General features: G+C 46.7%; 4 protein-coding genes across 7 annotated transcripts in view; 1 reads left to right on the top strand and 3 right to left on the bottom strand.

The window, feature by feature from the left end:
• Window positions 1–1,784: 1,784 nt before the first annotated feature.
• Bpifb2 (BPI fold containing family B member 2) lies at window positions 1,785–18,765 on the bottom strand. Its single transcript, XM_051194204.1, has 15 exons — window positions 18,654–18,765; window positions 16,172–16,265; window positions 14,642–14,746; window positions 13,540–13,686; window positions 12,233–12,293; window positions 11,191–11,251; window positions 7,310–7,401; window positions 6,916–7,104; window positions 6,639–6,692; window positions 5,945–6,115; window positions 5,162–5,229; window positions 5,020–5,065; window positions 4,357–4,420; window positions 3,958–4,034; window positions 1,785–1,953 (listed from the first exon to the last, which is right to left on the bottom strand). The coding sequence occupies exons 1-15, from the start codon at window positions 18,763–18,765 to the stop codon at window positions 1,912–1,914; spliced, it is 1,383 nt and encodes a 460-aa protein (XP_051050161.1). The 3' UTR covers window positions 1,785–1,911.
• A 3,799-nt stretch (window positions 18,766–22,564) lies between these two features.
• Sun5 (Sad1 and UNC84 domain containing 5) lies at window positions 22,565–36,416 on the top strand. 2 transcript variants are annotated; one of them, XM_051192927.1, is made up of 13 exons: window positions 22,565–22,702; window positions 24,040–24,095; window positions 24,237–24,311; window positions 25,139–25,205; window positions 26,298–26,359; window positions 26,900–26,949; window positions 27,952–27,986; window positions 28,554–28,662; window positions 32,038–32,116; window positions 32,879–32,994; window positions 34,389–34,556; window positions 34,998–35,084; window positions 36,242–36,416. In XM_051192927.1, exons 1-13 carry the CDS (start codon window positions 22,629–22,631, stop codon window positions 36,383–36,385), a joined length of 1,122 nt encoding a protein of 373 aa, XP_051048884.1. In that variant the 5' UTR covers window positions 22,565–22,628; the 3' UTR covers window positions 36,386–36,416. The 2 variants fall into 2 exon arrangements, with proteins under 2 accessions (XP_051048884.1, XP_051048874.1); XM_051192917.1 differs by lacking the exon at window positions 22,565–22,702 and having other exon boundaries at window positions 24,044–24,095; window positions 24,237–24,275.
• Window positions 36,417–50,063: 13,647 nt separating this feature from the next.
• Efcab8 (EF-hand calcium binding domain 8) lies at window positions 50,064–112,654 on the bottom strand. The gene is made up of 27 exons (XM_051192938.1): window positions 112,516–112,654; window positions 110,303–110,354; window positions 107,955–108,120; window positions 104,245–104,363; window positions 103,741–103,844; window positions 100,184–100,319; window positions 98,716–98,821; window positions 96,055–96,139; window positions 93,455–93,579; window positions 90,801–90,874; window positions 88,669–88,799; window positions 86,150–86,217; window positions 85,700–85,851; window positions 85,075–85,209; window positions 83,670–83,780; window positions 79,431–79,658; window positions 77,765–77,835; window positions 74,288–74,492; window positions 72,908–73,090; window positions 71,443–71,592; window positions 64,096–64,314; window positions 61,774–61,932; window positions 57,420–57,588; window positions 52,942–53,074; window positions 51,771–51,966; window positions 51,603–51,701; window positions 50,064–50,749 (listed from the first exon to the last, which is right to left on the bottom strand). Exons 1-27 carry the CDS (start codon window positions 112,524–112,526, stop codon window positions 50,297–50,299), a joined length of 3,840 nt encoding a protein of 1,279 aa, XP_051048895.1. The 5' UTR covers window positions 112,527–112,654; the 3' UTR covers window positions 50,064–50,296.
• Window positions 112,655–123,846: 11,192 nt separating this feature from the next.
• Mapre1 (microtubule associated protein RP/EB family member 1) overlaps window positions 123,847–143,874 on the bottom strand; it is a 24,066-nt gene continuing 4,038 nt past the window's right edge. For all 3 annotated transcript variants that reach the window (XM_051192953.1, XM_051192963.1, XM_051192971.1), the window contains exons 2-7: window positions 142,705–142,828; window positions 135,349–135,494; window positions 132,722–132,929; window positions 129,272–129,393; window positions 126,270–126,422; window positions 123,847–124,350 (exon numbers count right to left, since the gene is read on the bottom strand). In XM_051192953.1, the coding sequence (XP_051048910.1) occupies window positions 124,294–124,350; window positions 126,270–126,422; window positions 129,272–129,393; window positions 132,722–132,929; window positions 135,349–135,494; window positions 142,705–142,825 (807 nt within the window). In that variant the 5' untranslated portion in view covers window positions 142,826–142,828 and the 3' untranslated portion in view covers window positions 123,847–124,293. The remainder of the gene's footprint in view (window positions 124,351–126,269; window positions 126,423–129,271; window positions 129,394–132,721; window positions 132,930–135,348; window positions 135,495–142,704; window positions 142,829–143,874) is intronic.

Consider the following 143,874-nt stretch of genomic DNA (forward strand, 5'->3'; position numbering starts at 1 on the left):
AGGGGGAGAAGCATGTAGATGGATAGATGCATGGATGGATGCACAAGTGAATATAAGGGTATATGGACTGATAAGTGGATGGATGAACAAATGAATGCAAGTGCATATGAACTGATGGGTGGAAAGATGGATGGATAGTTGTGTTAGTAGGTGGATTGGGCTGGCAAGGTGGCACGCACCCGTAATGCCAGCACTTTGGAAGGTAAGGAGAGAGGAAGCTCATCAATTCAGTGCCAACCTGGACTAAATATTATAGTAAAATCTTGTCTTTAAAACAACAAAAATACAGGTGGGGTGGATAGATGAAAGGACAATTAAATGAAAGGAAGAGAAAGAATGATGGGCAGGTTGGATCCTGCATACTGAGCTCATGACCTTTCTCTATGTCATTAACTTCCTTATGGGCTTGGGTTATGTTGTGGCTTGGATGTGAACTTTCTAAATGTTTCCCACTCTCAACAGGAGCTGCTCCTATCCCCTTGCCTTCCCTGCCATGATGGGCAAAGTCTCCTGAACCCTGTAAGTCGTTTTTGTCAATCCTCCCCTCGAAGTGAGGAGGAAAGCCACAAACACAGTGACATCCAGCTTAGGACAGAGCTTACACAGTAAATGTATAATTATAAATTAATTAACTGAGCAACCCCCCCCAACTAAAAGACATGCTGACCTGGGTGAAGTCACCGGGAAGGATTCTGTAGCCTGCCCTTTTTCCTCTTTCATTCTGATTTCCTGTCATCACCAAGATGGAGCTGGGTCTGCTCACTCCCTGCCACTCTTGAGTGCACACATGACCTTGGGGTAAGTAGGTGGGTGGAGTGGCACCACCCGAGCCACCAAGGCTTTGCTGGCTGATGTGGAAAACCCAGGCACCTTCTACTTCCCCTGAAGAAACACACAGAACATGAGCCCTGTGTTCAGCCAGGAAGGAATCCATGGCTTAGAGATTAGCCTATCAGGGAGAAAGATCACAAGACTTAGCTTGCAGGTACTGAGTCCCTAGCCCTGCCCAGCCCCATGTTTCAGTGAGTCTCAGAAACTCTCCAGCGAACAAGAGTTAGACACATGCTTGAGAGCAGAGCCCAGAAGCAGATCTTGCTTCTTTGAATAAAAAGCTTGCTTGTGATGAGAAAGCCAAAGTTGGAAAGGGTGCTTGAAAAGATTGTGAACTTGTCGCCTGAAATTTGGGAAATAGAGACAAAAATGGGCATAGAGGATGCTGGTAAATGGGGGGGGGGCACTGGGCATACTCTTGAGATGCTGGGAAGATCACAGTCCTTGATCTGTCCAGCTCTGGAACTCTGGGTGTGTCCCCCACCTCACTAGACATTAATATCTTCGTCCCTCAGAAGGAACTCTGAGCATGCCTGCCTACTTGTCTCACAGGGGTCATCTGACCTTCTAATAGCAAGGCAGGGAATGCCACCAGGCAGAAGGCATAGTGCCTGAACATGTACTACTCATAATCTTTAGCTCATTCTTGTCTCTCCGGGGTCCTCTTTCAGCATAGGAGCTTTCTGGTCAAGGAGTAAGAGTTGACAGGCATGGTCAGCAGAGATAGGCTCCCATCCTCTCTGGGACAGCTTGGGAGGCTCTGAAGATAGCCAGGACCCAGGAGCTGCACACAGAGTCTGGCCTCAGGTACACAGCATCAAGGGAGTTTCAACTCAAGAGAAGACATTTAATGCTGAAGTGAGCAGGTCTGCACAGCTTGTAGCCAGTAGCTTCCTCCTCCCCAGGAGGGGCACAAGAAGGAGGGAGGAGACAAGAGAGAGACCTGGGTGTCCAGCAAAGATTAAGCAGCCTGGAAGGCAGTCTGGATTGCTGATGATGATTCCACATGGCTCTGCCTCAGTGTCCCCAGGCTTGGGGAAAGAAGGCTCTTGAATAGCTGGCCCTCCTCATAATCCTGGCTCAGCGCTGGTAGGCGAATCCACTGGATATCACAACATATCCCTGGAAGACCAAGAAAAGCATAGGCTAACTCAGAGGCCTATGAGGGACCCCTGGCTGCCCCCTCAACTTGTCTCTGGGTAGTGTCCTCATCAGGAGAGGCCATCACCTCACTGGCCCTCAGTCTCCTACTCTGTCACTCAAGTAGCAGCATTTGCCAGGCAGTGGTGGTGCACACCTTTAATCCCAGCACTTAGGAGGCAGAGACACAGATTAATGTGAGTTCGAGGCCAGCCTCGTTTACAGAAAGAGTTCCAGGACAGCCAGGACTGTTACTCAGAGAAACCCTATCTCAAAAAAAAAAAAAAAAAAAAAAAAAAATTAGCAGCACTCACCTCACAAGGCTATGGAGGGAGAGCCCCTCAAGAGGTGGGTCAGCATGAGACTAGCACATGCTCTATGCTCCAGGCATAAAGCCTGTGTCATTGCTGTTTCCTGACCAAGAGTGAGCCTGGGTTCCTACTCCAAGCCCCGACTTCCCTAGCAGAGCCAGGCATTGCCTGTACCTCACATGCTCTCCACATTGCACCACTGAAATGAACATGCTTGAGTGCTGCTCGCCATTCATTCATCATTCATCTATCTGTTCATTTGTTCATTCGTTTATCAAGCCTCTGCTGAGCCTCTGCCATACACCAAACCCTATGGAAGATGCTGAGAATTCAACAGAGAACAAATGAGACTCAGTCCCTGTCTCCATAGGTAGCCAGAGTTAGTGGTCTAGTCTAGCAACCATTAGCCTTATATGGCTAACACAAATAATGTGTGTTAATTAGGAGAGGGAAGAAGAGATTTCAGTCTAACCTCAAACTGTCTATGTACCCAAGGATGATGTTCTGATCCTCTTGCCTCCATCTCCCAAGTTCTGGGACTGCAAGCATGTACCACTACAGCCTGCTAAGTTTTTAAAAATTAAAATTCAGGTCTTCACTCACAAAGTCCCATTTTAACAGTCCCATATGCCAAGTGACAGCCTTGGGCAATGCTGATTCAAGTCACTTCAGAAAATTCTGTCATGCATAATGGAGTATGTATTGTGGCAATTCCCACCAACAGTCCCAATTTCTCTGTGTTTTAACTGTCCCTCTTTTTTATCCTTTTGTTTTTGCAAGTCTATGTGTGTGTGGTGTGCATATATTGCATATATTCACATTCATGTACATAGAGGCTAGAGGTTAACATCATATGACTTCCTCGGTTGTTCCCTGCTTTATTTACTGAGGTGGGCTTCTTGCTGAACCTGGAGCTCACATAGTCTTGGTAGCCAGCTCACCCTAGAGAACCCTGTCTCTGCCTCCTGGGTGCTGGGATTACAGTTGGGCCATCACACCTGACCAGTGTGACCACTGGGACTCTAAACCAGAATCTTCACACTTGCACAGCAAGTACTTATCTACTGAGCCATTTCCTCGGCCCCTAGGCTATCCATCTTCGTGAGAGTGGATCATCATGAGGCCGCCATTCTTCAATAACTAGGGTGAGCATCTTCCCTGAACAGACAATGGCAAGCCCCACTTTGGACCCTTGTCCCATTTCCTGCCCTGTGTTCAGCCCATTGAGAGAATTTGCTCTGAGTTCCTGGGTGAGACAGGAAGAGATCATAGGGGATCATCCTGGCTGTGTCAGGATGAATTTCATCTTGGACCTACACTTCCAGACCCGGGGACAATAATCACAGAAGGTTCAGGAAGTTGCCAAGTTCACCCAGCCAGCTGCAGAGTTGCCTGCCATGTTGCAAGGAAGTTCTCTACCATTCACCTAAGACACAAAGGGGCCAAGCCCATCTCAGGACACAGGATCATGAAACAGTTGAAGACCTGAAGTCTCCAGTATGAGGTGTGATGAGAAAGGAGGAATCCCTCCCACCATGGTCTCTCAGGTCCTGACTCCTCCATCACATTACAGTTAAAGTTTGTTGGGTGGTCTTGGAAGATGCAGGATGAGCTTCCAGAGGGGCGATGCTTCCCCCCTTACAAAGAGGTTCCCTGGCCACTCAATGGCTCTCACCTCACAGACAGAGACCTCCGAGTGGACATAGTGGAGATTGAGCACACTAGGGAGGGCAATCCCCATGCCCAGGAGAGCTGCATTGAGACAGAAGTGTCCAAGTTAGTCAGAAGGAAGAGCCCCACCTGCAGCCAGCCAGCCCTGTGCTAGAAGCTTGTGAACACTGTGAAATCTAGAGCGGGAGGAGGGATCACCCTCATAGTACAGAAGGGAACTGAGATGACACCAGGAGACCATACAATGGCTACACAAACATGTGCCAAGAGGCATAGGCAGATGCCCCCCCAAAGCTACCCCCTTAGTCTTTGAGCCTGAGAGGGCTTGGGGACTTGGACAGGCACAGAGGATGTGGGTTCAAGAGGGCACCAAAGGGGCCACAGCAGTGGGAGCAGGACTCACCATTGAAGTGATCCAGCAGGGGCTTCTGGAATACGGTGCTTATGAGTGTGTACACTTGATCCATCTGCAGCCGTGGCCAAGGGTTGGGTGAGGGTGGAGGACCAGCCCCCCCGAAAAGACGAAGAGAATGCAGTTAAACACACAGACGGATAGGCATCAGAGGCACAGGAAGAGGGGGGAGGGTAGATCTCCCACATCAACTGACCCCTAATCAAATGCCCAACTGGATCAGCCTTGGAGGTCAGGCAGCCCAGTGACAGCTCTAGTCCTCACATCAGAGTTACCACAGGAGGGCTGGCCAACAGACTGCCTAGTGATTGATGGAACTGGGTGGGGGGCTTAGGTCTACTAACTCATGACCCATAGATGCATGGGGATAAAGGAACGTATGCATGGTGGCCAGAGCCTGACCATGTGATGTGATGAAGGACTAGCCAGTACCAACTGTCCCACTGACCAATGAGCTCTGACTGAGGACTGAGCTGATGAATCAACTGTTTTCCCACAGGCAGAGAGACAGGCAAGGAAGTGGGGGCATATGGAGAGCAGGTAGGTCCCTGTCCCCAGGCATCCCAGGGGAGCTATGGTGGCACTGAGCTATGAGCCATTCTCACACTTCCACATCCCTTCCCAAGGCTTAAGGCAGCCCAGTGCCCCACTCACATCAATGGAGCCCACATTGGAGGTGACCACAGAAAGCTGGACCCCCCTGAAAGAAAAGCAGGGGATGGGCTCAGGGTGGGCCAACTTCCCCTGAAGCTCTCATTACTATGTCTGAGGCTGCTGGGTCAGAAGGCCCACTTACCCCAGCATAGACGTGGTTCCCCGAAGCTTTGCCTTGGATACAAAGAGCTGAAGGTTCAGGTTCACCATCTGGGCGTGGGAAGAGAGCAAGTCAGAAGGTGCGTTGTGGAGCCTTCTGCCCCTCCCGGACCAGGGTACATCACACCTGTTTACAGGGCTGGCTAAAGTGTCAGATTGTGACCTGCACTTTACAAGCAACAACAGCATATATAGGACAGATGGGGTCCCTTCCCTTCCCCAAGGGGACCCTCCAGGAGCAACCAGATAGGAGCTTTCCAGAGAGGAGGCTGTCACAAAGGCAAAGAGTGATAGGGACCTTCTTACACAGGATGGCCCAAGAAGGCTGCTCTGAGCAAGGAAGGCTTCAACTCTTAAGCTAAGAACTGAAAACGAAGAAAAAGTAGTCACGCCAAAAGCAAAGGAAAGCAGCTCCATGCAGAGGGTTCCACACGTGTCGAGCTCCTGAGGCAGAATGTCCTGGCATGTTCAAGAGATAGATGTGGGGGCTGGAGAAGTAGCTCAGCAGTTAGGAGCACTGGCTGTTCTTTCAGAGGACCCAGGTTCAATTCCCAACACCTACATGGCAGCTCACACCTGTCTGTAGCCCTGAGATCTGACACCTTCACACAGACATACACGCAGGCAAAATACCAATGCAAATGAAATAAAAATTATTTTTAAAAAGAGATAGATGTAAATAAAGCAAAGTGAATGAGGAGAGCACAGAGCAGGTCTCAAGGAGCATCACCCCAACCCAACCGGTATCACCTGGCCTGTCACTCACCACATCCAGGGAGAAGAGGAGTTGCAAGGCTGAGTTGGGGGATGCAGTGAGGACTTCTATAAAGGGCTGCAGCTGCAGAGTGGAGTTGTTGGTGTGGAGTGTGGCCACGGGCGTGGCACCCAGCTGTACCTTGAGTACCACAGGCATGGGCTCTGGAAACTGGTGAGCCACCTGAGACATCAGACAGGGACGGGGAGAGGGTTGTTCGGGCTCCTGATTGTCAGTCTTCCATGCTGGATGTTGATAAGCCATCACCCTCTATACATGACTGAGATCAGAGGTAGGTCCAACCCAGGCCTCGGGACCAGACTTGAGCTCCTCAGGCGGGATTCTTCAGCTGGTGTTGTGCTTTGATTTTAAGCAATATTTGCTATACACCCTGGCTGGCTTTGAGCTGGTGATCTTCCTACCTCTCAAGTGTTGGGGTTACCGGTGTGTACCACTGACTCTCAGCTAGATCTTAGAGGCAAGCAGGGGATAGGAAAGAGAGTGAGACGGCCCAGCAGACTCACTGCAGGCAGAGGCAGAGAAGAGAGTCATGCTGTCAGGGATGGGCATTCCTTAAGCCCAGGAGAAAGGGTTAAAGGGCAGGTGCTGACCACCCCCCACACACACACACCCAAAGTAGATGGAGCTTGTAAAGGCCCCACCCAGTCCCTGAGCCTCTGGCCTACAATGAAAAGAAATCACCTACCTCAGGGATGAGCTGGCCCAGCATGGAGGTGTTCAGAGGGTTGTTCTTTGAATTCTGAAATCAGTCCACATCATGACAGGATTTAAGGCAGTTTCATAGCCAAGGCCACCACTTGGCCTCATGGGGAGAGTTCTTTATCCACAGATTCCTTCTAATGGCCATCCTGTAGCCCCAACTCTAGCTACCCACTGCCCATGACTCCGCATCTATAGGATGTCCCCAGAATAGGCCATGGGGCACCCTGCCACAGAACCTGAATGACAGACCCAGCCCTCACCAGCTGCCCTGTGATTTCCAGGTTGAGGGAACCAGCCTTTTGCAGCATCAGAAGGGCACAGTCGAACAGGTGCTGGGAGAGCCCCACGGTTGCCATGGCACCTTCATCACCCGAAGGCCATGGCAACACAAAGGGCTGAGAACCATGCACAGGCAGGATGATGGCCTTGCCAAGCAGGAAGAGAATAGCCTAGAAAAGGCAGGGGCGCACATGCAGGGTATCAGGAATGGCAGGCCTATAACAGACCCAGGGCTCTCAGGGACTAGCCTAGCAGTGAAGACTTGGGCCCCACCCCCACCTGGTGTACCAGCCTTCTCCCCTTCACCCCCCACCCTCTTAGGACCCTTCCAGGACATCAAGGGTGCCAGCACCAGGCTGATCAGGAGGTACTTACTCTGACATCCATAGACATATAGTTACTGGTGATAGTGGGCCCACTGATCACGGAGTAGCGGATCTGAGACTCGGGGCCCACAGGACTGAGCCCTTCATGAAAACAGAAAAACATTGAGCACTAGGCCCTCTCTGAACCAGCAAACAGCTACCAATGACCTTTCTTAGCCACAACCAGGCCACAAAGTCATAAGCCCACTAGGCTTCCCTTGAGAGCATGCAACCAAATCTGCTACATGCACCCAGCCTGCTGATTGGTTGAAACACAATTCTAACAGGTTTGTTTGCTAATGTCCCAATCAGCAAAAGACTATTGAGCCCAAATTTACAGGAGAAGGCTCAACACAAGCATAAGTACCATGTAATAGAGGCAAGAAGGATTCACAGAAAAGAAGTGAGTTCCCACTGGTCAGCCAGGCAAGTGACTTCCAATGGCTCTTTTCTCATCACCACAGAGTTCACCAAAGTTATTTCACTGCACACACAATGGGGTCAGTTCATTCTTGCCTGAGACTGCATACACAAGTCAGTCTGCTCCCAAAGCTTCAGCCTCTCCACCTGATCACACGTCTCCTTCAGGAACTCAAACACCAGCGCAAGGACTCACAGTTCTAACTTCAATCAAAGCCTCAAGGCAGCTCTCAGGGACACACAGCCAAGAGGCCTGGGATGTGAGCTACTAACATGTCAGAATACTCTGCCTGTGAAGATTGCAGAGGCAGCCAGCGCATCCCCAGAGATGACTGCAGGCATGGCAGGCCAGAGCTAGAGGTTAGGAGAGCCTAATCCAGCCACAGTTCTACCCTCAAAGCCCTAGATGCCCCACAGTTTGTTAGTTAGTTAGTTAGTTAATTTGTTTTTATATGTTGGGTGTTTTGCCTGCGTGTATATCTGTGTATGCCTGGTGCCTCTGGATGCCAGAAGAAGGTGTCATGCTGAATTCCTTGGAACTGGAATAACAATTGTGAACTGCCATATGGGTGCTAGGAATTGAACCCATGTCCTCTGGCAAAGCAGCCAGTGCTCTTAATTATTGAGCCATCTGTCCAGCCCCAACAGCCCAGGTCTTCAGTGGACATATATGTATATTTTGAATACCTATTCATATACTTTAACAAATCCATTCACTATAAAATATCAATTAGGGGTCTATCATATGTGCTTCATATAGTTTTGTTATAGTTAAGCATGTAAATGTGTATTTAATATTATATGTGAAAATAGATTATGTACTAAAATATTTAAAGACATGTTGGTAAGTTTATGTCTCCCTTCAGCTTTCTGTTTTCCTGTTGTCTCATCTGGGTTTAATTTCATTTTTTCTAATATTTTGAAGATTTTTTTATTGTAAAAGCAACACAGTGTAGCTCCCTTCCTTGTTTGTCAGTGGGTCTCAGTTTGGAGGCAGGAGGCAGGGGCAACAGGAGGGGATTTGGACACTGGTGGACTGTCCAGTCTCCCGAGTCACCTATCTCTGCTTTTGTCAACACTCTGAACACCACAAAGGTCAAATTGCTGCACGTTTAAAATGAATAAAACATTAGGGTTATGGTGGATATTTAGAAAATATAGCCAGGCAGTGATGGCACACACTTTTAATCTCAGGACTCTGGAGGCACAGACAGGTAATATTCTGTGAGTTCGAGGTCAACCTGGTCTACATAATGAGTTCCAGTACAGCCAGGGCTACACAGAGAAACTCTGGAGAGAAGGGGAAAGGGAGGGGGGAAAGGGAGGAAGGAAGGAAGGAAGGAAGGAAGGAAGGAAGGAAGGATATAAGGAAGGTGGAAAATATAGCCCAGGATCCCAGGAAAACTTCTTTTTCAATATTTTCTTATACCACAGTAAAAGACACTTTTGTTACACAGCCTTCTGGAGACATGTGACCAGCTGACACATCCCTTTGATCTGTGCTTTTTAATGGACTCTAAATAATTGAGGCAATAGAAATGTTAACTTAACTATTCCACATTACACCCTTAAATTTGGGTATCGCTTTATATACTATAAATGCATCCAGTCCTACATCACCGGATCTACAATACATGTCTTTTTTCAATAAAATAAAGAAGTCACAGCTTCCCTCACTGCGCGTCATCCTCCAGGGCTAGTCACTTGGAGTCCCTCATTAGATTTTCCTTTTTATCCCCCAAAGACAAAAGGCAAGAGCTGGTCTTTGGGATAAACACAAACATGAGGCACCTCGCTGAAGGTAAGCCTGACAGGAGGGGGAACACACACTTGCTTATTACGTCTGCCAGACCCCAGTCCTTAGCCCATGCTGCTTCATAACACCAACACATTCAAGAACTGGGAATTTTCATCCCTATTTTCTGAATGGAGTGGTGTGAATGAGTAATTTCCCTAAGGTGACACAGCCTGGGAGCAATGTGACTGTAATTCCAAAGTGTGCCCTTTCATTCCAGCCCAGTTGCTCCATCTTCTTGCCACCTCCTATTTAAGGTAATATGGAGACTGAGTGGAACTAGGGAACTAAGAAATCAAGGAGACAAGATAACTCCAAACTGGGCAGATAGTGGATGGATAATGGGTGGGTGAGGAGTGGAAGCAGCCTTGTCTCTACAGAGGACATGGCTCTAATCCTCTACTTCCCATTGTAACCTGGGGTGGATGACAGCAGAGCCTACATACCGAAGAACCCACTGTGGGTAAAGTCAAGCCCTGACCTATGTCCCTGGGATAACCTCAGCCTCTGGGTCCTCTGATCCCCCCACCCCACCCCTCACACTGTCCCGCTTGTATCAACTGAGCATCATTGGGGCAGCTCTGACTGACATGGCCAGTCACAGCACATGGAAAGGACACTAGTGTCAAGGCAAAGCTGGTGGACCCCAAGCAGGACAGCTTCAAAAGTGCTCATGAGGGAAGTGACAAAGCCCTTGGCAAGCCCCAGACAGAACAGGTTCTGTAAAGGGAGAGGTTGTGAGGGATTTGAAGCAAATAAGATGTCCCCGAATCAGCATGTAACACCTTCTGCAACTAGTGCTTAAGTACTGGTGCCTGTGGGACAGGCCTGCTTTCCAGCCTTCAGATCCTACCACAGCTAGTCTTAAAATTCTTCTTCTTCTCCTCCTCCTCCTCCTCCTTCTCCTCCTCCTCCTTCTCCTCCTCCTCCTCCTCCTTCTTCTTCTTCTCCTTCTTCTTCTTCTTTCTCTTCACTTTCATTTTCTGCTGCTGCCTCTCCTCCTCTTCTCTTTCCTTCTTTTACTTCCCCTCCTCCTCTTTCTCGTTCTCTCACTCCTCCCCTGCTCCTTGTTCCTTTCTGTCACTATCAAGACTCAGAACCTGAACTAATGATCATGCGGTCCCCAGGGGATGGGCACATGTGTGTCCGTTTTGAGAGGGCTGCAGACCAGCATCCAAGTATCCAGGCAAATGTGATACATCTTCACACCCACAGCTACCTCATCATAGTGTTAGCCCCAGCACCTCCGGTGACATACACACCCCTCACCACAGTGGCTTCCCTGTGGGGTGCAGGAAGTTTCTCCAACTCTGAGGACCTGCCTCCTAAAATGCTGAGGTTCTGACAGTGAGAATAGATCCTGAAAGCCAGTGGAGCTTAGTTTCTGCAACAGTAATACTCACCGTTTAAACATGTGGTTTTATTTTGATTTTTTGGCAATTTGACCTAAAATTGGTAGATTCTAGGATTAACGACTAAGTTCTGGAACCTGGAGGTTGCCAGGTTCTGTGGATAGCCATGTGGCCTACCCAGGGGCTTCCTTGTTCTCAGATTAATTAAAAGGAGAGCACTATTTAGAATCAGAAGCCACAGTGAAGACCACACCTCCAGGTCCAGGACAGGGGCATCTGTGAAGGTGGGCCCAGCCCTCCCATCCCCTGGGCTCCAGGTCTTACCAATTAAAGTGCCCAAATGGACATTGAGGTCCTGAACCAGGCCAGAGACTTGTAAACACAGCTGTGGCAAAAAGAGAGGAAGCTGTTGTGAGGGCTATTTGGAACTGTGGGTGGGGAGCAGCCAGGCCACAGGCCCGTGTCCCCAGAAGCCTGCCAGGTGCACAGCAAGCCTGGAGTCCTGTCCTTTTCCTCCTTGAAACAGCTTGACTCCACCCTCTCAGGGTGCTGAGAAGGCAAGAGAAGCTTCCAAAGGCTGGAGAAGAGGACATGGGTGACATTGCATCTGGGGTGGAAATGACACCCACTGGGTCAATGCACACACTTCTGCTGCTGCCTCTTACGGTTGGACTGAGTCAGGCAGGCCAAGAAGAGTCTATTCCCTGGCTGTGGGACATGGGGCTCATGGGTATCATCTCTCAGCAAGTTAGCTGCATGCAATGATCAGACCTACCATTTCAACCAGCACAGCAAACTGGCTCTGCTGTCCAAATCCCTCTCCTACTTTAGTACCCTTACCCAAGGTTGGCCTGCCTACTGCACAGACTGTGGGGAGCGGGAATCGGGTTTGTCTTACTCTGTTCATTCTTAGTTTGTCTCCCCCAAAACATTTTCCCTGCCTCTACCTTCCGACATGGAGTCAGGACTGCCCTGGGGAGATTTGCCACTGTCTCCCTAGCTCCCTAAACTCCACCCATGCCTGAGTACCCCCCACTCCTCCTCAGCACTGCTCCTGAGCCTCTTTCTTGTTCTCATGAAGAAATTGGAATCACCCCATGAAGGACCTTCTATTTAAAAAATATCACTTCCTGAGGTAAAGTTTGAGCGAAAGAGCAATATGTATGTATGTATGTATGTGTATATATTGCTATCATGTTCATGAACAAACATATGCACAAAACACACATGTACAGTACACCTATATGCATTGACGCCCATGTACACATATGCACATCAAGATACAATGGCCCCTCCCCCCAGGGCTTGCAGTCCCTACTTATGCCGCAGGCCTTCTGAGCTAAGTCATCTGACAGCAGCCCCTTACCTTGTTGCTCAGGTCAGCTTTGATGTGCTCCTGCACCAGGTCCAGCAGCTCCTGGGAGGTACTGGGGAAGGGACAGGAAGTGTACCTTTGTGCCCTGGGCATGGTTCTTGGCAGAGCCACACAGACATCTGGGACAGAAGCCTCTGCCCTCAGCCTCCGAGCCCGAGATCCCATCTGAGATTTTGCCATTCCCCAGACCATGTTAGAACAGTGGTCCCCACACCCACAGAGCAAAAGCTTGAGTCTCAGAGAAAGGACTCTTCCTCGGAAGGTTTGGGAAAAGCCAAGATGGCTGTAGGGAGTGCCAGGCCCAGGAGAGACAGAAGACAGACACTGGACCTTGCAAAAGCTCCAAGGGGCCATGTTCTCAGCCAGCTGGCTCCAGCACCCTGCGATGCTTTGAAGACCCTCTGCCTAGCTCTGGACTTCAGTTTCCCTCTGAGCTAGGGTGTACGCTGGTGTTTCTCAACAATGGCCCAGAGGACCTCGTGGCTCTTGGGTTTGACCTCAGTCACAGCCCGCTTCACTCCCAGGGGAAAAGCTGTTATCTGTCTGTTTAGAGCACCGGGTTCCCTTCTGCAGCCAAGAGGGGCCCTGCATGGCTGAATTTCTGCGCGTCCACTACTCTGGGGAAAAGGTCAAGCCTTGCAGGACCAGTGCACTTCTTTTAAGACGTCTCAGTGCTCAGCCACCTCAGACTAGACAAAGCTAAGAGAAGAGCAGCGGACATAGTGAAGGGGCTTGCCAGTAATGGGATGACAAGGCCTGTTGCGAATTACCTGTACTCTAGGCCTCCATTTGCTTCCTGTGGCATGGGGACCTTTACACACCCCTTGGTGGAGCTCATGGAGACAACTCATGTGACAAGCCAAGAGTGGCATCCACAGAGCGGTTGGAGTGGAGCTGCTGTTAGCCTCATAGGCTGACTGGAGTAGCCACCTGCTCAGAGATCGGCTGGTTCTACCCCACCTCCCATCCCTGAACTGTCCACTTCTACAGGGAGAGGTGGCCTGCAAGGGCCCCAGCGGCCAGCCTGATTGGCCTCATTGCCCAGGAAAGTACTAGCTACTGACTAGTGTGTCTTGGTAGCTGATAAAGAGAAGTAGCTAAGATGCAGGCTGTGTGGCAGCAGGCAAGTCCCTGACCCTCTCCAAGCCTCCCTGTGCTGAGTCATAGAACAGGTGCAATGATGGAGTGTCCTTGGTCCTTTGTGGCCACTGGACGAAGACTTGAGTGAGAAACTCAGATAATGGCCCCACAGCCTTGGTGTCAGGAATCCCTGAGACCCAGTGCTCACAGGAACCCACCTGTTACTGCTGTCCAGCATGCCTGCTGGGCTGAAGAGCAAAGAGCAGGTGGAGATGCTGAGCACAAGGGTCCCAATGGAATCCCGGGCCACGCGCACATCAGCCAGCAAGGCCACAGACAACACCAGCTCCATGGGCTCTGGAACTCTGAGGAAGTCAGACTTTAGTCCACCCTGGTGTATGAAGACTACATAGATCCCTTGACCTGGGCCATCCCTCTAGATCCTCCAAACTCCACAGTACAGCATGAGTATGACTCAGGTTTTCTATGGCTCCCTTGACAGGGCTCTGGGCCACAATTTGGCTACAGTGAGCCTCAGCTCTCGCTTCTGTGAAATGGACACGAGACTGGTGGTGCCTGATTCTCCAAGACCCCACCCTGTGAGAACACCAGCTCTATGTCCAGCCACAGAGGACACACATAAAACAGCATCTCAGCACTGGGGGGGGGGGTACCTATTACAGTACCACAGGACACTAATACCGTCACAACATAGAGGCACTCATGACATCAAAGAGCTGACTCATGACTCATCATCACAGAACTATGGAGCACTCACAATCACAACACTAAGGAACACTCACCATCACAGCACTAAACAATACTCACCATCACAACACTAAGGAGCATTCATCATCACAGCACTAAGGAACACCCACAACATTAGGGCAAAGCAGTAAAGATAAAGGATTCCTTGAAATGTCAATGTACAACTGGAGCATTAAATGCAGTTACACAGAAGCTGCCTGGCACAGATAAATAATGCTGATAACGTAATCTATTAAGCACCTACTCTGTGCTTTAGACAGTGGAAGAGGCCAGATGCCTTAATTAAAGCACCAAATCCATTCAATTCAACACTAACAGATCCCAGCAAGGTTCATCTCACTCAGATAAAGAAACTAAGGGTTGGAGAAGTCAAGCAACTCCACCAGCTGCACAGCTGTGGGGGCAGGGCTAAGGTCTCCAGGGTTCTCTCCTGCCTCACTCCCCCAGAGGATGGGAAGGGGCGTGGAGATGTTGTTACACCCTCTCCCCTCACTCTTCCCTGGGAGAGATCCTGAAATGTCTGTCCTCCAACAAGCAAGGAGACTCACTCACCGAAAGACTTTGACCGTGAAATTGATTGCCGCTGTTAAGTGTACCCCCAAACCAGCAATGAATTTCAAGTGGAGGCGGGGCAGGTGAACATCCAGAATCTGAACCCTGTAGGGTTGGGATCCAAGGGACAAGGGAACTCCCATTAAACACAGAATCAACTCCAGGGATGCTTCCCTGAGCCAACCCCACACGTGGCTGTTATAAAGAAGGGCTCTTTGTCGAGTGGACCATGGGTGGGTGAGAGAGGTGGTAAGTGCCCCAGCACAGGAGGCGTTCAAGACCCCCAGATGGGGGCACGAAGGGCCTGGCCTCAGCCAGGACTTGGCAAGGTGATCCTGTGGGTTTCCAATAGCTTCTGATTATGTCCCAGGAAATATTAAACTGGGGAGAGAGACACTGAAATCCCCAGAGTATTCTAGCATCATCTTTGGCTCCCAGCAACAGGAAATGCCCATGAGCAACTCTGTGATTTCCTTTTTGCCTAAGTAAAAAGTCATTTTCTCCCTGCCCAGTAGTTGGCAAGGGTAGGGTTAGGATGATTCAGACATCAGAAAATGGCTTCACTTTCAACTGCCTCATTTTAGTCCGAGGTGACATGGATCCATGACTATCCCCACAAATGAGCCAACCTTAAGCCTACTGCATTCAGCCACAGACATCTGGATGTGCTCTGCTGCTGAAAGCAAGGGTCCTCTGATCCAGGTGGTTCAGTACCTATCCAGTGCATTGCTAAGGTCATGGCCATTAACATATAAACAGCACTCCAGCCCTACCTATGGGGTCTCTAACTTGTGGTCCCAAGCTGCCTGTGCACTATGTTTGTTGACCTGTGCACTGCCGTGGTGCCTTTAAGTTTTTATATTCGTTTCCATCATTTGAGATGATAGATAAGTTAGGCCCAGTATCTCAAGCCTACCGTTACCATGTTTCAGGAAGCTGAGTTAGGACGAGTTCAAGTTTAAGGCTAGCCTCGGTTACATAGTGAGGCCCTGTCCCAAACAAAAAAGAAACTTATAGCTGACAGATAGGTAAGTAGGTAGTGTGTAGCTAGATAGACGTCTTAAACACCGGAAACTCTGGCAGTTCAGTTGGTATCCCCATAGGGGTCTTCATGCATTAACAGGGTAAGCATATAGTCAGGATTGCCCTTATGTCTAAATTCGGTGTCTAGCATTTGGAGGAAGAAGCTGATAGTCAGATCTGTGGACCCCAGGCCCTGAGAGCAGGCTTACCAAGTGACCCCATCTGCCACGACTTCTTATAACCTCACCTGCTGATGGGAGCCTCGAACCTTGGGAGGCTTACTCACCTGTTGATCCATACACTCATCTGATAGTTCAGAACACTATGGCCAGTAGATGGGAGCACTTCTTTAGGCAGACTACCTACCTGGCAGCTGGAGCACTCTTGAAAGGCTCATTCAGAATCCCCCTCCTGACGAGCCAAAGCATTCACTCCCTTGGCCAGCAGAACATTCCAGCTAGCAGCAGGAGGACTTGGGCACTCTCTCTGGAGGATGGGAGCACTCACCTGGTAGACTGAAGCACCTCACCACTCCGATCCAGGAAATCTGAAACTGGGACCTGCAGGGCCCGCTGGAGGGGGGCTTTGCCGATGTCCGACACTGTGGGTCCAGGGCAGGATGAGGTCAAGCGTGGAGAATGCATCACCTATTACCTGTCCTGCCCTTCAGACAGAGGCACTCTGATACCAGATGGAATAACTTGCAGTGCCACACGGAATGACTGCCCCATGCCAGCCCATGGAGTGTGCCCTATTCACCGTGCCCTCCACGTCCTTCCCCTCCTTCATGCCATTCCTCCAAGAGGAGTCCTTGAAGACTCTGTCTGAGCCCCAGTTGAGCCCACCAATCCTGGTTTCTGAGGAGGCAACCCTGGGAGGGGAGAAGGGGTACAGCTTCATCGTGATCCCATGTGCCCCGGGTGCTGGACACAAACCCTCGCTCTGCTGTTCACTGCCTGCATGGCTGCCCTGCGCCATGGTTTCTCCATCTCTCCATGTGCACTGATTACAACGCTCATCTCCTGGGGCCGTCGTCAACAGTCAGTGCACAGGCATGCTCATCATGCCGGTGCTGTGCCCACAGAGCGCTACAGGTGTGCCAGGTGCTCGCTAGAGCCCTTCCTTCTGCCCTTATGTCTACTTTACAGGGGCTGAGAGGAAGGCAGACCTGCATGAAGGAGCCTGACTCCGAACATGCTCACATCCCTTCACCTGTGCCAGCTGGCCCCAGCTAAGTGGACAGCGGAATCAAAAAGGCAGACTGGGATGGTTTCAGAAGGAAGCCTGAACGGACGCCAAGAGGCTGTAACTCAGCTTAGACTCCTAGCACAGTGAAAAGTCTTTGATCCTCTTGGAGCCTCAGTTTCCCCCAAGCAAGGAACAAAATGTCATGATTTCATTGTTCCTGATGCCCACCCAAGTCTGGCCATCTGTGGCTGAGCTGAGACTCCATCCACCATGCTCCCTGGCAGTGCTCCTTGACACAGAGCCTGCACTCTGGGAACTGTGGTGGGGGGGACTCTAGAAGAAGCCTGTCATCCAGGCTGGCAAGCACTGTGGGCTGCATAGGCCTCCTGCCAGGTTTCCACCCTGGGAGAACAAACAGAGGCCTGGGACAAAGGAGCCCTGCACAGAACAAGCAGAGGGCAGGGCAGATGCCCCAGGGGGCTCTCCTCAGGTCTCTGCCCCAGGCATCCATTCCTGACGTGTGTGAGTCACGGATCACTGGCCACTTTCCTTGTCTGTCTGTCCATCTGCCTGGATGCAAGGTCCTAGAGAGCTATCTGTGCCCTGGGAGATGCCGATGACTGACAGCTTCATGTTCTGGCATTAAAGTCCCTTCTCTGGTCTGAATGGAGTCCCTCACACTCTGATGGAGTTGGATTTGCCCTCTGGCAAAGCACCTCCGGACCCCATTTTGGTGGAGCCCCAAAAGTTTCCTGCAAGGCAGCTGAGGAGAAATAAAGATATCTGTGCTGGGACCTTGGACCTTTGTGACTTTGTTCTTCCTGTGAGCCTCAGTTTCCTCATTGCGCCTTTCCCATGGGAGGGGGTAGGAATTGAAAGCACCTAGCAGTAAAGCCACAAGGGAGAGACCTGCGGCCCCTCCCCCAACTCTCACCCCCTCCAACCCTCACCACTACCTCCTGGGCAGCACAGAGCAGCTGGCTCTCTGCAGCTGAGATACAACTTCAGGATGCTCCCTGCCTTGCTGAACTTGACACCCCTCTCCTGGGCCCATAAGTGAGCACAGACACCATGCATATGCATGCCTGTACTTGGTGTGCACAGCATATCTATACATGCACACATAGACACATGCCACAGGCACATACCCATCTCAGTGCTCAAATCACATCTCCCTGACACACCAAACTCACAAAAATTCACAGTTATAACTCGAGTGGCTGACTTGCCACTCGAGTTAGATAGCCTAGGTTCAGGGGTAGTACATGCCTCCAGCTCCAGCAATTAGGGAGGCTGGGGCAGGAGGACTAAGAGTTCGAGGATAGTCTGGGCTACCTAAGGAGACTCTGCTTCCCAAAAAAAAAAAAGTTTCATGTTTAAAAATAAGTATTGTTTTGCGCTGGAACAGTTTTGTTGCTTTTGTTGTTGTAGTTGTTGGTTTTGTTTTTAAGCATATACCTACACAAGGCACAAGGGCACAGCTGTGTGCACGCAGTTATATAATCACACTACTAGCTCAACACAGGCTCCCTAATTAGTTACTGAGCGGAGGGACACAGTGACACACACAAACCCAGGTCCTCTACTGGTAATCCAACTATCACAAGTTCTAGGCCAGCTGGGATGTAGTTCTAGGCTGGGTTGCAGCTCAGGGGTGGAGCCCTTGTTCAGCAATCACCAGGCTCTGGGTCCCATCCCAAGCAACACAAAAACAAGAAATATGCAGGTCCTCTGAGATGCTTGTACTCTTTCAGACATGGCTCTCACCTACACACTGGGTGGAAGTTGGCAGGTCTCTTACCATAGTTCAGTGCTGCCTTGTTGAGACGGACCACAGTGACAGGCAAAGAGGCACTGACCACAGCTGGCAGCAGCAGCAGCAGTGGCAGGCCTAGACTGCATGCCCTAGCCATGGCTGTCCCAGCCTCTGCACCAGGATCTGTTGGCCAGGGTAGGAACAAGCATCAGGGAGCAGCTATGCATCCCACCCTTGAGCACTCATGTCCATTCCATCCTGTACCCATGCTGAGTGGTGGTCAGAGCCCTGCTCTCAACCACAACACACACATTTTTGCATTTCTGTGTTGAGAACTACCTGCTTTGTAAGACTCTGTAAGAGTGTCTGAAAATAACCAAGACCTCCCAGGAAAACACGGCCTTTTCTGAAGCAACACAGCAGACAGGTGTTGCGGGGGGCGGAGGGGGGGTGTGGTGCAGAGAGGCAGGACCCAAGCAGTGTCAGAAGAGAATGGAGATAAGGAAAGCAGTTCCCTGTCCTGTGAAGAGGAGTTGGCCCTAGTTACCCTACAGTCTCGTCACTTGAAGACAGATATCCAGCCCATTGTGCCAGACTAGCCTGGTGTTCCGCTGTCTATATCTTACCAGGGATGACTCAGGGCACAGCTCCCATCTCCCTGTCATCCTAGCCAAGTGAGGAATGTCCTGAGTGATCCGGGTTCCCCGAGACCAGTAATCTGGGTTCCCCGAGACCAGACCAGCCTACTGGTCAGATGTGAACCCAGCTCTGAGAAGGGGGGTCTCACCCTAGCTGCAGGACTGAGAAGCCAATGCTCCAATTGGCTAACTGAAGCCCCGATAGATGGCACTTGTCGATGTTCCCTGAAAGGTTGGGTGGTACCTGTTGCAGGGGTGGCTGGAGGTGGCATCTCCATGAACCAGAGGGAAAAATAGCCACGCAGCTCATTCCTACCTCAAAGGTTCTGAAGGCAGGTGGACCCTCAGTCTTGAGATGCTTTGCCTGGAGAGCAGGTACACGGCCGCTTTTTGAGGCTTCCCCTCTGCAGCCTGCAGACCACAAGGCAGGAGCCAGGGAGTGGCTAGTTTGCTTGTGGTTGCAAGTATTTTCCCTACAAACATGGCCTTGCCAAGTGTCTCCATTCCCCTGTGTGATGGGTCTGCCACGTACACAAGCATGGCTGCCAACTGCTGAGGGACCCTGGAACTGGGCTGTTTAGGCTCAAGGATCTGTAGCTGTCTGGAAGGAGGACTCTTTCCAAGAGTGTCCCCTCACCATCCTAGCCAGGCCTGGTCAAGGTCCAAGGACAAGAGTGTCTGAGAGTAGGAGGATAGCCTTGTGTCTCCAAGCTCTTCTGGAAATGTGACTCATGGAGGAGGAGGCTATCTGAGCCTGGATCCCCAACAATAAGCCCTGATCTTGGTCGCACATTGAACCTTCACACAACAGGGAATAGAAGACAGTGTGGCTGACCCAAAGGCACATCTGTCACAGTGGGCAGCCATCATTTGTGGGAGAAAAGACGGCATGTATTTGAGCATAAGGTTGCATGTGTGTCATTGCATGTACACATGCGTGAGGTCACAGGGACTGGTGTCAGAGGATAATGGGTGTCTAAGGATGGATAGGTGGCATGGCATGGTGGCATCTTGATTAATGATGTCACCTCATGGGCACGGGGTGAAGAGTTCTGTGTACAGATATGTTGGGATGTTGAGTGAAGGAACTGTGGGCCTAAGACAGTGACTTGAGCTGCCTGTGTGTATGTGAATGTAGTGGGCTGCTTCCTGAGGTAGGGTATCATGCACATGTACTCATATGTGTATCCAATGCAATGGCCTGGCTGCAGGAACTCCCTTCCATTCTTCTGAGTGCTTCACCTGGGTCACAGACACAAGTGACCTGGGGGACACTCTCCTGTTCTAGAGACCCATGTGGCTCCTGCTGACCACACCAGCCCAAATACCAGGCTTAGAGCCCAGAGCCACCTGGAGCTGGATCCCCACTGGCACCTGTGGAACTAACTGCAGACACCATCAAATGCTCCTGGAATAGCCCTGCCTCACAGCCAGTGCTCCTGGCCCAGTTCTCAGAGGCAGAAAGAATGAGACTTCAGAGGTGGCTAACATCCCACTCCCAGCAGCACTTTGCCTGCCGTTGCCCAAGAACAGGTCCTTTTCCACACTCATCAGACACAGTGAAGAGACATACAAATATTGACCAATGCCACTCTCTGTGTCTGCTTTCAACATGAATACTTCCTCTTCTTCAGTTCTTCCAGCACAAGGGACACTTGGGTAACATCCAGGTGACACAAAGGGAGAGTCTTCACTAGCACCTTCTCCAGAACCTGCAGCCTCCACGCAGCAATGCAAGTCCTGTTTGCCAAGCACCTCCTACATGCAAGGTACTCTGCTTACGGGTCTTCTGTGCATCACTGTGCCCACTGCTGGAATGTACTGAGTGAGACACTATTATGGTGAGCGAAAGTATGGTGTGCTATGGGAGAGACAGACAGAAGCATACATGAAAAGGTGAAGGCAGAGAGGAGTGAGCTGAAGTAAGTGGCTTGATTGCCACCCAGTGCCATGGTGATGTCTGGGCCTGGGCTGCTGCTGGTGCCCATGTCTGAGTTCACGGCCCTATCACAGCCACAGGCTGTATTGATACCCATGATTCCTGATACCAACCACAGACAGAGCTGTGCAGAGCTGGCCCTGCCCCTCACCGGCTGCAATGCTCAGGAGAGTGCGTCCTGCCCCTCACCTGGGCAGCACAGTAGAGCTGACCCTGTTCATGGGGACACAGGTGAGCTGGCTCCAGGAACACGAGGGTGGAAATCTATCCCCACCCCTCATCTGCCATTTGGTGGCATGAGCAAAGGAAGAGATGCTTCCCTTCCCCTCACCACCTGTGGCAGGTGGGAGACTGGCCCTAAGGTCAATAGAGGGGGAGAGCGGGCCCTGCCCCTCACCTGGGCAGCACAGTAGAGCTGGCCCTGGTGGTGCAAGTGCTGGTAAGCTGGCCCTGAGGGCATGAAAGCGGGAGAACTGGCCCCACCCCGTACTCATTGCTGCAGAGGGTAAACTAGCCAGGCCAATGATGGAGAGCTCACCCTGGTGGAGAGGATAGGAGGCAGCTGGTGGGCAGACCAACCCTGCAGCTGCCCAGGCCCAGAACCAGGGTTAAGAGTTGACCCACTCCAATATCCACCCCATCTATGATCTGCTGGAGCACACGAAGGAGCTGGTCCTGCAGATCCAAAGCTGCAGGATCTCCATGACACAGAACAACAGGATATCCAAGAGGAGTCCCAGTGAGGCCCCAGCATTGGTGTGGAGCAGAAACCAGAGGCCTTAAAGCAGACCAATGACTCTGCAATGAACCCTGCAAATAAAGAAGCCTGGACTAAGGGACTACTGTACTGTGTGAGTTGCTGGGCCACACTATAGCTTCCACAACAAGGTTTATTTTGTCTTAAAATCTACTTTTAGGGGAGAGGTTGCGAGGGCAGAGGGTGGATATGAATGGGCAGGGAGATGAAAGGGATCGAAATGCATGATGTGAAAGACACAAAGAATAAATGAAAAGTAAGTTTTAAAAAATTAAGGAAAAAAATCAATTCACATGCAACCTGAAAAGGCAATAAGCCCAGGAAACTTGGGGCAGCAAAGAGTATTAGGAGCAGCAAGGCGGGTGTCTTGATTACGGGCACCGCCATTTTTGCCTCTGCCCTGGAAGGGTTCTCCCTGGCTTACAACTTCAACCTTCACATCTTCAAAATGGAAAGGCAGTCACAGTGGCTTCCTCTGAGGGGTTTCTGGAGACAGGCTACAGACTTGGGGTCCTCCATCCAAGTGTTCTATGAGGTCACAGAGCTGATAATTCCACCTGACCCAGTAAATTCCATGTTACCTTCCAGGGGATATTCAGACTTGGTGGTGGCAGTAGTAGCCACTTCCTCCACATTGACTCCCACAGGTCTCCATCCTCTTGCTCCATCCTTTAAAAAGGAAATCAATGCCCCGGTCAAGGAACACTGGGGACTCATGTGCCCTACCTGAAGACTCGAGCCACAACGCCAGGTCCAGGAGGTGAGACCAGCACTCCTTCCTGCCTTTCCCCAGCCCATTAGGGTTCCTTGGGGATAAGCAGGCCTTGTCAACCGCCCTTATAAAGCAGATGCAGAGGACAGAGAGGCTCAAAGCAGCTTCCTCAAGGTCTCCTGGCAATGGCAGAGTACAAAGCAATTATCATTTCAACGTGTATTTACTGAATACCTACTGTGAGCTAGGCACAGTATTGCAAGCTCGCTGCCCTAATGCAGCTCAGGCTAGTACTGGGGTCAAGGAAACAAATTTCTCTATCCTCTTTGTCAAGAGTCATCCGGATGCAGGTGACAGGAATTCCACCTTGAAATAATGCCTACTTCTGAGAGGGCATACAAAACAAACCAGGAGGGAAGGAAAAAATTCTTTACAACTTTGACATTTTAGCTCATCTTTTTGTATAATATCTCATGCCTTGTTTTAAGTTGGCACAAAGCAATTGTGTATTTATCAGGTGCAATGTGGTGCAATGTAGCACATGCGTGGTGGTGAGGTCGGGGTAATGAGAAGGTCTTTGTGCTGGGAACCTGTAAAGTCCTGTCTTCTGGCTATTTTGAGGTACACTGGTCACCCTGCCATGCCACACAGGCCTCAGGAATGTATGTATCTTATATTTGGCAAGAGCCAATAATATGTTCGTACAACCAGCGAACTGTGTTTTATCATTGTAACAAAGCACCAGTGATAATCATGAAGAGAAAAATGTTTGCTTCATGCTTTGAAAATTCTAGTCCATAAAACGGACATTCATTTCATGAGTCAAGAAGCAAAGAGAAAAACGGGAAGAGTCTGGGAACCCACAATCCCTTTCCAAGATATGTACCCAGTGACCTAAGAACCTCCTATCCCCCTCCCTTAAAGGCCCACAGCGCCTCTAAAAGCCACCATCCCAAATTCCAGGCTCTCACTGTGCTTGCTCTTTTTTTAGCACCACATGTGGCTGGTCACCAGGCTACCTCGGGCCAGTATCATGGAGAAGCAAGACTGTCTAGGGAGGGAAGAGGCAAGGCACAGCCTCCTATGGGCCTCATTTCAGCCAAGAAAAGCTTTTACCAATCCCACACCCTCAGAGCCACCACCCCTTCCCCAACTCTCCTTGAACTAGTAACCACAAGGGGAATGAGAAGACTGTGACAGGTTTTGGCCAGTTAGGGTAATCCCTTGATGGCCACAGTACCCATGCACCTTGTCTCAAAGGAGACCCAGATCTGAGGCCAGCCAGACCTAGTCTGTCCCTGGTTCACAGCTTTTCGGTCTGAAACATGGTGACACCATGGACGTTGGAGGACATAAAATGTGGTTGTGAACCTTGTCATCCACAGAGGCATCCAAAGAAGCCACGCCAGCAGAACGGCACAGGCACCCTCAGCAAACATGAGTGAGCAAGAATGGTGTCCCGGGGCTTCACTGGCAAAGTTGGGGGTAAAACAGCCCAGAGGTGCACACCAAGCCCGGGAACCCCAGGTCTCTGCAAGCCCATATTTGAGATCTATGTTCTTGTGGTCTGTGTCCTCTGCAGATGATGCTCTACTGTTGCCTTTCCGCATCAACACCCCAGGTCTCAGCTTAACCCAGTTCATACTGGGATATATGTGTATGTATATATATATATATGGAAGAACAAGCTTGAGTAACAGGGGCTGGGGAGTGGGGGGAAGCTTCAGACCAGGCTCTTCTAGAACTCAGGCTGGATGCAGTATATTCAAGGAGCTACAGGTTGGCACACCCAGGGCCTCCCTGAAAGGGAAGGGAAAGTAAAAGGAAAGTTTGCTGGCATAGGAGAAACTGTCCCAAGTCCTTCTCTACGTTGGCTCCATTAATTCATCAGCTAATCCATTCAGCATCCATCTACACATCCATCCATGCATCCATTCTCTGTCTAGCCACTCACCCACTGATCCATTCATTACTTCCCCTTTATTTCCATTTGTTGATGCAGACAATCATCCCTGCATCCATCCATTAATCCTCTGGCTCTCCATGGTACCATTTTACCATCTACCAATCTTCCAAGCCAAGAACTCACCCTCTTTTCCATTCTCCCTTCCCCCATGCATACACCCACCTTCTCATCTATCCTGAACCCCTGCTTACTAACTTAAACCATGCAGTGCTTCAGAGATGAACCCTAGAAGGACACAGCTCTTGCCAGGCTCGCAGTGCCCAGTGATGGCATTAGCACACACCACCTTTGGGGCTGCTGTGTGCTAACAGTGTCAGACTCTATTAATTGCCATCTTCTGGCAAGGCTTACCCATAGGCCTTGAACTTATAGTTGCTTACATAAGCTGAGACAGTGGCTATCCTGAGCTCAACCATCAAATCAAGAGGGTCTCCCAGCTCCAAGGACAGCCAGCCAGTGCTCATAATGGGACCAAGATGAGAATACAACTCATTGTTGCGATCCTGTCTCCTCTACAGCCTGGCTCACCTGCCTGGCCTGCTTCCTGAGGACTCAGGCCCAGCAAGTCCTACTTAACACCTGCAGGTAAGCGGGAGAGGGGGAGGATGGTGTGGGGACAATGACAGTACCTTCTTTGGTTTGGCTCTCCCCCTGCTAGTCAGACCAGATGAGCCATCCTCAATCTGTCTTTTTCACATCCCCCATCTCAGACCTCTGCGGTTCCCCATTGCTCAACTCCCCAGCATGTACCTTGCCCAACCCTTTTTTTTTTTTTTTCCTAGATGCCTTCATTCTGCCTCCCTCTATGGAACCTCACTCCCTGAAGACCCTACCCAGGTTCCCATGTCACTCCTTTGCCTGTGTTCTTCCTGCCAGAATAACCTCACCCAACACCCACCTCTCTCCCTGTGCTTGCTTGGTCTATATAAATCTTTCTTCTGAGATGCCTACCTCATTCATTCATTTAAACTTTACATTTTAAATATTACCTAATAGCTTTTCTGGACCCAGCCTTGCCCCTGCCCTCCACCACCACTGTGGGCTTCCGAAAGCAAAGTGGGGAAACAGTACCAGGCTAAGATTGCAGGGTGACACAGAGACAGCTGACCTGAGCACATGGAGCTCACAGACTCTGGACAGACATCTAGGGAGCCTATATGACACTGATCTAGGACCTCTGTATGTGGGCGACAGATCTGTAGTTTGGTCTGTTTGTGGGGCCCCTAGCAGTGGGATCGGGAACTGTCCCTGACTTTTGAGTTGGCTTTTGGGAACATATTCTCCATGCTAGGATGCCTCCCCCCAGCCTTGATGCAGGATGAGGGGCTTGGTCCTGACTCAACTTTATATGCCATGCTTGGTTGACTCCCATGGGAGGTCTGCACCTTTCAGAATGGAGGAGTCGATGGGAGGTGGGAGGTAGGAAAAAGGAGGAAAAGAGGGAGAGGTAACGGTGGTTGCTATGTAAAACAAATGAAAATTTTAATTTAAAAAAATTGCAGAGTGAGGTGACTCCGGAGATCCTAGTAGGAGAGGCCATTAGAGTTAGTGCCTGAAGAGCAAGTCCAATAAGGAGGGGAATAGGAAGGAGCAACAGGCAAATGGAACAATGGAGTGAGGACAGGGGGACCCTGCCAGACTGCGGCTGACCTTGACAGTGGCCTTTCTGCTTCTCAGGTGCAAGTTGCTCTGTCAGAAACTCATGGAGAAGATGGGCCTTCTGGTCCTCTGTGCTTTCGGTGGGTCTCCCGGTCTGCCTACAGCAAGGCATCTCCGGGCCTGGGCCCATTCTGGGAGAGGGAGCCCAGAGATGACGCTGTCTTTCATGCTGATGGTTACCCCATCTGTCTCTTGAATGCTACCCTGCAGCTTAAGAGCAGAAAACAGTTGCAGAAGCCAGTCAATGCTTTGAAAACTTTTTAGAGTTAAAAACAATGCATATGTTTTTAAGAACTTTTAAATAATAGATTCAAGTCCACCTGGAGCTCCTAAAATGCAGGAAAGACCCTGCTGCCTTCTCTCAGTCCACTAGGCAGCAAGGCTGCGATACAAGTTGGAAGACGTGTCATTTAGTTCATGTGGAGCTCAACTCACAGAGGACATCGTTTGGGCATGATGCAGTGATTTCTCTATTCCCAACTTACAGAGGAGGATACTGAGCTTTGGAGAGATTAGCTTCTCCTGAAGTTACACAACCCTAACCTAGATGCCTTAATTCCAGAACCCAAGCTTTCAACCTTTTGAGTTAAGCCGGTCATTCTTGTTCTCATGGCCCACAGGTTTCTGGGTGTTTTCCATGCACTTACCATCAAAAATGGAAGTCTGGCAGGTGAGTGTGAGCCCCCTGCAAGCCCCATAGCTAACTGACCTAGCTAAGCCATCAATAGTCCCTCTGTTGTTCCTCCTACTCTCACCAAATTCGCATGATGATCCATTCTTGACTCATCCCAGATCTAAATCGATACCTTTGTCACCCCACCCACCTGGAGCCCCTCTCCGGCATGTGACTCTCACAGAGCACACATAGTCATCCCTTCACCATCAGGTGACTTTCCTGTCGTTCAGGCCAGCAGTGGCACATCTCCCTTTCTCTAGAACCCCCCTAAAATAAGGTGTGATGGGTCACATTGCTCCCTCTACTGTCTCTGCCTCAGTGAATTGAGACTCACCCCATCAGGTTTTGTTTACCTGGGGAAGAAGGAAGAGCAAACCAGTGGCCAGAGCTACTGATAAAGTCACAGAGACCTGTAGAGAGCAGGAGCATAGGTGCTGAGGGATCTCTCTCTGTTCTCCCTCTCTCCCTGGGTAAACCATTGTATTCTTTGAGGTCTAGCTGAAAGATCACAACCTCCAGACACACCAAAGCAAAGGAAGTCACATTTTTCCTTTTCCTTTATTTTCTGTAACCATGATCATGTCTCCAGCTGTACCAGCAACCCTTTAAAGGAAGCAGGCAGGTCTATGGGTAGGAGGATGAATGGGTAGATGGTGGAGGGGAAAAGTTCAAATTTGGATAGATGGTAAGTGAGTGAATGGATGGGAGATTAAATACGAAGGTGGATGGCTGGGGGGTGGTAGTGTACACCTTTAGTCCAGGCACATGGGAGGCAAAGGCAGATGGATCTCTGTGAGTTCAAGGCCAGCCTGGTCTACAACTAATTCCAGGACAGCCAGGACTACAGAGAAAAACCCTGTCTCAAAAAAATTATTAAATATGAAGGTAGATGAATGGATGGATTAATGGCCATGAGAAAACAGAGAGATGAAGCTCTTATCAGGCCCAGATTAGGTCACCTGACAGAGATCCCTCCTTTCTTCAATGCTCCACCAGGATGACAGCATAAATAGCCCACTGCAGAGCCTGAGGTAAGAGCAAACTACTTGTAAGTCCTATTTTCTTACAAAAAGCATAGCTATAGCTGAAATCTGATGTATATCCTAAGCTAAAAATACGGACCCAACACTCAGACCAACCTGGACTTAAATCCTAGCTCCTGTAAATTCTATGTGACTGAGTTTATGCAAGTCATCTCTATTTTTCTAAACTTTTAACTCCTCATTTGTGAGATGAGGCAAAGCTCTCATGTTGTTCTGGGTAAATAGGCATCAAAAAAAGATGTGAAACATCCCAAATAGTTACTGGTTCATAATCACTACTCAGTAAATGGAGGCTGAGAAAAAAATAAGTCACTACCTGGTGACAGCATTCTTACTTATGAGTATTTTGGGAGGACTGACCTGGACTTATGGATACTCCAAACAAAAGGAAGAGGAATAAAGCTTAGGGCTAAGAACCTGAGAGTGGTGTGCAGGGGGATGGACCCAGAAGAGTGGAAGCTTTCTAAGGTCTTTCCTTGAAGGCTTTCTCATAAAAAGGTAGCAATAGCAACATCATAAAGCAGCCAGTTCTTGTTTTAACTCCTTGTTGATAAGGATGTACCAGGAGAAGGTACGACATCACACTGGGGAAATCCAGGACCTACGAGGTAGCATGAACCAGCTCATTGCCAAACTCCAGGAGATGGAAGCCATGTCCGATGAGGTGAGATTCTGCCATTAGGCCCTTTGCCACCCAATGTCTTTGTTCATGCCCTGTTTTTTACATAGTTATTTTCTTCCTTCATTTCACCCCTCATTTTGATAGAGCATATCCTCCCCCCAATAACTTCATGCAAAAGAGGGAAAAAACAGTTACATGGATATTTTTTAAATTTCTTTAGAACTTGCATGTTTTAAAATAGTCTTACCCTATCTTTGCACCTAATTGATAGCTTTGCTAGGTATAGAAATTTAGAAAGTTTCTCCTGAAAATACTGAAGGAAGCCAATCATATTCTGGTGTTACCATTGCCATTGCAAATTGCACCATTCTGAACTTTCATCCTTTAGGTCTAATCTGGTGTTAGTTTTGTCTCTATTTTTATCCCTAGAAACTATAATGTCCCCTTTGTGTCCAGTATAACCAGTCTTGGGATTGATATTATTGGATATATGCACTATTTTTCAATAACTTAACAGTCTTAACTTTTATCTCTTAAAATATTCCTTCTTATCCATAAACTCCTTTATCTCTTATGTTCTGATTATATCTACACTAGACCTATAGACTACATTCCAAGTGCTTCCTACCTAATATATTTCTTGTTGTTCTTCATTCTTTTTCTCTGTTACCTAAGTTTCGATAGTCTTGTCTCTATTTTCTTCAGACTCACTTGAAATATATTGTATTGTTTCACTTTAGAATTCACATTCAGTTTATTTTCTTCTTATAGATTTAATCCTGCCCCCAGTTCACCATTTGTTTTCTATCTTTCCCTTTATTTAAGATATTTATCATGAGCCGAGTAGTGGTGGTGCACACCTTATATCCCAGCACTCAGGAAGCAGAGGCAGGCAGATCTCTGAGAATTCAAGGCCAGCCTGGGCCACAGAGTGAGTGCCAGGATAGGCTTCAAAGCTGCAGAGAAATCCTCTCTCTCTCTCTCAAAAAAAAAAAAAAGATATTTATCATGGTTATTTTTAAAAGTTTGTCAGCTAACTCCAATTTATGGGTAATCTATAGTATTCTGTTTTTCTTTATCTAACTTGATATCAGCTTTTGACATTACCTATTAATATCTAGTAATTTTTAGTGTTTTCATGATATAAAATAACTCTATTTGCCTTACACAATTGCAAATATCACTGAGGAAATCCCCTTTGCTTCATAGGAAAGATGAAGTAAATGTGCATTTCTTTCTTGATGGGTATTAAGCTGGTTTTAACAGAGGTTGAAATTTTTATAAGACTTATTAGAGGTTTTTGGTTGATTTGGATTCCTGACCGTTCATCTTTAAAAATTTTCCAAATATCTTATAGGAAAGCCTAACCATATGTTTGAGGACTCTTAAGCCTTCTGATTTGTCTTCTAGCACCACACAAATATGAAAACCCTGACCCCAGTGGCACCAGCCTTACTGGAGGTGAATGTTCCATGTTCCTGGCCTCTGTGTCTTCCTATGCCCTCTACTGTTGCTCAAGCTTCAGTCTCACAACTTCACACATCACCCTGGGGATTCTGATCCCTTCATGCTTTACCTAGCCTCTCAGCTCTCCTTAAAATCAGGGTGGAAACATTTCTGACCTGCTCTTTGCTCCTGATTCTTGCTGTAACCCTAGTTGAAAAGCAGCCAGCAATAGCTACATCATCGCTTAAATACTATGCTATCTTAGAACTTCCTCCACATAGATTGACTAGCACATCAATTTAAACTAAGCCTTCCATAAAGTGGAAGTTCCATAAAGTGGAACATGGAAAAAAAGGTAGATACATTTTTTACCAGAATGCAACAAGAATTCTCCTGGTCCTCAGTACCATCTGAAACCTCATGAGCCTGGCCTGAACGGCCCAGATGCTTGTCTTCAATATGATTAAGTTCTGCAAGCCTTAGAGCATTCTAGGGCTTCTCTGGCCCATTTTGTCAAACTCTGCCAAATTCTTCCCACAAACCAATTTCAAAGGCTTAAGAACCACATGGTCAGATTTAGCCACAGCAACATCCTCGTTCTTCTGGTACCAATTTTTTGTTTATTGTATTGCCATTTTTTACTGAATACATAGTGTAACAACTTAAAAGGAGGAATTATTATTTTTGGCTCAGGGTTTCAGATGACTCGATCAGTGCTTGCTCGGCCCAGTGTGCTAGACAGAACATCATGGCAATTAGAGTGTCTGATAGAGGCTGTTTAATTTACCTCATTGCCAACAGGAAGTAGAGCAGAATAACAACAGGACGGGGCCAGAGCAAAATAAAATTCCACATGGACACATCTCCGTGACTTACTTATTCCAGTTAGACCCAACTCCTGAAGTTTCTAGAACCTCCAAAAACAGTGCCACCACTTTTGTACCATGTGTTCAACACATGAACCTGTGGGAGACACTTTGTATTCAAACCATAGTCACCATTAATCAACCCGTAGATGACCTGTCACATGTCTCGGCTTCCTCACAACATGTGACTTTGAGAGAGACCCCAGAGATACAAGCAACATTGTAAGCCCTTTGGACTCAGTCACAAAGCATCTTTCCTCCCCAGTTCACACTGATGGGCAGGAGACCTTGGACACACACCTACATGCGTGCGCACGCGCACACACACACACACACACACACACACACACACACCTCTTTGAGAAGATCAGCGTCAGAATGAAAATGTAGAGCTTGGAACAGGAGACCTTGTTGCAGCCATTGTTGGAGGTGTCTAAGAACAGCTGGCCATGGCTGAGCACTAACTGTGAACAGCGTTCTCCAGTCTTCCTCTGCCAGGTCAGTGGAGTGCTCAGGAGCCCAGACCTAAAATCTGCTGGCTCTATTTCTTACAGCTGTGTGAGCATCAAAGCTTTATTCCTGTGGGCTGAAGTATTCTTACCTCGAAGGTGGAGTGACAATTGCCCAAATATCCAAGGAAGGCCATAGGGGATGACAGAGAACATGATGGACTGAGAACATTTCTGCACATAGTGGGACTTCACACAGCTTCCTAATCCCTAACAGCTTCCACAGCTATGGTGGCAGACAGGATTTTTGTCCCATCTTACAGACTTTGCAAATCTAGATTTAGAGGCACCATATTGCCCAAGACCAACAGCAGTAAGGGCTGTCTCCTTCTAGAGTCCCTGCCTTTGACCTCACTAAAATACATCCTGTAAAATGAACTTGAAAGCTCAAAACAGACCCAGAGGATAGGGGTGACTTTGGATCTCGGGGCTTCATCCCAGTATAGTAACTGGGTCATCCTACTCAGGGCCATCCACAGCCTCTGAAAGTGGGAGAGGTGTCCTATGACCACCTGCCATCTGCCCAGGACACACAGATGGGGCTCATAATCTATAAGAATATACCAGGACAAAGCCTATGTTTTCTGCCTTCTCAGCAAAAAATGGCCCAGAAAATCATGAAGATGATACAAGGTGATTACATTGAAAAGCCAGACTTTGCCCTGAAGTCCATAGGTAAGTGACCTGCCTCCCCCATTGGCCTACCACTGACCTACCTCAGAAACCCTTCATGAAGGTTACATGCCGCTGCTACTGTGAAGTTCAGCCTCAGAGCCGACCTCTGCTCCCTCCTGGTTTCCGTCTGCAGTTTCCCCTCTCTGATGGGGTGGGCAACAGGAACCTAGGTCCCTCAATTCTACCCACGCCCCTCCACCACCCTTCACCCCTTACATTTCCCAAACCTGGGGCTTGGTGCACGGAGGAGACACTGTGGGCCCAATGACAGTCAGAAAGTGGCTTCAGGAGAAATAGAGCAGGTGTCTAGCAAAGCAAGCCCTCTCTGCTTGGGAGACACTTGGATTGAGACCTAATGAGGAAAGACATAGCCAGGAAGATCGATGAGATGAGGCCACAAGAGAGAGCTCAGGCTTCTTGAGGATGGGGATAGGACCCAATCAGGCAACACGGGCTGATCCCGACACCTCAGTCCTCAGTGAAATGTGGGATCAGATGCAAGAACTCCTCTCCAGAACCACCTCAGGCCTCCCTCCACTTTTCAAGCCAGGCCCCCTCTGCACCCTGCACACGCATGCAGCTGTTCCCAACACACTAGTAGTATAAGGGCAAGCCACTCTTATACTACTAACCACAGTGTTCACCCCATTGCCTAGAGGGGTACACTGAGCTCCAGAGAGGGCAGGGGTTCAGCCCATGCAGGAGTGTGCCCTCAGGAGGAGTCTCCCTCCAGCAGAGGCTGAGATAACCCCCTCCATACAGGGGCCAGCATCGACTTCGAGCACACGTCAGCCACATATAACCACGACAAGGCGCGCTCCTACTGGAACTGGATCCGGCTGTGGAACTACGCACAGCCCCCGGACGTGATCCTCGAGGCAGGGGGCAGGGCAGGGGATGGCAGGAAAGGGCCAGGAGAGGGCTAGTAACAGGAGCCGGCAGCAGAGGAGGGACAGGATTGAAAATAGCAGGAAGGACGGAGCAATAAGGCGAGGGGGGGCCAGGATGAGTGCTGTGGGGAAGGGAGGGGCCACGGGGAGGGCTCTGGCAGGAGGAGGACACAGTGACCCCCACCCAGACCTGACATTTTGGGGTCTAAGGACCCTCAAGCCACCTTGAGGTGTGAGGTCCCTTTGCAAAGGAGGATACCAGGCCAAAACACCAGATCACTTGGGCATGCAGTATGTGGCAAAGCCCGCCCTCAAATACTCGCCCCTCTGAAAACTCTGCCTTCCAGATGGAGGAACTGAAGCCCTGGGAGAGGAACAGGCCTATCTAAGCCCCAGAACAACACAAACCACTGAGATCTCATCAGCTTGGGCCAGTGCCCCAGCCTCAGGCCACCCTCAAGGAACTCCCAGAGTCCATCCAGGACAGTGGCTTGCAGGGGTGGGGAAGCCTCCTATTGGGGTGGATGGGGACAAGCAGCATCCAGTGTACAATGAGTTGGCAATGAGGGCCTGGGACAGGGGAAAGGAATCACAGAACATAGCAAGCATTGGCCAGGGAGACAGGCAATACGGGGGCCACACCTGGCTGCAAAACACTAGCTTCAGTCAGGTCTGGGGCAAAGGCTCTGCCACTCAGGCTTCTGCACCTCCAGACCTGGCCATCTAGCTCCAGCTTCCCATGCCACCAGCCTACCTGACTTCCCTTGGGCGGGCATGCCTATCCAGCTAACTGCTACTCTCCCTTGTCCCAGCTCCTATAGGAGTCCTCCCAAAATGCCCCCAACCCTTATCCGAGCATCACAGCTCCAGATCAGGATGGTGCGTCCTGTGTCTTCAAGAAGCCCAGCACCTACTGGATGAGTAGCTTCCCTGTGTGCTGTGAAGCCAACCCTCTTTCCATCCTGGGCTTCTGTTTCTCATTTCGTGGGTCAGATCATGACGGTTAATAGCCAGTCCCAGGGCCAAATTACCAAGTTACACTTACAGCTCTGCAATGCTGGGCCTTTCTCACTTCCCTGCTCTGAGCCTCGGTTTCCTCCTCTGCATCGGGAGAACACATTCAAGTCTAAGTGGCAGTGAAAGCATGCAAAGTATGGGGAGTGAAGGAATGAATGAATGAGGGAATGAACGCACAGGCGAACAGGAACTGAGAAGAATGAGGGCTAGAAGGCCCCACTCAGGCTCTGCTCTTCCTGAACTGCTAGAACCAAGCTCTGTGAACAGGGAGGAAGTCACTTTCAGGGGATCAAGGAAATGTGGGAATCAGGGAAATAGGGACCCCAGCCCCCCGAACACAGCCCCCTCATACCTGCGTCTTCCAGCCCAATGTGACACCTGGCAACTGCTGGGCCTTCGCCGGTGACCGTGGCCAGGTGACCATCCGTTTGGCCCAGAAAGTCTACCTGTCCAACCTTACACTGCAGCACATTCCCAAGACCATCTCACTGTCAGGCAGCCTGGATACCGCACCAAAGGACTTTGTCATCTATGTGAGTACAACCACCGGGAGCCAGGCTGGGCTGAAGGGACCAAACCTTGAGAGAGTCCATCCACATAGCTGAGGGGAATGTGGCTAGGCTAAGTGGGGAATGGCCAGAGTGGGGTACATCTCAGCCTTCCGGAACCAATATAGACAGCTGTCTAGTTCAACCAAGGCTTTTTGGAGATGAGACCATTGGGCTTCATTATGCTGAGGCAACCCATAGAGCTATCAGTAGAATGGGATTCAGAGAAGGACTTAGAAGCAGCCTGATCCTTACTGGTGGGGTTGGAAATAGATCTCAGCTTCCCAATTCCCATGAAGTGATCCTTCCTGTCCCAGACACTAGGCTGTGGCACTGCCCACATTGATGAGGAGCCCCTGCCCCATCCCAGGAGTTGTGCAAATCTTAGCCTGCTGCATTTCATACCTCTGTTGTCTGGTTCCACAGGGAATGGAGAGCCCCCCCAGGGAAGAAGTGTTCCTGGGGGCATTCCAGTTTCAGCCAGAAAACACGATCCAGATGTTCCCACTCCAGGTACCTGGGTAGACCACAAAGGAGCATCTGCGGAGTGTACCCCATGCACAGCTCTCCCCAGTCCCCTACAGCCCTGAGAGGTGCATAGTCACTCTAGCCTTTTTGGCAGATGAGGATGCTAAAGCAACATGGAGCTGCTGTCCTGGGCCCAGAGTTGCACCCAGGGAGAGCCTTCTGACCCCAGCTAGTCTTCCCTGTTTTCTGGTCCCTCCAGGAGTCCTCTTGCTGCGTCTCCTTCCTGGATAGCAAATGTTGGACACAAAGTGCCCATCAAGTAGGGCTCTCCTGGTTCCAAACTTATGGCATCTATGCTGGGAGGCCCTAGTTGCCACCTGATCTGGCCATAAGAGAGGGAACTGAGGCCTGGAGAAGGGGAAGTTGGACACAGACAGAAGCAGAACTGGATGAGCTGGCAACATGACTGTCTGAGTTTGGGATCTGGCTAATGCTGGTCCAAATCTCAGCCTCGCCAGATCTGGGCCCTGGGCTTCAAAGTCCCCTCTGTAATTCCCTGGGAGGCTAAAACATGCCCTTAGTTTTGGTTTGGGCTTTATTGCAGAGCAGAGGGGTGAACCTAGGATCTCATACTTGCTAGGCAAGTGTCTTCCACTCAACTATATTCCCAACCCTCTTTTGTAACTTTGAGACAGAATCTCACTATGTGGCTCAGGCTGGTCTCACTGGTAGCTGGGATTATGAGCCAGCAGTCCTGCTCTGCCTTTTCACACTGGGCAGTGGGCTTGATAATCACCATCTCCACCTACTCCGGTCATAGGGAATGAAAGGCATAAGTTTACAGAGAAGCCTTGATGTGCCAGGGGCTGATAAGCCAAGAGCATCTTTCATGTCCACAGTAGTCAGGGGAACATCTATTATCACTCCCATTTTACAGAGAGGAAACTGAGGCCCAGAGAGGCACAGTGGCTCAATGAGGGCCCCACAGCATCACACTGCCAAGGTCCCATGGCTGAGGCATCTTCCCTACAGCATCCTGGCCTTGGCACATCCCACCCTAGCCAACAAGCATTGAGTCCATTCCCCTCTCTGGGACTCCATCCCCACACCTGTGAAATAGGAAAGCTTCTTTCTTCCAAGGCCACGCTGCTGGGTGGAGCAGAGGTCTATGGGGGAGCTGCCACTATTTGGCTTTATTCCAGAACCAGCCACCCAGGGGCTTTGCTGCTGTCAAAGTGAAGATCTCCAGCAACTGGGGGAACCCTCGCTTCACCTGCCTGTACCGTGTGCGTGTGCATGGCTCTGTCACGCCTCCCAGAGACTTGCACCTAGAACCCCTGTCCTAGAGAGTAAAGTGTATTATTTGGTCCCAGCCAACTGTGAGTGTCTTTGGGCCATGATGTAGTGAGGTAGACTGGCTTGGGGACACTATAGGTCATTGCCTGTCAGGCACCTGGATATCTTCATAACAGTCCCAACTGTCCCCTTCCCACATAGGAGGACAGTGACAGCTCAGAGTAATCAGGGTGACTTATAGGAATTCATAGTCAGCAAATAGTAGTCCCCGGAACAAACCCCAAGAAATCTAGCTCCTGCACAGAAAAGAAGACATCTCTCTGGATTCAAACAGATCTCTGTCTCCCCCTATGGGTTACCTTCAGCAAGCTCTCACCCTCCTAGGAACCTCAGTCTCCACATCTGTACAATAGGGACAGGACAAAGGCTATTAGAGCATATGTAGGAAATGAGAGGTCCCAACACTGGCCACCCTGTTTCAGCATCTTTTAAACTGTTCGACGTGTGATGTTGGGTAAAACATATACCTATTCTGGATCTCATTTTCTCCAGGTACAGATACAACTGCTCCTCAAACTCCATATTTTGCCTGTGTATCCTTGCCATGGCTGTTTAATCTGACCCTGCACTAGCATTTACTTGTGAGCATGTACAATACTAGAAATAGTGCCTGACATTGCTGTTGACTGTAGCTCCAGCCACACAAGTCCCAGCCCATATCATAGCACAGCACAGCAGATGCTTGGTGGTCACTGGTAGTACTGTCGACTTCTGGCTGCAGACAGGCAATAAGAGGAGCAGGTGCTCTCAGAAGGACCCTGCCCTAGGACAGGGCCCCAGCAGGATGGGAGCAGTGGCAACTGGAGCCTTCAGGGAAAAAAAAGGAGGTAAAGTCTGGCAAGGGCCTAGCTGGGCATTGGAAGGGTGGAGAAATTGGAAATGGGCTTGGCTCCAGGGAAGGCACCCTGGGAAGCCCTGCCCTACTGTAGAATCTGCCCCTGGGCCGTGAGCCTGACCTTCAGGCAGACTGGTTTCTCTAGCACCAGCAATGGGACCCTTTAGGTCTCCACACTGGAAGGGACTTCTAGAGACAACACTCCCCTTGCCCTGCCCCAAAATTTGTGGAACATTCCTCTGGCTCTTCTGTGTTTTCCTGAGGCAAGCTCCCCCGTCTCCCAGGCTTGCCTTGTACTTGATAGCCAACCTTGGACTTCTGATGCCCCTAGCTGTCTCCTGAGTGCTGAGACTGCAGGGACTCCTGGCTTATGTGGTACTGGGGATGGAACCTGGGGCTTTGTGTGTGTGCTGGGCAAGCAATCTACTGAGCTATAGCCTCAGCCTGGGTAACTCTTGTTGTTTGACAAACACCCAACTCTGAGTTACTGCAACCTAGAAACGTGTCCCACCTGTGCTGTAGTGAGTAGCCTTATCCTTACAGTATCTCCTGGGCAGTCCTTCTGTGCCTTTTCCAAACAATACAGAATTGGTTTGCAGCACTGCTCACTGGATTTTCAACATCTTTTAATAAGGTTCATCTCTTGCTTTATATAAATTCTGCACTTTTCTTGGCAGGTTGAATCCTATCTATGCACTGTGTGTTCACACCCACTGATGCACTGTGTTCACACCCACTGATGCACTGTGTTCACACCCACTGATGCACTGTGTTCACACCCACTGATGCACTGTGTTCACACCCACTGATGCACTGTGTCCACACCCACTGATGCACTATGTGTTCACACCCACTGATGTACTGTGTCCACACCCACTGATGCACTGTGTGTCCACACCCATTAATGTACTATGTGTTCACACACACTGATACAGCACTTGCTGGGGTCAGCCATCGAGATGTGGTGCAGGTGTCAGTCAGCTGGAACCTGCCATGCTCTGAGGTGCTTGGGGACACCTCCATAGCCCCTTGAAGTTACAGAAGGTTCCAGAGAGTAGGGGAAGTGACTGTGGGGCTGTGCATGGGGAAGACAGTGGCTTTACCTGCTCCACCCTGGAGAGCAGTGCACTGACCCCCAAATGGGAGGACACAGACCATAGCTTGGCAGACCCTATGCAAATGTGATTCCCACTACACATGTGAGGAATGCCCTGTGCTGCCCTCAGCCCTTTCAGGTAGCCAGGCCTGCTGATTCTCCGCCCTTCTGGCTCATTCCCTATCATCTGCCCAGGCCAATGGTCCTAGGGAAGAAGACACATGTCCCAGTGTACCTGATGTGCCCAGCAAGGGCTTATTTTAGGGGAAGGCTCCATCAGAAAAACAAAGGTGGCCCCTAAGGCTCCTGCTGTCCACCTCATCCCAGATTCTCTCCACCCAACTCCATCAGCATGAATCAGACATGTGGGCCACAAGCCAAGGTAGTTATCAGGTGTCCCAAGCCACTGAGACAGACCCGGAGGTATAGGACGCCAAATCACCCCCAAGGCCACCAGAGTGGCGCCTCTGATAAACCCAGCTCGAGTCCCAGGATTTAACTAATCGCCTTAATCTCTGGAGCCAACGCAGAGTTTCAGTCCCTGATTCCACCCTTGCCCTGTCCTCCCTCACTGTGTCACCTTGAGGGAGTTACCCTCTGATCTTCAGTTGCCCTGTCTGAACCAGGAGGTGCTAGCTTTCTCCACTGGCCTTGTCCTGAGAGAGGCCCTGGATATGGTGTAAAATATGGTGTGAAAGGCCCCTGAGAGCTGAGATGGAGAATGAGCTGCTTAGCCAGCACACCTACAATCCCAGAACATGGGAGGTGGAGGGGGATTAGAGAGTTCAAGGTTATCCTCAGCAACATAGATCAAGGTCAGCCTGGATTACATGAGATGCTGTTCAAAATAAGAGTGTGTGATCTTGGAGCACAGTGAGGAAATACCATGTCATTATTCCTCCAAATGAAGTCTGTGTCTGAACCTGTATATAACAGCAACAGCAGGAAGTCCCATAGGCACCATTTCCAAAGTCTCTGTCCCCTCCCATGCCAGATCTGGACAGGAACCCTGAGACTACCTGTCTGTCCATCCTAAGATCAAAACCAGCAGTGGATGGTCCCCACTCACCCCTTTTCTCAACATGGGGCCCCAAGGCTCACAGGAAGCTCTTAAGCTCCAAACTCCTCCAGGGCCTGTGGTCGGTCACTTGGAACAGCTCCTGCTCCCAGCAGCCTGTGGGATCTGCTATGCTGTTTACTGCTACACCCTAACCCTGGGCAGCCTGGAACTGGGGCTGTTTCTGGGGAGGAAACAACTGTGATCAAGAGAGGCAATTAGACAAGCTTTCTGTCTCTGAGACCAAAGGAACCCCCAGCCTGAGGGCCTTCTAGCAGAGTCTGTGGATTCCCTTTCCTGGTTCTGAGGTAGCCACCTCTCCCTTTGGAAGGATTCTGGACCCAAGACTGGCTGAGAGTATCACCCATGGAGGGTGCCATTTCTTATTTTAATGATCTGACTCACTAGGAGGGGCTGCCTCATTTTCTAGATGAGACTAGTGTTACGACAAGCTGTTTTTCCCCCAGCCTGGTCCCATAGCCACACCAGCCCCAAATAACACACAGAGACACTGTATTAGATATAAAGCTGTTGGCCTGTTACTAGCGTTTCTTATTGGCTAGCTCTGTCTTAGATATTAATCTAAGTATTTCCACGGTCTTATCTTACCGGAGAGAGAGGGTCTGCAGTTGTTCTCTCTCAGTCCTACATTTTGAATCCCACTACCTATCCCTGAATCTTCCTTGTCTCCTAGTCCCTCCTATCTTGCTTTCCTATTGGCCAGCAGTGCTTTATTCATTAACCAATAAGAGAAACATAGTTACAGAATGACATCTCCCATCAGACTAGTTTTACTCAGCCAGTGTGGAGGGCCAGGAGTGTACCTGGTGAGTATAATGGCAGAGGTGAGGCAGCTTCAAGGACCTGCCTCATCTGGAAGGTCAGTCTTACTCTGGGTTCTACATGTATAGCATAAACTAGGTTCCTCTTTCTATGTGAGCCTCTGTTCTCTCCTATAGAACAAAGGAGAGTCAGACCACCCTCTGATGTCCACAACAATGTCCCCACTAGATACCACAGGCTAACAAATATAAAGCATAGAACCAGAAATGCATAACCTCTTTGGGAAGTGAGGTCCCATAGAGCCCTAACACTACAGGCTATTGCCAGTACTCTTGATTGCCCTCCAAAAGTTGACATAAGACACAGCATTCTTGAGTCATAGAACACAAAGAAATCAAGCTGGTATTCACCTGGAAGCTTCAGCCTTACTGACTAGCTTTCATGGTTCTGGAAGCTGCTGTACACACTACCAGAGGTGAAAACCAATCACCAGTCTCACCCATCTGTGTCAAGATTTTCCCACTGGTATAAAAGTGGCATGAATGTCATGAGAGTAACCAACCACTTTCTGATTGGATTTAATGTCCACTCTACAGGTTGAAACCCATATGGGGTCAAGAATCTGTGGCTAGACAAGTCATAAGCCCTAGGGGAGAACCTACTAATATTAGTGCTAATTGTGCCTAGTATTAAACTAATGACTTATCATACACATAGATTAGCAGATCTCTTAGCTCTCATTAGAGAAACAACTTTTTGCAGTAGATGGTGATTAACAGACCCACAACATTCAGAGAATAAGAAATTCCAGGGTGCTTAGTCCTAAACGGGATGTCTATATCACACACCTTCTCCAAAGCTCAGGGATACTTGCAAAATAAGGCAGGAAGACTAAGAGTCAGCAGCAGTGGATGACTACAAGGAAACAGTGTTTTCAGGACATGACACTACAAATACACACAGGTACTCACAATGGTTTAACAGTATGTGCAAAACTCATTCAAAGCCATAGAAAGGTCCAGAGCCTCCCAGTGTCCCCCAACAAAGGGTATCAAGACATGACCCTCTATCCCAACAAAGGCTGTGATTTTCTGTGTATGGAGGACCCTTATCCCAAGGGAGTGTCTTCCCACCCCCTCCAAACAAGTGGTGAATGTGAACTTCAGAGCTATTTTTAAAAGAAATGTGGCTGAGGAGACAGGGTACTCGACCAAGTGCTTGCTGTGCAAACATGGAAGAATTGAGTTTGATCCCCAGGTCCGGTCAGATGTTGTAGTGTGTGCTTGTTATTCTGACAGTTGGAAGTGGACATGGGTAGATCCTTAAGACAGTTTCCAAGCCAGTTTAGACTATTTGGTAAGTGCCAGGGCATTAAGAGATCCTGTCTCAAAAAAAAAAAAAAAAAAGTGAACATCTAAAGAACAACCTCAAATGTTTACCTCTGGCCTACATTCATGCACGCACATGTATGTGTCACCTGAACACACACACACACACACACACACACACACACACACACACACACACAGGAACATACACAGAAGATAACACACACAAAGAATTATCAGCACCAAAAAAGACTTTCTCTTTGGTTTTATCAGAAGAATTTTTAGAAAATTGAGCACTGATGAGTCTAGTTTTCATGATCAAAAAAGGTAGAATACACAATTTTCTAAAATCAAATTAAAAAGAAGCATCATTGCAGATCTTACCAACAACCCAAAAAGGAAAATTTGTGAACAGCTTTATGCCAATAAATTCAACATTTTAGTGAAAAGAACAAGTTTCTTTAAAAACACGAATGACACACCTAACTCTAGAAGAACGATCAGCTAAGCTAGACATGGTAGTGCACCCACAATCCCAGCAACTCAGGAGGCTGAAGCAGGAGAACGACAAGTTCAATGCTCAGTTAGATGAGTGTCTTAGTTATAGTTTCTATTGCTGTGAAGAGATGCCATGACCATGGCGATTCTTATGAAGAAAAACATTTAACTGAGGTGGCAGCTTACAGTTCAGAGCTTCAGTCCATTATCATCATGGAGTATGGTGGCATGCAGGCAGATGTGGTGCTGGCTAAATCTTGATCAGAAAGCAACAGGAAGTGCGCTGAGACACTGGGCAGTATATTGAGCATAGTAAACCTCAAAACTTGCCCCCACAATGACACACTTCCTCCAATAAGGCCATACCTACTTCAACAAAGCCACACCTCCTAATAGTGCCACTCCCTATGAGATTATGAGGGCCAATTACATTCAAACTACCAAAGTTACATAGGAAGAGTCTGCCGCATTAACAAATTCAAAAATGGCAAAATAGAGATCATATTATTAAAATAAATTGCAAGGCCAGATTTTTGTTCTAAGAGACGCTATGGAAGCTCCTTGAGTCTCTTTTTCCTGTAATTCTACTGCTCATGATAAAGTAACTGTGAAAGCTGGGTGTACCATGCTTCAGTACTAATGGGTTACTCCAAAGGGCAAGTTTGACCTCTCAGCATCCCCGGCTTCTGAACCCAGAGTGTGCTGTGGAGTGAATCACGGATGTCCTCTGAGCTTGTTTCCTAAATTGTAAAAATTTAACAGTTTGGAAGGAGCTCAGTGGCTGAGCCATCCCCTACCTTGGAATCCATGAGGGTGAAACATTTTCAAAGGGGGCCCAGAAGAGACCTGATCTGGACCCCAGAGAGAGGTCTTCTTCACCTCCCATGATGGTTAGTTCTGTCAATTTGCCACCATTTAGAATCACCTGATTAGGGAGCCTAAACGGAGAAAATTTCTACAGCCTGTGGAGAACTGCCTTGTCACACCTTAAATGTAGGTGACAAACACCTTCTTCATTTAGCAGCCCAGATAAAAAAGGGGTGGCAGAACATTTCCCCACACAGCAGAACGGCCACCAGGTGGCACTAAAGACCAGCACACTGGAGGCTGACCCACTCCTGTGAGCTACAATGAGGCTAAGGGAATAAGGGAACTCCAGGAACTCCCTACTCTCAGATCCGGTTGCAATGCCCCACTGTGTCCTGTGCCCAACACAATTCCCAGTCATCTTGGATTTGTTTCCCAGAAAGGAAAAAAAAAAAAAATGTAGTTGCCATCTTGCCTGACAGAGAGCATTCTAAGGTAGAAGAGGCCACAATGATTTGGCTGAGCAAAGAGGCACAGAGCCATCAGCAGACACCAGAGGCAGGCAGCCCTGACAGCTATGTGCCCCAGGTCAATTGTCCTTGTGGGCCCAGCTCTGGTCTGACTTACTATAATTCTTTCCAGAAAGGATATGGCTCCCTCTTCTGGCCGCATGGAATATCAATAAAACTCCTGGCACGCTGAGTACAGAGCTATGGTCAGCCTTGGCATCAAAGTTCTGCCCTAAAAGCAACTGTTCCCTGAAGTCATGTGCCCTTCCCTGCTGCTTACTATCTGTTGGGATGTCATCACAATATCCCACAACTGCTGGACATCTGTCCATCCATCCCCTCACCCCCTCCTCCACCCCAGAGAGTCACAACAAAGTCATAGACTTTGGGGGAGTTATGTGTTTGGTTTCATTTTACTTTGTTTTGAAAGGCTCAGAGGGCTCAAGAGATCATTCAGTGGTCTGCTCCTCCAGACGACTGGGGTTTGATTCCCAGCACCCACGTGGCAACTAACAACTGTCTGTATCTCCAGTTCCAGAGATCCAGTGCCCTCTTTTGGCCTCTGCAGGCACTACAGATACATGGTGTGCAGACATACCTATAGTCAAAACACCCACACACAAAAAAATTTTGAAGAATTTTTTTTCCAGGCAGGGTTTCTCTGTGGTGTAGCCCTGGCTGTCCTGGAACTCACTCTGTAGACCAGGCTGGCCTCAAACTCAGGCATCTGCCTACCTCTGCCTCCCAAGAACTAGGACTAACGAAAGTAATGCATGACCACACCTGAGAGTTTTTTGTTTTGTTTTGTTTTGTTTTTTAATAGGTTCTTCAGTCAGTCTCCTTCCTGAATTCAAATCCTAGGTTTACCTAGAACCAACTACCCTGGGACCAGAGACTCGACCTCTCTGTGCCTTGAACTCATTATCTGATAGTCTGGGATAATATTAGAACCTACACCTTAGAATTGTTTTACAGTAAGGACCATCATTGTCATTACAGGCTAAGGCTTCTTCCTAGCTACATGAGAGCTCAGTGTTCCCTAGGCTCTGTGACTCAGAGCCATACCCTGACTGGGGCCAGGAATAGCCCCCAATAGGAAGCCTACCAGAAGCACTTTCAGAATCCCCAGTCCAGCCCAGGCATTACTTGGGGGATGGGGAGCTCAAAGAGAACAAAAACAGAAGTTAGGCTCTCCACAGAGGAGCCAGGAAGGACCCAGATCCAGAGGCCTGAGTCAGAACCATCCACTCCTGAGTCTAATCATGCCTGCTTCTCAGAATCTCTGACAGGGCAGATGAAGGGTGCTAGGGGTCAAGGAACAGTAGCCATGGCCTCTGTGGCCCACAGAAGTGACCTGATCTGGACCCCAGAGGGAGGTCTTCTTCACCTCCCGTGATGGCTGGTTCTAAATGTCAATTTGCCAGCATTTAGAATCACCTGAGCCTCAACTGAGAAATTTTCTACAACCTGTGGGGAACTGTCTTGTCACACCTTAAATGTGGGTGGGTGGCACCTTCTCTTGGCAGCCCAGATTTTTAAAAAGGGAGGTGTCATAGTCACTGTTCTATTGGTGTGAAAAGACACCATGATCAAGGCAACTCTTATATAAGAAAGCATTTAATTTGGGGTTTGCTTACAGTTCAGAGGTGTAATCCATTATCATCATGGTGGGAAGCACAAAGATGTGGCTGGAGCAGTAACGAGAGCTTTACATCCTGATCTGCAGACAACAGGCAGAGGGCCTGGCCTGGGATTTTAAAACCTCAACACCAACCCGCTGTGACATGCCTTCTCCAACAAAGCCACACCTCCTAATTCTTCCCAAACAGTTCCACTAACTAGGGCCAAACATTTAAACAAGAGCGCCTATGGAGGCCATTCAAACCATCACAAGACAGAAAAGGAAGATGATTCCTTTGCTGATATTAGAAGCCGTTTTCCTAACCAGTCTCCAATAGGGACTGAGGACCAGAGGCTCTTCAGCAACACTCCAGACCTTTGGTAACAGAATGGGACAACTGAGACACTTAACCTCGTAGACTGACTGAGCAACCACTGGGCCCTTGGCCTTTCAGATGTGAGACAGCTGTTGTTGACTATTTTGACTATTACGCAAGCTGATTTAATCTTTAAATATATGTATAGATGTCTGCATCTATCTGTGTGTGTGTGTGTACACGTGCACACACACACACGCTCATGCGTGCACGCGTGTATGTGTGCATGCGTGCATATTGGTTTTGTTCTTCTAGAGAACTCTAATACAAACTGTGGAAGCAGAAGTGGGACGTAGTCCACCTCCTCCTGGTCCACAGTTTCTATCTCACCTTTAGGGCTTACTTAGTCTTAAGTCTGGCCATTGGTCTAGAAGCAATGATGGGTAGACCTTGAGGGGTGTACACATTGACTTACCTGATGTCTCCTTCAGGGAAAGTCATTGCTGGCTCTAAAGACACATAGGACTAATTCCCTCAGGCAAGGGCAATACTGCAGGAGGTAGGAATGGGGTGGGAATGGGAAAGCATCCTGTGCTAAGAGTAGGGGGAGTATTTTACTCAGCAGAATGAACATGTCAGACCACCTTCAACCTCCATAGGATCCTCCCACACATCCTATCCAGGCCATAGAATCCCATTTATCTCCAAGCATTTTAGCATCAAATATCCTTGATGCTAGTGATTCGTTGCATTGTAAGTCAGACAATCATATACCATATGATGAAGACTTGGGTTTGGTTTTCTGAAACGAGATCTATAGCTGCTGGAAAGATGCCTTTTCCAGGGTAAAACATTTAGATTACTTAAAACCATTTAGATTATTTGTGTTCACTTGGAGTTGGCCAATTTTAATCACTGAATTCATTTCCTTTTCCTTACTTTATCCAGAGTTATGAAAAGGAACTAGCCAGCGACCTGGCGGTGGGTGGACTACACTGGACCATTTCCACTGTGGAAAGGGCAGCATTTTGTCCTTACTGGAATAGACTCCTAGTCTGGTTATGGATTTGCCTTTTCTGTACATGATTCCACCAGGAGGAACAATAATCATCCCTTTGAATGGATGCTTCGGGCTCATAGCACCCTCAATCAACAGTGTTAAGAGGTGTGTGTGTGTGTGATTGATCAAGAAAAGTATGGCTTGGGTGTAAGAAATATGATTAAGATCAGTGAAAAACTACAACAACCAAATCCAAGGAGGATGATAGATGTCCTAGAGCAGTGGTTCTCAACCTTCCTGATGCTCTAGATTCTCATGTTGTGGTGATCCCTCCCCCACATACACAACCACTGTTTTTGTTATTACTTCATAACTATCGTTTTGCTACCGTTATAATCACAATCTAAATACCTGTGGTTTTCCCGTGGTCTTGGGCAACCCCCGTGAAAGGGTAATTCAACTCCCCTCCAAGGGGTCATGACCCACAGGTTGAGAGCCTCTGGCCTAGACCCCTGAGGAATGAAGATATGAGTAACCTTCCCAAGTGAAGAACTAACACCTATTGAGGTGCTTCCTGAATGTGGAGGAAATACAGAATCGGTAGCAGAAAATGAAGTCATAAATACCAGCTAAAGTCATATGACCAGCTACAGAAAAGATCACAATTGACATGAACGCTTTTTGTTGAGGTTATGCGTATGCATATATTAAGCAGATGGTTGCATTTTCTTCTGTTTCTTTATCATGTGGTGTTGAGATCTCAGTGGTTGTGCTGTAAAACTATATGATCATATTTAAGTTATGGGATGCTAGAAGATTGAGCATTAGTCAAGGGATTGAGAAGCCAGGATCTTTGGAGCCTAGAATATTATAGTCCAAGCTCCAGTTGCTGGTCATTGGAGTCACAAGATTTGACCTTTTCCCTGCTGGATTTTGCTTCTGCTTTGGTGTGTTTGTTTATTTACTATGACTTTCTTTTTTTCTCTTTCGGAATAAAGAATGTTTGCTTGGTAACATAATTGTAGTGATATTTTATTTGTACTCTAACAAATAAAGCTTGTCTGGAGATCAGAGGACAGAGCTAGCCACTAACTAACCATAGAGGTCTGGAGGTCTGTAAAGACAAACAGGAAGTGATATGGCTTGGCAAAGAGAGGGATATAAGGCAGGGGGAGATAGGAGCTCTCTTTTCTGCTGGGAAGTTGGTGAGGTAAGGTGAGACTGTGGCTTGCTCCTTTATGTCTCTGATCTTTCAGCATTTACCCTGATATCCGATTCCAGATTTTTATTATTAAGACCAATTAGAACTCATGCAACACATAATATATTGGAAAAATGTGATTTGGTTTTTATAGTCATAGGAGGTTATAAGTCAAGAGTTTTGGAACTTTTTAAAAGTTAAGTATTGGGATTTTAAAAAGATTTTAGGGACCTTTTAAAGTTAAACTATATATGGGGCTGGAGAGATAGATGTCTCTGCAGTTAGGAACACTGACTGTCTTCCAGAGGACCTAGGTTTGATTCCCAGCACCCACATGGTGGTTCACAACTCTCCGTAACTCCAGCCCTGGGGTATCTGTAACCGTCTTCTGACCTCTGTAGGTACAGCACACACATGGTGCACAGAACAATACATGCATGCAGAACACCCATCTACATAAAATTATTTCTAAAAGTTAGACTATATTTTATATTATAAAACAAACATGAGACTTTGGGACAAGGCATGGAAGGTTATGATTTTTAAAGTGATGTGTTTCTGTGTCAAGTTGACAAGGGATAGGCTGTGACCATTGGTTTATTAAATGTCAACTTGTCACATGTAGAAAATTACCTGAGCAGGGAGCCCCAATTGAGTAATTATCTACGTTAGGCTACCCCATGAGTACACTTGTGAGGAACTGTCTTGACTGCCTTAATTGATGTGGGGAGACCCACCCCAAAAATAAGAGGCACCTTTTGATAGTAGCCCAGGTCAAAAAGGAGGGGAAAGGAAAACAGCTCACTCTCCTCTTACACTCTTTTACCCTGTTTGCTGCTGCTGACTCCTTCGGTGCATTAGAAGCAGCTTTTCTAGGCTTCCAACCTGGATTGAGAGCCAGTGACTCTCCAGGGACCCTCCAGGCCTTTGAGGATAGATTGGGACTGAACAGCACCAGAGAGTGTAAGACAGCCATTGCAGGACTACTCTGACTGCTGGGGCACCCATCCTTAAGAACTAGGCAACCAAGAAAAACTGCCAGGTTCTCAGCCCCTCGTGTGTGAGAAAGCTGTTGTTGGGCTATTTCAACCATATTGAGTAAATCCTTTTTTGGTTCTATTAGTCTTTTGGTTTAATAGAGTAAATCCTTTATTGGTTCTATTAGTTCTGTCCCTCTAGAGAACTCTGAAATGCCTCCAGCTGATGAAGATTTTGTTTTTTCTAGATTAATAGGTACTTACAGATATGATTGCACACATGGAAGAAAGGGCTGCAAAGGTTAATTTGCTCAAAAGTTAATGACACTAAACGTCAGGCCTCTGTTGAGACATGAGCCACCAAGGTCCTGTGCCTCATTTAAGGGATCTCTTATTGTATACATGTCTTTGTAAGGATTGGTCTACAGTATAAACTTGAAGCTGGTGTGCCTTGGCAGGCTGCCACCCCCAGGTTGAATCTTATCTCAGAAGACCCCAGGACCTCCTGGTACACTAGCCAGAAGTGGGTTTCAAACTTCTGTCTTAGCATCCCACTCCAGCATCTGACCCAGGACTCAATACATTCCACACATAGACATACATAAGAGACCAGGAGATGGCTCAGTGGGTAAAGCACTTGCCATGCAAACAGGAGAGACAGAGTTCAGATCCCCAGGACCCATATATCAGTGAACTCTGGATTCACTAAGCAACCTTATTTCAATATAAGAGAGAGAGAACATCTTAAATTGGTCTACATATGCTCATGCACGCATATGTGCCTACACACAAGAGAATACACGCACATATATACCACATAAACACATGCCAAAAAATGAAGGGACCATAAAGCTCCTCTGTGAGGAGCTTGGGGACCTGGGTCTCCAGTCCTATGGCCTGTGGGAACTTTGACAGACCCAGCCCAAACCCCAAGGACTAGCAGTTTCTAGCTTTGTTAGCCCTTCCTCCCTGTGCCACTGCTGAGCATCGGGCCCACAGCCCCTTGCTGGCTCCAAAGAAGGCCTCAGCTCTGCTAGCCCTGATGCTTTGGGCTCTCGGGAGATAACCTGTTGCCACATCCATGGCCTGAGGACTCTGCTCTGCCCAGAGCCACAGACGTGCTCCTAAGAGCTCCCCCAACCCCATTCAAGCTGATGGGACCTCGTGCTTCATGGCCTCTAAATAGAAGTCCACATGTGCCCTGGAGTTGACCTGCTGAGAGGGACAAAGGCCAGGCAGAAGTTGGGACAAGTGCTTCTGGCCGAGAAGGATGCTCCAAGTCCAGAGAAGGGGCCATCTGCTACATACGCAAATATTCTTGACACAAGGCACAGAGCAGCTTCCAAATATTTTGACTGGGGCTGAAGTGCCTGGCCGCCACGGAGGACAAACAGCAGGGACAAGGGACAAGCAGACATTGTCAGCACAGAACGACTTCCGTGAAGCTGAATCAGACACCGAGTCACCCAGCAAACCTACCTTATTGATCTACCTACCATGTCACACAAAGCCCCGGTGGGGTGGGCCTGCTGTGCATGGTAGCCAAAGCACCCAGGAATCCTGGGATCCCTTTGTATCTGCCCAAGGCCTTGCCAGGCATAGGAGGGACCTAAGCACATGAGAAACATAACCCAGCCTCTTCACCTGTAGGACTCAAACACAGGAGAATGTTTATTTTCTTCTCCAGAATTGTGCAGAGCCAAAAGATAACTGGACTTATCCAGACAGAGGCAGTGTGGGGGCTTCTGGGGAAAGGGCTGCATCCCTTGGGTTCAGCATGGAGTGAGCCAGGGACATGCAGGGCCCTATGGGTCCCCTGCTACAGAACAGAGAGAAAAATGGACAACTCAAAACATGAGGTGGAGGCCCCACTTCACAGAGGACAGGAAGGCGGCTCTCCCAGGCTTCGGAGGCTGCACGAGGCAGGAAACACCTGGCATGGCGGCCTCTGGCCTCTGCGGGGCTGACTCAAGGTTTGGGGTGACGTAGAAGAGCTAGATTGTACTGGAGAGGCTGACCAAGGCCTCAGAAAGGAGACTGAGGAATGGGGTCTCAGGGTGGTAGACCAGTTTGAGTCCACAACCCTGGAGGCTGATGCCCCTAGGGAAAGCATGGAAAGGGAGGAAGGTGAGGCAGCAGGGGTGCTGTTGGCTGCCATGTCCATGAAGATCTGACCCCGGATAGACTCCAGCTCGCTCCGGATATCACTAGCCACCCAGCGGATGTGCCGGCCCTGCTGGTCCAGGACCTTATGCATCAGGAAGTCAGGCTGATTGATTGGTTTAAGATCGGTGAAACACAAGCTTTGGTAGATCTGAGGGGAGATCTGGGAACAGAACAGGAGGTGAGTACCTGCTGGAGCTGGTGGTACCAGGGACCAAGAACAAGCTTGCAGCAAGGGAGAGCCCTCGGGTCTTCTCATGCCATGTAAATCTCTAGCACTGTGGCTACTCCAGAAGATGACAGCTATGGAGCCCACAAGTCCTAAGCAGGCTCCACCTTCCCATTCTTTCCTCCCTACACTTGTCTGTGAGGTGAGCCTGGCACCAGAACTCTTCTGCTTTGAAGAGTTGGAGCTGAGTTGGAGCTCAAGTACAATCTGGTACAGAATGTTCCTGAATATACCTCAGGTCTCCCATTAGCACTCCCCAAGCTAGGCTCTGAGGAGCCTCCAGAACCCGCTCACACCAACCTCCCCAGTAGGGATATAGCCTCTGGCATTATGGGAGCTCCCATAATGCCCTAAGGCAGATAGGAAGGAGAGACTGGACAGGGTCTGCACGGGCAAGAGACAGGATGGAGTCTGACTGGCTTTTATAAGTCCCTCATTCCCCTTTCTACACCTAAGGAGAGTCACCCCTTCCGTGCATCTCCCCTTGTGTCCTGGGTACCCACTCACCTCACATCTACTCTTGATCACCTACACTCATGGGTCCAGGGGCAGTTAATCTGCTAATGAGTACTCAAAGACTATCATGGGGGCTACAGACAGGAAAGGGCAGAGGAGGGGAGGGCCACCCCTCCATAAGTCCAGGGTCTGTGTCTCCAGACACATAGCTTCTGCTGACAGAAAACATGCCAGCCTGACCAGTTTATGCCAGAAACAGAGGACACGGACCAGATGGGGTCTACTGGACTCAGACGGCCCCAGCATCTCAGATGCAACCTCACTCCCTCACCTGCTGCTTCATCCAGCCATACTGCACTCTGGCAGCCAGGAGATTGGGGTTCCGCACATGCTCCCTGGGCTTGTAAGCTGCTCCCACGATTTTGCTTACCTGGGAAGAGTCACAGGTGACAACAGTAGCAAGAAGCTGGGCCCCCTACCCTCCTCCAACTATCCCCACCTGCTTGTCCTTGAACCATTGGTTCCAGCTCTCCTCGATGTCTGCCGAGGAATGCACTTTGATCCATGGGGAGAGGATGGACATCTTGTGCAGCCTGGCTCGTGCCTCTGCTTCTTTCTCTGCTCTCCCATGCAGAAAGGCCATCAGCGCTGCCTGCTCACGCCGCTGGTACACCAGGGCTTCAGCCAGTTCCTTGCTGTGAGAGGTCTCCTTCACAACATGTGCCTACCAGCCCCCACCCCGGACTCATGCCAGAGGGTCTCCCCTTTCTGGGTCTGACCCTCTCCGACCCTTTCCTACTCCTGCCAGGGCCCAGCACGGAGTGAGCACTGCCTAACATGAGCACTGGCCCAAGATCTGCTGTGTTTTCTTTTATTCAAGCCTTAGCTAGACCTCCCTGGCAGATGTAAACATCCCCACCCCAGGGAAGGTCTGTCTTGCCTTGTTTTATAAATGCCCACAAGAAGACTGTCCCTCATTTAATCCAGTCAGGTGCTAACCTCTACACAAACTCTCTTCTGGCTGCCCCCAACAACTGTCAGATGAACCCCAGCCATGAGTCTACATGTCCCTCTCCCCATGTAGACCTGTGTGTGGTGGTGATGGATGGAACCCAAGGCCTTGTCAGTAGAGGCACTGAGCCATATCTCCAGCCATCAATAGAGAAAAAGGAAAAACAGATGTTTGACTTTGAGACAGGGTCTAAGTAGCCTTGGCTGTCCTGGAACTCACTGTGTAGATCAGGCTGGCCTTGAACTCATAGAGATTCACCTGTCTCTGCCTTCTGACTGCTGGTATTAAAGGTGTGGGCCACCATGCTCAGAAGAAAAAAAAAATTTTTTTTGAAGGAACTGAAATCATTTGAAATTTAAGGAAGGAGTAGGTGATGTGGGTGGCAAGGAACCCAGAGAAGAAGCCATAGCTGGAGGAAGAGCCCTCTCTCTCCCCATGCATCACACAGAGCCCGCTCAGGGCCACTACCTTGGGCATGCGTATGGGTAGCACCCTACCGGTGCCGCCCCGCAGATCTCAATCCAACTTAGGAGCAGGGCTCTTCCTGATTGCTGGCCCTTGCCTCTGAGGTGGTTAAATAGGGCCATCCTAAGCATCTCATCCCACCCCATGAGAGACTTCTGGGAGCCAGGGAGCCCCGGGGCCTATAGTAACGCACTGCAGCTCCAAGAAGGATTTCTTGAGGGTGGTGCCAGTGACGTCGGACTTCTCCTCTAAAATTGTTGCCTGCTCCTGATCATCGATCATCTTGGCCTCCTGCAGTCTCCTCCAAATATTCAGGCCAAACGTTCCTGTGAGTAGACCCTGCTCAGAACCAGGACTCCTGCCTGAATCCACTGTTTCTACCCCTCCGCTCCGAGAGGTGATGAGTGACCCTGTGCGCCACCCACCCACTCACCCAAACATGCAGTGCCTGCCATATGCCAGGCATTATACTGGCTACACAACCAAATATCTAGATTTGCCAGACTCCCATACTAGCAGGTGCTTGGAGCTTATGCCTAAAGCACCCTGCACCATGTGTAGATTGAAACGGGAAGAATGCTGTGATGAGGGCCCAGTGACCCCTATTCAGGCTCCCAGCAGCTCATGTGTGAAATGACAAGGGCATAAAATGACTGGGATCTATCTAGGTGAGCAGAAGACAGAGAAATCAGTGTCCTGCTCTGGTCCTGGCATGGATGACCTGAATTCAGCCCCAGAACATAGGTGGTACACAGAGAACCAATTTCTGCGAATTCTGGCTTCCATGTGTGTGCAGTGGTACAGGCATAACATGCCATTCATGAAACCACCACACACACACACACACACACACACACACACACACACAATAAATAAATAAATAATAGCCATTCTCCAGCTATGAAATTATGAAATTAAGAGAAAGAAAAGATACAGGTTGTAAAATCCCATTTTGGAGAAATCACCAAAGAGCTCCAGCAGCCAATAAGAGAGCAACTAAAGTGACAGACGGGAAAGACTTTGCAAGAAACCCTAGTCTGGGAGTCACTTGCTTCTCCGGGAGTTCCTGGTATGGGTCTAGGGTGTAAGAATCAAGCTTGGCCTAGGCAGAAGGATACAACTGTGGAGCCAGGGAGCTCCTTCGATCCCTGCAGAAGTCCTGTGAGGCATGTGCTGAGCACTAGGGGTTATAGGGTTGGGCTAGAATGAGATCAAGGGAGAGGGCCTCCCAAGAAGCCAGGGCATCTCTGCTTTGACATACCCAAAGATGAGGTAAATTGAGTCCACCTAAATCAGTCCCAGCTCAGACCCAGCCGAATGAGGTGAGAAAACACAAATTCAGGGAAAATAATACCAACTCAATCTTTATAAATCAATTACACAACATCCAGAAAAATCACATTGTGTTCTGCTTTTAAAATGTATATGGTAAACTGCCTTTTGTTTGATTGATTGATTGATTGATTGATTGATTGATTGATTGATTGATTGATTGATTTTCAAAACAGGGTTTCTCTGTATTGCTTTGGAGCCTGTCCTGGAACTAGCTCTGTAGACCAGGCTGGCCTTGAACTCACAGAGATCCTCCTGCCACTGAGTGCTGGGCAAACTGTCATTTTGAGCTCACCAAGAAGTTGGCTTCAGAAGCAGGGTGATTCACCCCAGCTGTGTAACACCCCCTCCCTAGTTGTAACTCAAGCATGTTTATCTCAAAGTCTCCTAAGACCCCTGTCCTGAGGCAGACTGGTCCCCTAACTCTGTGCAGGGAAAAGAGGAAAACAGCAAAAGAGTCTAAGGAACTTGTGTAGCTGACATTGCTCTGATACCAAAGTCAGACAACAATGCCACAGAAAGAAAACTGCTTGGTGAACAGAAATGAAAAACCCCTCCACCTATTCATGGAGACAGCTTCATCAATAAAGTCATTGTCCACTGTATCAGCATGAGGACCCAAGTTCAATCCCCAGAGTCAGTGCAGAACCCTACCAGCAATGGCAAGGCTGAGGTAGGCAGACCCCTGGGATTTGCCGGCCTGCCAGCCTTGTCCAGTCCAATAAAAGAGTCTATTTCAAAAGACATCTCAACATGCATGCACTCACATGTGCACGTCCATGAACGCATGCATCACACAAGAAGACATCTTAGCAAGCCAAGAAAACAACCAGGGAAAGTCTTTAACATTGGTCTTGGTAATGACTCCTTGGCCAGGACACCAAAAGCATAAACAACAAAAGCAAAAATAGACAAGCAGAGATCTAGAAAAGCCTATGGAAGGGGAAAGATACCTTACCATATATCTAACACGGGCCAAGCTAACCACTGAAACATATAACTCTTGCAGACTGATAGCAGAAAGACCTGATTTAAAATGGACAAAAGACTTGAATAGACATCTATCCAAATGAGATATGGCCAGCAGGCTGTAGGAAGATGCTCAGCACCTCTACACAGGGAACAGGAATACACCTCACACTCATTAGAGGGGCTGTTATCAGAAGGGTACATCTCTCTGCATCAGGGAACATGAAGAGCGATCAGAATCCTTGCAGAAATATAAACCTGGGTAACTACTCTAGGAAGCAGTATGGCATTCATTCCTCAAAGTTGAAATTGAGACTTCCATTCGACCCAGCCACCCACTTCTGGTTATTTTCCTAAAAGAATTGAAAGTATGTGGTTAACCCACATGGGTGGCAGAGACAGAAGAATAGTAAGACCCCCCTTTTTACTCTCTCTTTCTCTCTCTTTCTCTCTCTCTCTTTCTCTCTCTCTCTTTCTCTCTCTCTCTCTCTCTCTCTCTCTCTCTCTCTCTCTCACACACACACACACACACACAGACTGAAAATAGGATCATTTGCCACTACCTTCAGTCTTAATATTGCCAGTAGCCAAAACATGTAAACAGCCAAAGCATGGATTGACAGATGGATTCAGACAACATGCCTGTAATGGAATGCTCTTCAGCCTTAGAAAAGAAGGGAATTCGGTGACTATGAAAACAGATGAACCTTGAAAACACAAAGCCCAGTGACATGAGCCAGACAGAAGGCAAACTGCATAACCCCATGACTATATGGTGCCTAAAATAGTCAGGCTCATAGACAGAAAGTGGAGACCAGGACTGAGAAGAAGGGAGACACTGCAGGATAAGAGTTCAGGGATCTGAGTAAGTGTACCTGACTTAGCAAAGTGCTGGGACAAAGAGTTTTTATTCTTGGCTGGTGAAAGAACAAAAATTTGGAACCACTTCAAAAGACCACAGGGCAATATCAGCTGGAGCTGAGGAGAAAACATATATATCATTGATTAAGAATAACCTCTAGGTACATACAATATAGGTACCTACCATGTTTATTTTAAAAATGTTACAAGACTGTTTCTAGGAGGCTATAGGAGTATTATTCTCAATCATGTAAAATAGCTAGAAAAAGTAACATGGGTTAAGTAAGCATGGTATTTGCTGTGGATAAACTTCACAGCTGGACAGTTTAGAGAAAGAAAACAGAAACAAAGCAAATCTCATCACATGATCTCATATGTACAAAGCGAAGAAACAATCAGAGCTTAGAAACCAGGGCAGGGATAGTGGCCCCACCTGGGACCCAGCACTGGAGAAGACAAGAAAAGGGATTGAGAGTTCAAGGCCAGCCTGGGCTATCATAGTGAAAGGCTGTCATAAAAAAAAAAAATACAGGGTCCAGAGAGATGTCTCAGCTGGTAAAGTGTCTGTTACAGAAGCCTGAAGACTGAAAGCCAGGGCACTGTGCACACCTCCATGCTGAGGCATGGACCTCCATGCTGGGGCGTGGACCTCCATGCTGAGGCATATGGAGACAGATGAATCCCTCAAACTCACTGTTCAGCCAACCTAACCACATCAGTGAGCTCTGGGTCCAGTTAGAGACCCTGTATGTATCAAAAGAAATAAGGTGGAGAGTGATTGCAGAAGGCACAATGTTGACCTCTGGCCTATACAAGTGAGTGCACACATGCACATGTGAGTACCCACAAACACATACGCACACACCTGTACAGACCTGTATATACACCACACCTACACATACACAGAAGAAGAAGAAGATGCCAGGGCCTGACGAGCTGGCTCAGTGGGCGCAGGCAGTTGCCACCAAGCCTACCTATCTGAGTTCCACTCCAGAGACACAGTAGAAGGAGAGAGCCACCTCCCACAGTTGTATTCTGACTTCTGCATGCATTCCATGGCATGTGCCTCCCTCAGTAAAGAAATAATTGTAGCACACACACATAGCAGCCAAGGTAGAGGTAAGGGACACCCAGGGGTGTCTGCTTCCCAGTGTGGGCTGTACAGACCGATAGATATATACTCTGAAAATTCAAAGTGGAATGCTTTGAGCTTCTGAGCTTTTCTTTGTATGACATCAGGACAAAAAAGAAGAAGAAGAAAAAAAAAAGAACAGAGCTTACCAGGTATACAATTTTCTAAAACTCACCAAGACAAGCAAAGCTAGGTGGACAAGTGAATGCATGGAAGACAGTTGATGGATAGTGGACAACCAGACTGATTCACATCCTGCAAGGTTCTCTGAGCAGCTGCAAGAGCCTTCTCCCCTCAGGCTGGGCGTTAGGGTAGCACCAGGATGTGTTCCATCAGGGACAGGGACAGGAAAGGCCATGTTTCGGCAGTACGCATACCTATGGTATCACCAGAGAGTTTCCAAGCCTTGACGTCCCCATCCTCACTGGCACTGACAATCAGCTGGAAGGTGTCCACATACAGGATATCTGTCAAGCTCTCCAGGTGGCTATTCCAGGTAATCAGAAGTGGTGGGGGAACCAGAGAAATGGTCTGGCCTTCCACAACCTGTAGGGGGCAGTAGAGGGTGACTTACACCAAGCTATCACTCAGACTCCAGAGCAGCAGAGTTGGGGGGAGGGTACCTGGACATCAGCCAATGAACTAACTACCTGCTGCGGCTGACCTTTGGTAGGTCTCAGCACTTCTCTGGCCTTGTGGGCCCCTTCGTTAAAACCATCAGAATCATTTTCCATTTGCCTCTACACAGACCATCTCATTGGAGCCCCACAACCTCTTATGCCATAGAGCATGTTCACCACTTTACTGGGAAGACAGAACCAGAGATATTCAGAAATCAGCCTGAGGTCACAGAGCCGGAAAGTAATGGGACAAGAACATAAGCACGTATGTCTTCCAACCCAGCTGAGCACTGGAAGAACAGGCTGCAAGAGGTGGCTGGTGCCACATCACAGTAGGAAGAACATTACACTGTAAGAGAAAAGAACTCTATATAACTGGGAAGTGACCAGGACCGTGTGTGTGTGTGTGTGTGTGTGTGTGTGTGTGTGTGTGTGTGTGCCATGTGTACATGTATATGCATGTCTGCCTGTGTTCGGCCCACATGTATACATATGCACATGCATGTATATGATGCAGGTGGAGGCATGAAGTTGACCTCAGGTGTCCTCCTTGATCTCTCAGGATCTCTTGTTGAACCCAGTTTGCTAATCCCAGCTGGTCTAGCGAGCCAGTTTGTCCCAGCAATCCCCAGCCTCTGGCCCATGCCATGTCTGTCCAGCTGTTAAATAGGTCTAGGATTCAAACTCCAGTCCCCACATTTGGGCAACAAGTGCTGTATCCATTGAGCTGTCTCCACAGCCCCAACCTTTTTGAGCTCAAACAAGGCTGAGGAAGGAACAGTCAGGAATAGTAAAGTTAGACCTGCAAACTATAACCCAACAGTGAAAGACAGCAGAAAGCTCAGAAACCATCCAAAGCACAGATGAAAATAGTGTCAGGAAGTGTGGCTCAAACACAAACACAGTGGGCTGTCAAAAGAAAACCAGCCATTATCACATCTGAAACTAAAATAAACGCTAAGAGGTTTTGACTTTTTTGTTTTGTTTTGGTTTTGGTTTGGGGCATTGTTTGGTTTGGTTGGTTGGTTTTTTGGTTTTGGCTTTTAAGTTTTGGGGGACAAGGTCTCATGAGGCCTATTCTGGGATCAAAATTACTATCAAAGTAATCCTGGCCTCACAGAAAACTCTTAGAAGATTTTGTGCAGAGCTGTCATTTACATTTTCAATATTCGGTGGAATTCACCAGCAAAGGCATTTGTGCCTCAGCATTCCTCTGTGAGATGGTCCATTGCTAACTCATCCCTTTATGTGCTTTACTCAGATGGCCCATGTCCCCAGATGTTCTATCTCTTATTGAGTCAGTTTCATGTCTTCCTTAGATTTTGACCGCTTCTCTTTTTTACAGTAATAAATTAGAGCTGGGCAATGGTGGTGCACCTTTAGTCCCAGAACTCAGGACGTAGAGGCACTCTGTGAGTTCCAGGCCAGCCAGGTCTACAGAGCGAGTTCTAGGACAGCCAGGGCTACACAGAGAAACCCTGTCTTGAAAACCATATAGATAGGCAGACAGACAATAGATAGATAGATAGATAGATAGATAGATAGATAGATAGATAGATGATAGATAGATAGATGATAGATGAAAGAAAGAAAAGCTGTCATTTGTCATAAAAGTCAAATACCACATGACCTCGTGTATATACAGAATGATGGGGATTCTATGTATTGGAATCTTTAAAAATGTGCATGTATACTTACGCATATGCACATAAATGCATTAAATATGACATGAAAACAATAGAAGGAGGACTTTGGTGTAAAAGACCAGCAATTGGGGGAGAGAGGATGGATGAGATGGTTAATAGGCTGCAATATGAGCAAAGTATGGTAATAATCATGTGGGAAAATGTCATGAAACTTATTTTGTATGCCAACTAAAAATTAATTAAAGTATAATAGGAAAAGAGGGTACAAAGTTTCAGTTGGACAGAAGACATAAGTTTTAAAATTTACTGTATAAGTACAATAATGAAATGCCTCATGCTTAAAATAGCCAAGACTATACTCAATATACTCTTCAAAGTAACCAAGAATAAATTTCAAATGTCTTCCCATGAAAATAAGCAAGCAAGGTGATGAATATGCTAATTAACTGTCATTCTCCTTTGTAAACGCATGCTTCACTGTACCCTATAAATATGTATAATTTTGATTTTTCAGATAAAGCAATATTAATTTGATGATGATCCACTTGGGCAAAACACTATCGTAATCTCTTTTAAATGCCTCATCATAATGCACACAGGCGTGAGCAGGTTCTGAAGCTGACAGATTGGTTTTAATCTCAAACCCAGTGCCAGCAGCTCCATAGGCTTAGATGTGAGTGTTGGCACCTCCGCTCCACCCCCCCTCATCTGCAAAGTATCACTCCCCAGAGCCTCTGATGAGATCAAGGGCACACGACATGACACTACAGCACGCTCTAAGCAAACATCAGTCAGTACTGTCGTGGTTGTGTTAACATCGATATTCCTCATGTACTGAATCCATGAGGGACCAATTCCCAGCATACATAGGTGCAGTGCAATTTCTTCATGCTAAAGCATGACACATTTTCTCGGAGCATCAAAAGGCACATAAGCAGCCAGTATGCAGTGCAGCCCTGTAAACCCAGAACTAGGAGGCTGAAGCAAGAGGATGGTGACTTTGAGGCCAGCTTGAACTACATAGATGGACCTCCACTCAAAATGCTGATGGTTGTAAGATGAATAACAAAATCGCAAATATATGGAACCCTTTGGGACCCCACCTTTGGGAATGTATCCTTCAGACATGCTAACACACATGTGAAATAGCACTCGCTACTAAGATTCACTTTTAAGATTAAAACAAAGCAATTTTCCCCTTGAGAGGGACTGTATTAATAACATAGCCTATGGCTTGCTATACAGCTCTAGAAAGATTCCTAAAATACATTATGGAGTGAGAAAAGCAAGGAAGTGCTGCCACCACAGCTTCAGGTAAAAATAACTGTCCGCATGCACACTCAGGTAAGCAACACCAGAATAGCAAGAAGTCACTAACAGAGGCCTCTTCAGGGAAGAATTGTGCCTCACAAGGGACCGGGGCCTCTCTACATTGCCTGAGCACTTTTAAAACTTTCATTACGTATCATGAACACATAAAAAATCATATGTATAGTAAATGTATTTAAACATAAATACACAAACTAAACACAAATGTATAATCAGACACACATGATGAGGCATTTTACTGTCAGCCCTGACAACGCCTCAAGATTCCACTCCCCAACCCAGCAAGCATTATCGCTTCTGACAGGCAGGCTCGGTTTTTCTACTGTTATGATTCAGCACACAATGTACATGCTTGGGGTTTGACTTGGCTCAACATTCTGAAGAATCACTGATTTTGTGAGTAGATGTGATCCGTGTATGAAACCCACAGTGTGGGTCCAGCCCAGGCTGATGAGTGTGTGGGTGTTCCCTGTGTGCAGCCATTATCAATGGTAATTCTCTCAACCTTCTTCCCATGTTTTACATGAACTTCTGGGTGTAAGCTTAGAGTGGAACTGCTGGGTGGAAGGGTATACATGCTCAAGTTAGGTAGTTATTTCAAATAATGCCCCAAAGCAGCTGTACTAGTTGCCAATGCCTGCCCAAGGTGGCTGTTCCAGTTGGTCTGCATCCCTGAAGACTTCGGCTTGTGCCTTTTTGGTTTTGGTCATCCTAGTGAGGATATAGTGACATCACTCTGTCATTTCCTCCCCCCCCCCCTTGGCAACTAAAGAAAAGACACTTGATTTCATGAGACCCTGGGGCAACCACCAAGTACTTTGAACCATGTATAAGCATTGACTACTTGAAAGAGTACATAATATTTCAACTTTAAACTTGTGACTCTAGGGTGCTCACTGTAAAGGTCAACACGTGTGGGAAGGGGATGGTGAGCACACTGCTGTGTATACATGTGTGATGAATACCTGTGGGCTTACTTGGCCCTTGTCACCTGTAGTAATGAGGACATCTGACTAACACATTTTTCCATATAGGCCAGACACCATAAAGCATGAAGACTCATAATGACCATGGAAAACCTCAGTCCTTGCTCCTCAGTGGAACTTTCCCGAGCAACCCTCCTGCCGAATTCCTACCTCCTTCTCCTTCGCAGGGATGTAGTGCAGGGAGCAGGTCTGGAGCTGTTTAGGGATTAAGAACCGGAACTTATTCTCCCCTTCAGTAGAGTTCTTGATCCCACTGGGTTGGAGTGGTCTCTGGCCAACAAATAAGCAGTAATCCTTGATGTCCCAGATCTAGGTACAAAGTGTGAGTTAGTGGCCCTGGCCCCAACCCCAGAACATACTGTGGGTTCTCCCCACACTGTTCCTTTGAGCTTTGGGAGTGATTCATTCTTATACTTCTGAGGTAAAAAACTACTCACTACAGAGGGGCTATATAGAGATGATAAGATAAAAAGGTAGATTACTGAATCTAGTTTTAAAAAGCAACTACTAGTTTTAAATATTTTACATTTGATTGGACTTCTGTATATTGTATATAAATATTGTATATTGATACAAATTTAAGATTAATTTTGTTAAATCATACTGTACATATATTTTTAATTTAACAATGTAATGCAAATTTTTAGTCCTTGAAAGTTATTACCAGCTATATAAGATAATAAGGAAAATGTAGGTTAGTAATCAGTCACCTATTACAATCAGACTTATAGTCACATTAGGTATGTTTTCAAGGTCAACAGATATAGTTTAGAAAGACAGGTCATCTTCAAATACTTCAGAGATCTATAGAAAATGGCATTTAAGATGTTTTAATAACATAGGTTCTTTTTTTTTTTTGTGACAATGAGATGTCTGCTCCTGACACTACCAGTCTACTTCAGAGAAGATGATGGGCATCAAAGGAACTCCACATGGAGTTTACTTTCTTTGTGGCAAAGGTAAACCACTGGGCAAGAAAGTGCCCTTGCCTCAACTGCTGGCAGTGTGCTGTCCAAATTGGACAAACAGGACACAAAAAAGAGTGACTTAAAACCTTGCCAAGACAAGGCAGGACAGTCCTTCAGACTATCCTGCTTCACAGAAAAATCTGTCAGACATGCTAGGTCTATAGGCCAAAGATGGATGCCTCAATGTTGTAGAGAAACCTTGGGTGACTGTCCAGCCAGCCAGCTGTTTCCATCATTTCTCACATTTTTTTTTTTTTGGAAGTTGTTTGCTTGCACTTCCTGTTTACTCAGTTAATATTATTTCTGTCTTGGGTCTCTGAGGGAGTTATAATTTTCATTGTTTTCCAGACTCAGAAAAGAAACACACTAAAGATATGTAAAATGAAAAAGGTTGAGAGACACTGAAAGATGGTTTGATAATGCACATTAGAATAGAAAGCAAATTAGGTGCAAGACTTTGGACTCACAAAAATAGGATAAACAATTGAGTATTTTCTCTGAATTTGCCAAATGCAACTGGACTAGACATTGTTGACTTATTGCCTGTATATGTTGTATATATTTATTGTGTATAGTTTTTCTTATATTACTTATAGTTTTTCTTTTTGTATGAGACAAAAAAGGAGAATTGTGGTGATACATTGTTTATGATTATGCTTAATAAAGCAACTGGGGATCAAAATGCAAAGCTAGCTGCAAGCCATAGAGGCCAGGCAGTGGTGGTATCCCAGGACTCTGGAGACAAAGGCATTAAATGGATCTCTGTTAGTTCAAGGCCACACTGAGCTACACAAAATTGATCCAGTCTAAAGAGAAACAACTCACACAAAGGTGATCTCAGCACTTGGGATCACAGGCCTTTAATCCCAGCACTAGGGGAGGGAGACAGGAATGAGATAACTGAGTGGACAGAGGAATGTAAGAAAGAAGCAAAGTCAGTCTCAGAGACTTATTCTCCAGCCACGCTGAGGACAGGACAGCCCTTTCAGCCTGAGGTAGAGGTAAGAGCTACTGGTCTGCTGCTTTGCTTTTCTGATCTTCAGCTTGAAGCTTGAACACCAATATTTGTCTCTGGATCTTTTATTTTTCATGTTACAAGGCCATAGGGTCTTCTAAGCCAGACCCCTTGGTTAGCAGGCAGAGGGTTTTTGAGTGGCTTAGATGGACAAGGCACCCATGCCTCATGTCTCACCAAAGATCACAAAATCAACTATGAGACATCTGTTCAGAGATGAGACACCGGCTGGCAGGTGTGGGAGTTGTAGGGTGACAGTAATGGATAATGGGATCCACTGGGGGGAGGAGGGGAGCAGCTTGGAGAGACCATTTCAACAAGTCCTGGTTCATTTCACTGACCATGGCAGAGCAGAAGACTCCTAAGTAACTTACCTTTCCCCTACCACCTTCTCCAGTGAAACCAGGACCCAGTGGGAGCAGGAGGTAGATCAGGGCCACAGGCAGCACAGAAATGGACAAAAGCTAGACTGTTCCAGTCCCTTCTCACCTTGATATTTCCTCCACTGTCCCCTGTGATGAGGATCCAGTCATGTTCATCAGTGGTCATGGCACCCACAATATTCCCATTCTCTTCAAGGCCAACAGGGAACTTCCCCAACAGACCTCCATTCCCATGGATGGACCAGGCATAGATGAAGCCATTGATGCAGCTGCTCAGCATGGCAGCTGTGTGTGGCAGGCGAGGCCTTGTCTGTAGAAAAATGATCTGCACAAGAGGGGTGGGCCTAACTCAGCAGTGGCTTCCTCTGGCCACTGCTACACATTACTAAAGGACCTAGACAGCTGATGCCCCAGTCTCCCAAGATGCTCCTTGCTTCCTGGCAAGAATTGAAGGTCTGTGAGCTAAGTGAAGGCAGGGAATGGTGTCTTTTTGTTGCTGTTAATTACTGCCCTCAGTACATAGCTACAGTGGCTCCTGATACCATAGTGTATGGAAGAAGACACATGAGTTTGCCTCACTCATCTCAAGTTTTCCAAGTCCTATTTGTAAGGATTCAGGCATTACGCTGGCCTGCCCCTGTCACCTGGTAGAATGCACTCAGGCAGTACTCTGGTCAGCCCAGGGTTCCATGAGTCCTAGTCTGCAGGCAGGTGTAGAGGACCCCTTTAAAAGAAAAGACACTCTCCTTTTTGCTCTCTCTCTCTTCCTCTCTCTCTTTTGCTCTCTCTCTCTCTCTCCTGCTTTTGGTTGGCCACCAGCTACCCCCCCCTTCTTCTCTTCCCTCCACTCTCTCCCCCTCTCTCCTCTTCTGTTCCCGGTACCTCTATGTCTCTTCCCTTCCCTCGCTCCCCTTTCTAAATAAGTTCCTCATGTAAGCTCCTACCTGGGTCACCAGCACTGGCTATGCAACCTGGTATGCTCTCCCCCGTGGTCCCTTACCTTGGGACCTCACTGACCTGGACCCTCACCAGGGACCACCTCCCACCCCTTCTCCAGCTTTTATTCCTATAACTGTAACTAAAGAACAACACTGTTACTCTCTCAATGTGACATGGAGAACTAACTCATTCTCTCTTAAATGTATTTACAGCAAAATGGCCATGTGAATGTCAGAGGACAAGTGCATTTACCCACTGAGCCATCTCACCAGCCCACCTTGAACTCTTTTATCTTATCTCAGAAACTAGCAGTATCTTCTGACTATAGTAGAAACTTCATTAAGCCATCTAAGGAGAAACCTAATTAAGAATTAGTTTCCAGCTGGGCATGGTGACACACCCCTTTAATCCCAGCATTTGGGAGACAGAGGCAGAAAGATCTCTGTGAGTTTAAGGCCAGCCTCGTCTACATAGTAAGGTCCAGACAGTCAGAGCTACATAATGAGACCCTATCTCAAAAAAAAAAAAAAAAAAAAAAAAAAAAAAGAATTAGTTTCTATAAAGAAGGCAATTGCTATTCCAAGCTGGCCTTATTATTATTATTAAAATTTTTTATTTATTCTTTGGCAATTTCATACATGAATATAGTGTATTTTGGTCACATTCATACATACCCAAATTCCTCTCTCTTTTGCTCCTCCCACTCCTTCTGGAACCCTTCTACTTTCCAACATACCTCCCTCCTACTTTTACACTTTTTAAAGATAGCCCACTGACGCCAGGTATGATGACACACACACACACACTCTCAGGAGGTAGAGGCAGGCAGATCTCTATGAGTTTGAGGCCACCTTAGTCTACCTAGTTGCTTTTGGTCTACAAGAACCATCTCACCAGCAAAGACACACAGAGACTGAAAGGGAGAGGCTATATGGGAAAATGGCCCCCAAAGGGAGTAGCACTATTAAGAGGTATGGCCTTGTTGGAGGAAGTGTGTCACTGTGGGGGTGGGCTTTAAGGGTCTCCTTGCTCAAGCTTCCCTCAGTGTGACTGTTCAGTCAACTTCCTGTTGCCTGCCAGATGTAGGACTCTCAGCCCCAGCACCACATCTGCCTACATGCTTCCATGCTCCCCACCACAATGATAATGACTGAACCTCTGAAGCTGTAAGTGAGGCACCCCAATTAAATGTTTTCCTTATAAGAGCTGGTGCAGTCATGCTGTCCCTTCACAGCACTGAAAACCTTAACTAAGACAGGATAGAAATTAAGATGCCAAGCACATGGAAGCCCAAAACATGCAGGAATACTAGACTCCCATCTGACAAGGTAGATTTCAAAACAAAAGTAGTTAGAAAAGACAAAAGAGACTTTGTATTATTACTAAAGGGGATAGTCTACCAAGAAAATGCAATTGCAAATATACATGTAACAAACACTGGGATACCTATTCACCATAAAACAAACACTACTGGACATAAGAGACAGGTCTAGATACAAACATAACTCTCAACAGGTAGAGCAGACAAAAAAATCAACAAAGAAATTTCAGAGTTAATCTAAATCATAGATCGGATGAACACAACAGGCACCCACAAAATATTTCTCCCTACTGCTGTAGATCACATTTTAGGACCTAAAACAAGTCATAAGACCAAAAAACACTTATTTATTTTTCTTATCACATCATAGTGGAATAAACATACCAATCAACATCAAGAAAAAGGCTGGGCATGGTGGTACACGCCTTTAACCCCAGCACTCAGGAGACAGACACTGGTGGATGAGTTCAAGGCCAGACTGGTCTACATAGCAAGTTCCAGTCTGTTAGCTGTATTTATGCTCTACTGATGGCTTGACATACAGGAGCTTTTTAATTTTATGTAATCCCATTTGTCAATTCTTGGGGCTAATCTCTGTGCTGCTGGGGTTCTCTTCAGAAAGTTCTTGCCTATAATTACATATTTTTAAGCCTTTACTTATGTTTTGCTCTCCTGGTTTCAACAATCCACTACTGAGTTTTTAATGTTTAAAGTTTGTATCCTAAAACTTTAATCAAAGTATCAGATCTGTACATTTTGTGGGAAACAGAAAGATACCTGTAGACATTATGTGGAGAGTTTATGGCAGGGGGGGGTTAAGAAATAAAGGAAGGAAAGAGAGAAGAAAGAGAGACACAGAGACAGAAGATGCCTCCTCAGAGAAATGACAGGAGAGGGAAGTGGGTGGAGTTTTCCTCTTAAAGAGCCAGGGTGCAAAGGCCTGCAATGCACAGAGGGGGCACTGTGCCAGATTCCCAAAGGACAGGGCCAGGTTTTCCTGGATTACAACACCTGTGCCTCATGGTAAATGAGTGGATGTTTCCAGATGAAAGGAAAAGAAAAAATTTAAAGTTTATGCAAGTTCAGAGCTGGAGAGATGGCTCAGCACTGGCTGTTCTTTCAAAGGATCAATTCCCAGAACCCACATGGTACCTCACAATTCCCAAAGATCAATTCCCAGAACCCACATGGCACCTCACAATTATCTTCAATTCCAGTTCCAAGGGATCCGGAGTTATATGGTCACACAGACACAACAATGCACAGAAAAAAATTTTAAAAAGTAAGTCATTTTAAAAATTAAAATTAATGCAAGTTGTTAAGGTCTGAGGAAGTGATTTAAGATTTGTACAAATGAGATTTAGAGATATTGCATATGATGTTAAAACTTCAAAAGTTAGGCCAGGTGTTAGTGGTGCACGCATTTAATCCCAGCACTCAGGAGGCAGAGGCAGGCAGATCTCTGTGACTTTGAGGCCAGCCGGGTTACAGAGCGAGTTCCAGGACAGGCTCCAAAGCAATACAGAGAAATCCTGTCTAGAAAAAAAAAAAAAAGAAAAAAAAAGTTCAAAGTTTTAATACAGTTTAACACAGTAATCAATGAGTTTCAGATAAGCTGTTAATTGGTATAGCACTAGCTACTATTATCATAGTTTCAGGCTTGACATTTTCTTATTTCCCCAATATAAACTTAAAGTGTTTCTCGTGCTGAAAATACCTCTGTCCAATCTATACACATCCAGACATGCTACATCCTGTTGGTAACTTCTCAGGCTTTGTTTCGCCATGGCTCAAAGCATGAGTCTACTCCAGCTGTTTACAGATGCTTGTTATCTTCTATACAATGAGGGTATCAATGCAAACTACTGATGGTGGCCATGCTAATATATCTAAAACTTTTATCTCTTCTTGTAAACTTCAGGGAGTCAAGACTTGGATCCACCTGTCACAGGTCAGACTCTGGGATCCCTTGACTGATAAGTACTCCTGTCAGTCAACAGCTTAGACTTTCCTGCCTACTGCTTATCCCTGAGGATGTGCTCCTTCCTTTCCCTGGCCTTGGGGCTTATTCACAACCCTCCAACTACAACGACCAAAGGTCTGGGAGAGTCACGTGTACACCCAAGATAAATATTTTCCCCTAAGCTCCTTAACTTTACCTTCTGTCCCTAGTCTATATCTGTCCCAGCAAATTTCCACTCAGATGACAGATACCATCCAGCAATCAACTACAGCCTACAAACTGCTCCAAAATCCCCTTCACCAGATTATCCCCAAGTGGTCCTGCAGAACTGGAAAGTGCTGGACTGGCTGAAAACTGATGTGAAAGGGGACTGGTCTGTAAACTCTGGCCTCCAGGGGCTGACTCCAAGTCTATTCTTTGGTTTCCCTTGGGTCTCTAGCTCCTATCCAGTCCCAGACTTTGACCCACACTGCAGCCTTCCTGTACCACCACAATGACCTTCCCAGTTGAGAAGCTGTAACTGCTGTGTTGTACCTTATCATTAACAAGGCTGGAATGATGGTTCTCACAGGCAGTCCAAATATACAAGAATGAGCTCAAACTGAATTGTAGGAGGGTTTCTAGTGATCAGATAAAAGCCAGCATTCCTCAGGAACTTATGAAACCAGTTTCCATCTGCCAAAGGGAGTCATTCCCCTCACCTCTGGCAAAAGGGACATATGGCTACCAGTGGCATCTATCAGCATATCAAAGCCCACACTGGCCTCCAGCTCCCTTGGTATCACAATTACCCATTACACATTCCAAAGTCCATGCCAGCATCCTGGCCTTTATCACCACCTCCTCTACCCTAAAATCCCTGCAGCTCATAGGCTTCCCTCTCCCAGACACTCATCCTTCTCATAACCTGGCTATTCTCACTATTCTCCATCTATCTTACTCTCGCTTCCTCTCTCTTAATCTCTTACGCTTTCCCTATGCCCTAGTCTCTCTCTATCTCTTGCTGTCTTACTATATCCACTATTCTCTTCCACTCTCTTACTTCCCTAACCCTGGCCATGTCTAGTCTTTTTCCTCTCTCTGCTCTGGACTCTTCTGCTTGATCGTTCTCTCATATGTACAACATTAACCATATCCTGCAAGAGGCAAAGAAATTATGATAAGCCTGCACTGCCAAACCTGGTGTGTTACTTTTCTTAAGAATAAAAAAAAACAAATCAAAAAACCTAGATCAGTAAAATAAATGAAGTAGATAAAGATGTAAGATCTGACAGACAAGGTTAGTCAATGAATACTGATATAGAAAAAAAAAAATGTTGAACTACAACTTCAAATGCTTAGTTTTGAAGCCAAAGGAAAGAATTTCAGAGAAAGGAAGTCCAGCATGCTTGAACTATTTTTTATAGGATTTTTAAAAGATTTTGTGTGTGTGTATTTATATGTATATGACATGCACATGGATTTGGGTGCCCATGGAGGGCTCACCATCATCCACACCACTAAAGTGTCTCGCTTCTGAATTGGGGGAAACTGAGGCCTCCTTCCCAAACCTCACTGGTGGCAGAAGAGCCAGAGGAGAGAGTGTGCAGGCCTGTGGCAACATGCCAAGCATTGTGGGCCAAGCTAGGACACAAGACTAGATGTGAAACTGGCAGTGAGTCAGGAGGCTGGCTCTGGGAAGAGCCAAGCACGATGCATGTGATTCAGAGGCATGGATAACCAACACAATTCCTACTATACTCTGGCTCTGGTCCCTCAAGCCCCAAACATAGTCCCCTCTCATTGTAGAAGAAGCTGCTGGGTTGACATTGGGCTCCCAGGCTCCCTCAGTCCAGTGCTCCAACAAGTTTCCAACCACAAGAGGCTAAAGGTCTTCCTGTGGCTCTTTCAGAATAAGCCAGGATAGCTCAAAACCACTAGAACTCAGTCCTTAGGGGACTCAGAATCCTTGATTGGCCTCTGTGGGCACCTTTATTTATGTGAACATATAAACATGTGGACAAGAATGTACACAGTAATAAAAATTAAATTATATTAAAATTTTAAGAAGCTAATGATCTAAGGCTGGGAATGTAGTTCAGTTGGCATGTTCAAACATGCTCGAAACCCTAAGCACCATGTAAGCCAAGTGATGGCAAACACCTTTAGTCCTAGAACCTGAGAGAGAGAAGCAGAGGGTCTGAAGTTCAGGGTCATCCTCAGCTATGTGAATTCAATGCTAGCCTGGTATAAGGTATCTGAGTTAAGATCTCTGTTGCTTTGATAAAGCACCATGACCAAAAGCAACTTGGGAAGGAAAGGGTTTATTTCATCTTATAGCTCCATATCACAGCCAGGATGTAAGTCTTCAGAAACCAGAAGAGTATCATAGTGAGGGTTCCAGGCCAGAGAGGGGCCAGGGGGAAGAAATGAGCACAGATGAACCAACCCAACTTGCACCTCACTACTGTTGTGGAGTATTAAACTATGTAGACATGTGTTACACTTGATTATATTGTGGGATATTACTTTAACTGTGTAAAGGTGTGTTACATTTGTTTCTGCTGCCTTTGATAATGATGTAAAAATGTGTTACTTGTGGTGTTTATGCTGCACTTCTTTAATTATGTAGAGATGTGTTGCTGTTTCACCTTGCCTGCCTGATTAGTCTAATAAAGAGTTGAATGGCCAATAGCTAGACAGAGAAAGAAAAGGCAGGGCTTGTGGGCAGAGAGAATAAGTGGGAGGAGAAATCTAGACAAGAGAGGAGGAAGAGAGAATAAGGGAGAAAGAGAGGGCCACACCTAGAGCCAGAGCCAGGCAGCCACCAACCAGCCAGACTCTGGAATAAGCAAGAAAGTAAGGAGAGAGGCAGGTGGGGTGGGAGTGGGGGATTGTTTAAAAAAAAAACCCTGAGGCAAAAGGCAGATAAAGAAAAACAGGTTAATTTACGTTAAAGAGAGCTAAGAAATGAACCTAAGCTAGGCTGAACATTCCTAACTAATAAGAAGTCTCCATGTCATGATTTGGGAGCTAGTTGGTGGCCCAAAAAGGAAAGCCAGTTACACATACAAAACACCATCCAAGGCAAAGAGACTTCTAACAGTGGGTTCTAGGAAAGCTACTTCTCTCCCAGCCCTGTCCCTGCCCAGGCTTTAGCAAACTGCTCTGGAGTTCCAAATTCACCAGGCCCATGACACACACACCCCTGCCCAGCCCAGCTACACACTTCCCCACTGGGCACAACTCACCTTCTCCACTGACTCATTTGGCTGCAGCTGCACCTTCTTCCAGAATTCCCCCTTTCTCTTTTGAGCATCTTTGTGAAGTGATGTTTTGTAAAGCAATGATTCACTGAGGGGCATGTTAGACAATTCAGGTTTGTGAGCACTGGAAGAGTTCTAAAAATAAAAAATGGCCTCTTGGTAGCCACATGGCACCCCCCTCCTATACACTATGGAGATCAGAAGTAGGGGATAAAAGAGAAACCATCGGGACCCCATCCTGCAAAAAGGCCAGTGGCTATGTGGTTGGGCCTTAGGACACACTGAGACTGAGAGGTTTCTATTTTAAGTGATCAGCAATTTTGCTCTGTAGGGCAGAGACTTGAATCACCTCTAGGGTAGACCCTCCCTTTGTCCTAGAAGTCAGGCTACAGGGGTCTAACACCCATTGTTCTTAAGATATGAGTGCAGAGGCCTAAACCAGTCAAAGATGGCCCAGTATCAAACAGTAACTTATATTCATCCCACAGCACCCTCAGGTGCCTGAGTCTCAAAGTGTCACGGTGTGCCAACACTTCACAGTACAGTGCATCCTATAGGGCTGAGAGGTGTATAACTCCCACAACAGAAAGTCATCTCAGCAGACCATGCTGGAGCTGGCCTACATTGCCCCATGCCTGGGAATTGGGAAGCTGATGCCTCTCATTCAAGCCTCAGGTCTCAGAAATCAGAATTCAGCTTGCAGAAACAAGCTTTCTCCATCCCTCTGGCCCAGTACTCCAAGGATCTCCTGTACTCTGTGTTAGGATACTGTCATCATTCCTACAAGCCCAATGTCAGTTACCTTCCTTCAGACCTTTCTCTCTTCCCACATCCTAAAAACCAGAGCTGTCAAATCAATCCTGGGCCTTCAGGGCTTGGAGGTGAAGACCATCTTACTTCATCTTCACCTGCACTGTGGCTTAAGCTTTGGAGAAGTGGCACTTGGTGCCCTGAATAGCTCACTCCTGGACCAGAAGGCTACATCTTAAGAACTAACGCCACAGACCATGCTCTAACATCCAATTTAGACTTCTAGAACTCTGCTCTCTATAGGTCCTACTCATAAGCTTTCAACTCTCAGACCTGATCTGGAGATGCAAGAACCATCCCCAGGCTTGAGTAAGCAGAGTGCGTTAGCTAAAGTGCCATCAAAATAGAGATGCAATGGGTGGTGGGAGTGCACACCTTTAAACCCAGCACTTGGAAGCAGAGGCAGGCAGATCTCTGTGAGTTTAAGCTCAGCCTGGTCTACAGAGTAAGTTCTAGGACAGCCAGGACTGTTACACAGAGAAACCCTGACTCAAAAAAAAAAAAAAGAAGAAGAAGAAGGAGAACTCTGTCCCCCACTACATACACACACACACACACACACACACACACACACACACACACACCAGGCTCAGAGCATGTGAGCTGGATAGTTGGCACAGGAGGATGGCCTCACTCCCACCTGCTGAGACATGATTCTCTTTTGGTCCGTGTCTCTCCAATGTTTCATCACTGGGGGAGCTGACATCAACCTCCGACTCATAGTAAAGCCAGTGAACTTTGTGGAAGGCTTGTGTGCCCACTTTTGCTCTGTATCGCTTAGGGAGAGTTTGGTGCTGGCTATACATTCCTCTGCATCTTTCACCTATGCAGAGAGAGAGGGCAGATCCAGAAACTCCTCTAAAAGTGGGAAGCTCAGGCCCTCCTCAGCCCAGTGCTGAGGTCACCAGCCCTCCAGGAACCCAGCATCACTTCACAGAAATCCTATGCCTTGAGAGGCCTCAGACCAAAGCTTATAAACCCGCCCCTGGGCCTACTACTAATACCCTAGGCAGGATACAGCTCCCCAGAGGAACTCAGTCTCCCCATCTGAAAAAAAAAAATGGGCAGTGGTTGCCAAATATTCACTTTGTCACTTTTACTCTTGGGCAAGCCCACGGTACAGAAAAGATAAAACACTGAGCTCTTTTGAAGAATGCAGTACCTACTATACAGGAGCTTCCACCCATCAGCACACCTGCAAAGAGGTGACCTGTAGCACCATTCCAGCTTTAGGTTGCTACAATGTATCAATTTCAAGACTGCACATTTCCTACTTCCCTATCATGAGTCTGGGAAGCTTTGCCCAGAAGTCTGGACATTATTGCCCAAGTGGGGAATTTGTGGGCAGGACCACTACCCACTGCCAATCTGATGGGATTGGAAATATCTAGAAGAGCAAAGCCATATCTGGCTGTGTCAGTGAAGGTGTTCTCGAGGAAGAAACAATGGAGGAAAGACCCACACGCAGTGTGGGCCCCCCTGGAACAAAAGAGGAAGCACATTTCTCTGGTGCCTCTTTTTCTGCTTCCGAGTCACCCAAATGTGGGCTACTTTGGGTAGCCTGGCCCGCCTGCCATGGCAGACTTGAACTCTCTAAAATTGTGACCCCTGGTAAGTCTTCCCCTTTTAAGCTGTTTCTGTCGGGCATTTTATTACAGTGGTAAAAAGCTAACAGTGGGCCATCCTCAAGGAGGAAGTAGTCCACTCAAAAGGACAACCCAGCACCAAGCCCCTGCAGTCGCACTGTCACGGTGTAGATCTAACCCTTCTTGGTTGTGTGCCCTGAGAGAGGTGTCTGACCTCTTCAGGCCTCTGTTTTCTGTCACATGAAGATGCTCAAGGAGCTACCATCCACTCTCCTAGCTACCATACCTCACCACCCCAGTGTGAGTCTCCATCTCTCCCTCTGTCCCTTGTTGCTCTCTCTGCCCTCCCAGATTCTGGCCCAGACAAAAGTGAAAGCAGACGGTGACTGGAGTAGAAGGCACCTGGGAAATTAGCAAAGCGTGTGACACTGTACCTTCTTTGGCTGTAAAGGCAAGGGGCTCTTGGAGGCATTGAAATTCAAGATTGGCTTCATCATGCTGACATTCCAGAAAAGGATGTCCCCACTGTAGGAAGAAGTCCCCAGGAACTGGTTCTGATACTTGGCCATGCTCAGAATGTCCTCCGTGTGATAGGTCTGCCAGTGGTAGCAGGAGAGTACCATCTTGGTCTTGTGGAACCTGTGAACATGGCCAGAGGCACAAGGGTCACGAGCTCACAGGCTGCAATGTTCTTTGGGGGAAACCACAGCCTTTAGGGTTCGGAAGCCAACTCAGAGCAGCATTGTCTTGGGGGTTCAGGGTTATGTTATCTTTAAATAGATGGGGCTGGGAGGGTACACACTGATCTGGGAGGGTACACGCCCATACTGACCTCATATCCTAAACACTCACTATGAGTCAAAAATAAAGGCTCTGCTCTTGGGGTTCATAAATGAGGAGTCTTAGTTCATCCCAAGTAAAGAGTCATGTTTAAACAAGGGGGAGTTATAGCTATGACCAGGCCTCCTCTAACAAGAGGGACCTTGTACATGCTGGTCCTTCCTCCCAGAATGTGTGTTACATCCCTGATACCCCTCCAGCTCTGACCTCACCCTGGGCCTCTTTGGCTCAGCTCTGCTCCTCCACAGGAAGCCTACTCTTTCCCCACAGCAGTCAATATACTTTATAAATCAAATTATCCCATTATTTAATAGACACTAGGTGTTTGTATATACTCAAAACTTGTGTGTTAGAATCTAATCCTCAAGGAGGGAATGGTGCTTGGGGAGGAAATCTAATCAAGAAGACAGAAGCCTCATTAATGGTATGATAAAGAGACCAAAGAGATCTCCACCCTTCCCATCACAGAGACTACAGCAAGATGATGACCCTTTGTAAATAAGGAGAAGGCCCTTACAAGACTCCACAATGCTTTGGTCTAAGACCTTTCAGCCTTTTGTAAGTGCAAGAAATAAATCTCTATTGTTTATATGTCACCCACTCTGTGGTATTATGCTGTAGCAGACTAAGGTAGAAGCTATACAGAGAATGAGGTGCTCCTGGAACACAGAGAATGAGGTGCTCCTGGAACAGATAACTAAAACTATGCAAATGACTTTGGAGATGGCAGATGGGCAGAGTTTGGAAGAATTCTAGTGAAAGCCTACAGCACCAAGTCTGGCCATCAAGGATGGTTTCAGAGAGGGCACGGGAAAGGGGGGAGCTATAGGGAAAGCCATGCTGGGGATATAGCTCAGTTGAGACACATGCCTAGCATGTATGTGAAGTCCTGAGTTTGATCCCAAGTGCTGATAAACTAGGCATGGTGGTGACGGCTGTAATCCCACCCCTAGAGAGGCGAAGGCAAGAGGATCAGAACTCCAAAAGCATCTACATAGGCCTGGGATACAGGAGACGAGAGAGAGAGAGAGAGAGAGAGAGAGAGAGAGAGAGAGAGAGAGAGAGAGAGAGAGGAAACCCCAGATCAGTGTGTACCCTCCCAGCCCCATCTATTTAAAGATAACATAAGCAACCCTAAGTTGCAATATGGATGATAATAACCATTATGATATCTCAAGTAGAAGTGAGGAACACGCTACTAGACACTGGAGGCAAAGCCATCATGGGTTCAAAGTGACAGAGAACTTGGCTGGATTGTGTTCACATGCCAGTGCTCTGTGGCAAGTACAGCTTACAAGCCATGAGACTGGGTATTTATTAGGCTGAGAAAATTTCTAAGAAAGATATTTGAAGATGTAGACAGTTCTCTCCCGTTTAAAGTAAAATTCTAGAAGAGATGAATAATTTTAAAACAGAAATGTTGAGCAAAGGGGAAGAAAGCCTGGCGTTGCTGCTCAATGGCAGGGCATTAGCCTAGCACATATGAAGCCGTGGTTCAGCCACAGTACCAAAAAAGGATGGGCACTGAACTCAAGGTTTGAGACCTACTCTTCTCAGCCCTTATCTACTGAAAGGAAAGATGAGCCTGTCAAGCTGTGGTCCAGACTGCGAGAACACTGTGGGGTCGGCTGCTTGGCAGAAGCTGTGTGCTGTGCTCTAAATAATGGAAAAATGGCTCTAAGAGCAATTCAGGCATTTGAACTGTCCTTCCTGTTGCAAAAGGGTTTCAGAAAGAGACCATCAATACAAGTTAGACCTCAGCACCCCTTGCCCTCAACACCCCACTTTATAGTCTCTCATCTCACACTCTGGTATCATGTTCTTTAGCCATGCCAGGCATAGTTCCTGAGGGCAATAGTATAATACAAGCTATATCACTAGAGATAGGAAAGCCAGGCTACTTCCGCCATCTAGATTCCAGTGGACAGAGCCATGGGTTCAGGACAACAGCCCCAAACAGCTACTGGACCTATGCAAGGAACAGAACCATAACAGGGGCATGAACTGGACCCAGGGCCACCCTTAGGGCATAGGATTCCAAAGCCATGGGAGCAGATTACCTAGAGGTTTACATATTCAGCCTCTACAAAACAGGACCTCCATCTCAGAAGCCTTGGAGGCAGAGCAGCAAGAGAGAGGATTATTTTGGTGTCTTAAGATGACTCAATGGATAAAGGTGCTTGCTGCTAATTATGATGACCTGAGTTCAATCCCTGGAACACACATGGTAGAAGTAACAAACTGACTCACCCACATGTTGTCCTCTGACCTCTGCCTATATGCCATGATACACAAAGTAGATAGACAGACGACAGATGATTGAATGATAGAGGTGAAATTTGTTCCAAATTTGCCTCAGGTACATTGGGTCTCATATTTTGATGAGACTTTGGACTTAGACATTTCAGTTGATGCTAACCAAATGATAACCTCAGTTACCCTCCACTCCCACCGCTAATTGGTGGCCTTATTCCCCACCCCCCACCCCCCACCCCCAGTTCTGTTTCTTGGGAAAGGTCTCAGCTCTGAGATAATTGCATAGCTCAGCCATTCCGGGGACTAATGTGAGTATATTAGGAGGTGGTATATTTTGAAGGTGGTGAGGTCATGAGTGTGGAGCCCTCATTGGTGGGATTATAGCCCTCAACCCTTCTATCAGGTAAGTTCACAGGAAGGAACAAGCTTTCTAGGAACCGGGAAGCAGGCCTTCACCAGAAGCCAAACTTGCTGGTGCCTTGGGCTGAGACAACTCAACCTCTGGGACTATAGGGGGTAACTCCCTGTGCCTTGTACGCTACTAGTCAGTAGCATCCTGTTATAAGAGACTGAGTAATCCCTACATGGAATGAGAAGCTGCATGGGGACAAACACTGTCACTTTTGACATGGCCACCACCAGCAGAAGGAACCTCACTACACGCTACATGAATGGATGGGTGGATGCTCGAGTGGAGCAATGGCTGGTGGCAACCATGGGCACCCTGCTATGCTGAGAAAGCTCGGAATGAAGAAAGGCTCAAAATAAGGGAGACACCCAGCAGCCCAAGCCTCCCACTCACACCTGCTGCTCACGTGAAATTGGTGATTCTCTTATTCCACCCTGTCATGTAGTACACTTTGTTCATGTGGACAATTCCACTAATCTGTTGAAGATAAAGAAAACAGCACTAGACTCCTTCGGGCCCCTGATGCTTTCCTAAATGTAACCACCAGAAAGTCAAAACTCAATGATGGTGAGAATTCCCAGCATCAATGCTACCATCAAGCTTTCAGAGCGCCTGCTAACTACCTAACTGAAGGGAGCTACAGGCCATCCAACCTGACATATCTGAAAGACACAGATAATGTGGGTACCCATGTTCATTCTACAGAAGAGATAACTGGACAACATGTGACCCAGCCAAGATCCAATAACTACTGAGAGATCTAGGACCAGTACTCAACCCCTTGCTCTCCTCTCTATGTGAGGCCAGAAGTCAACTTCCGGTGTAGTTTCTCCTTTACCTTCTACTTTGTTTGAAGGGAAGGGCTTTCTCAATGGGAGCTTACCCATTAGGCTAGTCTAATGGGTGCAAACCTCCCCAGTGTTGGAATTAGAAGCCCATGACACCACCCCCAGCTTTCTATGTGGGTGCTTGGGTCAAACTCTTCCACAGCTGAAGTCTCTCTGGCACCCTCACCTCCAGCTTCTTGACCAAGTGCTCTTTCTGCCCAGGAAGGGGACTCAAGTCCCAGAGTGTCACTTACAGCTGACTCCCCTAGAGCGCTAGTTTCTGTCTCAGGCTGTCCAAATGTCCAGAAATGACCTGGGCTATAGGAGGGTTTCTGGCAGTTAGATAAAAGCCAGCACTCTTCAGGAACCTGCAAAACCATTTTATATCTTCCAAAAGGAGTCATTCCCCGCACCTCTGGCAGGAGGGACACAAGTGGCTACCTGAGGTGTCCATCAGCACATCAAAGCCCATGGTGCCTCCAGCTCCCTCAGCACCACAAGTACCTGTTACACATTCCAAAGTCTAAGCTCGCCCTTCCCACTTCCCCAGGCTTCCCTCCTCCGGGATACCCATTTGCTCTCTTTATAATAGCAAGCCCCCCCCACTATCCTCACTACATTCTCTTTCTCTTACTCCCTCTCTTTTATTCTCTCGCTATGCTCTGCGCTCTGTCTCTTGCTACCTCACTATCTCTGCTATTCTCTCCTGTTTCCCTAGCCCTGGCCAGGTCCAGTCTGCTGGCCATGTTCAGACTATTTCTCTCTCGCACTGCTCTGGACTCCTCCAGAAGCCTCTGTCTGTGCTCGCTGGCTCTCTTGTTCTCTCCCTCCCTCTCTCCATCTCCCTCTTCCTCCCCCCCCCTCACACACACACACACCTACAATAAAAACCATAACCATATTGTGGAACAGTCACATCAGCTGTTCCCTTTCTGTACCCCTTCACGTACACACTTTCAAATAGGAGTGAGCACAGGAGCCTCCAAATCAAACACCCCCAATGCTAAACACACCCCCAAAGCTCCAAGGTGCCAAATAACACAGCCTTGCACATTTGAAATGCAAGAGCAACTGATATCTATGGAACCCTCACGAGAGACACTGCCTAGCTTCATTTCATGTAGGAGGACCCAAGGGCTCAGGCAAGTTTGAAGGCAGGCAGCCTGGCTAGCTGTGCAGCCTCTTAGACACACAGAACACTATGTTCTAGGGTTCCCAGGAACCTGCTGGCTCGACCACACTGACCTCCACATGGTCCTGGTTGGGAAAAGTCAATAGGCACTCCCCAGTGTTGTAATTCCACATCTGCATGGTGCCATCACGCAGGCCTGTGAGCAGACACCGCTCTGACTCATCCAGAGACATGGCAGTCAGCTCACTTTGCTGAATGCCAGACACAGGGAACTCCATCCTCTTCTTGCCCGTGGTGATGTCCCACACACTCACTGTGCCCTGTAGGCAACCACTCACCACCTGTAAGTGGAGCACACAGGTGCCCCAATTCACTGCAGGGCAGGCCTATGTATGCCATGAGGCCCCTCCCATCCATGTCCACGCCCACGCCCCCGCCCCCGCCCCCAAGCTGGCAACCTGTGCAGCATAGGTAATGCCTGAAAACAAACCTGTCACAAAACTGTTGCTACTACTATTTTTAAATGAATCAATTTCATAAAGTTCTCATTAACTCAAAAATGGCTCTTGAGTTCCCAGAAGAGACAGGAAAGCCACACCTATATTAAAGATTGTGTAACACTGAACAGCTGGTTAGAACTCCATGACTATGGAGGGTTAGAATGCTGCAAATCTAGACCCAAATGATCCCGGGCTATCTTTAGTTCCCTTGACAGCCATTCACCTCTTAACCCACTTCTGTGTCTGACCTAGCACCCTTTCAACTCTCAGGAAACACCTTTGAACTGTGTTAGCTTAGCAGACCTAAGGCTTTCGCTGAGCCTAAGGCTGAGAACATGTCAGATGCATCTGACAGCAGGGGTTCCCCTGCTTTACTGTCCCTAACCTACCTGATGCTCTCACCAATGCATTTGGGAAACTATCTCAGTGTATTGCTTTCTTTCATCCCAGGACTCTAAAAGCTCATGTAACTGCTTCATCATCAGAACATGTGATTTGATAAGACAACAAAAGGAGATCAAAAGGATACAAACTGGAAAAGAAGTCAAACTGTCACTATTTGTTGGTGATAAACACCTTCAGTAATGTAGCAGGATATAAGATTGACTCAAAAAAAAAATCAGTAGCCCTCCTATGTACAGATGATAAATTGGCTGAGAAAGATATCAGAGAAGCATCACCCTTTACAATAGCCACAGACAACATAAAATACCTTGGGGTAATGCTTACCAAACAAATGAAAGACCTATATAGCAAGAACTTCAAGTCTTTAAAGAAAGAAATTAAAGAAGATACCAGAAAATGGAAAGACCTCCCATGCTCTTGGATAGGTAGGATCACTGTAGTAAAAATGGCAATCTTGCCAAAAGTAATCTACAGATTCAATGCAATTCCTATGAAAATCCCAGCACAATTCTTCACAGACCTGGAAAGAACACTATTCAACTTCATATGGAAAAACAAAAAAACCAGGATAGCCAAAACAATCCTGTATAATAAAGAATCATCTGGGGGTATCACCATCCCTGACTTCAAGCTCTACTATAGAGCTATAGTAATGAAAACAGCTTGGTATTGGCACAAAAACAGATAGGTAGACCAATGGAATTGAACCAAAAACCCTGATATCAACGCACACACTTATGAACACCTAATTTTTAACAAAGACGCTAAAAATATAAAATGGAAAAAAGAAAGCATATTCAACAAATGGCGCTGTCAACATGTAGGAGACTTGTAAATAGATCTTTATCTAATCCCATGCACAAAACTCAAGTCCAAATGAATCACAGACCTCAATATCCACCCACACTGAACCTCATAGAAGAGAAAGTGGGAAATACATTTGAACACATAGGCACAGGAGACCACTCCTAAATAGAACACCAGTAGCACAGACACTGAGAGCAACAATTAATAAATGGGACCTCCTGAAACTGAGACGCTTCTGTAAAACAAAGGACACAGTCAACAAAACAAAACAGCTCCCTATAGAATGGGAAAAGATCTTCACCAACCCCACATCTGACAGAGGGCTGATCTCCAAAATATACAAAGAACTCAAGAAAATAGATAACAAACTACCAAGTAATCCAATTTAAAAATGGGGTACAGATCTAAACAAAGAATTCTCAATAGAACAATCTCAAATGGTGGAAAGACACCTAAGGAAATGCTCAACATCCTTAGTCATCAGGGAAAAGCAAATCAAAACAACTCTGAAATTTCATCTTATACCAATCAGAATAGCTAAGATCAAAAACACCAATGACAGCTTATGATGGAGAGGATGTGGAGAAAGGGGAACACTCCTCCATTGCTGGTGGGAGAGCAAACATGTACAGCTACTGTGGAAATCAGTATAGCGATTTCTCAGAAAATTAGGAATCAACCTACCTCAAGACCCAACAATACCACTGTTGAACATATACCCAAAGGAGGCACATTCACACCACAAGGACATTTGCTCAACTATGTTCATAGCAATATTATTCATAATAGTCAGAACTTGGAAACAACCTAGATGCCCCTCAATCAAAGAATGGATAAAGAAAATGTGGTACATTTACACAATGGAGTACTACTGGGCAGTAAGAAACAGTGACATCCTAAACTCCGCAGGCAAATGGACAGAACTAGAAAAAACATCCTGAGTGAGGTAACCCAGACCCAGAAAGACAAATATAGTATGTACTCACTCATAAGTGGATACCAGGCATAAAGCTAAAGATACCCAGCCTACAATCCACAACCCCAGAGAAGCTAGAACCCTCTTCCAGAAACAGATGGAAACAGATGCAGAAATCCAAAACTAACCAATGGGCCAACCTCCTGGAGTACAACTGAAGTGAGGGAGGAGAGACAATATGAACAAATGAGTCAAGACCACAACGGTGAGACCCACAGAATCAGCTGACCCAAGCTAGTGACTCAGGTCTGACAAATGGGGAACCTGCATAAGACTGAACTAGACTCCCTTAATATAGGTGACAATGGTGTGACTGGGACAATATATGAGGCCACTGGCAGTGGGTCCAAGATCTAACTCTAATGCACAAACTGACTTAATGGAGCCTGCCTCCATATGGAGAGATACCTTGCTCAGCCTAGACACAGGGGTGTGGGGGTGGAGAGGTGCCTTGGTCCTGCCTCAGTGAGATGATGGGACAGACAGTAGACTTCCTAGGGGAGGCCTTACCCTCTCTGAGGAGCAAATGGGAGGTAGGGAAGTGGGGGGAGCAGGAAGAGAGGAGGGAGAGGGAACTGGGATTGGAATATAAAAAATAAATTAATTTTAAAAAGACTTAATAAAAAAATACAACCAGCCAAAAAAAAAAAAAAAGAACATGTAATTTGGGTAATTTGGGGGAACCTGAATCAATGTTCCCAGTCCACTATTATTCATAGTTAGTTCAAGACAAACTCTTCTTCCTGTGAGGTGAGAGTCATGGTTTGCATCAACTCATTCTCTCATCACTCTCTCCAGAGAAGAGAATCTGTGGTATAGAGAAAATGCTTGCCAAAGCACCCTTAGTCAGGACCCAAATGGTAGCAAAAAGGCCAAGCAGGGAACAGGCTCCTGGTCCCTCTACCAAGAAGCTAGGAGGATGCAACATGGCCGCCGTCCATCTTGTTCTAAGGCAGTAGCCTGTGAAGCTACTTTAGATGGGCATGGGCATTCTTTCCTAGAAGAGATGGGGGTGTTTACAAACAAAAACAAAAGCTGCTCTGCAGACCTGAGGCGCCCTAAGGCACCTGGAGACTAAGGCAGTGATGTTGAGAGCCAGAACTGTAGGAGCGCTCTGGCCAAAGGGCTCTCCTGCAGACGCCACCGTGTCCACAGCCAGGGCCAGATGAGAGGTGCCACTAGAGAGGTGTCACTAGAGCGGGCAGAAGCCTGCAGCCCTTTCTGTTCATGTTCCCCGTAAGCATTCTGCGTGCCCAGCTGTATACATAACGAGGCTTCTCTTCAGCCTGGTGCGGTGCCTTTCCCATAAGAAACAGAATGTGGTTTCCACGAAGTGGTATTCTGGGGTAGCATGTAGGGTGGGAACCTTGAGGGACACCCAGCATCTGTTTCCGTGCTAAGAGGACCATCTGCCCAGGGCTGACCTAAGTGGCATCCCAAGGCAGGGGTACTCAGAGGGGTCAACAACCCAGTGACCAGATGGGGGGCACAATCAGATCCCATGACAAACCAGTCTACATTTTGTCTGCATTTTGGTGACAGCAGGACTACAACCAGAGCACTAATGATTTCCAGAATGCAACATGAGCTGACGGCTGTTAGAATGCAGACTCGGGCACATGGAGAGGTCTGGGTCCTGGTGGTGGCCAGCCCTGCCCGCTCACCTGCTTGAAGATCTTGCTGTAGAGGACTGCACACAAGGCTGTGCTGTGAGTCGCCATCTTCCCAGTTTTCATGGGCCCCTGGGACTCCAAGTACCCTCTGAGGATCCCGATCTGTGAGCCGGGGAGGGGCAGACAGCTGAGCAGTCAGACGGGCTCTGCCCTCTGTGACTAAGGCCTTGAGGAGAAACCTCCAACATCAAGACATCCTGTACTCCCATGAGGCTCCTCCACCTCGTCTCTTACCCTAATCCAAGGCCCTATTTCTAGGATTCAGACTCCCAGTCCCTCATGTTCCAATAATCCCCATGAGGCCCAAGTCCATGGTCTTCTCACCTTCTGAGGAGCTAAAGCCTCACTCGGGTGTTTCCTTTGTAACCAGCCTGGCAGACATGAAGATATTCTAAAGAGATACTTGGGTCTTCCAATCTCACTAGGAGACTGTTGAAACAGTGAACCCCAGAGAAATGGGCATTTCCCCAGGATCTCATGCTGGGAGAAGGAAAGAGTGCCAGCCAAGGAGGAGGGTGGGGGTGAGATGGATGGACACAACGTATCTCCCAGAAAGACATTTCACACCGTTCTACATCAGACCATCTGACAGGAAGATACTGCAGCCACATGGTAATGGGTCAATGGCCAATCTGCCTGGGACTGTTTAGATACACATACGCTTGACTACCTATTTAAACTTGAATCTCACTTCAGGACCCCAAAGATAGACCTGAGGGATTTGCTGGCTCTCTTTGTCCCTCTTCCCAATGTGACCATACTAAATAAATCTCCTTTTTCTGATTTCCACTATCAATTCGGCTTTTTTGTTTGCTTGCTTTTGGTTTTGTTTTTGGGGACAAGGTTTCCTCTGTGTAGCCCTGGCTGTACTGAAACTAGCTCTGTAGACCAGGCTGGTTTTGAACTCACGGATATTCTCCCGTGAGTTCTATGTCCCTTGACAGGGTGGTACAGCCAACAGTGGGTACGTGGCTTCAGGGAAGCTCTCTAGACAGAAGCTCTACCACTTGTCTGCCATAGGGCTCCCACATGGTACCAGGCCTCACCGTGACTCTAGCCAGTCCTCCCCTCCAGCCATCCTCAAGGTCAGGGTAGACCCATGGCCACCACACAGGTCATAGCTCACAGGCGCTCTTCCTGGCAGTTTTCTCCAGGGCCTCCCTGCCTTCCTGGAGTTGATGATTACAACTATGGGGACAAAGCAGCATGGGGGGGAGGGGATGACAGCAGAGTCTGAAGGATGTGTGAGTAGGGATGGAGCAGGGATGGAGAAAAGGATAGGCTAGGTCCAGAACCTGCTCTCCCAGAAGCTCCAAAACCGGAGCCTCCCAGACTGCAGGGCCAGGCCAGCACAGGACAGGCTGTCAGCTGTGCCCGTTCTTAGGACAGCACTCACATTGTAGGTGCTGCAGATGAGGGTGCTGTCTCTGTGGAAGTAGGCGCTGGTTATGGGGCAGTTGCCCAGGGGGAAGAGCTTCCCACAGAAGGACTGGAGGCACACATAGTCCTGCAGGTCCCACACACGAATGTTCTGTAGGGAAAAGGCAAGAGGCAGGAGGGTCTGCAGAAGCAGCCGGCACCCTAGGCCCTGGGGATGCCCCTGGGAGCAAGGCCACCCATGAATAAAGTATCTGCTGCTGTCACAGCCCCTCCCAGGTAGCCCACGTTCTCCTCCTACCTCAGCTTTCTACTACGCACCTCACCTCTAAAGGCAAAGACCACAGGCAGCCTGCTTCCTACCTTGGACCTTCACTTGCTCCCCCACTCCAGGCCAGTTCTAACTGCTCAAAGCTGGGCTCCACCCCCACAAGAGGCTTGTGACCACCTGTACAATGACTCTTCTAGGGTAACTCCCTGTGGGCCTTTGGCACAGTGTGAGACCAGCAGCAGGAAGGTTACATCTGTGACCCAGACTCCTCCCAACACTGGCTGAGCTATGTTAGCACCCCAGGGTCAGTGTCTGTTCCTGGGGAGCAGAGCTGGAGGGATGGAGGACAAGGTATGCCCCACGAGGGTGATACCTTGTCCCTGGAGATGCTGATCAGGATGCTGGTATTCTTGCTGTTCACGAGAAGGTGAGTCACTGATGTCTGATGTCCCTTCATCAGCCACACAGGCCTTTTGGAGACCAGCGGGTTCCATAGGCGGATGTGGGGGTCATAGCCACCAGTTGCTGGAGTCAAGAAATGAGTATCAGCTACCAGGGCCTACACTGAGACTTTCTTCCAGGCCCAGGCCTCAGACTCCAGCCAGAGTTGGCAGATGGAGAAGGCCACTGTGACCTGTCACTGTCCCTCTTGCCGTTTCCATCTCTGATGGGCTGAGTCACAACCCGCCTCCCGCAATCTAGATCAGCAGAGGAAGAAGCCAGAGGCCAGGTGCTACAGAGCCCTGCCCTCAGCTCGGATCATCCTCAGGCGGCTGCAGCCCCCACCCCAACTCTGCTTCTGGGGAACACAAAGACTACTTACCCAGGAAGTTCCTGTCTGGACAGTAATCAAAGCAAAGAATCCCCTTTCTTAAGTTCAATGATGATAACCTAGAGCAGAAAATCAAGGGGGGCGGGGTAAGATGCAGGGCTGAGAGCAGCAGGCTGGGCTCCGGGAGGGGAGGAGCTGGGTGCTTGGTGGAGAGGGATCAGTGTCTCTCTACCCAGGAAGAAGAGAGGCCTCACAGACCCGCCCAGTGCTCAGCCAGCCCAGTGAAGCAGCAGATGCCCAAACATGAGCAAGCCTTTCTATTCATAAAGCATTTTAACTTAACATGATTTTACACCTTCCACCCTCAGGCAGGTATCCTCCAAGCCAACACAAAAATAAAACTAAATTTTAAAAAAGCAGCTCAGGGCCATTGGTGCTGCGCCCTCGTCCTGCACTGGACATCATCTCACAGGTCACCTGGGCCCCCCACATGCGGTCCTCGAGAGTGACATTGCCCGGTGCGATGAACACCAATGGGTGCGTTGTCAGGGACCTACAAGGGATGAGGACTCCACTCTGCCCTGGTGGCCACAACAGGAAATGCCTCAAAACATCCAGGGCAAGGCAGGGCACCAAGGTCAGAGAGAGCCCGACAGGACCCCGCCAGCTCTTCCTTCTCACCGTCACACCGCGTCTAGTCCAGGGCCCCTTAGCTGCCTTATCAGCCTCACAGCTGTTTCTTAACCTTCATCCTTGCTTCAGATTTTCAAGAACACATCAAAGCATGCATATCCCACCCACTCACAAGCTGGAGATGTGGGCCAGTGAGATGGCTTGGGTAGATAAAGGTGCTTTTGCCAAGCTTGATAATGGGGTTCAACTCCTGGGACCCACACCATGTCAGGAGAGAACCAACTCCCACAAGTTATCCTCTGAGTACCACATGAGTGCACCAGTGTATGTGACCATCCCTATAATAAGTATATGTTTAAAAAAAAAAACAGATGCCTCCATCTACACACGTATGTGCAGAGAAATGTTCTGGAACATGGTCTCTAAGAGGATAAAAGAAATTGCATCAGACTCACTCACTCACTCATCTATGCAACAGGCATCTGCGGGCTCCTGTTCCCTGCCTTACAAATTTTGTCCCCTGGAGCAAAGCCCAGGAGCAAGGAAATGGACAGAGACAGGAGGGACGGTGACCAACTATGAGGACAGAGAAGCAAGGGATGGCTGGGCAGGGGGAAACTCAGTGCTCTCTGAGAAAGGGTGATGGGAGGCAGAAACCTGCAGGGGAATTAGAAATGACCAAGGGGAGCTTGTGGGAGGTTGCGGTGGGAGGGAGACAAGGCTTCAGACCCAGCGATCAGCTAGTGCAAGATTATACAGCTGGTGGAAGTGGGCAGAGGCAAGGGAGTGGGAGGACTGGACTATGAAGGACTCAGGCGGGGCCCAGAGGGATGAGACAGCAGCAGCCAGAGGGGGCCTAGTGAGCAGTGGCAATGACTTCAGATAGGAGTTGATGGAAGAAATAAGAAAAAGGAGAGGAGGCAGGGTGGTCACTTACACATTCCAAACCAGTTCCTACAGCCCCAATCCCTGACTCAAACACCTGAAGAGATCAGGTAAGACCAACCACAATGAAGCTGGACCTTCGGGGCCCTTAGATGATGAGGGTGACTCCACAGGAGTCAGGTCTGGCAGTTCAGGTCTCTCCTACAGTGGTTACTCCCCAAGAGGTCATCAGGTACCAGAGATCCGCAGGCAGCCAATAGTGCCACCTCCTGGCCTGAGGTGGTACTGCATCAAGACTGAAAAAGGCTCTATTCCCAAATTAAATATCCCAACCCCTCCACCTCCACCCTTGGCCACCACCTCCAGGTCACTATCATGCATAGCCTGAACTATTGTGATAGCCTCCTCCCTGGTGGCCCCATCTCACCTGGCCCTTAGCCTTGAAGACATAAATTAGCATCCCCCCATCTCTCTACTCAAAACCATCTGCACTTTGCTTATACCTGATTCCAAAGAATTCCCAGATGCCACAGAAAGTTGGGCATTGCAGTACACATCTGTAATACTGTCTTTCTGCAGAAAGCTATGATGCCAACCCAGGAGTACCTTCAGGAACTCACAGGTCAGCCAGTCTGGTGGGCACAGTGGTCAACAACAAAGAGGCCCGTCTCAAATAGTGGGAGGTGAGGACCATCTGCAGCGAGTGTCCCCTAACCTCCACATATGCACTGAGGCATGCATTCCACCACACCCCCCAGACCACAGAGGGAGGGTTAAAATAGGCCTGTTACCCTTTTGTCACTGGTAGACATTCCAAAACGATGACTAAACAGAATCCAGAGGCCATGTGTTAGGTCCTACATCCACTGTCAGCCTATGGGACACAAGCTGCTTCCTGGGACCCAGCACAAGCCTCAGGACAGTGCCCTGCTGATGATGTGCCAACCCTGAAGTGTGTGCTCTCTCATCAGGGCTATCTGCATGCGGCAGAGGGAAGCCAGACCTATCCAGGGCACACTTGCTGTCATCTCCCTTCATCACAGATTCCTTACCTGGGTTTCTCGGGGTCTTTAGTTGGCAGGATTATCAACACCAGTGAGGACTTCTCAATGGCTGAACACGAGACCACCACATTTAGCTGGGGGATGAACTTGACCTGCTGACACCAGTTGGGGTGGAGATTCTGGGAGAGAAAATAGCTGTAGCAGGAGACCTCCCAGGGATAGTCTAGTTCCACATCCCACTCCTGGACCTTAGCCAGGGCAGTGCTGGATGGAACCGGAGATCACAAAATCAAAGGCCCTGGCCTTAGCAACCACAACTTGGACAAAGTGAAGAACCGCCTCCATCAGATTGACCAGTGGGTATGTTCATGGGTCATTTTCTTGAGTAATGATTGAGGCGAGAGGGTGCAGCCCATTGTAGGTGATGTTAGTCCTGGGGAGGTGGTCCTGGGCTATATAAGAAAGCAAGCTGAGCAAGCCATGGGGAGCAAGCCAGTGAGCAGCATCCTTCCACGGTCCCTGCCTCAGCTCCTGCTCGGGTTCCTACCCTGACTTCCCTCAATGACGATCTGTGACAGAGACATGTAAGCCAAAAAAAAAATCCCTTTCATCCCCAAGTTGCATTTTCTCAGTGTTTTATCACAGCAACAGAGAGAAAACCAACAAGTCTTCACTCTGGACCTGACTGGTACCTGTGCTTAGCTCCCAGTCTTGAGATTTCCCTCCCTGGGACAAGAAAAGTGCAGAGTGAAGAACACCGATGGGCACATAGATAGGATTATCAAACATTCATTCAGCGCCTTATATGTGCAAGCCCCTGGGTTGGGTCTTATGTCTCTGTTTCCTCCGATGTCTGTCACAATAATGGTATCTAAGCCAAGATACTAGATGAGGCCTGGGATGCTTAGCAACTTCAAAGGCAAGCTTCATCCTAATGAGATAACCACAGATGAAGAGAGGGGAAGGAGCCTAACATGGTGGTGCATGTGGCAATCCCAGCACTTGGGAGATGGATGGAGGAGGACCTTGAACCCAGTCTCAAAACGAGAAAAAGAAAAGATGGGAAGGGGGAGTAGTGTGGGTACTACTTCCTGTGAGGTCACGGGCCAGTTCCTAAAGTGTGTCCAACTCAGACCTGCCCTGAGAGCATCATTTGTGCTTTTGTTCCTCAAATGTACCAGGAGTCGCTGGGCCCTGGGTGCTGTTCTGGAAACTGGAGACAGAACAGAGAGCACAACCCACAAAGCCCCCACCCTTGAGGAGCTGTCACTGTCATGAGGATAATAGGATAAGAATAGATAGATAATTCAAAGTTGGGAGTGATAACCTCTTCTATGGGCAGGACTAACAGCAGGGCATTTGGACCTGAAGTATGGGGATGATAGATGAACCAAGCAGAAGTCCTCTGCAACATGAAGAAACAGCATGTGCCAAGGCCCTGTGCTAAGAAGAGGCTTGAGGAGTTCTAGGGTAAGCAAGGGAGCCTCTCTCAGCCACAAATGAGAAGAAACTAGAGAACAGCAGGAGATAGGGATATAGCTCAGTTGGTAGAATGTTTGTCTAGCATGCACAAAGCCCTGGGTTCAATCCCCAGCCCATATATGATGGCACAAACCTGTAATAACAGCACTTGGAAGGTGAAGGCAGGGAGATCGGAAACTCAAAGTCATCCTTGGCTACACAGAAACTTCAAGGCTAGCCTTGAACACACGAAACTCTGGTTGAGGGATTGAGGCGCTAACAATGGAGTAAGCTAGGGGATTGATCAGCTTGTGTTTGATGCTAAAGTCAAAGGCTAGATTGCTTCAAGTATGATGAGAAGCTGCTGGGGTGGCATGACTATATTCTAAAGCACATTTCCTCTGGTTGCTGGATTGAGCAGTTCATGGAGAGAGAGAATAGGGAAGCCAAACAGATAGCCAGTGACTATCCAGAATAAAGGTGATGTTTTCACTGCCTCGGGGAAGCCAAGAAGGCAGCGAGAGAGACAAGGTTAGCCCGGGGACACACCTGTGTCATAGAGAGGTGTGGATGGGTTACAACAGCTTCCTGCACTCTGTCCTTAGAGGCCAAGCCCCCAAGAGCTGAGGCTGAGCCGAGAGGGTAAATCCATTTAGAGCATTTATTTTTTAGTAGAGGCTATATGTGGGTAACTATAGGCTAAGGAAAGACACACTCACCTTCATTTGGAAGCTTCTATATAGAGGGGACTTCTCATGTAAGAGTTTCCGCAAGGAAACGTTGGTCCAGTGATCTGACAGGGAAACAACCAGAGTCCACATCAGCAATGGCTCCTCTGCCAGCCAAATGAGACTTTCACTGAGATGTGTCCATGTTTCCCACAACGCCAACCAGCCAGCTGTTTCCCTGCCGCCCAGCCCAGCATGGCCCTGCAAGCCCAGAGTGCAACAGTGACCAGCTTCCATCGGCTACGCACTCCCAGGTGCTGCCACCTAAACAAGCTGCCTCCCCCTTAGTATGTTCTGGAGAATGCATGGAGACTTCAGGCTCTATTCACTCTGAAGAGTGATGCATGCCTCAGCACACGTTGGCTTCCTCAGCCAGAAAGCAGAAGTCCTGAGAAGTACAGGATACATGTGTGCGCCATGAGCAAGCAACTCCTACATGCCAAGCACTCTCCCACACCAACTGCCCTGCCCTTGTAAAACCACCCAGGCAGCAGCTGATAAACCTCCAGGGAGAGCAAACTGGTACAGATGGGTGAGTCAGTGGTGCCAGGCCAGGCCTGTAGGGTCAGAAGCTGTTGGAGGAAGTAGGTCAGAAATGCTGGTCGGTATGGCTCTAGGTCTGAAAGCAACTCCCAGGGATCATGGAGGAAAAACACTGGAGGGGTGGGTGGTGGCCTGGGGTGTCTGTATAGGGGTAGGAGGAAGCTTCCAAAGGGGGGGGAGTCCCCAGGCTGAGGAGACAACTTGGTCTGTAAAGTGCTTGCTACACAGGAGGAGGATCCAACTTTAATCACCAGAACCTGTGAAAAGCACACTTGCTCCCAGAGCTGGAGGGGTGGGGACAGGAGGGTTCCGGGAGTTTGGTGAGCTCCAGGTCCTACTAAAACACAAGGCAGACAGTTCCTGAGCAATGATGCCTGTCGTTGGCCTCTGACCTCCACACACATGGGCACACACATGCATAAGCATCCAGAAGCACATGTATGTACATATACATAAACACACACATGTAAAAGAAGTCCCGAGCCAGATAGACTGTTGCTTGTGTCTGAGAACGAGGAAGCTGCAGCATAACAGTGTCTACTGTCCATCTTTCCCATTAGGCTCTGAGATCCTGGGAGGGCAGAGAGACACATCCTCTAAGCACTTCTATGCACCTAACACTCACTCGTTCCATGCAGCCTACAGCAGAGCCGAAAATTAAGCATGGTTGTCCCTGCCCCCGTTTGAATAGGCGATTGAGGCACAGAAAGGTTAAGCAGCTGGCTTCAGGACACCTAGAGCTAGGTGCATATTGCTTAGCTTTGTCCATCCCCTCTCGCATGTCACCATATCTTTACATTTGTTCCCAGTCTTCAGTTTATTGGGTGGCCCATAAGAACTCACGCCCATTAATCCCCTGCCTTGTTTTAGTCACCACTCATCACAGAGACCACCATGACACAAACATGACCAGGGCAAGGTAGCCACCAGGGACTGATGGGACAAGGACAAAATAGAGTGTAGCTCAGTGCTACAAAGCTTGTCTGACACATTCAAAGCTCTGGGTTCAATCCCCAGCCCACACACATGTACACAGACACAGACAGACATATACATAGGCATATATACACAGACACACACACATATACACAGGCATGTATACACACACATACACATGTGTACGTATGTAAATACACACACGTATTTGTTTATTCCCTTCCAGAACATCAACAAGCCAGCTTAGCAGGGGTCCTTGCCAAGGCTTGGGAAACCTTGGAGACCTCCTTAACTAGAAGTCCCAGCAAGGGCTGCCCTGGCATCCTGGATGGAAAGGTGACAGGGCCCCAGGGTCCAGGCTTCTAGGGTGACTAGAGGCCCAGCATCTCACTTAAGGATCCATCCTGAATCTGATCCAAACCCAGTGAGCCTGCCAGGAAGCCCCAGGCAGGTGGCCTCTGTTGACCTTGCACCCTTTGTCAAAGAAGCTCCAAATGACTTCCTGACTCAATTTAGGGCACATCCCTGCAGATGGTGAGAATTGGAGACTCTGGACATGCAGCTTGGCTTCAGATCTCAGTTGCCACTCCCCAGCCTCAGGGTGGGCATGAGTAGCTTCAGTTCACTAAACCTCTTAATGGGCAGGAACAAGTTACTCGGTCCTAGTGCGTGGAGATGACAGGGGGCGATGCATCATGAGCTCAGGGTACAGCTGACTACTGATGCCTGCTGTGTTTATTCACACTGCTGCCAAGTCGGGTAGTCCCCCAGGCTCCACCACAGCCCACCCTGTGGCCTTGCTAGTCTACTCTCACTCAAAGATAGCTCAAAGAAGCACTCACGTCAGACACGGTCACCGCCCTGAACCTCAGCGGGTAGGAGACGTGTCCCAGGGCCACAGCCAAGCACTTGCACTCCCTGAACTAAGGAAGATCTGCAACCTTCAATCCTCATCAGCAAAAGTCCCCACCTCAAAAGACTGTCTCTCAGCTCAGACCCTCCGGCCTGTCCTGACACCACTGCACTATTCCCTTGCCCCAGTAAAGCAGGGTGCTCACTCTCTGAACTCCAGAGACAAGGAAATAAGATGCCTCAGAGTCGGGCAACTCAGCATCCATGTCTACCCACTCCCCAGGCCTCTGCCCATTCCCATATCCTTTAGCTACCCCACTTGGAGGTCCGGGGAAGGATGTGTGGGTTGAACAGCCCACCAGCCACATTGTCAGACATGAAGATGACGACGTTGCCCTTGGTGTCCCCATAGCAGAACACACCTTTGTGATAGTCAGACCTGGGGGAAAGATGAAGATAGAACATGCTGTGTGTCGCATGGGGACTGACCGAGGTCACATAAAAATAAAGAGACTGATCTCTACAGAAGCTGGCTGCCTTCAATCAGAACAACAAAGAGCAGCCTTTCTGCCATGAGAGTGCCGGCTGTGACCCAGGGAATCGGGGATTTGGTTTTTTGGGTTTTTGTTTTGTTTTGTTTTAATAGGGCAGAAAAGGAAACTTTTGGGTAGGACATTTTTTGTCTAAAAACCTATTTTCTGCTTCCTTGCCAGGAGTTCTAATGACTTGCTGGGAGATCCTAATGACATATTGACCCCTTACCACTAACCTTCCTCCTTGTAACTGCCCACTGCTATCATTGATATTCAGTGTGTCAAATCTTCCCTGTGTAGAGTTTCTCAGGCTGCTTGAAGCTGTTAGGTTATGAACCCTTCCTGTGGAGCCTTCTGCCCTAGTGCCCCAAGGTCCTGTCCATCTTAGGGACAAGGACAGTTCCAACAGACTTCCAGCCTTGCTCTGGGCCTCTGGCCAGTGGCCAAGCACATCCCAGTCATCACAGAACCAAAATTCAGCCTCTGTTTCAACCACTTTTTACCTCCCAGAGACCTCAGTGCAACAGGACAAGCCTCTGCTGACACTTAGTGGTTGATGGGGTAAGAAAGAAAAGGAGGAGGGGGGTAAAGATGGCTCTGAGAGTAGAGGGACTGAACAAGTCCAGGGAGAGAAGCAATAAGGGGTAATACGATAATAGTCATCGTCTTTGGGTTGGTTTTAGTTATTTGGGATTGGGTGATGCTTACACTCGGGTTTATCTTTTAGACAGGAATAGGGAATGGTGGGTAAAGGTATGGTTTAGATGGGATATAAGTAGATTAGCCTATTTCCTTGAGAATTTGAGTATGAATGAGATAGTATTTTACAGCTTACATTGTTATGTATTCCTATGTGGTAAGCTATGTAAAATTAAGTTTATATTTTGTTATATTGTGTTAAATGTTTCCACTTATAATATTTATGCACATTATTTTTTACCATATTCTATGTATGTATACTTTTCTTGTGTTCAAGACATTTTGTATATTGATACAATTTGGGATATTTATCTTGCTGCCCTTTATAGTTCTACCTCTTGTCTTGACACTTATACTCTACCTCTATTTTAGGGATTTACATGTAGGTACATGTAAATAGTTATATTGTTTAAGTATTTGTTCCTGCTTTACTCAGGAAAGTTTTAATCAGTCTTTTTAGCTAAGTTCCCGAGTATTACAGATTATCTTCACTCACATTTCCTGTACCTATGAGATTAGTCAGATATAGATGCTTAATCTTCAATCCTTCATAGACATACAGAACATGGCATTTAAATGTTTTAATATTAGTACTCCATTGACATGAGACACTGTTGCTCCTGACAGCACCGTGCATTTTCCCGAAAATATGTTGGACACTGTTGTTGCTCCTGCTGGAGTTCAATCTCGCCTCAGCTAATGGCCTGTTGGGCATAGAATTGCCCCCACCTTGACCACTGATTTGGACATGCAGTCCTATGTGCTTGCAGGAGACAAATATAAAAGACTGCTTGACCTTGCCAAGTCAGGGTAAGACAGCCATTCTATTTCCCTGCTGTTGTTGTGGTCTGTCAAGTTCTCTTGGCCTTAGCCAAATCTGGGTGTACCAACGTCACTGTGAGACCTAGGGTGACTGTTCAGGTGGCTTGCTGTTTCTGTCCTTGCTGCACCGTTTTGGAAGTTGTCCATCCGCATTTCCTGTCTACTCTAGTATTGTTATTTTCCTTCTCAGGTCTTGATGAGGTTGAAGATTAAACTATCACAACTATTATTCTCTCTTCCTAGTTAGATATATTAGGTACTAGACTTACGTTTTCCAGCTTAGGACAACTCTATTGTAAACTCCATTATGCCCTCACCCTAGGACTAGATATGTAGGTCATTTTGTTCTCGATTTTCCTTTTCTTAAAACACACTTGTTATTCACTGTTTTGTATATAGTTTTGTATTAAGCCTAAATCTTTTCTTTAGACTAAAAGGGGAATTGTAGTGAGGTAGTCCTTCTGTAGCACTGACCACGCCCATTGGGGGGTGGAGCTATGGGCGGAGGTGACCTGAGGGAGGAGGTCGGAGGGGGCCAGGAAGGCGCTCTCTTTCTGGCGTGACTCGGACAGGAGAGGATCGGGTTGAATTTCCTGGTGTTCATCTGTCTAGGTTGTAAGTTATTTCTCCCTGAATAAACATCTATTCGGCTTATTTGTTTATCCTGATCCTTATTTACCGCATTAGGGTAAAGATGGCTCTGAGAGTAGAGGGACTGAACAAGTCCAGGGAGAGAAGCAATAAGGGGTAATACGACAATGAGCTCAGAGCCAACTCTTCCCGGTGCTCTCTGGGGTCCCAGCCCCCTTCCCAGTGACATGGTAGCTGCCAAGACCCTGTCCAACTCCTGTGAGACTTACCAGTAGTCCATGACCATGACACAGCTATCCAAATCAATAAAGGTGAAGGCCCGGACACATTTGTGGTTACTGATATCAAAGAACTCTGGGAAAGAGAAAAGAGAGGGACATACAGAGCCGAGAGCCATGGCTCAGGCTTGGGAGGTTCTGGCAGTGGCAGGCAGCCTCCCAGCACTCCCTGCCACCTCTCTGGCCCTGTAGCCCACCCCACCCCACCCCCACAGCAACCAAGAGCAGCAGAGCTGAGAGCAACCACTCGCCGAGCCAAGATCCAGCTGCAAACTATGCTTTGAGCCCACTGCAGCCAGAACAAAAGCCTAATGCAGACCACGGCCCGAAAAGTCCTTTAGGATCAGACCCTCCACAGCCCAGTGTACCTTCCGTATCCGAGAGAGCACCTCTGTGTCTCCCCCTACCTGACCTATGGCCCCATACAGCAGCAGGCTCTAAGCATGCCAGCCTTTTGCCTCTGTAGATATGTCTCCCTGTTGTCTGCCACACCCTACTTTTCCCACCTTGAATACCCCAGACCAGCTCAGAGGCCCCATCTTAGAAAGGCTTCCCCCTCTTCAGCTGGGCCTGGCTAGCTGCCTGTCAATCTCCCTCACCACCTTCATCTCTGCCTCAAGTTCATTTCCCTTTTATTTGACTGCAGGAGCTGCCTGGCCTGAGTGCTGTGTGAAGGCAGGGAGCATGTTTTACATGGCACCTGCGGGGTCCTCAGCATCTAACACAGCAGTCAGGGCTCCACTTTGCTGAGTAACTATGGCTGTGATGCACAAAGGAAGAGACAAGTTCCAAGCCCTGGGAAATGTGGGTAGCGGCCAACTTCTGGCCCCTGTGGCTTCTGCTAGTCCACCCATGTGTGAGTCCTTGCTGGTGTTTAGAGCAAACAGAAACAAATAGGTCTGCCCCCCATCACTCACCACCCCTCCTCAGGGCTAGAGCTGGGAACCCCAAGCAGATCAAAGACCAGGCTAGCTCACAGCATGCAGGTAAATATGAAGAACAGATTTTAGGGTGGCTTTATGCAGCCCCCGACCCCCATCCCTCACTGTCTGGAACCAGCCTGCCAGGCTGGTCTTTTGAAACATTATTTTCATCCTGCCCAATAAGCCTTCCATGGAGCCCTGATGCACAGCTGCTGCTGACTAAACCCTACTCCCTTCAGGCAGCCCAGTCAGTCTAATGAGGCTGAGGAGCAGCCTCCCACATTTGAATGACAGGCCCTCAAGTGTCTGCTCCATACAGGCCCAGCCATCCTAGAAGGGCTATGAGTCACAGAGCAGGGCTAGCTGAGCCGACCACATAGGTCAAGGTTCATGCTGGTGACCCTCTACCCTTGACCAAGTGCTCTGAGCAGACCACATCTGTTCAGTCAGCAGAGGTGAAGGCATGAGGAAATGGGGTTAGATTCTCAGGATTGAGGATGAAGGGAGAGAACACTAGGAATCATGGGTAGCAACCAGCTCCTAATTGCTCAAGCCCTTGCTTCTCTAGCTGTATCACAGTCTGTCCTTTTGGTAAGGACAGCATTGGCTAACATATACCAAGCATCTCATACATCCAATCACTAACACACACTCACCCTAGTGATATGGAGCATTGCCCCTGCTTTTCCTCTGGGTAGATCAAGGCCCTCAAAGGTAAAGTAGCTGCTCAAAATCACACACCTACTGAGTGGCAGGACTGGAGTTGAAACCTGGGCACTGGCCATTTCGGAACAGCCACTCTCCAGCCTTCTATTTAGCTCTGCACCATGGGCCATGGGGGACACACAGGAATGTCCTCTCCTTGATGATCTGACCAATTGAACCCTTTATCCATCCACCCACCTACCCAGTGCCACTAAGCCTCTAGATGTCACCAAGCACTGAGATGTGAGTGAAGCAGACACAGTTCTCACTGCCTGAGCTCCAGGACAGAGGAGAAGGCAGACACCAAAGACTCTCACTGACATAATATATGATCACATTCTGAGAGGCACCTGACTTGGACTAGTAGGTCATGGAAGGGCCTCTGCAAGAAGTAATGCTGTGATGAATCAAAGGAAAAGTAGAAGCTCTGGCTAGGATGGGGAGAGGTGTGGGAGGTAGGGTAAAGTATGCAAATTGACCCACAGTGCCCATCAGAGATGGCAAGAGAAGGTCACAGTATCCTCAGCACAACAGGAGGAGAGTCCAGTCCAAGGGAAACGATGGGCAGCCGGGGCCAGACTAAGGCCCCTCCCCTAGCCTGTGCTTCCTGAAGGTTTTCTTCAGGGAGACATTTCACAAGCCTATTGGTAGCTATAGAGGGACCTTCAGAGGAAGTGAGCTAAGCACGAGGAGGCTTCAGGACTATCCCAGTGACAGCTAAAGATAGCCTGGACTGAAGGCAGCAGGACACGAAGGTAAAATCAAGCTGGAGACTGGCAAGGGCTGTGGTTCACAATTTGAACTGCTCAAAGCTTGTAGACATTCAGCATTCACAGAGCACATCTGCCTACAAAGCAAGACCAACACCCAGTGCCCCTTAAAGCACACTGCACTCAGCGGCCCTCACTACCCAACAACATTCCCAGAGGACTCCCATTCACACTCAGCCAACAGATCTGTCTCAAGTGCAGCTCCACCACTCACTAGAAGCCGAGGGTAGGCCTGGAGAGCCCCAGGGACTCACCTATCTTCAGCTCAGTTGAGGCAACTGCAATGAGGTTCATGTTGTGTATACATACCATGTCGACAACCCACATCTGCTGGTGGCCCAACTGCTGGGTCTGGGTTAGCTGGCAGAAGAAGAACAGAGCCTCAGGCCATAGGTTATTAACAGAGTGCAGAGGTACAGGGACCTTTCGTGCCACACTAGGTCCCAGAGCAAGCATGGTCCTGGCATGCCAGCACTAAAAGCAAAGCCTTGACTAAACTCCTCCAGGCTATTCCCTCATCTGTAAAATGGGCCTAACAGTCACCACCTTCATGATCTCAGTCACTTAAGGCCAGACCCACTTCCAAAGCCTCCCGTCCTAAGAGGCCTACAATCTATCCCAAGCCAGCTCCTTCAGGAAGAACCTCCACAATTCTCAGGACTTCCCAAGGAGCCTTTCTCTGTCTCTTTGGGCTCCCAAGCTCTGTCCCCTGAGGGGCCATACAGGTGACCATACAGCACTCACTGCCAAGAGATCAGGCTGCCCACTTCCACACACAGGTGGAGAAAAGCAAGACAATGTATGCCAGAAACCACAGGCTCAATAATGCAGACGTGAAGACACACAGAGAAGCCCCCAATAGTCAGGGAACCTCTACATACCCTAGCCCCATCCAAGTCTCTTCCCCCACAAGGACTGATCCTGCTGCAATGTAAAGCATTGTGTGGCTACACAGTGTGAACCCCTTCACACTGCTGATAGTGTTCTCTGAAAGCCTTACTAGGGAGCCCTGGAAAGCAGGCCTTTCCTTGTTTGCTGCAGGATCCTCCACTAGCCTGGCAGCATCAAATACACAGCAGAGATTTGCCTGACTGTGTCATTCCTTACTATACTAGGCCATGAGCTGATAGCAGAAAGCCCATGATGATACTGGCTTATATTCATTTAATATAAGCCAGTGATAAATGCCTTGATCTGCTCAAGCAAAACCCATGATCCATACTATTAAGTTCCCCTTCAACTCTGAGAGGGGCTACTACTCTAGGTCTCTTTGGGCATACAAGGAATCAGAGACATCTCAGCCAGCATCTCACAACTGTTGTATGGTATAGCTGGGACTCTAACTCTGGTATTTAGGCCCCAGAGCCCATTATTTCCTGCCTGGACCAGACAGAGGTTTCAATTAGCAGGACTTAGGGACAGTGTGGATAAGACAGTGCAAGGACAGAAAGCTGGACACTGGCACAGAGGCTAGAGGGTAACACTCACTGAGATGGGGACTCCAGGGACACACTCCCTGAACAAACTGCTTTGGGGGTGCCTAGTAGATATCCAAGCTTAGTAGGTGACAAGTATGAGGCTCCAATAGTAAATTCAGAATATTGACCCAAGCCCTGTGATTTCAATGCCAGGTTGCTCAGATAATAAATGCCAACCAAGGATGAATCCACTCAGGGTGCCACAACAGAGGTTCTCCACCAATCCCATGAGTATCCTACTCACCCGATAGGAGCTCATCATTGAGAAGGTCTCAGACCAGAACTGCAGGACCCCGTCTTTGGTGACAGTCAGGAAACACCCCATCTTTTTGAACCGTTGGATTAAAAAGGCCACTTTCACAACCTCACTCCCATGGTGCCTACAAATGGCAAGAAGCAAGCATACAACTCAGAAAGAAAGTATCTGCATGAACCAAGAGCCACAGAAGAGGCAGAACAGAGGCTAGCGGGGATAACACACACACACACACACACACACACACACACACACACCAAAAAAACTGTAGGTGGCTCCAGGGGACATGGGACTCTGCCCTTTCTCCAAGTAGACTTTAACTGGATCAACAAAGACCACAAGAAAATGAACCCCAATAGAGGATAGGGTGTGGTTCAGTGGTAGACTGTCTACCTAGTGTGTGCGAGGCCCTGGGTTCCATCCAGAAAAATAACCCTGGGTTCCATCCAGAAAAATAACCGACTGCAATACAGCATGAGATAGACTCTAAAGTTGAGCTCTAGAAATAGCCAGCCAGGTCCCTCACTTCGTAGACACAGAGAGTGGAGATCTTCAGAGCTTCTTCCCAGGAGAAACAGCCCACAGATGGCAAGCAGGGTAAAGCTTGTGACAGATACCTGAGAAATGGTACTTTCTAGCCATTGCCTTCATGCTCTGGGGCAAAGAGGGGAGTAGAATAAGGCAAGAGTAGACCAAGGGGTAATGAGGCGCAGGGCTCTGTGCACTGAACTCCTTATGGCCAGAATACTGAACACAGCAAACAGTTCCTGGGCAGGCCTGGCCTTGCAGACTGTTACCCACAGCAAGCCTTCCAAGCAAGCCTCCATGCTACCTGCCAGTGGCTGCTTTCCTGCCCCAGTGCCAACAAAGCCAGCTCTCTGGCTATTAAAGCTCACACTCCCCCATCATCTGCCCATCTTGGATCATGGTAGCTTGGAACAGGTCACATCACTTACAGAGAGTTGCATCCCACCCCAATCCCAACAGAGCTAAAACTTAAAGCCTAGTGCTTTCATCCCTCCTCCAGAGCCTTCAGGTATGAGCTGACCTGAGGCTTAGGGGGAGTCTACGCACAGTTCCACAGAGGAACAGGGGCATGTGTGTCTAGCTATAGGTCTCCTTGTCCCCTGTCATCAGCTTACTTCACTGTACTGAATGTGTCCAATATTTCCAAATGTCTCTCTCTGTCACTTCAACCCTGCCCTTTTCAGCAGGACTGAAGACCGGGGGAATAGAGATGTGAGGCCTGACTCTAACAAAGCCCTGGGAATAGCATCTCGGGGAGGTCTGCTTCCTCAGTGCGCTGACTGTGCCCCTCCCTTTCTGGACAGTGAAAGGATCAAAGAGGATGGTGTGTTGGGTGTGTGCTCAACCTAGACTTGGTAAGGTGAGCCGGCTTTTAAAAGTCACCCTCTCATAAAATTAACTAAGCATTGCCTGGCTATTCTGGCTACTTTCTCTATCAGATCAGAGATCCCCCTGGGTTTGTAAGCTATAGAAATAAATGAAAGCAAATACAGAAAAGGCTTCCTAAGAATTCTGTGTCCTAGATTTTAAACATTCTTGAGATTGGAAGAAACAGAAAGACCAGTGAAGGAGAAGCTAAGTGTTCATGTCAAAATTACAGTTATAAAATCTCTCGTTATTCATATTTAATTGGCTACTCCTCAATTAACTCCCAACCATATTTCTTTTTACAAGCTACTCTTCTATGATCTCCATTAAACAGCCCTCTCCACTGAAGCTTCAGGCTGCCCAAGGCAGAGACAACCTCTAGATCTTGCTTTTCCACAGCCTGCACTGGGTGTGGCTCATTGAAGCAGGCCTGCCTACAGCCTGCTCTCATCAGACCACAAATGTGGTCACTAAACTGTGCACCACAGGAGCTGGCACCCTGGCCACACAGCTCAGGCTGCCAGTGCTCCGACCCAGGGTGGTTCCATTGAAGGAGAAAGGGCCCACAGGCAGCCCAGCTCAACAGCCCTGGAGGTAGAGGGCATTCGATAAGCCAGTGGTTCTCAACCTGTAGGTCATGATCTCTTCGGAGGTCATATGATTCTTTCACAGGAGTCACACATCAAATATCCTGCACATCAGATATTTACATTGCAATTCATAACAGTAGCAAAATTATAGTTATGAAGTAACAACAAAAATAATTTTATGGTTGGGGGTCACCACAGCATGAGGAATTGTGTTAAAGGGTCACAGCATTAGGAAGGTTGAGAACCACTGTAAGCCAACAAACTGCCCCTTGTCCTTAGGGTGTTAGAGGGAAGAGCATCACTGGGGGAGACAGAGCCACAGTATAGAAAGGAAAAGGTTAATAAGAGTTGAGACATGCCATTCCAAAGCATGGCACTTTGGACATTGAATATTTTCAGCTGAAGGTGTTTAAGAAGCAGTTGCCATCATAAGACCCCAGGTGGGAACAATGTCCTATATACTGGGCTGGTCTCCAACTCATCATGTAGCTGAAGGGAACCCTGAAATTATGATCCTCCTGCCTCTAGCACCTGAGTGCTCTGGGACTGCAGGTATGTACCATCACTCACAGCCACAACCTTGCTTCTGAAAAGCCAAGGATACAAAGAAGACTAGGGACGGGCAGCCTGGCTAAGTCTCCTCCAGTTATTACACCAACTCCTCCCTCCTTTGCCCTAATTTCCCCGAGGCACTGGGGATTTAGATCAGTTGAAGGAGTGCTTGGCTAGCATGCATGGCGCCCTGGATTTGATCCCCAGCATTGCATAGAACTAACTGCATACCTATAATCCAAGCCCTCAGGAAGCAGAAGTAGTAGGATCAAAAGGTCAAGTGAGTTGGAAGCCAGACTAGGATGCATGAGGTCAAGATCAAATCAGCAATCTCCCCGTAACTTTCCACTCTTGGTTCAAACCTAGCACAGAAACTCTTGGGACTTACAGCTTCTAGCACTTTCACTTCTCTAGGAAGGTTCTCATGAAAATGTAAAATGTACTAAATAAGTATACATGGTGGGCTGCTACAGAAGCCCTCCAAGGCCAAGTAGAAGCCATGCAGAAAGGGACCACAAGCCGAGTAGCAGGGCAGATGGAGCCAAGCTAGAGCCACTATGTTCTACCTTCTCCTGAGGGTCAGCAAGGCCTCACGCGGCCTCCACAGCTTGGCCAGCTTCCTCCCTGTCACTTCACAGGGGACCCCCAGCTGCACATATGTGAACCATCTGTGCCTCTGAGGATGACACTACCAGACTCAGCACTGGCCATACAGAGAAACGAGAGAAACTGGAGTGTGCAGAAAAGGTGGGGAGAGTACTTAGAACAGCATCACCACTTACTGCCTGTTAGCCTAAGCAAGCCCTCGGGCTGGCCTCTCTGAGCCTTGGCTGTGGAAAGGGGACAAGCCACCTACCTTTGTCATTGTGACCACCTACAGATTGTGAGGGGCCATCCGGCACCTTGGTTAAGCCAGCAGAGTGACTCATGGACTGAGGAGGGGGCTCCCTGCAGGCCTGGTGCCAGCACTTTTTCATCATACCTCAGCTTCAGGGAAGAGGCTCTTACAGGGGGATGATGGTCATGGGAAGGTGGAAGTGTAGGCGGTACTGACTCTTCCTCATCTCCTCCTTGCCCTGGAACTCACGCATCAAATAGTCCACATACTTTTGCTGTCTCAAAAAGACAAAGCAAAGGAAAGAAGGTATCGGCAGTGGTCTTGATGTTTGCCTGGCATACAGTGTCTTTCTTTGTTCCCCTACAGCCCCCTACACCAGGAGGGAATGGCTCTGAAGTACAGGCAAACTAGCTGTACCTCAGGTGTGAATGCTTGATGGGAAGGTCTCAGTGTGAGAGACAATGAGCAGACCTCACAGAAGTCTCGGGGGAGACTCCTCACAGACACCAAACTCCCCTCTGCCTAGCTATTGCCCCAACTGGTACCAGAATCCATTTTGACTTTCTGATTCTTGATGCCTCCCATCTTCAAGCCTCTGCTTGCTCCACTGAGAGGTCCAGACTGAACCTTCTAGCATTTCCCAACTTCCTGTGGCAGTGGGGCACCTTCCTTACCCAGGTGACAAAGCCATTGCAGTCTGAGTCCACCTTCAAGAACAGCACCTCCAGCATCTCCTCTGACATGCTGCTAAGCATCATCTTCATGACCTTAATGAAACCATCCTTGTCCAGGGCTTCAAGAGAGAACACCAGTGCTTGGTCACAAGTCACTCGGCCCTCACAGGCCACAGGCTGCAGGCACCCCACTCCAGACACTCTCTCTGTTACCTGCCTGTGATTGTCAGTTGGACCCCTCAAGGGAGGCAGGTGGGAGAACTCCAGCCAGAGGTGTGATGCCTTAGGAGGCAGCCCCTCCCCAAGCCCTCCCATCAGTCCCCAGCTTGGCCCCATTTGCCCTTCCCTCAAGGCCCCAGCATCCACCTTAGCACAGGCTAGCTGATTCCTGATGCTTCCACGATCACCCAATTGTCTTTCCCATCTCATCGGCACACGCAGTCATTTGTCATGAACACCTGCCACTGTGTTGACCCCACAGCAGGAGGCAGGGTGGACAGAGGTTCTCAAAAGACCAGGCCCCACTTCTGATCAACAACCCTCCACAGACCAGAGGCAGATGGTGAGCAGTGACCTCCGCATGGGGAGAGAGAGAGGTATAAGCAGCCACACAGGGGGAGAGACACAGCAGGTTCCACATTGTGGATCTGAACCTAGGGCCTCACACATGCTTGACCACTAAGCTGCTCCACGGTATGGTAAATACATCTTTTTAAAGCAATTTGTGAAAATAAAAACTTTCAGTCAGGTATGATGGTGTATGCCTGTAATTTCAGCATGTGGGGTGGCAGAGTCAGAAAGTTCAGAGTTCAAGGCCAGCCTGGGCTACATGAGATCCTGTTTCAGAAAAACGTAACAATATAATAACAGCACACTTTGCCTAGAAGGGGTGAGGGTGAAGAAAGGAAGAAGGCAAGGTAAGCATAAAAGGCTTCCCTCTGAGCTGGGTTCAAGTTTGAAAGGTGTCAGTTGGCCCTAATTATAATTATTGCCTTTAAAAATCACTTCTAAAACCCCTTCAAATACTGGAACCCTTACCACAGCCAGAAGGTCATGCAGTATCTTGGCCTTTTCAGGAAGAACCATCTTCCACCATGTCCTCCATACTCTGTCCCCCCCCCCTTGCCCACCTTGGGGCCTTCCACAGCTTAGCTGGCCCTCCCTGCAGTCCAGGTCATTCTTTCTACAAGGATGCCTTCCTTCCTAAGGACCATCTGAAGAGGCTGTTATCCCCACTGCCAGACAGTCTTAGTTGTCTGACACAGGCACTGTCTCTCACTCCGCCATGACCTCTAGAAGTACACAAAAGCCCTTCTGTCATCGGTTCTGGGCACTCCATGGACACTAGTCCCTGAGTGTTTCTGTGGGCATCAAGAAGTGCCAGTTCGGCATTCTATGAATGCTGACCACATACGGGGGACTCTAAGGAAACAGGCCACCTGCCCAAAGTCAACAGCCAGTAGGTTGGTAGTGACAGACAAACTTCAGCATCTGGCCCCAGATGCTCATGGTCTTCACACCACCCTGCCCACTGCTGTACAGCCATTGCCCCTGTCACACTAGACTGATGGTAAAACAAAAGCCTGAGTAACATGTACTTGCTTGAAAAAATGTCCATCTCAAGTATGTAAAGCTGGGGCCAAGAGATTTACATGTTGTAAGTAGTGCTCTATTTCCATGCCCATGGTGACAATGACAGTTTAAGAGCACTGCAGAGAGATAGGCAAAGCAAAACTGCCTCTGCACTTACAAATCCTCAGAAGAAGGGAAGGAGGTCTCTTCAGAGCCCCGGGCCTCCCACGATGCAAGAACTCCCTGGCTTGGAGGACACAGGGCGAACAGGAAGGAACCAACATGACCTTGCTCATCCAGCCACCAGTGCTGGTGTCCAGGGGCCTAGGAAACGTTAGGGCACCCATGTTCTCAATAGCCTTGTTGAAAGTGTCAAAAAAAGGAAAAGCAGCCTGATTTCCAAACCTTCCATCAATATGGAGGGAATTTTCCTCCCTCAAAGTAACATCATGGCCAGATGTTTAAAAATAAAAAGCTCAGGTTGACAAGTCAGTTTAGTGGTGAAGCATTTGCAAGTAGGGGGATAGAGTTCAATCCCAGGAACCTACATGTAAAGCCAGACATGGCAGCACATGCCTGTAATCCCAGTCCTAGGCAGGGCAAAGCCTGCTGGATCCTGGGGCCTTGCAGTCCACCAGCCTTGCCAAAACAACAAGCATTGGATCTGGTGAAGAAACCCTGTCTCAAATAAGATGAAGAGCAATATAAGAAGATACCCTGGTATCAACTTCCAGCCTGTTCCATATGGGCACACACACACTGTCTCTGTCTCTCTGTGCATCTCTCTCTCTCCCTTTCTCTCTCTCTCTCTCTCAAGAGTGTGTCTGTGAAACTCAAATGAACAGGAAAGTAGGTGGGCTGGGTACTAGCACCCATAGTACCATTGCAAAGGGCAGAAAAGAAGGAGAAAGGTCTGGTATGCTTAGGGTGTCCCCAGGACATTATTTACAGCCCACAGGATGTAAATAAGTGAACCAGAGGGATGGCTCCAATCACGGAAAAACTCTTGGACCCATTAGTAAGGCTTGCCTAGGAGGCTCCAGGGCGCCACACCAAGTCCTTCAGACATTAAAATGATAGGGAAAAGAAGCATCCTGCAATAATGTACACAACCCCAACTTAGGGCTTTTCACTTTACGGAGGTGTAAATGCAAACCCATTTAATTGCTGTTTCTTGCTTTCATGAGATATCTCACACTTTATTTCAAAATGTGCATTGTGTTAGCTGATTTTACCCAGCCTGGGTAAGTGTTCTGAATACATCTGGGTAAGGGAGGCTAAGCTAGTGTTTGGTCAGCCGGTGTGAAACCCTTCCTCAGCTCAGAATATTTTCAACTTCAAATTAGTATCTGAAGAGTAAGATTAGAGATATTTACAGAGGCCCCCCCAGGATGGGTGGGCCCTGATGTTCACATCCTCCTGTGATCCCCTCCTGCTTAGTGTGAGGCCTTTGACTTGCTTTCAGACAACAGGGTATCACATCATTGCTTACAGCCCCATGACCGTGAGATTGTGATACCTGCGACTGTTGCTCTACCTTTGGCTCAGCCTTGTCAGCTGCCATGTTGGTGAATCTCACATGGCCAGGCACTGTAGGGTAGCTTCTGGGAACTGAGGGCAACAGTCAGAAAAAAATGAAAGGCCTCCCTACTACAGTCGAAAGGATTTGAATTCTGGAACAATGTGTATGAGCTTAACATAAGTCCTTCCTGAGTCTAGCCCCTGATGACACCATGGTCCAGATGACTACAAAACTGCAGTATTTGGGGGTCCTGGGCAGGAAGGCAGCTCAGCCCTGTCCTCGCTCCATACCCATGGTAACTACGAGATCACAAGCCCAAGTTGGGTAAAGTCACAAGTTGGGGCAACTGTCATATAGCAGTTAATAACAAACCACAGACTGAAAATGCTTAGAGAGAAACACACCAAAATACAACAGGATAGACTTGGGTATCCAGGCTAGTGGGATTTTAGAAACACCTTAGTTCCCAAGTAGCTTTCAATATCCTTGTACCACTTACCCAGATATAAACAGGACACCAGACATAACAGTGTTGCCCAGGTGTGAGCCCTCCATACACCCCAGATACCAGGTCCTGAGCAGGAGTTTCAGAGACCATTCTACAGTATAGCTGTACCTCCATTCTTATCTGTCTCCTTCTCAAACACCTTCTGTAGGTCTGCCAGGTGCATCTCAGTAAACTGCTGAGTCCTTTGGTGGACAACACTGCTCTGGCTAACAGTGCTTGTCAGGGCCAGAGAATCAGAAGTCTCCTTGTCCTGGGATTCATGTGGAGGGGCCAGCTGGAACAAATATGACCACAAGAACTAGACACTAAGACAGTTAGTTCCCTGAGTCAAATGTTTGCTGGCATATCTCATTTACAAGGTAAACCTCTGTGAGTGTTGCTCATTGACGGAAGAAGTAAGGCTTCTTTACTCTTTCTTACATGTTTTAATCCTATGAAGATGCAGAAGGGTCTAGAGTCTTTCTTGTGATGGTGGAGGTAACCATTGTTCTCTTATGGATGCCATGTTTGGGTCAGCAAGGTCAGAGGACACAGGCTCCTTTTTCTGTTTTGTTTTAACTTTTTGTTTGTTTTGTTCATTGAGACAGGTTCTCAACATGTAGCCCAAGCTGGCATTGACATTCCCCTGCCTCAACCTCCCAAGTTGAGTCTGTCACCCCTCCTAGCTTAGAATGCTCTAAAGGACTTCAGTCCCACCAAAGGGGCAAGCATGCTTGGGCTCCTATGAAGGTCCACAAATTCCCTCATGATCTACACACGCTTACTGAGCACCAGACACTGTGGATCCAAACAACAAGGAACAGAGCAGAGAATCCCGCCTTCACAAGCCTGATGGAGTGGACACTCTTACCATCCACCCAAGGCCCGTTAGGAACACCGGAACTGTCTCAGCCCTTCCCTCTCCTTCCTGTGCCTTCTTAACGTTCCTCTTGTCCATTCTTCTTGATATCCATCTCCCAACCCCTGTCCTACCCCAAACACTGACTTATGGCAGGCACAAGCACAATGATCAGCGTCTGCCCTTCCTTTCCAGTCCATCTCTCAACATTGATACCAGTCATCTTCCTAGGAGGCAAATATGGTCATGACTTTTACACTCCATGGCTGCCCCCTCTACCTCCGATTCCTGAGCATAGCATTGTCTCAGTCTAGCTTTAACAGGCTTCCTCCTTTCAAGGCACACACCAGGTCCCAGACTGTACCCCACCACTCCAACACAGCACATGCTCTACTTCTTAGCTTGTACACTATGCACAGCACTGCCCGCCTACCCCACAGCTAAAAACCCCACTCTATCAGCGTTTTCTCCGAGGAGCTTTTTCTTTACCTTGGATTGAGAGCCGCCACTGCCACCCCTAACATTTCACCAAGCTCTCATCATTTCTACCACTCTAGGGCATCTCCAAATGTGGACAGCAGGCATGAGAGGAAGCATGGGGCTGCAGAGCTCTGAGTCACAATTACATCTGGCTCTCCCACTTACAAGCTATTTTATCTTGGGCATTTCGCATCACCTCTCTGAGCCACTGATTTCTTCACCTGAGGAGTAGAAATCCACAGCCTGCAGAGTTCTGAAGACCTAAACGGTACATGAAGCCCAGGAAAGTGGCTTTACAATAAATAATGATGATTCTTGTGCGTATCTCTGAGTGAGATTCAAGAAGATGAGGGTGTATTCCGTTCATATTTGCATTATCTCTGTATTTCCTGTCCCATGCACTTTACAGATAACGTGACATATATCTGGCTTAATGATAACTTATATAACCCACCTCACCATTATCACCACTTTATTGAGCAAAATTTAGTATAGGCTATATACAGTGAATTGATATCCTCATGTGTGTGGTATCTGGCCCATGCTGAGCCCTCAAAGAAGCCAAGCTAAATGTGTGTCTACGAAAGCACACATCTGCAATCCCAGCCAGCACCTGGGATGCTGAGGCAGGACTGCCACAAATATGAAGCTAGCCTGGGCTTCATAATGAAACCCTGTCTCAAAAATAATAATAAGTAACTAAATTTTTTTTAAATACAGCTGGGCGTGGTTGTGTGTGCCTTTAATCCCAGCACTCTGAAGGCAGAGGCAGGCAGATCTTTGTGAATTTGAGGCCAGCCTGGTCTTCATAATAAGTTCCAGGCCAGTCAGAGATACACAGTGAGACACTATCGCAAAAACAAAGCAAAATATTAGGGCTGGGGATATAAGACAGTGAGTGGTACACTTGCCTAACTTACTTGAGTTCTGGGCTCAGTCCTCAGTGTGGGGGATGGTGAGGAGAGGAAAAGAGGGAATAGGAGCCTGCTTGTTAGGCACATCTAAGTTACCACTTGGCCCTATAAATAATCTAAGTACGCAAGTCTGGTGCAAAAGCTAGTGGACTTGTATGGTGGCAAGTGACACTTTGTGTGGTTCCCAAATGTCCTCTTCCTTCTTTACTCTGTCGCTTTCTTACCTTTTGAGGCTGAGGGTTCTCTCCTAACTTCTCAGAAGACATTAGTCTTGACCTAGAATGGGTAATCACAGCTGCTTTAAAAACAAGTCTGCAGAACTGACCTAGCCCAGCCCAGTAGAAAAGGTCAAAGGAATAATGGCTGCCCCTTGTCCACAGCCACTCCTAGTAAGTATTCCATGAGCAGCGCCTTTTCTAGAGAGACCTTCCTTCCCTAAGTTTACAATGATGCCTTCCTGAATTGATGGAAAGGGGCTGACCCACTGAAGCCATGAAGTTTCTCAAATTGCTTTACTCCTAGAAAATTTGGAGGGGCTTAGCCAGTCATGTGCTGGTCCCAAGAACCATTCAACTGAGGAGAAGGACATCCATAGGTAGACACACATCTAAAGTTGAAGACATAACCTTCCACTACATACAGCCTCCAACATCCTCCAGGCAGGACCCTGGGACTTTCTCCAATGAGATCAGATGAGAACACATGGTGGGATCTCACTCTTCCATGTCAAGGGCATGTTTCTAATGAAAGATCAGTGCTATGCTAAGATTTTGGGGCATGAGACCAGCAGGGTCCCCAGCCCTGATGAGAGTTGAGGGGCATTCTCAGAGAGCAGAATAGCCAGCTAAGAAAAATAAGAGACTGCAGTACCCAGGGGACTGACCAAATAAGTCACACGGCTGGACCATAAGATCCCAGGAGGCATCAGGAAGAGAGGGAAAAGTGGAAAGAAAATAGCGAGGAGAAAACCAAGGAGAACGCAAGAACATAAGTATCTGGCTTAGGAGACTGAATTCCTGGGATGAAGGGCACTGGAGAAAGTTCTCAGCACAAGAGGGAAGACCATGGGGAGGAAAACTGAAAACTGGCAAGAAGGTCCTGTCCAGTGGTGTCTCAACAGCCCATGAAGAAAGACCAGGAGAAGACAAGAACCCAGGGGAAGGGCTAGAAGCCAAGCCCCATGGTAACTAAGGGAAATGGCAGAAGCTTCTCCAGAAAAAGGAGCAGGGAGGGAAGGGGGCATGAAGCAAGTCATGCTAACCACTCAGCTAGAAATAAACTCAAATGTCTGGAAATTGGGGGACTGGTAAGCTTAGAGCATAGACACATTTAGGGGACAGAAAAGAAAACACAAAAGACAACTAGGATGTGGTAGTGTGGGGGAAACCCTGGAAACGGCAGAAAAGGGAATCTACAAAAGTAAATTTATTTATAAGTACATTTCTATTAAATATATGAATGTGTATGTTGGCACATACATTTTTAAAAAATGCCTATTAGGGCTGGAGAGATGGCTTCATCAGTTAAAAGCATTGACTGTTCCTACAAAGGATCCAGGTTCAATTCCTAGCACCCAACACAACAACTCACAACTGTCTACAACTACAGTTCTAAAGACTCTAATGCCATCTTCTGACCTTCTTGGACACATGTGGTACACAGACATACATGCAGATAAAACAATCATACACATAAAAATACATTTTTAAAAAATAAAAAAGGCCTAAGAAGGCCTAAATTTAATGTCAGTTATCTGTGGCAGATTAGAGAGTGGGAGGGAGAGAGAAAATGACCTCCTCATAACAGAACAAAGGGAGAAGGTGGCCCCTACACACTGTTCATCCACATCCACCCTCCCTCCCACTGCATGGAGCCCTCCCCCCTTCCCCACAAAGTACCTTGGGGAGGCAAATGTTGACAGAACCAGATGGGTGAGGATGAATATTTAGTGCTGGCAGCAGTAGCAGTGGTTTGTGTCTAAGCAACACTGAAGAAACAACACAACTGTCCAGAAGAAGTTTGTGAGCAGCGGGGGGGGGGGGGGGGGGGGCAGGGCCAGCTCCTACCTAAGAGCTTCCCACTGGATGAAGGGAAATAGCTCAGCAGGAAGTGGGGATGGGAGAGTGCCCCAGCATGCCTTGGGCAGCTGTCACGGGGAAATAGGGCCTCACTTGGGTGATGGATAATGTCTGCCTGCATCTGCCACTGCACTAGGTTCCAGATCCCGAGTGAAGGCAATGTGGATAGGCCCCAATTCCTGTCCTACTTCCTCTACCCCACCGGACTTGCCCAACTTATTTGAAAGCACTAGGTAAGGTGGTGTGGAAGTGCCTGAGAGCTCCAGCTGGTGACAGTTTGGCCAGGGGACATCCTGGGGTCTAAACATTGTCTGCAGTAGCCATGTCTGCTGCTGTTGCCAGTTCAGACAAAAGGTTACCTTGTCAGCATGGAGAGGAGGTTTATTAGACCTCTTTTAGGGACAGGGGCGCACTCCCAGGCTGCACTGCGAAAAGGCTGAAGAGCAGAGCAGTACCGAAGGGGGACCCCAGATTAAGAGCCCAGAGAACAATGTCCCCAAAGGGCTCAGGAGGCACAGGCTTTGTGGGACTGAACGTTAACCTCGTCTGGGAAGGCGGGCAAATGTGCGCGTGGGTAGGAAAGGCGCTGGGATTGAGGTTGGATGAAAACTGCTTCCTCCCCCACGCGGCTGGAAGCAGAGCCCAGCAGCTGGTGGGTGGGAATAGGTAGGAGGGGCGGGGCTGTGGGAGGCGGGGCTGGGGGTAGGCAGCAGTCTTTCTTGCTCCTTAGCCCACGACTCTGAGATGGTTACTTCTAATTTTTCCGTTTGGAGAGTTTGCCCCTTGGTCTTCTCCCTGAAGCTGAGGTAGTTTTGCAGGTCTTGGCAGGGCCCTTATTTTTGATCCCCTTTGGTTGGTCAGAGATCTCTTCAGTGTTCGCACTTTGCTGGGCTCCATCACTCCCACCAGTAGATTGCCAGACTCACCCAAAGCTGCACTGGCCTGCCTTCTCAACCTTTTACAGCTCGGAGGCCAAGGGCTGACTGGGCTGCAATTTCTACTGCCACTGGCTCATCTTCCTTCTCTGTGAAGCCACACAATGCCAGCTGCGATGTGCACACTGGTGCCCACCTGAGGCAGACGGAGCTCAATGATGAGGACTGGCTGGAAGCAAGTGCAAATGCCTTCTAAGTGCCACACCAGTAACAGAAGTGAACCAATTAGATCTATGCTTTTTGTTAACTTGGTTTTAATTTTCTAAGACAAGTTCTCATGTAATCCAGGTGGCTTAGAACTCCCTTTATAGCCAAGGGTGGCCAGATATGACTTGATCCTCTTGCCTTCACCTCCAAGGTGTTGGAACTATGTATATCCACCACCACACACACCCTCTAATTTTTTTTTTAAAGATGGGGGGTCTGACAGCAATCCTTAGGATTTACATGGCATGGGCAGGGTGGTTGGTATTGAGTCCTAGTGCTCAGAGAATGAAATAGGGGGTAGCTCTGGGTGGCCATGACTCCTTGGCTTCTGGAATCCTCACCTAGTCAAGTAGGACACAGCCAGGGATGAGACAAAGTAGGATTCCACCAAAGCTCTGGGCCCAGGGCAGGCCTGATCTGCCTAAAATTTAACAGAACATTATACAAACTATGAGTATGGGGGGTGAGGAATGGAAGGTCTTCTCCCCAAACAACAGGACCTTGTCAGAATGGAGACAAACTTTGGATCCCTTTTAGGGACAGGGGCATTCTGCCAATTTGGATTCCCAGGAGTCAAAGACTAACAGGGAGTTCTATAAAAAGTCTGCATTCAAAAGCAAGTAGATCACTACACTTGCATGAAGCCAGCAAGCTTGTATATGCTTATAAACATTAAGCTTTGTGTTGTCCTGAAGCTTTAGCTAATCTCTAGGGAATAGAAATGAAACTTGGTACTTATCTAGCATATATGAAAGCAGTATGTTCAGTCCCCAGGCTTAGGGGTTTGAGTGAGAATGGCCCCCATAGGCTCATGTATTTCAATGTCTGGTTGGTAGACTGCTTAGGAAGGGTTAGGACGTGTGGCCTTGTTAGAAGAGATGTCACTGAGCGGTGGGCTTTAAGATTTCAAAACTACCACACCAAGCCCCAGTCTTTCTCTCTCTGCCTTCTGCAACTTATGGATAATATGTAGGCTCTCGGCTCCAGCAACAGGCTTCCTGCCACAAGGGAAATGGACTAACCCTCTAAAATTGTAAGCAAGCTCCCAATTAAATGTTTTCTCTTATAAGTTCCCTTGGTCATGGTGTCTCTTCACATTCAAGAGGTAAAAAGGCAAGAGGATAGTAAGCTCAAGGTTATCCTCAGCTGAAGGCCTGCCTGAGCTACATGAGACTATGTCTCAAAAAAATAAAGAGTACCAGTAATGATGGAGGTAAATGGCATCTCTCAGTGCATCTATAATGATAGCTATGTATAATCTAAATCAAAACATGAGAAAACGACAAGCTCAGACTGCAGGACACTTTATAACTGGGCCAGTGCACTCCAATGTCAGTGAACATGGCTGTACTCCAGCACTTGAGAGGCTGAAGCAGAAAGATATGTGATTTTTAAAGCCACCATGGGCAACATAGCCAGCTCCAGGATAGCCTGAGCTACACAGAAAACCTACAAAAAGCAAAAGGCAGAAAGGAAATCAAGTCTTGCTGTTCAAAATTGAGGACTTGAGCTCAGACCCTCATATAAAAGATTGGCATTGAAGGACACAAAGGTGACCCCAGAAACACAAGAGGGCCCCAGCGGCTTGCTAGCCAACCTGTGTAGCTGAAACAGAATGGTCTGGGTTCAGTGAGACCCTGTCTCAAAACCTAAGGTGGAGAGAGATAGACGACAACCAACATTGCTTGACCTTTGTCTCCAGAGGTGTTCACGAACATGTACAAGCATGCATGAACATTCATACACACATGTACAAGCACACATGTGCATGCACGTACTCTCTCTCTCTCACACACACACACAGGGTCTGCCATGTTAAAACAAAGCAGCTAAGAAACTACTGTAGTCTGAAGATGGTTCAAGGAACCTAACAACTAGAAGTAATAAATACTCTAGGGTCCAACAATGGGTGAAAACAGATAAAAGGGTTCTATGTAGCTATTGACTGTGTTTGTTTTCTAGTCTTTTAAGAATCACGTATTGCTTAGGAAACACACATAATTATGTACTTTCAAGGGTAAAGAGACATGAGGTCCATAACTTGTACCAAATGGCTCAACAAATACAAACAAAGCAGCAGATCAGGGCAATATTCACAATCTGAGCAAAGGGGAGTTCTCCATGCTATTCTTCCACTAGTGTGTGAGGACATGCTGGTGTGTGGCTATGTGCTTAGTATATGGCCAAGCACTGGTGTGAGCAGCTGTGCATGCATGCCTGAGGAGGCCAGGGGACAGCTTTGGGTGTCATTCCTCAAATGCCATAACCAGTGAGACAGGGTTTCTCACTGACCTGGACATCACCAAGTAGGCAGCAGACCCAAGCCTGTCTCCACTTCCCCAGCACTGAATTGTAAGTATATGTCATCATGCTTGGCTTTTTTTTTTTTTTTTTTTAATGTGGGTTCTAAGGATCAAACCGAGAGCTTGCACGCTGCATGCAAGGCAACATTTAGCATCTAAGCCATTCCCCAACTCCTCAAGACTAAGCTTTATAAGAGACATATGTCTAAGTGACAGCTCGTGGTAGCAAGGATGTGAAGCAAGGGAAACACGCCTCTGTTACTAGTGGGGTTGCAAACTTAAACAGCCACTATGAAAATCAGTATGACAGACCCTCAGAAAGATGGAAATTGATCTACTTCAAGATTCAGCTATATTGCTCTCGGGCATATACCCAAAAGATACTTCATCTTACCACAAGGACACTTGCTCAACCATATTCACTGCTGCTCTATTCATAATAGCCAGAAACTGGAAACCTAGATGTCCCTCAACAGAAGAATAGGCAAAGAAAATATGGTACATTTACACAATGGAGTATCATTCAGCTGTTTAAAAAAAAATGATATCATGAAATTTGCAGGCAAATGAATGGAACTAGAGAAAACTAATCCTGAATGAGGTAACCTAGACCCAAAAAGATAAACATGGCATGTATTCAATTATATCTAGATATTAGCTATTAAATAAAGTATAACCAAACTATAATTCATAGATCCAGAAAGGACAGGCATAGGGGAGGAGACTTGGGGAACACATGGATCTCCCTAGGAAGAGAAAATAGATATTATGGGAGGAATGGAAGGTGAGGCATGAGAATGGGATGATCAGGTGGGAAGGCAGAGGGGAAGATGGGCTTGAAGGAGGGAATGAGGGGAGAGACAGCTAGAAATGAAGGGCATTTGAGGGGTAGTATGGAATGACTCCTAAAGATATTCTGCTATACTCATAAATCAGTGCCTTATTTCAGCCATCATCAGAGAGGCTTCCTCCTGCAGCAGATGAATATGAATACCAAAACCAAAAGCCAGACATTATTCAGGGACACCTTGGAACACACAGCTCTAAATGAAATGTCTCCATCAAATCCTTCCCAGCAGAGTTCAGGGAATTCTGCAGAAGAGGGGGCAGGAGTAGGGGAGACAGAGGAAATAGAGGACACCAGAGAAAGGCACAGCTCTTATGAACTCATGCTGAAGCAGCAAGCACAGGGCCTACACTGTTCTGCACCAGGTCCCCTGAATATATACTATAGCTCTCTCTCAGTACTTTTAAAGGACTGACTCCTGGATGTATGAACAAATAGGTCTCTGGTTCTTGTGTCTGCTCTTGGAGCTTTTTCTATTGAATGATCTTGTCCAACTTTTTCTCCTCCTCCTCCTCTTCCTCCTCATCCTCCTCCTTTTGTTTTTCGAGACAGGGTTTCCTCTGTGGCTCTGGAGACTGTCCTGGAACTAGCTCTTGTAAATCAGGCTGGTCTCTAACTCACAGAGATCCACCTCCCAAGTGCTGAAATTAAAGGCATGTGCCACCACTGCATCTTGTCCAACTTTGCTATGTTTTTTATCTTATTATATTTCATTTTGTTAGAAAAAAAGAGACATATATATGTCTTTAACTAGGAGAGAGAGCATAAACCTGTGGTCATGAACCGAGGCAAAGCACCAAGTGGAATTAAAGACCTCTCAAACAACAGAGACCACTCAAAAGAAATGGACACAGGCTGGAGACACAGCTCAGTGGAGAGCACTTGCCTATCATGCATGGAGCTTTGCATTTCATCCTCAGAACCAAAGAGAAAAGAAGATCAAAGAAGAAATGAAGGTAGAATGGAGAGGAACTTGAAGTCCAGAGGGAAGGAGGGAACAGGCAATTCAATTTATATTTAAAATCAAAGAGCAAGTAAGATCCCAAGTCATAACCACTGCTTTTAACACACCGAGATCTGCTCAGAACAGACTGCAGAGGGGAAAGGAGGGTACAGATCCCGAGGTAGGGAGCATGATAGCAGCACAGAAGGGAGTAACTGACATGATACATTGTAATTGTTAGGTATGCAGTTGTAGGGCAGATGACCCAAGGCTAAGGACATTTGTCCCAGAAATGAAGAGATGCTTCTGGTTTCCATTCAGTCCCTGGAGCCAGGCAAATGACTCTTAAGGCCAATTTGCAGAGGACATTCAACCTGACCCAATTTGATCTCCACAGCTAAAATTGGTGGCTGGCAGATAGCAATCAGTTTGCAATGCTCACTTCCTTTGTAACCTCTTGGCAGCGATCCCTGAGTCCACAGCAGTCAAATTTATAGCCAGGGAATTAAGGAAATTCCATACAAACAACATGAAGGTAACATCAGAATCTAACCCATAAACCAGAAACACACAGCCATTTTCACCCAGTTTGAGACTTTTTATTGATGAAATTGACTCACAGGGGGCAATAACAGCACCAAGAGCCAGGACAAATGTGAATATAAAGCAATCCATAGGACACACACCGGCCCAGGGAGACTCTCAAGGGAACCATGGGACATGTCAGGGAGTCCTATGGTAATGCAGGTTCACCAAACCAAAAAGGCCAACTTGTTCCCCCAGTTCAGAGAATAAAACTATGTCACCTACTTCTGCATCAGCCCCAATTATTTAAGAAGCAGGCAACAAGAGCATTACATACAAGATGGGGGACAAGCTGGACTTGCTATCTTCATCATGGCATAAGTGCCAGAGCCAGCTGAAGGTAGGGCCATGGATTCCAGATCTTCAAATCTGACTATAAGGAAATGGACGTTACCAAACTGTCAAGACACCACCACCAGTCAAAACTACCTCCCTGGACCTAAACAGAGAACATCAACACACCAAAAGTAATACCACCCATTTCATTTCACCTTAACAGGACAAAGGTCACATTGCTGGATAGGAAAAGTCAAGTGAATGAATAAGCTATCAAAGGGGGAGGGCATGAAAATCCTTTCAAATAGTTTAGTTAGATGAATAATAAACTATACATTTTTATTTTTATTTATTAGAACTGGGAGGGTGTGAATCAGTGGTTAAGAGCACTAATTGCTTTTCCAGAGGACCCAGGTTTAATTCCTACCGCCTACATGGTGGCTCATGAACGTCTCTCAATTACAATCCCAGGGAATCCCATGCCCTATAACATCTCCTTGGATACTACATGAACATGGTGCACAGACATATATGCAAGCAAAACACCCATACCATAAAACAAAACTGTGTGGCCTTTGGGGGTTGGCATACAAGTGGAAGACAGAGGTTAACTTCCAGTAGTTGGTTTTCCTCTCCATCATGGGTTCCCAGGCTTGAGCTCAGGTTGTCAGGATTCTACAACACACATCTTTACCTGCTGAGCTATCTTACTGGCCTGAAGCTAGAGATTTTCATAGTAAAAAACACTAGGTTGATGTTTCTCATTGGTTTTTGGTTTTGTCCCTATAGAATGATGATTCTTGTGACAGTTTCTACTTTTTTTTCAATGACACACATTTACTAATTTAATAGTTCGTTTTTTATAGATCCTATTTTCAGTATTTTTAATAAAGCTAAAATATGCTGGGAGATAATTTTCCCCTTCTCTGGAAGAACAATGGGGTGCTGGAGACATGGACCAGGTTACAGTGAATTCATTTCTTTAAGGGAAAGTTCAAAAGAGTCAAAATATGATCAATAGCTCAGGTTTTTAAAAATGAGGGAAGGCATTTAGAAGGAAAATGTAGATAAGTCTCAGCACATTGATTCAGGAAGTTCAAGGCCTACTTGAGATGAATCCAAGCATTACAATCTAGAGAATATCCTCTACAATCTATTCAATGACATGCTGACAACTGAAAGGGATGCAATAGAGCCCTCAGGCAGGCATGAACCACAGCAGATCCGACCCTCAGGACAGCCAGTTCCTCACTCACAAGGCAACAACAATATGCTCCCTCACTGTGGATTCTAAAATGTCAAAACTCCATCTTTCAGCTCTATGTAATTTGCATTTTATAATATGCAAGCCAGGCATGGTGGTACACACGTGTAATCCCAGAATTTGGAGGACAGAGGCAAGTAGATCTCTGTAAGCTCAAGGCCAGACTAGTTTACATAGCAAGTTCCAGGTCAGCCAGGGTCAGCCACATATCAAAAATAAAATAAAATTATTGAGGTGTGAGGTAACACCAACTATAGATCCATACCTGCCTATAAAATGAACACATGAGTTACCATCCTCAAAAGTAGTTTAAAATTTCAAAGTGAAACAGCACTCATGGGGCTAAACATGTAGTTTAGCTGGTGGAATGTTTGCCTAGCATGCATGGGTTTGATGCTGCATGTGCTGGGAATGGTGGTGCATGTTTATTATCCCAGCATTCATGAGGTGGAGGATCTACAGTTCAAAGCCACCCTAAGCTACATAGTGGATTCAAGGACAGTCTGGAATACATGAAACCCTGCCTCAAAACAAAAAGATTAAAGGGTCTGGATTAAGGAGACTAGAAATGGGGCTGACTAGGCTAGACCCACTCACCTAGACAACAAAACTAATGAAGCTATCACACAACAGTGTCAACAGAAAGCCCCTTAACTACACAGAGGGAAAAGATGAACATTCACAAACTGCAATTAGGCAGCAACCTGGCTAAATCTATAGAGGTCACTGGTTCTAACTATGATCAGTTCAAAGAAAGCACAGAACCCCTCATCTTTGGGGAAATCCTGCACATCTAGTTATAACATGATCCAAACACTATGAAAGAGGCAGTAAAAGTAATGAAGACACATAAATATCATCTTGTTCAGTTTTGAAATTGTATAAACTATGAGAATTCAAAGGCATGATGTTACTCACAGCAAGTAACAGAACAGAAAATAACCAGTGATTCACAGACTGACCACAAGCAAACATTTAGCTTGGTTGGAAGCAGTTTCTTTCACTGTCCCTGCTGACTACAGTAAGATTTGGGTCACGCACACACTAGCAAGCTAATCTGGCCAGGCTGGTCAGGCTTAGAGCCCAGGGCCTGATTTGTGAACTAAGCAAACCATGCATTATGGGAAAATCGCCCAATGAGCACCTCACACTAACGCTCATGGCCATAACCTTTAAATGGAAGCTTTCCTGAGGAGTCCCATGCTTACAGCAAAAGAAAGCTGTTCTGCCTGTCCTTACCTTACATCCTAAGAAACAATGCTGGAATCATGGTCGTTTAAAACCAGTAAAACTGGGAGTCACTAATTCCTCATTTACATGAAACATGGAATGTGTTTAGTCCTTCATCCCAGCTGGGTAAAACAGGATGAAAACCAGCTTGAAAACAAAGAAACTCAACATCACCAGCACCAGCACCACCAAGCTGAGAGAGAACTGCTAGGAGAACTTGGCACCCAAAATACCCAAAGCCATGTCCTGAATTCTCAGGGCACAAAAACCCATTCTAAATTTTTCTCTAATCTATAAACAACTTCGGCCGTGAAATCAGGTCACTGGAGAGCTTTCCAACCTTGCAGCTCCTGCACTTGCCTGCTAGCTCCCTCAGATCCCAACAAACATGCAGCGTGGGAGGTCCTCCAGCCAACACTAGAGCCCTTCATTTGCAGACAAGACAAAAAGGTGGATTACAATCATCTTATCTGATGTTCTCACTGAAACATTGCTTGCCAGGCAGTGGTGGTGCTCGCCTTTCAGGCAGAGGCATGCGGATCTCTGTGAGTTCGACGCCAGCCTAGTCTACAGAGCAAGTTCCAGGACAGGCTCCAAGGCTATAGAGAGACCCTGTCTCGAAACAAAAAACAAAAAACAAACACTTGATGCTGCCTTTAGGCAAGGCCCACATCTAGGCTACCTGAGAGGCATATTAAAATACAGATTCTAGTCTCCCAACTCATAAAACCTCTGGGGATGAATTTCCAAATGTTCTACATCAATAAGCTCCCAAGAGATGCAAGCAATCAATTTAGCCTGAGAAACAAATCCTGAAGCCCAATCTATCTATAGTACCCATTTCCTCTCTGTGCCATAGACCTTGCCAAGCAGCACATTCAAACTCACACCATTGCCCTAACATGAGTTGGTCACACTGAGGCTTACATGGCTCAGCCAGGTCAATGGACAGTATCCACTTCTTATCTAATAACTTCTCAGCTGACAGCACCAACACATATCCCTGTAGGTGTCTTCTTAGAGATGAATACAGATGGTGCCAAATTCTTCCCAAAACTGGGACTGTTTCCTGGATGGAATCATGCCATAACTTCCAGGGAAAGCAGTGAGTATAAACTTGAGGAAAATCATCAAGTTCCGTTTCCGGAGCAACCATTACTGTAGGTACTCTCAAGATCAGATGAATTAACCTTTCATCCATTTAACATTATTTTCAAGATGAAGAAACGGGGGCAGGTTGACTTTTCAACTCACTTTAAAGGCACAGGACTTTATAAAACAGGAAAGGAGCAACAATTTTATTTTCTAGTTTGAAACTGCTGTTTTTGAAAATGCATTTCAGGAAAATGAAACAATTACCTTCAATCATCTGACAAACACTGTCCAGCTGCATTTCTCAAGAGAAAACAGCCTAAAGCTGCCAAGGCAAGCTTTACACTTCTCTAAGGAAAACCTGGTCAGGAGAACAGAAATTTAAAACAGCAGGAAACTGAGAAATGTAATGTGAATGAGAGACAGAGACACAGACTTCAAAATAAACATTTTAAGCCAGGCATGATGGCATACACACATAATCCATCATTCAGGAAGCCAAGGAAGGAGAACCACCATAAGTTTGAGGCCAGTCAGGACCATAACAGTAAAGCCCCATCTCAAAAAAAAAAAAAAAAAAGAGGGAGAGGAGAGCCAGACTGGTTTTAAAAAGTGAGGTATTTGGAAAGATTCGTTCTATTTAAATAAACAGGAATCACTTCTCAGCCTTCTGTCTAAATGCCTAAAATTAGCTGAAGACCCTGACCCTACCCCTGACTAACCCTGACCCTAATGGATGTATGATTACCTTATCCCTAGAATTAGAAGCTTAAACCCGAGGCAAGACACATTTCAGAAGACAGGACACTTGAAATACAGAATTTTATTTAGAAACTGTTTAAAGTAGAAAAAAACCCTGTCAAGAAAGACCAGGTGGAAAAATGGGTTCCCAATAAAATGGAATTTAGGGGCAACAGAAGTCTAAAAGGCCACAAAGAAGAATAGATAGCACCACTGTCATTTGAACAATGGCTAGTTACTTGCTTTTTTCTTTCTTTTTTTTTTTTTTTTTTTTTTTGGCATTGTTAATCACTAAATCTGGGTTTTCCTCTGAATTCCACACAGCATGCACTAAATAACAATCTGTCATAAAATACCTGTTCTCTACACACAGCATAAGACAAGCTACCACCAGAAACAAATCAATACAAACACATTAGGGGCTGAACAATCTCAGTAGTGGGTAACATACATTTTGCAGAATTCTGCCAAACAAAGGAACTGAATAGGCTGTGGGCAAAGCAAGAGGGAGAATTAAGGAATGAAGTATTTTAAATATTAATATTTCAGTCATGGTACTGTATATTCTTAAAAAAAAATTAACATTTAGTAACACACTAGAGAATTTTATCTCCAAAGAGATTAGTGCACTGGCAAAGTATTCGGGTGACAATGGAGAGCTGTGGGCAGCAGACACCCAACACCCCAGCCTCACAGAGCCCAAGGTGACAATGGCCTTCACTGATCACTCCTCTGCCAGAGGTCCAGAAAGAACTTGCAGCGCGATCACCAGCCTGCTGTATTTACAACGCTCAGCAGCAAACTTAAGGAGCCAGAGGAGTCCCCAGAGGTCAAGGGGAACAGAGAAGAGAACGTGTTAAATGTAAACTTAACAGACAGTACAACAGGACTCAATGCCTGTTCAAATCCCAGAGATGTGGGCAGATCCCAGAAACATAATACACAGGAACTGGGGGGGGGGGGAGACGGGACTGTGTGCCAAGTCCTCAGAGGAAAGCTCAGTGAAAGCTGAGCTCTGTCTATCTCAGGCACTGCAGGGCTGAGATACCCTCTATTCACCCAAGCTACCATGCTGCTTGCTTTTATAGCAGGGATTTGCAATGACACAAAATGGCTTTACAGAACAACGTTTCAAACTTTCCTTCTGGGCCAAAGACTACATCTGTGAGATTCAAGCAGCCTTAAAAGGCCTGTGACAGCAGGTTCCAAAGGGTCTAAAGTCTGGCCCTTCCTTCTCAGACACAACATCAGACACAAAAATCTCCTGTCATGTTATATTTTATATTTTGAAATATGGAAGCATATTTTAAATACTCTTAAGGCATTTATTAAAACGTTCTCTGCCAGAATTTCACATTAGCTTAAAATTCAATTCAGTCTTTACATTTCTCTGAGGTTGTCACCTCAGTGTATTACAAAACCCCCTTCTCCATCAGTCAGTGTGACCAGCATCCACGTGAAGAGCCCCATGGTTGGCCTCTCTGTTCCCCTGGTGAACCAACTAGATGTTAATACTGCTCTGCTACAAGGCAACAGCTCCTAACTCAAACTCATCGGAAAGAGACTTCTGCAAAGTGCACTTTGAAGAAGAGGTACTTTTTGCTTATGAAAAGAAACCAGTGAATCCTCTAAGAATAATAAAAGGGCGTATTTAACAGTTAAGCACATGATTTGGAGTGAAGAATTCGAATGTTGCTCTGCTGGTCCAGGCTGCTTAATACTCTTCTTGTTCCTCCTGTGGGCCCCCTTCATCAGGTATCACAAAGCCTTCCTGAAATGGAAATGAAAGTGGGGGAAAGCTATTACTCAACATTTCATGCCAGTCCCTCCCTCTACTCACTGACCTCACATGTAAGCTTCTCCATATAAGCAGTTCTTCCTGTCTCCTTAAGCACAAAGACCAGGTGACCACTATTGTATATTTTTAGACAACTGCATCATTTCTTTTGTTGGTTTTGATTTTTGATATAAGGTCTCCCTATATAGCCTTGCCTAGCCTGGACTTTGCTTAAACATAGACAAGGCTGGCTTAAAATTTAAACTGTCCTGCCTCTAATTCCTGAGTTCTGGGTTTAAATGTGTGTCCACCACACCCAACAATATCACCATTCTTAATGCAAAAATTACACACAAATTCATCTTCAAAGCATTAGAAGTAATGAATATTTATGTGTCTAAATGTACGTTTAAAATGTGCATTCCTTCAAAACTCCAAGTTCATGAGCAGTGGTTCACACCTGTAATACCAGCCCTCAGTAGGCTAAGGTAGGAGGATGGCCATGAGGCTGAGGCCAGTCTGTGGCTATAGATTGAGTTCCAGGGTATCCCAGGGTAGAATGAGAACCTGCCTCAAAAAATTACTGACAAAGCTCTACACAAGACAAAACTGGATTCAATCCCCAATTGCACAAAACAAAAACATTAAAAAAAAAAAAAAAAAAAAAAAAAAAAAAAGTCAATGACATTCAAACAGGCAGACAGTAGCATTCACATGTAATCCCAAAATTCAAGATGCACAAAAAGGAGTTCAAGGTCACCCTTGGCTACAGTGAGTTAAATTCCAACCTAGGTTATGAAACTCTTGATCAAAAACAAAAATAAACAAACAAAACGGAAGTTGACTATTGGGTATGGTGGCTCACAACAGGCTGAGGCAGGAGGATATTAAATTCAAGGTCAACCTGGGCTATCTGAAAAAAAAAAAAAAAAAAGCTTAGTATTCTGATGTTATTAGTGCTGCCTTCATGCATCATTGTTACACTGAACACCAGTGTTGAACCAAAATACCTGCAATAGCAGGATAGGACTGGCCCAGTGTCAATGACAGCTGGGAAGCAAAGAAGAGGGCAGACCCATGGCCCCTCCCCTGCTCCCTGTGGGGCATATAGCATGCCCGAACAGCATAGAATGGCCACACTGCTCTACCATAAACAACACATCTTGATTTTTCTTTTTAACTAAATCTCTACACCTTAAAGTAGTTAAAATGTACTTTCACTAAAACACCAAAGACTCACATATCTTCATCATTTTTTTCATTACCAAATATGATGCAAATTTTAAGGATTTACTACACAAATTAGCAGCTTTTCCGTCATCTGTCTTAATCCTCCAAAATTCCAACAATATGTTTAGAAAACTAATACTTTATATTTGTATAGTGCATGCCCAATTACAAATACGTTAAACAGTAAACATAGTCAGGTATCAGATCCTAAACCCAGGGGGAAGAAAAGCAATCTTTTCTAATGAACTAGTATGTATGACTAAAGGCTACGTAATAAAAATGGACCCAAAGAAAATCACAAAGGGAGCCAGGCAATCTCCTATAAGGGAAGAGAAAGGCATACCCTGGCATCTATGGCACAAACATCAAGGACCAAGGACATGCCTGGGGTCCCAATAATGGCAACACCACCTCTGGCTTGAGTGGTCAAGCTGCAAGGGTGGGAAGGCCTATAAAGTACAGAAGCTGGATAAGCTAGCCACTTCAATACTCTATTGCTTCCTTAAGCAAAGACACAGGGACTTCAAGGGCTAAAGCTAGCAAGATCTTCTCTGGCTGACTTGGAGGGAATCAAAGATAAAATTTCCTGGTGAACCCTAACACAAAGTGAGCTGAAACCAACAATATTAACTTTTTTCTTAGGGGGCAGAATGGAAAGAAAATATCTCCAGGTAAACACGTACATCTGTGGCATAAAGAATATCTACAATCCTTTGCAGTACAGGGTCATTTTCCCCTTCGTTCTCCTGGCAAATCAATTCAATGTTCCTTAGCTTTCCAAAGTAGAAGTCTCTCTCTTTCTCCAAGTCTTCAACAGTAAGTTTCAATACTTTGACCTGCATAAGATATAGAAAACAATGAGCAATGGTGTACCAATAAAATACCAAACCCAAAAATGATGTGGTCTTTGATCAAAATAAAACATAAGCAAAAACCCAGTTCAGTTTAATGTCAATTTTCTTCAGCCTCAGACAAAAAAATATATGAGTCCACAGCAACCTTGACTATGAGTTCCCAAAAAGGGAAAACTACACCTTAAAGTCAGGCATGGTAGCATATGCCTTGAATCCCAGCACTCAGGAGGAAGAGGCAGGCTGACCTCTGTGAATTTGAAACCAGCCTGGTCTACATAGTGAGTTCTAGGACAACCAGGGCTACACAGATAAATCCTGTCTCAAAAAAAAAAAAAAAAAAAAAAAAAAAAAAAAGGAAAGACCAGACCTTAAACTATGAGGGAGCTATTCACTAAGATGGGATCAAAAATGGAAAACTTAAGGCTGCCTGAGATAGGAGTAGAACCCACAACCCGGCTTAGCAAGATGACCAACAATTGTAACTAAGTCCTTACCAGGACGAGAATAGTCAGTCAAATCCAAGACTAGTTGCATGTAGAGCTCAATGGGTTCAGTGGTCCTAATCCCCCTTAAATCACACTAGAGAACTTTAATCCCCAGAGGACATTAAGAAATTAAATTTAAAAATAAATCTTGCTAGGCATGGTAGCACACACCTTTAATCCAAGCACTCAAGATGCAGAAAGGCAGTTGGATCCCTGAATTCAAGGCCAGTTTGGTATACATAGTGAGTTCCAGGCCAATCAGAGCTATATGCCCAGACTCTAACTCAAATAATAATGATTATAAAATAAATAAATCTTGTGACTAGAGAGATGGCTCATTGGCTAAGAGCATTTACTATTCTTGCAAAAACATCGGTTTAGTTCCCAGAAACAACATGGTGGCTCACAACAACCTGTAACTCCAATTCCAGGGAACAGCATATACCACTCTGGCCTCCAGGAGCTCCTGATGAACAGAAACTCACACAGAAACATAACTTTTTTTTTTTTTTTAAGAAAATACAAATCCATATGTATGACATACACACCAGTAATCCCAGAACTTAGGAGTCAGGAAAGTAGATGTCTAGTTCCAAGACAACTTAGGCCACACTCAAGACATTCTAAAGACTTTTTAAAAATATCTCCATGATGTCTTAATGTGGGATCCCTGCTTATCAACAAAGGATGAGTAAGTATTATAAAGTAATTGGCATAGAATACAGTGCTGTCCTCAGCCTAACCAACCTATCTGGCTCCATTTCTCCCATCTGTCAAGGGCTACAAGTTCAAATGCTTTCAGGGTATCACACAGAACATGTAACGGAACAGGGTTCAGACTTGGGGATCCTAAGGAGAGAATAAAGTTCTCCCTTCATATTAATTTGTTTTTAAAGCTTATTCAGGTCAAGAGCCAGGTGTATTGGTTCACACCTGTAAACCCAGCACTTTGAAGGTGAGGTCTGGGCAAGCCTGGACTCCATAAAACTCCAACAAAACCAAAATGGATTTTTTAAAAAAAAGACGTATCAGGCCAAATGTTTGTGGCAAGTACAGACCAGAAGAAAGTGGTTAGCAGAAAGTCAGCCTCCTGACCTCCCACATCCTCAACAGAGACCCACAACTACCTAGAGCTCTAAGTCTTCTCTTCAAACCCATAGCCTATCCAGTCACAACTATTGAAACCTATTTTGAAATTCTCTCCAATGTTTACCATCAGTTTTCCCAGAGCAATGATGATAAATATCTCCAATGCAGCGTGCCAGCAAAGAACCTCAGTGTACCTCCTCAGTTTCCCATTCATCACCAAACCTAGGCTATGCAGCTAGAAGTGAATCCTAACTACAGTGTGTTCATCTGTCAAACCTTACAAAAGTATGGCATAAGCAACTATAAAAACATTAGATGATTCTGTATTTCTGACCACTCTTTACACGCTTGTACTTTCCCCAGCAACTGCTTCCTCTAAAGCAGTGGGTTTTCAACCTTCCTAATGCTATGACCCTTTAATACAGTTCCTCTTGCTGTGGTGAACCCAACCATAAAATTATTTTCATTGCTACCTCATAACTACAATCTGGCTAATGTTAATGAATCACAATGTAAATATTTTTGGAGACAGAGGTTATAGAGAAGGGTCTCAACCCACAGCTTGAGAACCACTACTCTGAAGTTTTAAAGTCTCCTTTTTTATTCATTTCTTCTTTCTCATATAGCCAAAAAGTTCTAACCCATGTAAACTTTTAAAGAACACTACAGCACCTACTCCATTCCATCCAGACAATATGAATAATCAGAACTGTCTTTTGTCCACTGTCATTTATCCCAATGGAATCTGTACCATTCCAGATATTGGGATTACTGTGAACAAATGTTAGCTCCCTCCAGGCATAGTAGTACACATCTGTATTCTCAGCACTTGGAAAGCAGAGGTTGCAGAATGCACACAAGTTCAAGCCAGCCTAGTCTGCATAGTAAAACCCTATCTCAAAAAGGGAAAAAAAAAATGTGTAACAAAAAAAACACCCACAAAGTATCCTCACCCTCACACATAAATTATTCAGTCCAGAGAGGCTAACTGATAAGCACAAATGAAATAATGACAGAGCTTGTCTCAGTTCCTCCTTGTGCTCATCATGAAGAAAATTGTTCCTGCAGAATGCAGGATCAACTTGCCAGCCGTGTGGCCTCAGCTGACCATTCTTTACAATCATATATCCCTGTTCTACTCCACAGCTCACGGCTCACACATGTCAAGAGGACTGATCAGGCAAGCAGAGAAGGCCTGCCCTCATGAGTGAAACAAGGAATCCACAATGACAATGTCAACAACACAGGAGGGTATACCTGCTGCATCAATTCAGCTGCTTCGTCGTCCCCGTTGCCCATACCAGGGTTCTTCCGCACCATCCCTGGGCCAGCCTTAGGAGCTGCAGTAGTTCTCTGTGTTGCAATTGGTCTCTGCGGAGCTGAGAGAAGACTAACCATGTTAAGAAAAATTTCAAAAACAGTCAGAAATACAAAAATGGCAAGAGGTCTGAATCAACTGCGTTCCACAGACAAGTCAGTGAAAGGAACTGATACTAGAGAACCCAGATAAAACAGCACAATAACCCAACACAAAGTAGTTCTTATCCTAGCTGCAGACGTAAAGTAACAATTTTAGCAAGCTCCTTCATGCTGGGGATAGTCCTCCAATAAGATCTTCACTTTCCTGCAGTGAACTGTCAGCTGAAAGGTGTAATCACACTGGTACATACACCTTAACCCACAAGCAAGGCAGTTTCCTGGATCAAAGGCAAACCTTGTATCAAGAACAGATCACAATCCCAGCTAGTACTGAAGTACTGTGCTCCAACTGGAAAACTAGCTCCCTCTAACTCACTGGATTTGGTAAGAAGCTCACAAAGGCTATGAGTAGAGGCCCCCATCCCTTTCCACTGTAACTTCAGAGCTCACCTTCTAGATGTCCACAGAGTCAGGAGAGAAAAACAACCTCAGTAACTAAGATTTACAGATCTCTCAGTGTTTATAGACAAAAGGCAGATGAAACAGAAAAGGATCTGCAAGTTAATACAACTAAGAATGGACTACTTCAAGATAAATGTAACACTCCTGGCTTTAGTTATTCATCTAGCAATTATTCTGTAAAACACAGATATTATGCCAGGCTTAGAAACATCTCATCTTCCCAGCATCCCAAAATCTACAATTGCAGACCTTTTGTCCACAGTCACAGGCATTTCCTTTGGATGGTGCTCTCTGGTACTTGCTTATCCTGAACACTAAATATTTTCTACAAGTCTCTACTCAGTTGTAAGTAGCTTCTGAAGCTTACCTATGTAGTCACCATTCTCAATAGCAAAGGAATAAAAAGTCCATAATTCTGAGGGCAAGCAGAACCCTCCTACACCACTGATGATAAGACACTGCTGATGACAATATGTCAGTGGCCAGCTGCTTTGAAAAACAGGCAACTCTATAAACACTTTCATGTAGCCCAGGAATTCAGCTTCAAAATACACTTCTAGATATACACCCAAGAGAAATAAAAACGTATTCCATACAGAAACTACATGTGAACTTCACAGCAGCATTACTCATAACAGCCAAACACTAGCAACAACTCAAATGACCATCAACAGACAAATGAGGTATTCAAACAATGGAATATTATCCTGCAACAAAAACAGGCTGCTTGGGAGGATAAGGCAAGAATATCACAAGTTCAAGAACCACCTGACAACTTTGTAGAGGCTGTCACAAATTTTTTTTTTTTAAAGTATGGCTGTAGGGGGAGCTGATGTGTTTCAGTAATCTCACACAGTTTCCCTAGCATGCATGAGACAGGACACACACACAACAACAACAACAAAAAGTACCAGCTGGGTGTGGTGATACATAGCTTTAATCCAAGCTTTTGGGAGGCAGAGGCAGACGGTCTCTGAGTTTGAGGCCAGCCTGGTCTACACAGTGAGTTCTAGATGAGCCAGGACTGTTAAAAAGAGAAATCTTGTCTCAGAAAACCAAAACAAGCAAACAAAAAAAATTAACAAATACTACAGCACAGATGAACTTTGAAATTATTGTGCTAAGTAAAGGAAGCCAGATACAAGATGACACATATTCTACAGTTTCATTTATAGAAAAATGTCCAAAATAAGTGAAGCCATAGACAGAAAACAGTTAAGTGAAGGCCTAGAGCAGTTGGAGGAAATGAACAGTGACTGCTATTGAGCCCAAACAGGCTTCTTTTTGGGTGATCAAAATATCCTTAAATTGTCTGTGGTAATAATGGTTAAAATTCTTTGACTTAAAAAAATCTGCCTAAGGCAGCAGTGTACACCTTTAATCCCAGCACTTGGGAGGCAGAGACCAGCCTGGTCTACAAAGTAACAGCCAAACAAACAAATAAAAACACAAGCCAAAAAAAAAAAAAAAGAAAGAAAAGAAAGGTGAGGGGCTTTTCTATGCATTACTGGCTTTCAGTTAGTAAAAATGCTTGCCTCAAAAGTCTTACGACCCAAGTTGTATTCAGAACCTAACAGTGCATGCTTGAAATCCAGTAATTCAGAGACTGAGAAAGACAGATCCCCAGGACTCCCTGGCAAGCCAGCTTAGCCTATTAAACAAGTTCCAGGCCAATGAGATATCTCAAAAAGCAGGTGAATGGTACCCGAGGAATACCCAAGGTTGTCTTTGATCTCCAAATGTACCTGCATATACACAGACACACACACACACTGAGGAGCCAAAGAGATGGTTCCTAAGTTACTAGCACTTGCTGCTCTTTCAGAGGACCTAGTTCAATTCCCAATACCCCCATAGTGGTTCACAACCATCTATAATTCCAGTTCCAGGGAATACAACACCTCCTTCTGACCTCTGAGGACACCCAGCACATGTGTAATACAGACATACATGCAAACAAAACACCTAGACACATTAAATTTTTTTAATTTCTTTTTTTGGTTAAATATTTTAAGACAGTAAAATGTATGGTGTGTGAATTATTTCTCAATAAAGTTATACAAACAAAACTCCAAGAGATGGAGCAGGAGGAACAAAGTTCAAAGTCATCCTTGGCTACATACACAGTGAGTTCAAGGCCAACCTGGGTCAGAGACCCTGCCTCAAAAAAATACCAAAAACCTCCATCTTTAGCAGGGAATGGTAGCCCTGTACATGTTCTATGAATATACTACTAAAAAGACATCTTGGAAAGCCAGATGCCCAAACATTCTCAAGACACTCTCTACCATCCACGTCTCCTCCCTCCTAGACCCTGCTGTCAGCAAAGCTAGCCATAGCAGCTCTCCCATTTGATCTCCATGAAAGAAGTCACAATCCACTGACTGCAAGACCTAGAAAGCTCTTGAGGTCCTAAACTAAAGACTTGACTGTAACTTACCTTCTTGGGTATTTATAAAATGCCCTAACTTCCCATGTCACTAAAGTCTCTTACGTGAGCTAGCATAAGTAAATTCTATTACATACAACAGAAAGCCTTTAGGTAACACAGCACACAGTAACTCATCCAGGTCAGAGCAAGTGTTAACTTCCCACTTTACAAAGGAGGAAGACCTCAGGGCAAGAGTGAACAGGCTCCCACAGAGCTGCGGAGCACAGGCATGTATCTACCACATGAAGAATCCATATCCCTGCCAAAAGCACAGGGCAGATCTATGGTTACTCAAATCTCCTGATTTAGGGCTACAGCATAGTTCTATGTGGAGCAGCACCTGTCCCCAATGTTGAATGAGTGGAACTATTGGAACCGGGGTAATGGTTGTTTACCTGCACTGCCGGAGCTGAGAGGTTTCTTCGGTTTACTCAGAGCTGGAGCGACAAGAGAAGGAGCCACTGCAGTTTCTTGACCTTGTCTGGCAGCTACAGGGTCATACTCTTTTCCATCATAATTTGCATCAAAAAACTTCTTGAACCACTGAACGAACTCAAAATTGTCCTGAAATTTTCCTTTTACTAATTTATCCACAGGAATTATCTGCAGAGAAAAAATCAGGACTGTTTAGACCAAAGCAGAGGCTTTGGCAAGCATCAAACCTGCCCCATTCATCACAACAACACAAGTTCTGCCAAAATGAGGAAATGTTGGAGAGGTCTTACTGCTAAGATCAGTCTGCCTTCAATACAGTACCAATCCCTACCTAGTCAGTCCTCCAAACTCTTGAGAATGAATGTTGATCAAAAAAGGAACAAGAACCAGGATATGGTTCAGTGCCTGCCTGGCTACATAAGGCCTTGTGCTGCAACCTCTGCACCACTGTGGAACCAGTATCAGCAAAGTCACAGCCACACATCAAGACACAATGAAAGGCAGCAGAAGTTTCACGGTACCATAAAAGAGAAATCCCATGGCTGGATGAAAACTCTGGGAGCTGAAACAGGAGCATGTCAAACCCGAGGTCAGCCTAGGCTACAAAGTAAGACTCTATCTAGAAAGGGAGGGAAGAGAATGGGAGGGAGATGAAGGAGGGAGGGAGGCAGATGAGGGAGGGAGGGAGGGAGGGAGGAAGAGAGAGAGGGAGGAAGGGAAGGGAAAAAACAAATCATAATGCAGAATCAAGTACAATATATTTTATAGAAGTAAATCTAGAAATTAAGTTAGGCCTCAGACTAGTAGAGAATAAATAATACCTAAAAAACAAGACCAAAAAAACCACCAGCATGTGCTGCCGAATATTTTTGTACACTGTGAAGAATTGTCACTCGGATTAGTTTAATAAAAAGCTACACATCCATTGTTCTGACTCAGGCCCCCCTGAATATGGGTCTCAGCCAGAAGGACTGAGCAGTCTAAGGGACCTCAGACAGTGGAGCCAGGATGTATCCCTGGAGCACAAAAGGACCTTGTGAACACACCCCCCATGGAGGGATAACTGCCTTAACCTAGAGACAGGAGAGAAGCCCTAGTCCCTACTTCACATGACCTGTCAGACCTACATGACCCCAACTGGATGGCATTCCCCTACATATGGAATTGGGGTGGGGGGATGGGAGGGGAGGGAGGTTAGGGTGCATGTGAGAGGGCAGAGAGAGTAAAAGGGAGGGGAGGGAGAACTGGGATCGACAGGTTAAATAATAAATTAAATAAATAAAAAAAAAAAAAAGCTAAACATCCAATAGCTAGGCAGGATTTTCAGGGCAGAGTGAACACTGGGAAGGTGGAGTCACCAGCAGACACAGAGGGAACAGACATGTAGGAAAAGAGGTAAAAGCCACCAGTCATATGGCAACACATAGATAAATAGAAATAGGTTAATTTAAGTTGTAAAAACTAGGTAGAAACAAGCTAAGCTAAGGTCAAGCTTTCATAATTAATAAGAAGTCCCTGTGTCATTTATTTGGGAGCTGGCTGATGGGACAAAGAAAGACTCACAAGTATGACACAGGACCAGTGAGACGGTTTGGTGGGGTAAAGGCACTGTCACACATGCACACACATGCATGCACTCATGCACTCTTTCTCCTCTTTCTCTCAATAAACTAGAACACAAGAAAGTTTTAGGGGCTGGAGAGACCACTGAATGAGTAAAGGCGCTTGCTGCTCTTGCAGAGGACCTGAGTTTGGTTCCTAGCATCTGAATGGTGCCTCATAGCCACTTCCAATTCCAGGGGCTCTAGCCCCCTCTTCTGACCTCCACAGGCAGCCTGCACACATGGTACAATACATATATACATGCAAGCAAAAAACTCATACACACAGAATAAGTAAGTCTTTTAAATTTTATTTCAAAACAGTGGTTCAGATTTAAGGCTGATTGTTCCAAACCATTATTAAATTCAGATAATAAAGAAAGAAGACAGTGAAGGAAGTAGAAGAAGGAGGTGAAGGAAAACCTGGTTCCCTATACATCCTGTTAACTAGAAATAAGAGGTAACATAAATTGAAAAGAGAAAATGCCCAGTCCACAGAGTGCCTCACCCCTGTAATCCCATCGCTCAGGAAGCTGAAGTAGGAAGACCACCATGAATTCAAAGCCTGAGTTAAACAGACTTACAAAAATAATTTTAAAAGGGCCAGCAAAGCCGGGTGTGGTGGCACACGCCTTTAATCCCAGTACTTGAGAGGAAGAGGCAAACAGATCTCTGTGAAACTGAGACCAGCCTGGTCTACACAGTGAGTTCCAGTACAGCCAGGACTATATAGAAAGACCCTGTTCCAAAAAAAAAACAAACAAACAAACAAAAAAAAAAAACCAAAGGGGGTGGGTTGCATAGATATGGCTCAATGGGTAAAGACAATGCTGCCAAGCCTGATTGATTTCCCCCAGTTATCCTCTTGCACGTGCCATGTATAAGAACACACACATACACACAAATCTTTTTGTTAAAGATATCTAAAACTTAAAACAATTTAAAGATAAGAAAGTAACCTAAACAAAGGAATAAAGCTTACTTACTTTGTCAACACCCATCCTCTTGAATCCTGCTTGCAATATTTTGAAGTTCTGGATATATTCATGTTCTAGCTTAGCCTGGAATTTCACTTTCTTCAAAGCAATGGAGCCAGGGAAGAGCATGTCCATGAACTGACAGTATGCAGCCCCTGATCAACAATGACACAAAAACAAAAATTCAATGAACTGGGTCATGAATGCCACTTTTTCTCCACGGACAGACAGAATCTCACTACGTAGCCTTGGCTGGCCTGAAACTCTAAATGTAGACAGACTAGCCTTGGACTCAGAGATCCACCTGCCTCTGCCTCTGCCTCCTGAGTGCTAGGATAAAAGGTATGCACCATTATGGCCCACTCTAAATACTACTAGTAAAAAAGCATGGTCATCCACATCTATTTAACTCAAATACAATTTGTTAGCGACAACTCTCATGTAGCCTAGACTAGGCCCAAACTCAAATAAGTGAAGATAACCTAGAATTTATGATCCTTCTGCCTCCACTTCCTGAGTGCAAAGACTTTTAAGCATGAGACAACATATCCCATTATATGAGTGGAGCTCAGGATGAAACCCAGGGCTTACATGTACTAGTCAAGTACTCTACATTCACAGGCCCCAAATACAATTTAAATTTGTACAGTGGACCATAGACAACCAAAAAGATGGAGCTACAAAGACAGCTCAGTGGTTAAGAACATACACAGCTCCTGCAGTAGACCCCAGTGTAATTCCCAATAGCCATGTCAGGTGGCTTTTAATCACCTCTCACTTCAGCTCCAGGAAAATCTCATGACTCTGTGCGCAAGAGCACACATGTGCACAAACACACACACATAAGTAACAGACCAAATATTTTTTCTGGTGGAAGGGGGATTGTTATATGAATGCAAAAATCAATTTTTAAAAACCTATTAACAAAAGGCTGCTGATGTCTCAGCAGTTAAAGCGCACTGGGTGCTCCTGTGGAGGACCTGGGTTTGATCCCCAGCATCCACTCTCACAACTGTCTCTAACGCCATTTTCCTGGGGATCCAATGACCTCTTCTGGCACCAAGCCTACACATGTATGATGTACAGACATGCAGGTAACACACTCATTCACACAATTTTTTTTTACTCTATTAACAAAATGACAAGGGGTCATATGTTTGGTTCTGGAAATATGTAGCTCTGGCAGACCTGGAACTTACTATGGGGCCCAGGCTGGCCATAAGCTCATAGCAATCCCACTGCCCCAACCTCTGAAATGCTAACTCAAAGCTGGTTTGACAAATTCTTTAACAAAGTTTCAATTTCATAGAAATTCTCATAAATAACCACTAGAAAGAAAAATGAATTTCCAGAACAACAAAAAGGAAAAAAGAGGCAATACATCTTCTAAATCTTCACAAAGATACAGTCACTCTTCTCCACATGAGCACAGAGGATTTCACAGATCTCTCTTCTGAACTAGCAGAAAACTGGAGGAGATGGATGTAGTGGTACAAACCTATAACTCCAGCACCTAGAGAAGCTGAGGCAAGTGACTTGGTCCAGTGAAATGGCTCAGTACCTAAAGGTGCTGGCTATGCAAGTCTAGAGATTTGAGTTCTATCCCTGGAAGCCAGGTAAACATAGAAAGAGAACAAATACCACCGTGCCCTCATGGCACATGCATGCCCACACACATACACCATACACACACATAGTTTTTGTTTTATTTTGAGACAGAGTCTTACTATGTAGACCAGGCTGGCCTTAAACCCACAGAGATCTGCCTGCTTCTGCCTCTTAAGTATTAAAGCCATGCCAACACCACACCCAACACAATATTTTTTTCTTACAGCTAAATAGCAAACAAATATACTAACCAACCAACTACTTAGCAGAAGTCACCTGCCTCTTAGCAAGTTATCTGCTTAAAAAACAAAACAAAACAACAACAAAAAAAAACCCATTAGTTTTTTAGAACTCGAAAGAATCCAAGAATCCTTAGAAATATTATAACTTTTAAAAACTAAATATGAGAGTCCCTGGGTATGTATGTAGCTCGGTGACAGAGTACTTGCCAAGCACAAGGACTCTGAGTTCAAGCCCCAACACACACACAAAAAAAAAGAAATTTAAAAACAAGGACCAAAATAGGTGGCCCAATAAATATCACAGAGGCCAGAGACCAACCCTGGCATTACATCAAGATCCTGATTCCCAAGCATTATTCACACCATACTGTTGGGAAAAAGCATTTTTCTCTAGGAGGAGTATACCATTATTGGCTATACTCTCATTGATCAAAAGTGTTAATAGGGGGCTGGAGAGATGGCTCAGAGGTTAAGAGCACTGGCTGCTCTTCCAGAGGTCCTGAGTTCAATTCCCAGCAACCACATGGTGGCTCACAACCATCTATAATGAGATCTGGTGCCCTCTTCTGGCATGAGGGCATACATGCAGACAGAATATTGTGTATATGATAAATAAATAAATGAATAAATAAATAAATCTTTTAAAAAAAGTGTTAATAAACTGAAGGGGGAAAAAATTAAGGTCCCACAAAAAGAGATGGGAATAGAGCTTTCAGTTATATACAGAATCCAGGAGATTTTGTTTGTTTGTTTGGTTGGTTGGTTGGTTGGTTGGTTGGTTGGTTGACTGGTGTAGAGACGGGATCTTGCTATGTAGCCCAGGCTGGTCTGAAACTTTCAATAAATCCTCCTCCCCTGCAACTCTCAAATGCTGAGTTTGCAGATATGGACCACCATGTCCAATCCTCCTACCCTTTTCAAAAATGTTTCACCTAAGGGGGAAAAAAAAAATCAAGTTAAAAGGGAGGAGTCTTTTCTAGTCTCTGAATGACAAAGGCAGCTGAGACTAGGGCAAAAGCTGAAAACTCAAGCAGCGCTTCAAGATCACCCAACAATCTTCAGCAAGAACAGTCCACTCAGTACCTGGCTTGGTTCAGTTCAGGGCACTCTTGGAAAGTTTAATGAAAATCCTAGCCAATATTCACTTACTTACACTAGGCTTGATGATACACATCTGTAATCCCAGAACTCAGGAAGCTATAAAAAGGTGGATCAGGAGTTCAAGACCCAGAAAAGGTCAGATACAATGTATCTGTAATCCCAGCAATCCTACAGCAGACAGGAAGGGGTCACAGGGAATCAGATGGAAGCTGTGGACCCAGCAAGCCTGGAGTACACAGTGGCAGAAAAGAGAGAAAACCCTGCCTCAAGTAGATAGAAGAGAATCAACTCAAGACCTGTCCTCTGACCTCCACAGGTACACCATAGCACACCAGACCCCTCACACCCATACAGCACACACAAAGTAAGTCACTCCAGTGTTTTAATATTAACATACACAAAACACAAGACTACTAAAAGTCTTTAGACTTCAAAAAGCACATGCTACTTGATCATCTTAGATGATAAATAAAAGAGAGAGGGCTGGAGTCATTAATACAGATCATAAAATTCAAGCTTAAGTCTTACCCCATCTGAATGGAGATGGAGGAGATGGGTGGTAGAAGGGAGGTTGGGGAAAGGAATGGGGAGGAGAGGAGGGAGGAGAAACTGTGCTTGTTATGTAAAATAATTTTTTAAAATGATGAGAAAAAAAATTCAAGCTCAAAATATTTTAACAAAAGAAAATACTATTTTGATTTTTAAAGCAGTAAATAGAATTGTTTAAACAGCATTTGCTTTTGCTTATGTTACTCATTGTTAACAGTCTGAGGTACAAGAAACTAGAAACAAACTAAACATCCAATCCACCAACAGAAGACTGATACAAAGAAATTAATAGTATTGCCCACCAGACACAAGGAAGCAAAAAGCAACTCAGGGCTCCTTCTGAACAAAAGCAAGCTTGCTGTCAAAAATCACTGTGATGTCAAAATCATTCTGTATGAAGATGATTCCTTCTCTGATGGTATCTGCAATAGACTTAACTGGACAGCACTCCCAAGTTGATCCCCAACAGGACACAAGAAGCCTCTTGAATCAACCTGCCAGTGTCACAGAAATTCTTCTCATTCTTTCTCACTTCCAGAGCCATGCAAGGGCTCCTTACTCTGTGGCAGATGGGGAGCTAAAGGTACTGATGGCTCTCAATTTACAGCCAGCAGCACATTTACAGGAAAGGACCCCCAGCTTTGTACTTTCAGAGAAAAATCTATCTTTACCTCCTAAAGACTGTGCAGGTGGGAATTTCTGGTCTTTTTGACCAGCTGCTTATGAGAAGTTCAGTAAGGAAGAATCAGCCCTGGTGCTGAAGGTTTTAGACACACAGGATCTGAGAAGCACCCCCCCCCCAACTCTTCAGGAATAGTTGGCAGCTTCTCCTGTGTGGTTCTACAAGTGAGAGCTGCTTTCAAAACACCAATGTGAAATACAATGCAACCACCTACATATCCCAAGAGCCATCCCACACAGCTTTCAAGAGGACAACTAGCAATGAATACAATTTACTAACACATCAGCTAAATGTCTTGCACTCGACACTTTCTACTAAGGAAAACCCTCTTATCTGGGATAAGAATAGTGGCAGGAGCCAGAAAGCTGAAATACTTCAGAGTTTATGGTAAAACAGTATCATTATAACTAATTATATACAATTATATTTGTTCTATTCTGTTCCAAATACCTCTTTAAAAATGTAACACATGCCATGAAAATCAATCCCACATGTGTAATATCATATAGGCAATCCCAACCTGTGTGAAGCAGAGGCAGAGACCCTTGGCTACAGAATAAAACTTTGTCTCTAAAAATGGTAGGGTGGGGGCACTAGAGAGATGGCTCAATAATTAAGAGCACTGGCTGCTCTTTCAGAGAACTCACTTCCCTGCAGCTCACAAGCATCTGTAACTCTGGCTCCAAGTATCCAAATGTCCTCCTAGTTTTAATAGGCATCCATGCATAACACACACACACACACACACACACACACATACACACACACGTTCAAACTCAGGCTCTGCAATGTCTAAATTATGCCCCATAGGCAATCTCCTCATCTTTAAAATGAAAAAAATCTCTATTCATCCCCAGGGTCTGTCAGATAATCAACAATATTATAGGGGACCCTGACAGCAGCCAGGGTGGTAGGCCAGGAATACTACCCAGTTCACAGCTGATTAAACAGTTCTAGAAAATCATCAAAGAATTCACCCAAGGTCACATGGCTCAGAGCAGACTAAAGGCCTTTTCATGCGATGACATGCCCATGCCTCCCTGCCTAAATAAGAGAAGCCTGGGGCCAGATTGGGACATGCACAACTTATCTACACAGGAAGAGATGCATCTTCTAATTAAGTGAGAAATATTTTGGACTGTATAGACAGAAAGAAAGTTTAGGGGGAAACTGCTGGTGAACAAACACGGTCTCCAATGAAAATGGTGATGACCTCACCCCCACATTACTCACAGCATGGGGAAAACAAGTGCTTTAAAAAGCCTCCAACAAACTGTGGCACAGCAATAAAAAGCTGAGAAAATGAATAGGGAATAGAGGACAGCAGCACAAATCTGAGGCAAAAACTACTTTATAACAAAATAAGGTTAATAAAGGCCATTCATTCTTGGGACCACTAGTCCCATTCTTCCTGTACCACCTCCCTCTGGACAACTGTAAAACAGACTGGACCTCACAGGGCAAATGAGGCAAATGAAACCAAGACAAGAGGAGGAGCCCCTCCCCCCCCCAAAAAAAAAGGAAGTGCAAAAGCTGAGCACCAGAGGAAGCTGCTAAGGAATGGCAATCTCTTTAAATCAACCCAAATGGCACCAGTCAGTTAAGAAAAAATCCAATGCTAATAGAGTATAGGGACTAAAGAATACAGGTTCTTTGATTTGGAAAAAGGTTCAAATCCCCATTGTGCTCTTGGTTCTATATGCCTAGATTCATTATTCAAATTCTCTAAGCCATCTTTCCCATCTGAAATCAGAGGTACCTCCACCTTCCTCTTGGAAATACAGTGATTAAATGGAGATGTCTGAGAAGTGTTTACAGCTGAGCCTGGTTGTCCAGGCTGTCTGTAATCCCGGCATTTAGGAAGCTGAGATAGAAGGATCGTAAATTCTAGGCTCCTTGGTGAGTTAAAGCCAGACTGAGACATTTAGGAGGAATTGCCTCAAAATTAAAAAAAGGCTGGGGCTCAATGGCAGCGCACTTGCACAGCATGTGTTAAGTCCTATGCTTAATCACTAGTACCAAAAAAAGTTATTTACTAGAAGAAGCAAGTTTCTGATTCTGTGTCTTATTAATAAGACCCCACACACAAACCATGCTGGGGACCGAACCCAGACTTGGGCATCTTACCCAAGTGCTTTTCCTCTGCATTACATCCATATCAATTAAGATTTTCACTAGAGGAAAATATCCCTCCCCCACTCCTATATGTGGTAGGGGGTTGTTTTTGTTTTTGAGAAGTTTCACCTTGTAGTCTTAGCTGGCCTAGTCCTTGCTACATACGATATGTAGACCAAGCTGGCCTTGAACTCAGAGATCTGCCTGCCTCTGACTCCCAAATAATAGGATTGAAAATATATACCATCACACCCAGCTCTGGGGGGCGCGTGTGTGTGTGTGTGTGTGTGTGTGTGTGTGTGTGTGTGTGTGTGTGTGTGTGTGTGTGTTCATTCTTGAATTCATCTACTACCTGTGGAAGATCCTGTTTTACAGCACTGACATGCAAGTCTGAGGAGATGGCTCAGTGGGTAAGAGCACTTGCTCAAGAAGCACAATGGAGAATATCTAAGTTTAAATCCTTAACACCCATGTTAAGAGCCAGGGAGTGGTGTACATGCCTATAACCCTAGCATTGGGGGATAGATAGGCGAATCAAGACCTCACCAGTCAGCCTCTCCCGGACTGAAAGCCTAGCCAAAACAGCAAGCTTCTACCTCCAGATCTCCAGTTCAGTGACAGACCCTGTCTCAAAGCAATCAAGTGGAGAACAACAGACAAGACACTGATTATCTTGATCTCCACATGGAAGCACACAGATGGTCACACCCTCACACTCCTCGGCAATCAAACCCAATGCTCTGTGAATGCTAGGCAAGTACTCTATCAACTGAGCCACACCTCACAGCACTAAGTACGGATAAAGATGAAAGAAACTATAATCTCTCTTTGTGGCTCTATATAGAGGCCTGTGCAAACCCTAAGGCCAGACCCTATGTGCTTTTAAAAGGTGATCTAGTGAGCCAGGTGCAGTGGTGCACACTTTAATCCCAGAACTAACGAGGCAGAGGTGAGTGGATACTGGAGTTCAAAGCCAGTCTGGTCTAGAGTTCCAGGACAGCCAAAGCTACACAGGGAAATATTGTCTTTAAAGGGGAGATGGGAGGGTGTCTAGTAGATTCCTCTTACCTGAACACAACTGTTCTATCTTTGTCAGATTCAGCTGCAGAGATTCATTGATCCAAGCCAGCATGTCATGTCGACTTAGGTTATCACTGGTGACTGACGTCGAGTACACATTCACTGCCATCTTCTGCAACGAACAATCAAAGAGAGAAGGCTCCTGTTATGGGGAGCATTGAATAAGGGCAAGCAGTTCCTAGGGTCACCCACAACAAATCTGTACAAATTCTCAATTTCAAGCCCAGCCTTCTTCCCCGAGAGATGAAACCAGACACTAAGATTCCAGTCATAAGCCAGAGTCCCATGCATAACATAACCTGAAATGAACGCCCCCAAAATAGTCAGTCTAAAACCTAGGCCCCATGTTAGTAAGATTGATATACAAGTACAAGCCACAAAAGACACTAAGAGATCAGCACTTTATAAAGGGAGGCTATAGAATATTCCTTTACACTGTGTGAATATATGTCACTGTGATTGGTTTAATAAAGAACCTGACTGGCCAATAGCTGAACAGAATAAGGTTAGGTGGGAGCCAAACTGAGAATGCTGGGGGGAAGAAGGGCAGAATCTGAGGAGTATCAAGCGAACACAGAGAGAAACAAGATGGGCATGCCATACTGAGAAAAGGTACCAAGCCACACGGCAAGGCACAGATAAGAAATACAGGTTAATTTAAAAATGCAAGAGTTAGCTAGTACTAAGCTTGAGCTATTTGGCCAAGCATTTATAGTGATTATAAGCCTCAGTGTGTTTATTTGGGAGCTGCTGGTGGGACAGAAACTTCTACCTACATAAGGCTGATGCACAAACAACAAACATTCTGCTCAAAACCACTAGTCCAATGGCTGTGGGGGTAGCTCAAAGTAATAGAACATGTGTTCTGCATGCATGATGCCTTGCTCAATTATCAGCACCAATAAATAAATAACCCACCACCAGGTGGGCATGGTGGAAGCCTAACTGTATTCAAGAGGCTGAGGTAGGACAACCTCAAGTTCCAGGCCAGCACCAACTACAAAGTAAGACCTTGTCTCAAGTCATCATCAACAACAACACATACACCAAGGGCTATGGGCAATGCTCACCATGACAGTGCTTTGCACCAAGCCCTGGGCCAATCCCTAGCAATACCTATCTACTTTCCAATAACCTAGGTACTGCAACAGGCGAGGT

This window comes from Phodopus roborovskii, unplaced genomic scaffold, assembly GCF_943737965.1.
Source record: "Phodopus roborovskii unplaced genomic scaffold, PHOROB, whole genome shotgun sequence".
NCBI lineage: Eukaryota > Metazoa > Chordata > Mammalia > Rodentia > Cricetidae > Phodopus > Phodopus roborovskii.

Excerpts from the sequence above, each read along its gene's own strand:
- Bpifb2 (XM_051194204.1), bottom strand. The coding sequence starts at position 18,765 with ATGGCTAGGGCATGCAGTCTAGGCCTGCCACTGCTGCTGCTGCTGCCA. Across the intron at positions 4,421-5,019 it reads CCAATGTGGGCTCCATTGAT|ATGGATCAAGTGTACACACT; the intron begins GTGAGTGGGGCA and ends CCACGGCTGCAG. Across the intron at positions 4,035-4,356 it reads CCTGCTGGATCACTTCAATG|CTCTCCTGGGCATGGGGATT; the intron begins GTGAGTCCTGCT and ends GTCTCAATGCAG.
- Sun5 (XM_051192927.1), top strand. The coding sequence starts at position 22,629 with ATGCCCCGGTCAAGGAACACTGGGGACTCATGTGCCCTACCTGAAGAC. Across the intron at positions 25,206-26,297 it reads GTCCTACTTAACACCTGCAG|GTGCAAGTTGCTCTGTCAGA; the intron begins GTAAGCGGGAGA and ends TCTGCTTCTCAG. Across the intron at positions 26,360-26,899 it reads TCTGGTCCTCTGTGCTTTCG|GTTTCTGGGTGTTTTCCATG; the intron begins GTGGGTCTCCCG and ends CATGGCCCACAG.
- Efcab8 (XM_051192938.1), bottom strand. Across the intron at positions 103,845-104,244 it reads GCAATGGCTTTGTCACCTGG|CAAAAGTATGTGGACTATTT; the intron begins GTAAGGAAGGTG and ends TTTTTGAGACAG. Across the intron at positions 79,659-83,669 it reads ACAGCAAGATCTTCAAGCAG|GTGGTGAGTGGTTGCCTACA; the intron begins GTGAGCGGGCAG and ends CTCCACTTACAG.